Source organism: Watersipora subatra, chromosome 4 (assembly GCF_963576615.1).
Source record: "Watersipora subatra chromosome 4, tzWatSuba1.1, whole genome shotgun sequence".
Classification (NCBI taxonomy): Eukaryota; Metazoa; Bryozoa; class Gymnolaemata; order Cheilostomatida; family Watersiporidae; genus Watersipora; species Watersipora subatra.
Genome location: NC_088711.1, coordinates 15,804,362 through 15,919,543, shown reverse-complemented (window position 1 = coordinate 15,919,543; position 115,182 = coordinate 15,804,362). Strand labels below are relative to the sequence as shown.

Sequence of the window (115,182 nt, the reverse complement as noted above, 5' to 3'; positions counted from 1 at the left end):
CCTTTGATTCAGATTTGATTATTTTCTTTTAGTTAACCTTTGTGCAGCCACCTGGTTGTTGTCTTTATACTGTCTACATGTTTTCTTATCCACTACCACTCCCGGAAATTTTCACTGTTATATCCAGTATGAACCGGTTTGATGTCCTGCTATTACTACTCAGTACCCTCTGTTTTTGCCCCTTTTCTTGTTAGTCAGTTGAGGCTTAGCCAAGCTACAGATTATATAATAAATGCTTTATTGTATCACATGAAATATCTCAATTGGCATTACCGTGATATTGGGCACAGCCGCAGCATCATCAACAAAATCTTTAGAGAAATAATAACAGTAACATATTGCACACCATCGGTCACTATATACTTCGATCTTGTAAATTCGAATGATTATTCTTATAACTAAATCTTATAATAATCTTATAAAATCAAATAATTATTCTTAGAATTAAATATTGTAATAATCTTGTAAGAATCGCTAAAAAAATATCATCGTCATTTCCTTTACTTTCACTGCTTTGGACATCAGTTGGAATGCCAAAGTACTCATTATAAGTGTCCAAAATGTCAGAGTTCAGTAGAATCGGCAAAAAAGAAACGATTACTTTTTAGTACTTCTATGTTAATTACAGAAACCTTCGGCTATTGGACAATGCGATAGACTGGTGAAATATGCACGTTTTTCTCGTGAAATGCGCACAACTTAATGGTTCTACTCTCTGTCGCACGGCCTTATCGGCGTTTTGTTGGCCGGTCCTAATTTTGATTAAAAAAGGCTTGTCAAGTTTTTATTGCGATTTTAGGCCAAATTAATCTATCTATTTATGTATAATCCGATCAGATGGTTTAGTTTTAGGATATTGCATCAACTTTTCAAAGACTTTGTAACATATTTAAATATGTTTATATGTGTTTTGTATCATTATTATACTTAAACGACTCTACACAAAAATAGTTAAATTTTTAGATGAGATTTTGGTACAATTTCGGTACAATTTCGGTGCCGTTGACAGATAATTTTTCGGGAGTTGTATGCGCATATGCATTTATCATAAAGCTCCCAAACAATCGCTTTGCTCGTGTTTGGTCGTGGGGTGATAAGTTGATTGATGGTCAACTAAAGCCTAAAATTGATAACGTTATCATATATTCTCTGTTTTTGACCTTGTTTTTATACTAAATTACCCTCAAATAATGTGGTTAATCAGTTTTTTTTCTAAATATCTTTGATTTTTACAACTAGTTGATCATGGAAACGTATACTGATAGTGACTAGGAATTTTTGGAAACAGGAAAAGCAAGAAAGTGGGATTGCTACTTACGATATTTGAATGTGGTCAGATCAAAGCCAGCAACATTTAGAGCGATGCTAATGAATAGCAGAAGGACCAGTGGAACAATCACTTGAATGTTTGCCTGAGTTCTAGAACATTCTCTACAGCCATGGTTTTTCCATTCTTTATCTTTGCAGGCGTCGGAGGTTGAGTTGTGCTGGCTGATGTTTGTTTTGATGTCATATCTTTGCTACCTACCTCAATTATACATGTGGCAGCAATTTTTGTATCACCAGGGGCGGTGGATGGCTCGCAAGCGCCAAAAGTTCAAGTTGTCTGAGAATTCGATGCCACTTGAGTAGTGATAGCTGATGGTTGGCTAGTCATGTTATCGTGTCAAGGCTTAACACAGACTTCAATGAACTCTTCAACAACATATAAACCATAGTTTTTAAATGGATGAGGTAGCATAACTTGTGTTTAATTGTCGCTCGACCATCTCATATGTCAAGGAAGCTCAAATGACAGTAAAACAAAAAATATATGAGTTCAAAGAGAGTGTGAATGAGTTAGAAGCATTTACTCGCTGTAGTTTTAGTAACAAGTATGTGGGTAAGTTCAGTAAATCAGTTTAGTAAATAAGTGCAGTTTAGTAATTTGTTATTAAAGGTTGACTTGCAACAAAATTCACATTACAGTTATTTGGTATTAAGAGATTTACCATGTCTTACTCTGTTGTGTTGTAGGTGCAAGTTATGTGGCAATATTATTACAAGCTCTTAAAAACTCAAAAATGAACAGTTAATCGCAGCCATCACAAAAAACGGCCGTAGGTTGGAAACCCTCTCAAAACAGCTCAAATGTGATGCAGTTGAAAACGATGCGCTTTTGCTTACACTTTCATGTAACCTTATTCGTCGAAATATTTTCTTAAATATACTTCACGCATTCAATAAAACCATGTCTATTGTCCTTACTGATATTGTCCACTGATATCTGAAAACGTAGCTCAAAAATGAGTTTAATTTTTTAATCTTAGCTTGAGAGGGAGCATATCATCCTCTAATAAACATGAGGAGCCTGTTGTTCACCTGTGATGGTCGAAAAATGCTGCAGAAATTGTTCGCGCTATTTGGCAGGAAGTATGGGTTACATGATCAGATTACGATTAGACGATTAGACGAAGCTGAAACGAAACTGTAAAGTAGCGAGCATCTATATTTGATACGGATGTTTGTCATAGACTAGTGCTACGAGACATTTTATATTGAGCCTTTTATTGGCCTTTCATTTCACATGATAACATGACATGTAAAAACAATAATAATAATAATAAATTGAATACGTCATCAAAATAAGGGTCTCGAACCTACAGCCGACAGTTTACAATTAGAGGTGATTGAGCTACAAGCAAATGGCTCGCTGAGGGATAAATTTAAAGAAGGGCTTGTTCAATTTTACCAATTCTTACCTAAAGAGGACCATGCAAATTTGAGGCATTTTGCTGCAGGACTGCTATCTATGTTTGGCACCACTTACTTGTGTGAAAAAACTGTTTCTAGAATGAAGTATGTGAAAAACTGTTATAGAAGAAACGTGTCAGATGAAAATCTGAGGGCTCTTCTAATGCTTGAGGCCTCAAATCTAAAGCCAGACTTTTTCACAATTTTGTCACCAAAAAGCCGATTTCACCACTCACATTGAGGAAACTGAACAGACTAATTGTGATTTTGTTATGATATTACTCTTGGTTGAAATTTAACCTTTAAATTTTGAATAAATATTTTCTTAACTAATGAAGTTTGTGTTATGTACTTCATTTTATTAAAATATTTGCTCTTTGATCAGCGGTATACGGTTTGTTGGCCCTCAACATGCTGGCTGAAAGTTCATGTGGCCCTCTGGCTGTAAAGTTTGGAGACCCCTGCCATAGAGCATATTATAATATATACATCATACAACGTTTCATACAGTCTTTACTAAAATAAGATTTATGTTTGACCAAATACCCAAAGCCTGAGATTTAAACTCATGACATTCAACATGGTAGATGGACACTCTAACACCGAGTAATTCGATCACCTTCCAGAACTCTAGATTCTTTACCTGAGCAGCATATATGATAACCTGACATGAACCTTCTGCTTTACATATACAATCTCTCACAGTGCAGTAGACCACCAGGGTGCTAGTGTAATGTATTATAATAAAATTTTATGTGATATAGTCAAAGGTAATATGAATTAGTATGATATCTGACACAATGAATTAAATAATAAGCAGTCAGTGTCGGCATAAATAATAATATAAGCAATATAGCTTTTTTTACTGACCTGGGCAATACCGTCGTACATTGATAAGAAAAAGCATTCAGATCCCATCCACAGAGGTTCTCACATAGGTTTGTTATTCCTGAGCTGGGCACGTAGCAGTTAGTGTAAAAATATAGGTCAAGATCAGTTGCAGTTGTGCAGTCAGGTAACTTATAATTGCAATCAGTGGGTTTACTAGCAACACTAATCACCATGCCAAATATGAATGTAGTGCATGTATTTTTTGACTTCATGCTGGTTTTTTGTGACTGCAAAAGTAAAGGTGAGATACAGCTGATGTAAACAGAGAAATCAAAATAAGTAAAAAAGGGTGATCCCACTCCAGCTAGGAAAAACTGCTGAAATGTTATAGTTGAGTTCAGATGACATAATGTATCGTTCACCAGCTAGTAGTTTTACAGTATCTGTTATGAACAGATGGCATAGTAGGGCCCATTGAGCATGAGTAATAGATAATCAGTGATTGCGTCACACTCACTGTTGAGCTTGTAGCCCCTGCTAATGGACATTCCATTACTTCCACCGCCCAACTCTGTAATATTAGTTAGGTTTAGTGCGTAGTCCTTTCTCAAAATACTTATGCTTTGCTCAAATCTCATGACTAAGTATATTTAGGAAAAGTGTGCTAATTTTAACTTATTAGCAGGGATATAAGTCTGAAATGTTTGAAAGAAACAAAATAGAACGAAAGTGTTGAAAATTGTCTTGAACGTCGAAATTCATTTGGAATATCATTAGCTAATATGCCAACAAGCATTACTAACAGTAATTGACCTGTATAACTACTAATGCATCAATTGTGCTTATAGATAAACTTTGGGGTTCCTAAACATCATTCAGTGTAGCCAAGGCTTTACCCAGCTGCAGAAAGTTGAGTGAACTAAATAAACAATATATAACCATATGATTGCGCTGCAGGTGTAATAGGTGTACAGAGTAAGTAGCATCTACTTCTCACCATCATAAAACGACTGACATCAAATCACTGCAATGTGCATATTGGAAAAACTTGGAGAAAGAAAGTGAGAGAGAGAATGGGAGAGTGAGAGAGAGAAGGAGAGAGTGAGAGAGTGAGAGAGAGAGGGAGAGAGAGTGGTGATGGGATGATGGGTGGTGATGGGTGCTCAGATGGGAGAATTCTATTCTGTGCTATCGTCATTAACTTATGACCTGTCATTATTTACCTTTCTATAAGAGGGACTCCATATTTTCCCCATTAAGCCTAAACGCTCATAGTAGGGTTGTTGACAAAAATATCTATTAATAACTGTGAGTTATTTATGATCTAATGTCAGATTTATTGTTCCGTACCATATTTAGCTGTATTGCACATTTGCATTTAAGTATTTTACCAAAGCCAGAGCATACAGGGATACCTGATATTTGTTTGATTTTGCCTTCCCATCTTAGCATATTGACTCTTGGATAATAATATTATTATATATCATTATTTTAGACATTTGGCAGTTACATTATGCCTTCACATTAAAGCATCCACCCAGAAAATAAGACATTTCTATATTTGCTCTGTTTAGGCGTACTGTAATTAATAGTAGCAACAGAATCTAGTTGTATGACAAAACACAGACATCTCGCTGTTACACGCCACCACTATTATTATATCAGTATTCATACAAGTCTTGAATTCTCCCAGCAGTGAACAGGTTGTGAACGGTCAGAGCTTCTCTTTAATGAAATGCTGGCTGCCAATTCCTCCTAAGTTGCAAAAAGTCTATAAGTTTCTCAGTGAAAAGGTTAGGAGGGAGGGAAGACTGGTAATCTTCTTTATTGGCGGAAAGATTGAAAGCTCCGACAATGTGATTAGTTGGAAACTAACTGCACTTTGTCACAGTAACGCTGCCTTTTGGATGTGTCAAACTGCTGTGGTTCCTGTATTCTGTTGTTCGAGCTACAATTAAAGCAAATTGTTGCCTATTAGTCTTATCTAGTCTATTATGGGCTCCAGTTAAAGCTTTTAGCTAACGTTCATCTGACGCTAGGATCAGCTGTTTCTTCTGATAGTTGTAGAACGCATATTCAGTCAGTTTTATGTTTTACTGATGGAGACTAGATATCTTAAGAAATAAGTTTAATGGACAGAGATCTTACAGCAGCAGAGAGTCAAGGGAGATCGTGCATTACCATTACGATCACAAGTTTTATTAGTTGGGTTGATGCAGAATTTCTACTGTGCAAGAATTCAAGTTGCGAGCGCACAATTTTATCTTTAGGTGCCAACAAGTTCTCTAGATGCCTCTTCAAGTTTGGATGGGAATTGGACATGTCTGAATTTCTAATTGCAATTCAAACATGTCTGTTTACATATTAAAGACTAACTTACTCAAAGCTTTAGTAGATTTTATTAGAAAGTATCGGTATTTTCTATCTTTTGTGATTGTTTTTTCAAGTTTGAGGTGATCTGACTGTCAGGATGTTTCAAGATTAAAATCGACTAAAGTTGGTCACGGTTATTAGGCCAATCTAAGACTAGGCTATCTCATTTTGGATTCTTGAAAAACAAACAACTGCAGTTTGCGCTTACTATCATTATTATGTTATTATTGCAATAGAAAGTTGGTATTTACTATTAGTCACTATCTGCTATCAAAACATGAAAAGCTTACCAAAGAAGGTAGTTTCCAGAACCTTTTCTATTGTTTTCACTATCTTGGTTTTCTTCTATATCGCTATTTTCCTCTGAGTCATCATGGTCTAAATAATGTAGAAAACAAAAATGTAATTAGATGCTTTATGGACTTACATGTACTTACATATATGCATTTACACATGTGTACAGCAATTTGGAGCTGAAACTATCCTTTTTGCATGTCTGTCCTTCTTTCCATTACTAGGAAAGGTTACTGTGTGAAAAAAGACAAACGTATGGCGCCTGGCATTCATGTATCTAATTATAGCGATTAAAATTTAGGGATAGAAAATCTACTTCACATTAGATTTGCACTCAGAACCTCCAGGTCTGCCGACAGGCATGCTAAACCACGACGCTATATTGTCCTTTCCAACTGTGGAAGGAGTGTGCACATACTTATGTAGCTCTTGCGAAAATACTATTGGCCAGCTTAACATTACGGGTAACAACATTATGCAAAACATCAAACTGGCTTCACAATGATTGTTATAGTAAAGACGTTTACTAGCTTGAGTTACTAGCTTGAGTTACTCAAACTCAGTGGGTGATTATTTTTATTACCCGTGCAACAACAAGAGTTTACCTAGTGTATATCTAAATATTTTTATATCAGTCGATATACAAGTAGATATTATATATATACTTGTATATCGACTGATATAAAAATAAAATATTTATATGCTTGTATATTGATTGATATATGTTGCCAATTTATATCATGCGTGCAGATATGCATAATATGCGTTAATTACCACAGGCTAACTTGTTTTGCATGAGAAGAAGAACTGCACTCAATCAGCTTTGATTGATTATTGCAACCAAGTGATGCTTTGCAAATTCAAGCTACAATTAGCTTAATTTTTTTAATATTTTTGGTCGGCCGAGAATAATCAATTTTTGAACTTTATCGCCTCATGAAAAGTTTGACAAAACCTGTCCGACTATGGGTCAATGTACATTTAGCTGAACTCTTGAATGATTGTTGAATGCTTAGATATCAATCTTTAGAATTTTGAAAAAGATACATACCATTTTTATTATTAATTTAAAAAAATGATGCTTTTGTGTTCTGACCCGCACACTGTATCACGAAATAAACAAATATGTAAATGTTGTAAAAATATAATAGTTACCATGATCTTTACGTGGAGACCAGAAAGAGCGGTGGCATCTGCTCATTCCTACAAAAACATGAGTACAACATAGAGCTATTTTTAAACTATCTAATTCAAAATATAGTTTATCATATCTCCTTTTGCTAGTGCTCTTTTATCACTATGTAAATACTAAATACCAATATCATACAAGGTTAATTCGAGCTGCTAACTTAAGTATCTCTAAAATAAACAGTTTTTTTGACAATAAACCTTACAATTTCCCATAATCTAACACACGGGTCTACTGCGTGCATATACAAGATAAAGAAATACATGTAACAAAGCTTAGGGTTTAACTCACAAAGAGAAATCTCTAATGGAATCTATACCGAAATCTTGTAACAAAATTATTTCAGCCAAAATGATATATCTGTTATGCAGTGATCAAGTCATCTTAGGTTTCAATAAGATCATTAGGGAAGATAATTGATTTGATTGGACAGTTATAGCTTTTGTAGCCTTCCTATTGGATGAAGCTAGATCAATGCTAGTGGCCAATTGTTCAAAAAAAGTAATGATGTTCAGTGTAATGGTCTGCCAGTTAGCTATAAAATTTTACAGTCTCCTTTTCAATTAGGTAACTGGTTTATTGACTTTGCAGTCGCAGTGTTGTTGGTCCATTCCTACGTTTAACCATAGTATCCCATCAAATCTGTTTCCAGACAATCTGGTAGTTGTTTGACACCAAACTCTAAAAAGGGTGTTTTCACATAGCTTGGCTAAATGTTGATTCTTGGAGTCATTCTCACAAATATTCCCCTACTACAAGGTTGTGAAACTTAGCAATTTTATTACACTATTTTATCTTAACAGCCTTTTATTTATCAACTATTTAATGGAAAGGGTCAGAGAGTTATGTTATTTATCACTATAAATGTATTCTATATATAGCTTGCTCATGTTTCTCATTCTGTTTGGTCAATTATCAATCACTTTTTTATCAACTGTTAAAAACCTGTGTAGCCTTTTACCATCTTAATGTTGTAATAAGTGTTTTATTGTTTGTAGCTTTACGGTGAGAAATAAATAAATATATATAAAGAGATAGCCAAATGCACCCGTAAGTGACTTAGTTACTATCAATCCAGGAAGACTGTTACGCTCACGCTCGCTCAGAATATAACTTGCATTGTCATTGGCTGGGTGAGCGAGTTGGACAAATTCTGATATGGTGTGAACAAAACTAATGTTTTGTTCACCCAAACAAAACTAATGTTTCTCGTCGTTTTGTTAGAGATTCATCCTCGTGTAAACCAGCCATGTGGGATAAGAAACAGTGCTAGCAGTTCAATTTCATTACTTTTTATATGCTGTCTTTTAAGAACTGCAAGTCATATGACCAAATAAATATCTTCGACTAGCAAGCTCAAGTACTACTAGCGGTTTCCCAAGACTTCCGCATCGCGCTGGTTAAATGGTGCTCAGTCTAACATTTGCTTATTCGATAAGTTTCCATCAATAGCTCTCTATAAGTATTGTTAACATAACTTCAAATATTTCTTATCGGTTATTGTTAGTTTGAATATTCAAACATTTTTAAACAATGAACTCTTTACCAGAATAATAACCATATGCAATGATACTCTACGAGTATACTGAATGATAAGTTGATGGTCAACTAAAGCCTAAAATTAATAACTTTATAGCATAGATTTTTTTTATAATGAAACCATTTTTATACTCCGTTACCCTCAAATAATGTGGTCTATCAGCTTCTTTTTTCAAAGATTTTGATTTTTAAAACTACTTGCTCAAAGAAACGTACTGATAGTGACTAGGGAATGTTCGAAACAGACAAAGCAAGAAAGTGGGATAGCTACTTACGATATTTGAATGTCGTTGTATCAAAGCCAGCAAAATTTAGAGCGATGCTAACGAATAGCAGAAGAACTAGTGGAACAATCCCTTGAATGTTTGCCTGAGCTCTAGAATATTCTATACAGTCATGGTTTTTCCCATTCTTCATCTTTGCAGGCGTCGGAGGTTGAGTTGAGCTGGCTGATGTTTGACGGCTGCCTACCTCAGTTATAAGCTGTGTGACAGCCATTTTTGTACCGCCAGGTGCAGTGGATAGCTCGGAAGCGCCTACTTCAGAAGTAGTCTGAGAATTTGATGCCACTGGAGTAGTGACAGATGATGGTTGGCTAGTCATGTTATCGTGTCGAGGCTTTACACAGACTTCAATGAACTCTTCAACAACATATAAACCATAGTTGTTAAATGGATGAGGTAGAATAACTTGCGTTTAATTGTCACTTAACCATCTCAGATGACAAAAGAGCTCAAATGACAGCAAAACAAATGTATATGAATTCAAAGAGAGTGTGAATGAGTTAGAAGCATTTAATCGCTGTAGTTTTAGTAACAAGTATGTGGGTAAGTTCAGGGAATCAGTTTAGTAAATATGTTTAATTTAATAAATTGTTTTAGTAAAAGTTTTGCCATGAAACAAGCAAATGTCTAGCAAAATCACAAAAAAGAATTGAAATATTCACTACTAGATGTTTTATGCAATTTAGAGATTAAATGTATTTTGACTAAAGGACGTGATAATCCTTTTAGATTATTCATATTCTATTAGTATAGAAGTTTACATATTCAGATAATATGCAGTGTGAAATAATATAATACTATATAAAGTGAGATAATGTAGCATAATGCCATAGAGCATATTATAATATATATAATTCAGACAGCATTTCCTATAATCTTTACTATAATAATAAAAGTTATGTTTGTTCGAATGTCCAAAGCCTGAGATTGAAACTCATGACATTCAACATGGTAGATGGACACTCTAACACCTCAGGAACTCAATCACCTTCCAGAACTCCAGATTCTCTGTGCTCTACCTGATCAGCATATATGATAAGCTGATATGAACCTTCTGATTTACTTATATAATCTCCCACAGCGCACTAGACCACCAGGATACCAGTATAACATATTACAAAAAAATGTTATGTGATATAAACTAAGGTAATATGATGTAGAATGACATGTGACACAATGAATTAAATAATAAACAGTAAAAGTCGGCGTAAATAATATAAATAATATAGTTTTTCACTGACCTGGGCAATACCTCGTACATTCATATGACAATGCATTCAGATCCCATCCACAGAGGTTCTCACATAGGTCTGTTATTCCTGAGCTAGGCACGTAGCAGTTAGTGTAAAAATGTAGGTCAAGATCAGTTGCGGTAGTGCAGTCAGGTAACTTATAATTGCAATCAGTGGGTTTACTAGCAACACTAATCACCATGCCAAATACGAATGTAGTGCATGCATTTTTTGGCTTCATGCTTGTTCTTTGTGCCTGCAAAAGTAAAGATGAGACACAGCTGATGTAAACAGAGAAATCAAAATAAGTAAAAGAGGGTGGTCAGTACCCCAGCAGTTAAAAACTGCTGAAATGTTATAGTTGAGTTCAGATGACATAATGTATCATTCACCAGCTAGTAGTTTTAACATATCTGTTATGAACAGATGGCATAGTAGGGCCCATTGAGAGCGAGTGGTAGATACTTATAAGATACCTAGTTTTACCTTTAGTAAGTTACCTATTTCTGTGATAACCAGTGATTGCGTCACGCTCCTTTGCTGAGCTACCCATGCGCGCTACAAAAGCTGGAGTTTCCCAAATTTTTATTTACTGGCTAATGGAAATTCCATTATGACTTGGAATTTCCAATGTTCAACTTTCTAATACCGGCCAGTGTCGTATAGTTTCACAAGTTTATAGTTTTATAGTTTATAATGCAACCATCAATTTTAGAGCGACTGCCCATGGGAGTGATTTTTTGTGGTTAATGTTGCGGCCTCTCCATTATAACTTATATAAAAATAGTGGGCATGGCCGGTTTGTTTGGAATCCCGTATACGCTTCTGTTGGTCGCGGGACTCAGTGAAACCATACGGCTCTGATACCGGCTAGGTTTGGTGTGTAGTCCTTGCTCAAAATACTTATGCTTTGCTCAAATCTCATGGCTAAGTATATTTAGGAAGTGTGCTAATTTTAACTTATTAGCAGGGATATAAGGTCAGATCTAAAAAAGATAACGATTTGTGAGTTTCTAGCCGCAATTCCTAAATCGGTTGCGGAATGTACACGTAAATTAATTTCGGCGCCTACAATATAACTGCGCGTTAATAAGGTCGTTTCTATGCAACGACAAAACTGCTAATGCTAGTTGCACTGAGTAGTTGTAGTAGGCTGTTGTTGTAAATGGTTTTTAGTATACTTTTGAATAGAGCTTGTACATTGATAATATTATTACGAACTATTACGTATGTACTACATTGCAAAATGGTTATTTTGTATGACTACAGCAGGTTTTGGCTTGCCCACAAAACCGTTTTACTTTTTCTTCTAATTACAATACAAATTTGAACCTGACTTTTTAGCAATTATTAGCCTAGCTACAAAACAGTTATATTTCTATTAAATACATATTGGAACCTGTCTTTTCAGCAAATATTAGTCTAGCTACAAAACAGTTATATTTCTATTAAATAAATCCATTACGTCCATGGTACTACTGATTACATATAATCGCCAACACAGTTACACAGTTTTCAAACCGAGTTAGGAACTGCGGGCTAGAAACTCACAAATCGTTATCTTTTTTAGATCTGACCGGGATATAAGCCCGAAGTGTTTAAAAGAAACAAAATGGAACGAAAGTGTTGAAAATTGTCTTGAACGTCGAAATTCGTTTGGAATATCATCAGCCAATATGCCAACAAGCATTACTAACGAACAGTAATTGACCTGTATAACTACTAATGCATCGATTGTGCTTATAGATAAACTTTGGGGTTCCTAAACATCATTCAGTGTAGTCAAGGCTCTACCCTGCTGCAGAAAGTTGAGTGAACTAAATAATATATAACCATATATTTGCGCTGTCGGTGTAATATATGTACAGAGTAAGTTGCATCTACTTCTCACCATCATAAAACGACTGACATATCAAGCCACTGCAATATACATATTGGAAAAAACTGTAAATCACACTTTTTGAGCATGTCATGAGGCTCACTGATCATATCTTATTGAGAGAAAGAGTAGAGAGGGAGGAGGAGATATGAGTGGAGTGAGAGAGAGAGAAGGGGAGAGAAAGAGGAGAGAGAAAAAGGAGATAGAGAAGGAGAGAGAAAGAGGAGTGAGAGAGGATACAGAAAGGAGAGAGAGTGGGGGAGAGAAAGAGGAGAGAGAGCTAAGTTCTACTTACTTTAGTGAGACTATTTGCCAATCCTTCGTTTTTCCACGTGCTTCCTCAAGCGTTGATATGGTCATAATGGCGAAAAGCATAATGGTCGCTTGTTGCTTACGTTGTTTATGGATATTGGTAAATCCATTATTCAGTAGGTAAAATTCTATTCTTTTCGACCGTCATTAGCATAAGACATTCATTATTTACTTTTCTATACGAGGGACTTCCTATTTTCCCCATTAAGCCTAAATGCACATAACAGGGTTGTTGACAAGAATATCTATTAATAACTGTGAGTTATGATCTGTTGTCGGATTTATTGTTTAGTACATATTTAGCTGTATTGCATACAGGCCAGTATTCCCTGGGGCGGCTGGCCAGCCCCAACTTTTTGGGAAATTTTCACGGCTAAGTACAGTCAAACTCGGATAACTCGCCCTCGGATAAAATGTAACATTTCATCTCAAACACAAGGTTAACTCGAACGGATTTGTTTGGTCAGCTCCAACGCAATGATAAATTGCTTCAGATAACTCGACCTCAACATCATTTATTCGAAAAGTTATTTGCCCAACGGCCATGGACACGGTTTTTATCGCTGTAGAATATCACTTCATTCCAAGCCATAGAGACAAACATTAACTTTTAGTAGTTCTTAGGCGTCATTATTAATATCATCATCAGCGGCCAAATATTCTTGTTAACGACTTTTGTTAAGGTTTGCAAAAGATCAAGTTTTACCCAACACCCGCTTGGCCATGTCCCATCGAAAACGTAAAAACCTCCGAATGAACTTGAAATAAAATCCGCAAAATTGATCTTTGTTAAAACGCTCACAAGAAAAAGATGTCTTTTTTCTGAGTGTTTTAACAGCGGTCAAGTTTTGCCTAGTTTAATTTAAAAACGTCTCGTCAGTCACATCATCTAAAACAAAACAAATCTCAAAAAATAGAAAAATGTTGATACTTTCCGACAACTTTTTTTAAAATTTCACATGAGAGGCCCGGCTGAGGCGCTAAATGAGAGAAACCTGTTGGGGTCTTACACCGCTCCCCTCCACACCCCTAGGTGTTCATAACTAGTCGCCTAACATTAGCCGCCCCAACTTGCAACCAGTGAATACAGGCCTGATTGCACATTCCCATTGAAGTATTTTACCAACGCCAGTGCATACACTGATATCTGATATTTGCTTGTTTTGCCTTCCCATCTTAACATATTGACTTTTGGATAATACTATTATTATAATCATTATTTTAGACATTTGCAGCTACATAATGCCCTCACATTAAAATGTCCGAATGACTGATGTTGCCCATTTTATGCCTAATTTGTTATGACACCTAGTGAGATCATTCTTTATCATAGTTGTTAAACTTACCAATAGAGAAATACAAATTAGACTTGGCACTTGTTTATCGTTTGGTACAAGTCCTCGCAAAAGAGACAGCGACAAATCATAACATAACTTCTGATACTACAGTCCAGTCTATATCCTTGACAATAAATAATGTAATGAGTTGAGTATTACATAATATATTAAAATATAACACGAAATATACTTTTCTTGCTACATGACATAAAAAGAAATTAACTGCGAAAAAAAGGCATCATTCCTCACTGTCTGATAAATCTGAAGCATTGATGAAGAACTCTGCGACATCGGCATCATCATCATCAAGGTCAGAATCAGCTTCATCTGAAGTGGTATCTGAGGTGCCAATACTCTCAGCATCTGGAACAGAGATACTATAATGCAGGTGTGGACAGGTGTGAACAATAAGGGCTACTTAGAACTATACCGCTACAATTTAGCTCTTTATCCTCCTGAGTACATACAGAGGCGATATACAGCTTGACACAAGCTAAACATTGTTTAAATTTATCCAACTGTTGCAGCCTCATTTTATATACTTGCTGAGTCCCTTCTTCGGTCAAGGTCGCAACAAGGATCATCAGGTGCGAGAATTAAAACCTCAGGACCATTAAGAAGGAACCTAGAGTGATGCTCAGAGTAAATTAGGCTAATGTCAAATAATATCGGAAGAGGGTACCTGCCTGCAAAAACACTTTAGTAAAAGCTTAGAATTCTTACTTGATGAGCATCTGTCAAAAACCTGCAGTCTAATCTTTGTCAACGCCAAAAAAATGTGTTTGAAGAACTGAGGCTAATACTCAGAGCATTTAAGCATGTATTATTTGCTATAAGCTAAAAGGTTTAAAATGAAGTGTAATACTAAAATAAGAATATTCTACGTATGAACATTAAATAGTTTAAAGGTTGACTTGCAACAAAATTCCCATTACAGTTATTTGGTATCAAAAGAGTAACCATGTTTTACTCTGCTGTGTTGTAGGTGCAAAATATGTGGAAATGTGATTACAAGCTCTTAAAAGCTCAAAAACGAACAGTCAATCGCAACCATCACGAAAACGCCATAGATTGGAATCCCTTTCCAAAACACCTCAAATGTGATGTAGTTGAACATTATGACTTCTATTCACACTTTCATGCAACCTCAATCGTCGAAATATTTTCAAAAATATACTTCACGCATTGAATAACACCACGTCTATTGTCCTTACGTGTCTATTTTATCATCATTGTAATGCTGTCACTTTGAGCACTGATATCTCAAAACCTACCATAAAAAATCGTTTAATTTTTTAACCTTAGCTCGAAGTAGTGCATATCATCATCTGATGAACATGGCGAGCCTGTTAGTCACCTGTGATGATGGAAAAATGCTGCAGAAATTGTTCGCGCCATTTGGCAGGAAGTATGGGTCACATGATCAGATTACGACTACAGTAATACATCAACTTACGAGTGCCCCAACGTATGAGAAACTTGAGATATGAGCCAGCTTTTATGCAAGTTTTAGCACTAACATACGAACCATGTTTGAGATACGAGCACGCGAGTCAGTTGCTAAGTATGTCGGAGGCGTTTTATGAGAACAGCATCACTCTGTATTTTTCAACTGCTCAGGTTATACTTTTGTATCGTGTTTTTTTTGTGCGCGATTTTCAGTGCAGAATTATGTGAATTAAAAGTACTGTGCGTAGACCAAAAGTTTGCCAGTAAAATGAAAAGTAATGCAAAGAAAAAGCGAATGATGGAAATTGATACTGAACGGAAAATTATTGAAAAACATGCGAAATGTGTATGCGTGATTGAGCTAGCTCAGCAATATGACAGAAATACATCCGCAATTATGAAACAAGGATTATATTGAGGGCATTTAGTTTGCAAAAGGACTAACCATAGTTTCTAAACGGCGCAGCGATCTTCACAACCGCTGATGGAGAGACTGCTCAGGCTTGGGATAAAAGACAAACAATCAGCCGGTGACAGCGTAACTGAAACGATGCTACGTGAAAAGGCAGGTGCTATCTATCAAGACTATAAATAATAGAAATTTGGATAAGTTGGCTAGTGGTCGTGCATTAACCCTTCGTGACGACACCTGTGTTTGTCCTAATCGCAACATGTTGAAAGGGCGACAAAGGCAAACATCCTTAGGTTGCTCTTGAAACGGCCAGCTGGTCATGAGAGCGAAACAACAGAAAAATTAGCTAACCAGCGAGAAACTTAAAACAATGAACGCCGAAGAAATTTTAATTACGTTAAGTTAAAAATGAAAGTTTGCTTTTAGATTTGCTTTTAAGTTTGTCATTTAAGACTGATAAAATCCAAATTTATCAGTCAACTGTTGTAATGAAGGATAACTTATATCACCCTCTCTGGCAAATGGTAGCGCTAGCTGCTATTGTATGTATTTAATTTTACATTTTAATTAATCACATTTCCTACCATTATTTTTTATTTGTTGCTTTTTGAAAGCATGTGGTAAGTTAGGACAATAACCAACATGTTCTTTCTGTTACAATATCTTGTTTTGAGTGTTTTATTTGCATTTTTTAGAGTATGGAAACCAATCAATATATATTTAATTGTTCTATATATAAATAAATTGCACCAACATGCGAGTAAATTGACATACGAGCTCAGTCTCAGAACGCATTGAGCTCATAAATCGAAGTATGACTGTAGATGATTAAACCAGGCTGAAACGAAACTGTAAAGTAGCGAGCATCTATATCTGGTTCTGATTTTCCAATAGAACCCGAAGTGTTTGTCATAAACTAGTGCTACAAGACGTTTTATATTGAGCCTTTTATTGGCCTTTAATTTCACGCGATAACATCACGTGTCAAAACAAAAACCAGTGTTTGAGTACGTCATCGAAATAAAAAGATTCTAAACTATGGCGTTTTCATGATGGCTGCAATTAACTGTTCGTTTTTTAGCTTTTAAGAGCTTATAATCACATTTCCACATATTTCGCACCTCCAACGCAGCAGAGTGAGACATGGTGAACCTTTTGATACCAAATAACTGTAATGTGAATTTTTTGCAAACAAACCTTGAAAAAAAAAATATTCGTAACAAGTGTGTTATGTCATGTATTTATTATATATAATATACATAGCATATATTATATATATATATACATAATGCATCACAATGTTTCACAGACATGCTAAAGTATAGTAATCCAAAAGCTCAGGCGTAACAAGAACGTGAAGTGGATAGCAAAGGAGCAGTGGAATGTGAGTAAGAGAGGAGCAGGCAGCAAAAATACCTCTATGTGTGAGAAGAGCTATTTTCCTGCCAGGTGCTAGACAACTCCTGATCTTCATCCAATGGCTGACGTACGGATCTTCGACTACTTTCAAAAGGCTGTTGGCGAGCACCATTTTCCTGCTCTGACGTACGAAATGAAACAATAATATCTGCACGTGTATCTTCCATAGAAGACCTATGGTCGGTCTCATGTTCTACTGTTATATCTTCAATTGATTCAGAAATGGCTTCCAGGTCCAGCTCCTCATCAACAACTTGTTGGGTGCTAGAAGCCCTGTCAGATTCATCGGCAGAACTTTCAAGGTAGAGCGCAACGCTTCTAACTGATTCATCTGAGCTGTCCGCATCGGCAGCATTACTAATGTCAGCGTCAGCCAGAAGCTCGACAAGTTCAGCATTAAGATTATCGGCAGCTGAAGATGAAGAAGGATGGTAAGAGGAAGCAAGAAGAGAGGAGAGTTAGTGTAGATAAGTATTAGTATGGTTAGGTATTTAGCGGAAGAATAAAAAATCGTGCTGCGGAGATGCAATGGATAGAATAGGATGCCTGGCACGCATTCACCCTGCCCAACAACAATAATTACCTGAGCCATGTACAAAACTCATCCATTTTTGTGACAAGATTACTCGACTCATACCATATATTATAATTATATTATATTAGTGCACAATAAATGCACCATTCATCTTTATGCCTTTCCTGTTACTTTGTTCACTGCAACAGCGTGTTCTAACTTGCCATGAGTGTAAAATTTACTATTTTTTTGACGAGAAAACAAAAATAATCGAGAATGAAAGCGAGTTATACAATATCCTTCTTACCGGCTAGTTCTTCCTCTTCAGCATCCATATCATCAACAAGTTCTAAGATTTCGTCTGATCCTCCATCCTCGCCATCGTCATCATCGTCTTCGTCGTCATCATCCTCTTCACCTCCTTCATCTTCATCATCTTCCTCTGGTGGCTGTAATGTGAAAAAATAATGTATTTCTAAAAAGACTGTTTGATGTAAATGAACAATGAGAACCATTCGGACTCAGTCTATGAAAAGATGATCGTTAACCATGTTTGAATGCAGACTGTCAAGATATATGAGTGAATGAAAATGTGTGAAAAGCACAGCATACATAAAATAATACTATCTGGTAGCCAATTATGTAGAGACATTGCAGAAGGTACTATTGCAGCTGGTCTCAATAATCGTACACCAATAAGCTTCAGGCAAATTTTATGCCCGTGAGATGTGTTCAGGCTTAGCCATAGATATATATACCTATATACAGTCAAACATGGATAACTCGTCCACGGATAGCTCGAACACATGGTTAATTCGAACATTTCCTTTGGTCCGTTCCCACGTAATGATAAATTGCTATAGATAACTCGAACTCAACACTGTTAATTCGAACTGTTTTTTTGCCCAACAGCTACCGAAACGGTTGTTATCGCTTTAGAAAATCACTTTATTCAAAGCCATAGAGGTAAACTTCATCTTTTCGTAATTCATAAGCGTCGTTATTACCACCATCGGCAAAATATTTTTGTCAACGACTTTTCTAAAAGTTTGGTGAAATTTGATTTATACTGCGATACGATGAATAGCACCGGCTAGCTGGGTCAAGCGTGCAAGGATTTTCGCCACGCACATACAAAACAAAAATCGCATGTTGTTTTTGTTTTGTATGTGCGAGGCGAAAATCCTTGAGTGCGTGGCGTAACTCAGCTAGCCCGTGATGAATAGTTTTTTGACGTTGATTCCGTGTTGAATCAACGTCGGAATGTTGAATGTTTAAATCGTCTTAAAAATTCTTGTAATTAAACGTATACGTTGTCTGAGCTACAAAAAAACTATTCATCGTTTGACCTAAACACAGAATACGTGTGTACATTCAATAAGTATCTATTAAAAAAGCGTGAGTGATATAGAATGTACCGTAAAACCTCGTAAAACTTCTAATTGAACTGCCTCGGAGTGTTGCTCTTAACGAATCCCAGGTAAAGTAAGGTAATCTGCATAAACTTCAAAAAAAACGGCAAAATTGATCGTGGGTAAAACCCCAAAAGAAAAAAATGTCTTTTCTTTTGAGCATTTCAACAACGATCAAGTTTTGCCAATGCCAATCTGAAAAACGTCCTGGCAATAACATCACCTCAAACAACAAACCAATCTCAAGTGATAGAAAAATCTCTATACTTTTTCATGAAAACGTTTTAAACTTTACATTAGAAGCATTTAATTTGAAACAAGCCATTTGTGCTTTTGATTTATATTATAGTTTGTATATGTACATGTATCTACTAATAAATAAGTAAATATATGGACTTGTGATAGTGCTCTGATAACTTGAATGCTCTGATAATTCGAACACTTTTGCTCGGTCCCTTGAAGTTCGAGTTATCCATGTTTGACTATATTTCCTATGGTATATATATCTATGGGCTTAACAAATTTAGTGCTTCAGTTTTACTTGTGAACAAGATCCTAAAAATCCAGAATGTGTCCTTGCTCGGTTTATGCTATATATATATATACTAGGTAAATGCCCGAGTAATAAAAATCTTTGCACAGCTAATTCATTTTTATTTAACATATAACAACAGTTACCATTCTAACTTTCAAACTTCATATCATGAGTAAAGTGTTTTGTGTAGTTTAAATAAATTATGAGAAAAAATAAAAACGACTGTAAAGGTTTTCGAACTTTGTCAAACTACTGTAACTTTCAAACTTCATATCATGAAGAAAATGTTTTGTGCAGGTCAACTAAATTAAGAAACACAATAAAACAACTATAAAAGTGTTCAGATGTACCTATATGTGAAATAATTAGCAAGTAATAGCTAAATTAAGTCTGTTTTCCTATGATTACAAAAATGATACAATTAATACGAACTGAGAAAATAAAACAAAAATCCTGAATATGTTGAATTAATAATAACAATTCGTGCATAGAGGTTTATGTGCACAAAAAAGGTTACTGGTACAAATTTAAAAATGAGATATCGGACTGTCTTTGTCTGGTACTTTGTCTGACTGAACAGAGAAAGAATGTAGAGGCTTATCCTAGTCGAGACAATACAATTTTCCGTGTGAAAAGTATTAGCCTTTACCGATTTAGCAATTGAACCTTACGAAACACCCAAAATAGAAGTGTAACTGCACATTTGCAAATGAAAAGGCACATTTAAAAATTACAAAGTAAAAAATAGGTGATGGTATCAAAAAAAATAGTTTTTAAACAATTTCAAAATATAACAAATGGAAACGGTAATATTAGTTAATAATCAAAAGTGCACTTTTAGCGTGTGCATACGGTATATGGGTCATGATTACAGAAACCACAGTTAAGTCGGGATTGTAAGATTTGGAGTTATCTACATTAGCAAAAGGAGAAAATTCTGTTATTTTCCAAAAATAATTTTTCTATTCTAGCTTAATTACAGCAAATTTTATGGTCAATAAACTGAATGCGCGTTTACTATTAATGCGAAAACATAGTTCTGAGAAAACTGCTGTTAATGTTGGAAAAACGGAAACTAATGCACAATTCTGTTTACATTTCAAAACGTCATAGCAACCAATATCAAGAAGTTGTGATATTTATCAAGATTTCTGTATTTATATCTAAAAATTATGCTGAATTTAAAAATCTAAACAGATTTTAGCTGGTTGTCATAAAAATAGCTGTATATTTATAAGAAAATGTATTACTTAATTTTGTAGATATTAAAAACGGCTTGGCAGTACCGCCATATCGGGCACAGCCAAATCATCAACAAAATCTTTAGAAAAATAACAACAGTAACATATTGCACACCATCGGTCACTATATACTTCGATTTTGGAAATTCAAATAATTATTCTTATAATTAAATCTGATAATAATCTTATAAAATCAAATAATGAATCTTATAATTAAATATTGTAATAATCTTGTAAGAATCGTTAGGAAAATATCATCGTAATTCCCTTTACTTTCACTACCTTTGACATCAGTTGGAATACCAAAGTACTCATTATAAGTGTACAAAATGTCCGAGTCATTTTTAAAATCGGCAAAAAAGAAACGATTATATTTATCGGATGCCATTTTTCAGTACTTCCTGTTTAGCATAGCAACGGTTTGAAGGAGGTTTTTCCGAGGGTTAAAGACTTCTATTGGCTAAACTGACTTCAGATGCAGAAAGATCACTCTTTGATTGGTCCAGATGCAATGGTTACAAAAACCATTACCAATATTATAAATTCAGTTGGTGCAAATTCAAAGTCGGATAACTCAACTTCGTGATTTGCAACTTAACCATGGTTTCTGTGACAGCGACACATTATGATCTATGATAAGAACAATAGAATACTAATGACTGAATAGCTCAGTGGTTAAAGGCATGGTATGAAACTTGCGGTTGCAATCTCCATGAGTTCAAATCAGGTACGCGGCGAAGATTTTCATTCAAAGTTTTTAATATCTATAAGTGGACAAACCAAAGTACACACAAACTTGAGATTTATAGATTATATATCACCGTAGAGGAATAAATACGCATACCATCTCGTCGGTGTTTTTAACAGCTCCAACTTCATAGAGTCGACATTGACAATCTTCTTGTAGTGTATCGTTATCTTTGTGACTCTCGATGACAGCTAGGTACATGTCTGACTTGTCTACAAATATTCATACCCACCGATACTCACAGGACTTCTATGTTACAGCTAGGTACATGTCTGACTTGTCTACAAATATTCATACTCACCGATACTCACACGACTTCTATGTTGATACTGATGTGTTAGAAACAATATAGCTTTGCTGGGCAATGAGTTCAGGAGACCGACAGGAAAGAATATTTAGAACGCTAGTTATAACATCTGCACATCATTGTTGGAGGCTTCAAGCACATTAAAAAATAGATCTTCAGTATTAATACAAAATGAGCTCTTTAAGTTTTCAAACGAATGAATTACCAAATCATAGGTAAAAATTTCCAGGCATAAACACACTAGGCAATTTTATTGCGAGTGTCATGTGAGGCGCGGAGATATCGGGAGCGTGTGTCTAAACACACTTGGGCGATAAAGCGAGCACGCTCACAAACAGCCAATAAGATTCCGTCTCACCAGTTTCTTCGAAGCTGTTGCTGAATTTTAGTAAATATGGCGATTTTTAGACAAAGACGTAAGCAATTTATGCTTTTTTATAACGCCTATCTCACTTTTACGAATTGCACAAGATAAGAAGACATAAGAAAAAAACTATTCTTGAATTTTTGCCAATAATATTTTACGATTTGTATGTATAATTTACTTTATAGTAGATTTTAATTTTTAATATAATAAATATTCACCATTCTCAAGATAGTCAACCTGCGCAACGATTGATTCCCGAAATTAACGTAGGTTTCAACTAGATATCTTTGTAATTCTTGTGTGTTGTGTCGTACAGGACTGGGTGTGCTCTTATTAAATCTATCAACAATTCAGTGTTCATTTTGATGTTTCAATCGTAACAAAATAGCAAAATGTTGTTGCTGCACATCGGTGAACATTGACACGAAAAAATCAGTAGCCAGAGCATTGCGTTCTAGGAAAAACAACCAATCGAAATGCACCTCACACGCATTGAAGTTTTGATAGAGAATGGCTTGCTTTATTGCTCAGTATCGACTCTCCGGGTGAGTTTCTGGGGCGGATTGGCACCACACGGCGCGATATCGCGCTCGTATTGCCTAGTATGTTTGAGCCTTTACTAAAAACTGTGGAAACATGTTAAACAAAGGATAATCATTTTAGAATTCTACTGTGGCTGTAAAGTGTCACATAATTGCTCCAGCCATGCTGATTATCATATTTTATTAAAACATTACTTCTGATTGGACAGAGATAATTTATGAGAACAAGTACATATGAGCAAAAGGTTGGTCTGACCCCCATATAGCTGTCACACAAGGAGAACGATGTACCAGATCTAGAGATATTTTGTTTTGGCATACATTGTTTTTTTGTTACAGGTGACAGGCCTGCGAATACAAAGTAATCGAATCTGTAGCTAATAAGGCATATAGAGTTATTTTTTTTAGAAAAAATATTCTTTCGAGTTATTGTTTAATAAAGAACAATGAACTAGTAAGAACAATGCAAGGAAGCACAAATCATTGCCGAACAAAACTTGAGAACTATGTATATTCATAATAATGACTATTTACACGAGCATACAAGATTTACACGTATTCAGTCACATGATCACAACAAGTGTTATTGTGAATTCAACAAATTGCGGGCAATCGAACTTCATAATAAATTCGTCTACTTTGCTTCAGAATATCCATGTCTTAGTAATTAGTCAATATATATGCTTGAGAACAGTTGTAATTATTAAACACTAGCTAAATGACCTGCATTGCACGGGTAATAAAAACAGCTTATAAACATTACATTACCTTTACACTACATTACCTGCAACTGTTTACACACTGTTTTTAATACCAGTGCCAAGCCGGATATTCATCTAGTGAATAATCCAGCTGGTAATCATCACGAGTGACGCACTGTCGTTACGCGTATTTTAATCGATGTAATAAATACCTTCACTATTACTGATCCCTATGTGCAGTTGAATGTCGTGGCCTAGTGGAAGAGCCCAATGCCTCCAGAACTGGAGGTTCCAAGAACAAATTTTCTGCAAAGACTAGTAATCGCTATGCTTAACTTCGCAGCATGTAGTCTAATGGGTATACATGTATATACAGTGTAGATATCTAGTGTTAGTGTTATAAATTATTAAAGAAACTGGCTTCTAGCCAGTTTCTTCAAAAGCCAAAAATCTCAAGTTGCATATCACTGAAGCAAAGCTGTGTATCTGCCACACTATACTGTGATAGCAACATTATGAAAACTTGTAATTATCTGGTTTCTAAGCTATTTTTGAGGGAAGCTCGACTAGAACTTACAGAATGTGAAGAATTTCCAATTGCTGCTCACTTGAAAATAAGGTAGGAGTAAGGTTTTATAGTGCCCCACTAGATGGACTTGTTCAAACTATTGTAGGAGAGTTTTAACTATTTAGGAGTTCTAACTATTTAGGAGAGTCAGTCTCAGAGGCTGAACATCACATATTTTTTTTAATTTTTCATCTTGACGATTCATTTTTAGTCACTTATATTATACAACAGATGGCGGAAATTCCTGTTGATGACGTGTAAAATTTAGACCATCTCCTGTACTCTTAGAAGCACCATGATTGCTGTTTGCAGTGAATAATTTTGCTAATCGAAAAACTTCGTGTAATTTTTTTTAAAGGTTTTTAAATAGAAACAATCTGTATATCAGGGTGTTGATAGAGTGGTTTCAGCAGACAAGAAAGACCTAGAAAAATATTACCTGTGCAAATATCAGTGATGGACCGCTGCAAATCTGTTGTGGCTAGACAAGAATAGTTTCTGGAATCAAATGTTCTAAATGAAGAGCCATAAGGGTTTCTCTTAATACTTCCTTCTTCCTCCTCATCGTCGTGAGCGATAACAGCTATAACACAAAACAATAGATGTGCACCTCAAGTCTAATCTCTGAAAACTTCAGTAAGGTATTCATATGCACTTGTTATTCCCAGTCATAGACCTATTAACTATATAGTATAGTTAATAGGTCTATGTTCCAAGTGTTCAAAACTAATAAGTGATATTTAATGAATGGTTTGAACCTAAACTTTATTATAGAGACTCCTGCTTTTAAGTATAAAGATTTTTGAGACCCCTAATCTTTTGTATAGAGAATATAGAGACTCCTACTCTCATGTATAGAGATTATACAGACTCCTACTCTCATGTATAGAGATTATAGAGACTACTACTCTCCTGTATAGAGAATATAGAGACTCCTACTCTCATGTATAGAGATTATAGAGACTCCTACTCTCATGTATAGAGATTATACAGACTCCTACTCTCATGTATAGAGATTATAGAGACTCCTACTCTCATGTATAGAGATTATAGAGACTCCTACTCTCATGTATAGAGATTATAGAGACTCCTACTCACATGTATAGAGATTATAGAGACTACTACTCTCATGTATAGAGATTATAGAGACTCCTACTCACATGCATAGAGAATACTCGAGTCATTGCTGAACCGTACGAGACACTGATTTAAGGCTGGTACTGTGTGCAGCAATTTGAAGGTTCTCAGGTCCCAGATTTCAGAGTTGATCACCACCTCAAGACCAAGAGGGTGAAAAAGACCAGACACCTGGGGGTTGAACTTATCAAACTTGTGAATAGCCTAGAAGAGAGACAGGTGAAAGCAAGTAATATACCGTTTACATAACATTGCACGAGTATTCAAAATTACAATTTTTGTAGAGCGCAAAATAAACTGGACTTCTTTGTTGGAAAACTACAAATGTCAAATACAACGCTGTTACCCATTGTGAATTCAGTCAATAACCCAAAATTATATATCGAATCAATCCTCATGTTGTCCTGATTTCAAATATGTGAACAAAACAGCTGTAAAATTGTTATTGAACGATTATGTAACTTAGGAATATTTGATTTCTTTAATGGTTGAAGATAACAACCTGTACAGATATAATAACACCACAACATTCTTATTTGCTTATTTTAATACATGTACATGTATATGAAATAAAATTGGCATATAAGAATATATGTGATCCCGTTTGTATGGAGAAAACGTGAATGATCCAAAAAGTGATAGTTTGCCATTTTGAAACCCAAGACTTCCTCGACATCTGACGCAGCTACAACTGTCATCATGTTCAGGCATCTCAATAGACAAATCATTACAATGGATGTATCTCAACCATGCAAGCAAGACTTGCCTTGCCCGAGTCAACATCCCATAATACACCGTCGCTGAGGACAAGGTCATCTGTGCAGTTGAATGTTGCCTGATTGCGTACATAGTTATTGCTTTTATTCTCATCATAGAATGTTGATATCTTTACACCTGTCGCCACATCGTATACCTACAGCATCGCAGATGAAAGTACAACTCTGAACAGGCAAAAAATCTCTCAAACTGTAATGGTGTAACTTGAGCTCCAAGAGGGCTATCTACATGTTAGTAACATTAGCCAGCTCCATACATGATGGATAAATTGTAGCTATAAATTATAGACAGCCAAACTCAGTAGCCAAAAGGGAATCCCTAAAATTATAGACTAACTTATATTCACCAGCAACCAGAAACCAGGTTGATTAGATTACAGCAAAATTACAACTAGAAAAATTGTGTTTTTTTACTACACATCCACAAAAAATCAATGGTAGACCTAACCACGAAAGCGCAGCAAAACAGTCAATAGTCCCTAAACATAACTTTCCCTGGATACTAGTTTGGTATTTATGTACATCCGTTGCGTAGCACTCAATGTTCAGTTGGCTGCCATTAAACTAGATGTGCATGCAAGTAGCAGAGGTGTAACAAGGATTACTAATAGATATTTATAATTAGAAAATCATTCGGAGAATCTAAAGTTCTAAACTATAACAAAAGCATACAGTTAAAGTAACATAGTAGGAGTGTAATTACCAACAACAATACATAGTAGGAGTGTAATTACCAACAGAAATCATAAAAAGCTACAAAAATATTTAGTCTTGATACATCTAGAACTACCAGGTTAAAGAATAATTATATTAATCAGCCATTACTAGTGCTGTTCGAAAGTTACCAGACCCTAACACATTTATATTTTATAACAATACCCCGGTTGGCTCAGAATGACAAGATTACATTATAATTAATGAGAAAGAATAAAACTTGATGCTTGTTCTCATTTATTTACGAATATTGTCATAAACCAGAGATTCAGCTGAGATTTTCTACCAACAGTTAATATGATTGCTAAATTTAATTTCTATTTTTATGGCTTTTTGGAGGATATTGCAAAAATATTTTGTTCGACTTACTGGCTCTCTGCAACGTACAAATTAGGATTTTCTAAACTCTTCAACACTTTTTAGATCAGCCATCAGTTATGTTGAATCTATTCCAATTTAAAACACAGCAGATGCTCCTACACCGTGAATAATGTGTTTCGGGAAGGTTTACGTTATAGGGATTTTACGTTATACGAACAATAAAATACATGTAAATAGCCTAATCCATTCCAAAATCGTCCCAAACTCACTCCTTTGACTCTTCAAATAGGAAAAAACTAGACTTAACTTTGTAACTTGATGACTGTACAGTAACTGTGGTATTATTGGTTTATATCGATGACTTTTTCTCCTTTTTATTTTCACTTTAACTCGGTTTAGGGTCTATGATTACTGTAATTTTGCGTTAAGTTAAGGAGAACGCACAACTCCAACATCAATTTAAATAAAAAATTTTTACTTCCTTATTTACAAACAGTTTATACTACAAAGGAACAAACTATATTGTATATGGAGTGTCTACTGTTTATGTAAATAAGATTTAGTAGGGTTTTCATAATGCTTTCATTTAGATAAATAACATGTCTTTCAGCAATAAGTTTGCAAGAAATTACAAATTTTAATGAATATTCATCATGTATAGCTGAGACCTTTCCTTTTATTTTACCTGCACTCACTGCTAACAAACACACCGAGATGTGACATTAAGCTTCAAATCTTCTATTATTCACTTCAGGCAGCTCAAAGTGGACAAACAATTCTGATCTTTCCTGCTACAAGGTATGACCGCTAGTACAGAAATTAAGGGACCAAAAGCTTCATTGGCAGGCTCAAAGGAATTCATGAGTAGGAAGGAATTTTGCAGTTGAATGTAATTATAATTTATAATGTACACTTAAACTAACTATGAAACATTTTAACAATAATTTTATAACTAATTTAGGCAATTCCAACGCAACATCTCAACTTTTAAATACAAAATTGCAAATATTACCTAAATTAAAGTTAAATATTTTACATTGGAAAGCCAGAAAAGTGCGCATTATTTCATATTCCTCGAACCTGCACTTTTTCACCACATTTTCAGACGATGACTCAAACCATACGACTTACATGAGCTTTTGTCTCAGCTGTACCAATAATCCTATCCTGGACACATTTGCTGAACTCGACATACTGGTCCTCGTCAAAACCAACCTTTTGGTCAAAGAAGTTATCCATCGACCAGAGGGCTGATAAGGGACGACTCCACGAAGATGATGTGAGCAGAAGCATGCCATCCTGGTAAAAGATCAGATAACTCGCTATTGCCTATCACCTTTATGTTCATCAAAAGGAGAACTCTTCTTTAATGGAAAGTGTTAGCTGATAGTGCGATTCACAAAGCATAGCATCATTGATCTAGCCTTTAGAATGTCTCAAGCACTCTACCCACTGATAACATTGCAACAATCTTAATTGGAGGGCTAGATCAAAATGTCTAGCAATATTTCCTGTGGAAATAAATGCTTTTATTAAAATGGTAAAACCATTATAAAATTCATCATGATGCGTGTATAAATACAAACATGCTACAAAAACCAACAGCTATAACTACATGTAAATATAACAGCTTCATAAGTACATGCGAATAATTAACAACATGTGAATTAGTTAATTACAGTAGAGAAGATAACTCCAAGGTCACATCAGTATGTTCAAATATTTTTCAATGCTTCATCGCAATGCAGCAATTGCTTGTAAATGCCTATGGCAGCCGATATCAGCAGCAAAAGACAAAAAAAATCTATTGTAGAAGTACAATGAACATCTGTCACTAAGTGCTTTGACTGAACAGCAATGTTCTTTTATTGTGGCTTGTGGAATAATTCATGAATATTTAATTTTCCAAATGCAATTACACGTACGCGTGACGTGATTTTCTTAGTGCAAGAAGCTGCTAAGAAAATCTACAAAACAGTTCCTAAATTATAACTATGAAACTCTTTAGTTTCATGAACTCAAGCTAATTTAATCAACAGAAGTTATGTTTTCGGAATATTTAGCTAGATAAAAATTGTCGTTGTTCATATTGTTTTGAAAATGCTATATGCAAATTTTCTTTTTGTAATATTTTTTGCGCAGTAGTGCCCTTCTTTGCATTCATATTTCATATTACTAAGATTTCCCTTAGGTCTAAATTGATATTAAACTTGATCAGTTCCAACATTACTTTCAATGATATTGATAGTTTTGTACAACAAGTAATAATACAAGCGTGGCATTCCCCTCCTGTGTACTAAAATGTCATCTGTCTCAAACACACGCAAAACAAGATTATATAACTACCATATCAAAACCATATTATATAATGGTTATTCTAATCCTGTCTCTTTAGCTATAAGCAGGCAAATGTATATGAACCGAGAGAGAATTGCAAAAAATATCCAAAATGACAAGCGCTATACCCAGCAGGCACCATCTGCATTAGATGGACTTCAGACAGTCACCAGATAGTGAAAATATTCAGCTTTCAGATAGTGAAAATAAGTGGATGCAAACCCTTGATGGCTCTACTTGTGTTAAAGGTGAATTGTGGCAGTTGTAAGTCTCCGCCTCTTCTCCAGCTTGTATACTATATAGTTTAAGATCACCGCTATAATTGCCTAGCATTAACCACTGCTCACACGCCTACAACAGAATATATCTCATAGCATTAGCGACCACTCACACGCCTACAACAGAATATACATGTATGTCATATCATTAGCAACTGCTCACACGCCTACAAGGGAATATATATCATAGCATGAGCCACTGCACATACGCCTACAAGGGAATATATTTCATAGCATTAGAAACTGCTCACATGCTTACAAGGAAATAGATATCACAACATTAGCTACTGCTCACATGCCTACAAGGGAATATATTTCATAGCATTAGCCACTGCTCACATGCCTACAAGGGAATATATATGTCATAGCGCTAGCCGCAGCATTTAGAAAAATTTGTGATCACTGCAAAACATCGACCAGAAACGGCTGCGACACTTATATTAAAATTGTTCATTTTTGAAACTAGAGTATCGACAGATTGTTTGTTTAAAACCCTTATTCATAAAAGAAGAGCATGCCTTGACAGGTATTAAGCATATGACTTCCAAGAATAGCTCATTTTCACAGTTGATTTTTTCAATTTTCTAGGAGAATTTCTAGCTAGCGCGCTACACAAGATGCATGGGCAAGCCGATTGGTGCAATTCTATTACCTCCGATAGAAAGTTAATACGGAATGCACAAATACAACGCAGAATTTTTTGGTATTAGTGGAATCCGTTTCGATCTTGTATTATAATATCTGTTATGTTGGATTATCACAACATGCAACATAGCGACCAAATGGAGAAAATGTATTAGGATGACGGACAACAGAAACCTTTGTCTCGTCGTCTCGCATTAGTTAATCGTCGGCATTGACATCGTATATCGAAACTGATTAACTGATTTTTCTGACCAGTAGTAGCATTTTGATTCGAACTGATTCGATTGATTACTTGTATGATATCTCAAACCTTGACCTAGTAACGAGGTAAAAATTGCTACGTCAAAATACGTGCTCAGGCTAGCAACTAGTTGGCACGAGTTGACACACAGCATGGCTGATATGCACATCACATGTTTAAGTTTAAAATGAGTTTTCTCCCCATAGATGTATAAATTCCTCACATGATACAATAATAATAATAGCGCACAGACTTCTTTCTTTGCCAGAACTTAGTGAAATTAAATTAATGATTTTACAACATTCACTCCTCACCATCCCTTGGATTCATAACTTGAAACACTAAACGCCATAAAATCATAGTAACTATGAAGACTGCAAACTCACTGAGAAAGCACAGCACGAATATGTAACACCACTCTCCGAGTCTTTGTATGTTTTAATAGGCTTATATCGACTATATTTAAATTTCCTGTTAAACGTTGAGCCTTCACTTCCACCATAGTTTAAATGCACCTGCAAAATATTAAAAAAGATTAAAATAGCAATTAGCCCCCACTGGGGTTTGAACCCAGGACCACTAGTTTACAAGACTAGTGCTCTACCACTGAGCTATAGAGGCCCACACGCTAGGCAATTAATGAACAAATCATAATCTTGAAGATTAAGTGCATTCTAGAACATAAGATTGCAAATCCATGGGATAATTATGTTTCTGTAAATGAATAGGGCTACCACAGATGTATTGAAATAGGTTTTACAACGTAATAAAAACTGCTACGACAACTAGCTAACAAAATTAAAATTTTCTCTAAAGTGAGGATAAATCATTTTTGATCAAAATGCTAACTGACATGCGAATGTTGACTTCCTAGTCGTGCCTGAGTAAACAAACTAGCTCTGATATGAATTGTCAACAATTCTCCCTGAAGAGTCAAATTTGCAACAACAAGTGTGTACTGAACCAACATAAGGGCTAATTGAGCAAAAAAGAGTATTGAGGCCTTTTTAGATCAGAAACTGGGCAGTGCATAGACAACACAAAAAATTGCAAATCGGGTCTAGGAGGAAAATTTCTTAATGACAATTTCTTGTGAGTCAGAGCGACTTAAAATCGCTGAAAAGCTGAAACAGTTTTATATAAATTGCACACTTGCGAGACAGTTGAGTCTAACAAAAAAGCTGGTGTACATACTGAATGTTTAAGGACACGAGCTGTTAAATTAACTGGAGCTGCACTTTTCCTCGCAGGTTCTGGGCAAACATGTGGTCTGTAACAGACAGTATAGAAAATAGAAGCAAACATGGAGCAGACAATTTCCCGTTTCATTAGGGACTACAATACAAAAGCAACAGCCAACCCAGTGTGAATGGTTGAGATAGGAGCATAACAATAAGAACAAGCAAGAACTGTATAAACGTAAAAACGTGAATAAAGAGGAGACAACTTACTCATACACGGAGAATGGAGGGCATGTCACCACAGGATTTTTGCAGAGAGCATGCTGCTTCCGGAAATATGATGTAACGATCTTATCTAGGGTCATGTTGTCAGTAGCATCTGTCATTGTTGTTATTGTAGTCTTTTTACTAAGGACATTGCTTGTAAAGGATCTCATATCTTGCTTGGAGTGGGCCGACTTGGAGGAGCTCTGACAGTGAACAAAGGCTTCAAATTTAGGTAAAATATCAGGTCGAATTATACAAAACTCATACAGATAAAATACCTAACAGTCAGGCAGTGAAAAATGATACCACAATTTTACATACACGTGACTTACTGCTACATGCAGATTTAAAGTGTCACTGACTAGCTACTTTCAAGACCTGCCAGGAAGAAGGAAACCAGGCTATCTACTGAAATTTTACTTCTTTTAAAAGGAAACCAGGCTATCTGAGTACTCACATAGTTGCACAACTGCGACTATATGGGTAATCATAGTACTCACATAGTTGCACAACTGCAACTATGTGGGTACTCATAGTACCCACATAGTTGCACAACTGCGACTGTGTGGGTACTCATAGTACTCACATAGTTGCAGTTTTACAAAATTTAATGACTGAAAGAGAGGTTGCCATTTGACCTTATTGACAGAATATTAGGTGAACATACGGAATGTCTCGATTATAATGTGAAAATGTTATTAAATTTGTGTAGATTACAGACAATACCGATTATCAGGTTATCACGCCATAGGCCTACCGATTATCAGTGAAACTGTTTAAGGTTATGATACCTTGTGGTATTTTTTTTTGTTTAGCAACGCGTTTATTTGCTGACAACCGAGTTCACGATGATCGACATGGTCACCGCACTATTCCCTTCAGGTTGGCCTGTTGATGATGACGGTTAGAATAGTTAGTTGATAAAAGCTGAGAAAGTATGAATGCATACAAGAAGAATACATCTTGTTCAAATCTAGTATAAATTACTAGCTAGTATGAATACTAGCTAAATTACATTAACCTTGACCTTAACCATTAACCTTGGGTTGCATGAGCCTTTGTTGAATTTTAGCTTTGACTCATGCGCAATCCAAAAAGATACTTTGAGGTTATTAAATCATAATTCAAATACTATCGCGTTCGTGGCTTGCTTATGGAGTTTTGGTGCATATAAAATAAAATTTTTAAAGTTTTAATGCATATAAAATAAAAAGCAATGTTCACAATTAGATGTGATATCTTTAACACTTTACGTAGTCGTTTTAAATGAAAATGTTCTAGTCTAATGCAGAGTTTGAACTACGAGAATGAGACGCTCACAACCAGTTCATATACAGTATTACTTCAGTAATGAATTGTTATACAAGTCTGATAATCATATTTGCTAAATATCTTATTTCATTCAGAACGAAAAGTAACAAGTTATTATTGCACTTTGTGACAGTCTGTCTAACTATGGAAGTATCTATTCTTTGGCTGACAAAACTTTTGAAATGTGAAAAAGTAAGAACATTTTAAAAAACGAGCAAAAGACAAATTAAAGCCTACTAACTCACATCTCCCAATTGTTGCTCTATTTGTAATGATGCGTATTATTCTATGAGTAAAATTATCATAACTAGACTATTGTAGCATAGATCTTCAGCTTAAAGCCAACTCAATAAACAAATAAAGTATTGAAGTCTCTTGAAGAGGGGTGTTGACCTTTTGTTCAGGGTCAATTAAAGTTTCAGTGAAATTCTATGGTGATCTAATCAATAGAAATATATTTTAAATCACAAATGATCACTTTCTACTATGTAGAGTCAGCGGTAAGTAATGTTCGATAAAATTGAAAATATAATATTTATTTTAGCCAATGTCATCTTAAAGTGATGTCAATTTGAAAAGGGTTTAGGGTAGATTATAACAGACACAACGTTTTTCATCAGAACCGAGGAAGGATTATATCACATTTTGGTACGCAAATGTATGTTGCAGCAATTTGATGTCCACATATTAATAACTTTGAAATAAGTTCTTCTATCAAATCCAAGCTTCAGCGATTTTACTTGTACACATTATAATAATATATTTTGGTATCGCGACTTTGACACAAATATTTTAAAATCGCTAGTGTTTGAGTACTATTGTGAAATACACAGGCTACTTCAAACAGCCTAACTCATTAGCTCTTTATGAAGATATCGATTTGAGCCTTGAGACATTTTTATCCCGCAGATTTGCATGCCCTACTAGATTTGATTAATCTTAATATCCACATCTAATTATCTATGCTGTAAAGAAAATAATACAACTCAATTATAGCAGTCAGTGTAAAGATGCGCAGAAACTTTGAGCGTCTATAAATAACAAGTTTAAAATGGTAGTCATATTATGATAGGTAACATTTTGTCATATCCACAGAATTATACACTTTGAAATCTTGTATACAGGAAATCTTGTAAACTATTTGTGTTTTCGCTATAGCTATTATTATTATCAAGTGACTTTTACAAAATTAGTTTCATTTGGTCTCAACTATTGACAAATATTCTCCAGGGAGTATCAAAACCTGAACTGCTGGTTTGCGATACTGTTAATTAGATTTAGTTAAACGATTAAACACAAATTTATTAGGTACCATTATATAGATCACAAAATTCTGCACTCATTAATATATACATTGATTTGACAATAGTGTGAGTTGGAGGTTGGAAGCTCCTATTGAGCTCCTCAAACAACTAAAAATCGGAGGTGGTCTCATAATTTTGCACAGCACTGTATATATATATATAAATCTCAATGTTTGTCTGTTTGTCATTTGTGTGTCCGGTTATAGCGATAAAGATGTAAAAATGAAAAATCCACTTCGCCATGGAGTTGAACTCACAACCTCTAGTTCTGCAGACAGGCGAGCTAACTACTACACCACACGGCCTACTTGTAATACAATATATTAATTGTACACATACTTATTACACCTTCCAATCTCTAATGACAATTGATTAAAATACCCACACCTCAGCTAGCACACTTGAACTAGAAGAATTTACTAGAGAAAGAATATGGGCCCAGACTTCCCTAAAATGCTATAAACATGTGTATATATAGCATAAACTCAATTAAACTTATAGCACACACAGAAACAAACAAACACCTTCATTTGAAAGTTAGATGGTAAATAAATGTTGATTTTTCGCGCAAAAACTTTCTTATTACTCGAGCAACACCGGACATTCATATAGTTTAATGCTAAAACTGAAGACAGTCTGAATCATTTGCAGCAAATCCCAGAAATGGAGCAGTAAGAATTTACATGAGCCATTTTCTACCTGCTAAAATGTTGATTTATAAATTAGTTTCCACACTAGAGTAGTCATATCTGGTGTTTTTAATAATACGCAACAAACTAAAATCATGATATTTTATTCGGTGGTATGAAAATGACATAGTTAAATGGTTAACAAACCATTGAGGAAGTAGAAAGCCTACCATTGAGGAAGTAGAAAGCCTACCATTGAGGAAGTAGAAAGCCTACCATTGAGGAAGTAGAAAGCCTACCATTGAGGAAGTAGAAAGCCTACCATTGAGGAAGTAGAAAGCCTACCATTGAGGAAGTAGAAAGCCTACCATTGAGGAAGTAGAAAGCCTACCATTGAGGAAGTAGAAAGCCTACCATTGAGGAAGTAGAAAGCCTACCATTGAGGAAGTAGAAAGCCTACCACTGAGGAAGTAGAAAGCCTACCATTGAGGAAGTAGAAAGCCTTTGTCTAGAAGTATCATGTGTTTGCGAAGAGTGTGGACTGTTCTTGAGATGAAACCTAAGACCACCAGGAGTGCTTGGCGTGCTCATATGCATTCCCGAAGAGCATGGTCCTGGAGTACTTGGTGTGGATACACTCGAGCGCTAGAAAAAATCCCATAAAAAAACGCAATTGTGACAACTTCAATCAGAGAGAGAGAGAGAGACAAAGCTGGCTAAAACTGAGAATACGGCAAAACGTTCAAAAAGAAAATAACCGCTCCTTCACCTTTTCCTAGACAATCATGAAGTAATTGACATGTACAGAATACACGACGTTCAGGTTATGAACCAGTAAAAGGAGTCGTCTTTAAAGTTTTGCCTTCAGAAATAACTTGTTTTATCTTTACTTCCATGACAATTAAAGGCGGGATAAAAAGACATTTTGTGATTTTTAGTTAAGAACAACATTCTCATTTTCACATTTCCTCGAGTTGAAAATAAATTAAAATTCACCTTCCATGGCCTGGCACTGGTGTAACATGGCATTCTCAATTGAAGTTAACGGCTGTTTATACAGAAGCTCATAAAAGCTGAATACCTAATGATCATCTTCATATTTCTATGACAAGCTTTTTGCATACCATTTAAATATTCTATGAAAAAAAGGCATGAGCTTTGAAAACTTGAAATATAAAAAGGTAGAGGTAGCGGTATAACAAGTCTGCAACAATCACAGCGAACACAAGAGATATACATTATTTAACTATACATCGCTGAAGAGAGCACATGTTGGTAACAAAGTAGCAGCAACTTGTTGACCAATAGAAGCTCATGATGTGACTAATACTAAAAAATTAGACACGGCTCTTCCTGTGAAGACATTGGATACAAACAGTGTCAAAGCGTGTGGACACAGGCTAACTCATACATTTTAGGAGTGTGTTAAATTAAAATAAAACAGTTCACCTGAAAATGTTTCCACAAATGCATAGTATTTGCCTCTGCCATACCTCCCTTACTTATACGCATGCACGTATTTGCACGTACAATCTATACACAGGCAAACATTAATATACAAGATTTTTATTTAGCCATGATTCAAATCAAAGATTCGTTTGTCATATGAATCAAAATTTGGGGTGCGAGCCATTGTTTCAGGGAGGCTGACATTCGTATGACATACACGGCAAACTACCAGATGTATGTTATGAATTTATCTTGCATCAAGTGCTGTGCTTTTCTACAAGTAAAACTGACAGACGTGTTACTGAAAAAGCTAAATAAAGTGATTATTAAATGAAGAGTTTCTAGTTGAAAGTTAACGAATCGCTAGAGTTTTTTTCCTACAAATACATCGCCTCTTTTGGTCACTTATGTAATAACGAATTCATTGCTATCATTGTTGTTTTTATCAAATTGACATTCACAATTAAAATTAGAAAATGCTCTTCCTCAGCCTTCCCCGATTCTGTTCACCACATTCAGCTGTCTCTACGGCAAGAAAGCTGAACTATACCCTTTTCCCATCAAATATAACATTTTCTGGGCTTTTATGATGCGTTGGTCGAGTAAATACAAATAGCCATCATTTAAAGACACAATTATTTTTTATAATTGACATTGATAATGGGAAGATATTTAGGTTTGAAATGCATTAATTCGATTTCAGTTATTTTAAACAGGAATAATTCAACTGACACTCGAGTTGATTGATATCAGAGTTTGACCATGGCACCAATTAAACTCGCGTCTTGAGGTTTGACTATTTATACACATATACAAACATATCAACTAGAATAAGCCAGAGCTCCACACGTACAGGAATGGCTGGATGGTTGTGTTGTGTGGAATGACTAGTGGATGCCTCATAAAACTGCGTAGATTGAGGCGCGCATGATGCACTGGTACGTATAGTTAGGTTAGCCTCCTTCTGCAGGGCGCTTGCTGAGGCCTCAAGACCTTTCTGAAGCAGATGGTCATAGACGAGTTGCAGAAGTTCCTTCTCCTTATAGATGATACGAGTCTGCTGCACCACCTCCGCTTTACGTATATGCTCAAGAGACACCTGCACACACCGAGCACACAGTACATAACAACAGTCAGTGTTACTTACAATAAACGCGAGCTCTATGCTCAATATACATGTAACTTGGTTTTTATATCAAATAATGAGTAAGGATTTCGTTGATGATTTGCTAAGTTGGTTTTTATAAGCGATGTAGCAAATATGTGAGGCGCATGTTGTAGCTTGTATTTCTGCTGAAGCTCTATCTAGCGTGGCTTCATCTGTCATACTTGACATATATTTGTCATACTCTGCCATGATTTGATCCATTGTGACATGATCAGTCTGGACTTCATCAGACATGACTTGATTCAACATGACTTGATGTCATAATTTGACCTGACATGATTTGATCCGACATAACTGTCATCACCTGATCGCACATGATTTGATCTGTCACAACTAGATCTGACATGACTTGATCCATTGTGACATGATCAGTCTGGACTTCATCAGACATGACTTGATTCAACATGACATCATAATTTGACCTGACATGATTTTCATCATGTGATCACACATGACTTGTACTGTTATCACATAATCTGTTGTAGCCTGATCTGACAGGACATCCTCTATTAAGACTACATCTATCATGATGTGATTCAACACCACGATCATAAAACATAATCTCACCCAAAATTTAACTGAATATTAAACTAAAATGACAACTCATCCATCTAAGGGTTTGATAAAAGCTCACAAGGTTTAGGTGGTCCAGCGTAGGAAACAAAAGAGAAAAAACCTTACGATCTGCTAATTCTATTTGGAATAAGTTTTCACACAATGTAATCCTTGCAAGTCACATAATATTCAGAAAACTAACTGTAGAAAGCGGTTAGTTTTCTGAATATTGTAGACTCACACGGATCCTTTTTTGACTAGTCGACTTTTTCACTCAACTAACAAGCAAATATGATGAAGCGGTTAAATGAAACAAAAGGATTTGAAAACCACTGATTACATCAAATAAAAAAGCATGTTTATAAATTATAATAGTTTAAATAATTGTTTCATCAACAAATACAAATGCTTGATTGAGCCAGAAACAAAATAATTAGGCTTGCATAATGACTACTTACATCAACTACTCCAAATACAGACTGTAAATTCTAGTCATTTGAATGGCTCCCCTTATATTCTAGTTTCTATGGTCATTACTGTTTGCTAGTCAGCATATTGAACAAATTGTTATCAGCAAGGTGTAACCCAGTCATTAAAAACTATCTAATTATCTAGTCAACAACCGAGATGGCTCCAAACTTGAAACCTTTTTATATTATGCTGCAAAGATTACAAGAAGATGAAGCACAAATACGATTGAAAAAATTCGACAGCTTCATGAAATGTGGCAAGCCTATCTACAGGAGACTCTTGCTAGAGAACTTACATCTGTGATATTTTGTGGCCTGCCACAAACCCTCTCTATCAACTGAGATGCATATTTGCAGAATTTTATTTGTTCATATCGCTTGTCTTGCAGTACTGGCTCCTTCATCAGGGCTGCAAAAGAAGAGGTGATACTATTCTATCCATTCAAGGTGACAGTAAAGAAAAGAACTGCCGGATAGGAAAGCATCAGGTTTGATTTTCAACATCAATCTAACAATAAGCAATAGATTTAAGCTATGAAGAGAAGAGAGCACACTTATTTGGTGCTTCTATATTTCACTGGGCCATTACCTCATAGAAAGCCTCAATCAGAGCCAGTCATATAAGCCATTTAATTTACACTGTAAATAATAAGTTGGCTTACATTGCCGAGGTGGAGGAAGAGCCAATCATACTATGTCAAGGACACATTGTAAAAGTTGGGCTCATCTGTGAGAAGCAAACGAATAACATTGATAAAACCCGATTTTACTCGGTATGCCTCTCACCAGTATGCTCAAGATGGTGAAACAAACACAGCTACCAATCTGTCTCTTTTTATTTTCAGTCTAACAAAGGTCATCATAAAAAATATTGTCACGACAAGTACTAGTAACAAACAAACCGCCGCCATCAAAATATAAAAAAACGTTCCTGCTATCATGCATATATGAGAAATGAGACTAGACCGAGTTCAAATAGTTTTGTCTGGTGCTTATTTGAATCCAGGGAATACAAAACTCACTTTTGGGATACTACTCATAAAATGATAAAGAAATATTCCATTCATTTTGTTTGCAGCAAACTAAAACAGCTCCAAAAGATCTTTTTATTCAAGCTGTGTCTGTCCCTTACATGCATCAAAAAGGGCAGAAATTCTGGTTGAAAAGCTAAAATTTTTGCAGGATGGACCAGAGACTAAACAATTCATTCACATATCTGGCCTTGCCATATACCTGAGCTCACCCGTGTCTCATCGTATCTGCCCTCGCCACCTACATATTTGACCTCACAATATAGCTAATGTATTTTTAATATTTGAAGCACAAACCCAGCAGCTGTCCATCATTGAAGAGAGGAAGCTTGCTCATTATCTGACACATGGTGTCTGACCTGGAGAGACCAACCAATGCCTGGCATGCCAGAGCTCTTATTGCATCAGCACCTGTTAGCGGAGTCTGTAAAAATATAGCAGACCTTATTGATAACCGACAAAACTTGCTACAAAATAGAAATACAAACATTGCAAGAGAAGTTGATGAGCAGCATTCCTCTTCAAAAGGTCAACAGCATCCCATATCATGCAATAGAGTAAGGTGACTGCACCTAAATGACAGTATAAATCTTTGAGTTTTGCCTGTGAGCTTCTTAAGACCGGTTAACATTAGATCGCCATTTGTCAGCATTTCCCTTTCGGCGTTCATCATCGATTATGTGAGCCGTGAATTGATGGGATCGACAAAGCATCGCGAACACGTCGGGAATGTTTGAAGCCGTCAAACTTTTTCGATACTTCGCCGAGCATCGACGACCGCCTTTCAAATGTGAACCATTTCGTCAATGGTAATTCGCAGTCGCTGATAGAGTGATTTATTCATATCTGTTTATGATAGTCGCTGCGGGACTAGTTTTTGATTCTAGCACGCGAAAACAAAGAGGTTTCTCCGCGAAAAACTAAAAAGATAAATGAGAACACTATGTCACGGAGTACTTCCTGATGCAAACGGGGATGGGTATGTAATATTGTGAACATGGTAATCATCATGGTAAAACATGGTAAAGTATTGCGGCATTACCGCCGAACTACGACGATATAACGTGAACCGGCCTTTAGCAACTTCACTAAATGTCAGTGATAGTTTGTGGCAAACTTATTTAACACGACAGCATTTGAATACTTATTGCATGCATACTGTACAGCTGATCCTCACTATCGTAAATAACCGAAACAGTTGCTATTTGGCCACCAAGAGAAACAAAGGAGGTCTAGATGACTGAATATCAACTAATGACAAGCAGGAATGAAAATGATTGGTGAATTTTTTTTATCATAATAATGAATTAATCTAGTTATAATTATATATACCAGTACGTTTGACAGTCCCGTGCACCGTGATAGATTGTAATAGGTAATCAATATGCGCGTAATTAATTCATGAAGTGGCCATTTCTTCCTAACGCTCTTGGTGTGGCTTCGGACAAATGGACGGATACTGCCCTTATTATAGTACAGACTAGGTGAATGCCCAGCATTGCTCGGGTATTAAAAAACAGCTTATAAACAGTGGTAGGTAATGTAGTTGGCGTTGGCTTATTTGAGTAAGCTAGTATCCGTATTGCTAAACTTACTAATAAGAACTGTGAGAGCAAGCTTTAGTGACGCAGAGTCACTATGTGTATTCTAACCCAGATAATGACTCATATCGCTCAATGAATCTATTGCATCCCGTGTAGCTTAACGGGTTAGCTTGTTACTTCATGAATGGCAGATTCTGAGATCAAATCTTCTGCGATTCGGATTTTTCATTGCCAGATTTTAATGTCTATAGCTGAGCAGACACCCAACGATGACAGACAACGAACAAACTTCAGATTTATATATATAGAGTAATCAAGTATTTTTATTTTTTGAATGGATCTAATAATCCAAAATTTTCGAATTTTTATAATTAAGTATTTGCAATTTGTTCAATGCAATTATTACGTCACATAATAAAAACGTAATAAAATATTTGTTCAAATTAATCTAAGATCATATCCTACACTCAAGGCTATTAACATAAACATTAACATAACATCCTACCCACATGATTAACATGAACGTTAACATAACATCCTACTACTATAAACATGAACATTAACATAACATCCTACACACTATTAACATGAGCATTAACATAACATCCGACACACACTATTAACATGAGCATTAACATAACATCCTACACGCACTATTAACATGAAACTTCAAGAGATTGTAAGAACCAGAGTTACTGATATAGGTATATTTGTAAGCGCTATAGGTACGTTAGCTTTAAAAAGTATTGTACTTGTGATCAAACGGTTTCAGTCTACAGCCTGCAATAAAATAATTTACAATCACAATTCACAATCACAATCCATGGAGTAAAGGCAGCTATCCACACTATAATTTATGATGTTAAGATTACATGGTTCCATATTGATGGTGAAACAGTAGGTAAAGTCAGACATCTTTTATTGATATCATTGTTCTTTTGCGTAATTCAAACATTTAATGCACTTTTAATGTTTAGCAAGTGATAAGGCAGTGTAAAGAAATATATCATCTTTTAAAGTCATCTAAATCTTTTATTGATGACCTTCAAATAGTTCGCAACACATTAATTTGAATTATTCGTGCCAACCTCGAACATGAGTAACTCTAAAGTCATGCGTTATGAAATGAAACTGTAAGATCTAGTTGGTTGATACCGTTCACACGTAAAAGAAATAGGTATTGATGGCTATACATAGCGGGTACCTAATCTACATGTCTAGTGGCAAAAGAAATCCCACCAATATTGACTCTACTCTGTTGACATGAGTTTATGACATACTTTGTTTGTAGTCACAAAAATATATGCTGTCAGCGATAATGATAGAGGTATAATTGTGTACACCTAATCTTGATATAAAGTTGGGCTCTAACACTACCAGTCAATGCTCAACACTTTGGTGCCTAGTCTAGTATATAAAAGTGAAAAGTGGGTCCCGTGGTCTTAAACCATGTTAACAACCTTCCATCGACTGTGAAGGTACTTGGAAGGGCACAGCTCCTTTTGAACTGAATATCATTTTAAATAAATATCATTTTGATGCTGTAAGCTCGTAAGAAATAGTGAAAAAATAGAAACCAAATAGATTCATGATGTAGAGGTAACTGAAAAAACATCATTATTGCAGTACAGTAGATGCTTCTATAGCGTAACGAATTTATGTAAAGTTTTTGCTTCGTACAACGTAAAAAATTCCATATAACATTAAGCGTCAAGTCAGGTGAGTTCTCAAATTCTATTCGAATGGTAACGTATCTCGCTGCACTTGCAAAAGAAAAATCGATGCGCGTGTAGCGATATATATTTTATATATACAGCTTTCATGACATTCTAGTTCGACGTGATAGATCGTCAAATGCATCGACAAAACAGAGAATAAGGTAGCTGTGCAATTGTTCATAAATACTTAAATGCAATCGATTAGTGCGGGTGTTACAGCGTTGGTCTGCCAATCCGAATGTCACGAGTTGGAGTATCACCAAAAGTTATCTTTTATCCCAACCATGACCACTGGATGCAGATAGACTACGAATAGGTAGTACCGCTCTTTTTATAGTGAAAATATTTTTGTTTTGCTCTATTGTAGACATATAAAATATTTGTTAATAGTTTTACCAAGCAGAATAGACTTTGTTTAGAAAAAAAAGCAAATTATTGTAAAGGACAGTCGAAGATGTGCACGCCCCATCAACTTATTGTAAAATTAGCGCAATCATAGTCTGTAAAACCAGTGAAGTTGATCAGAAAAAAGAGAAAAGTTGTCTATGCAAACCAATTATACTGTAGTTCCGGTACAGCCCACAAATTGAAAGGTTATGTCTAGTTTTTCCTTTTTGCATGGCCAAAGGGGTGAGTTTGGAAAGATCTTGCAACAAATTAGGCCGTTTACAAGTATTTTACTATTTATATAACGCACAAACCCTATACCATAAACATTCCTGGAACGGATTATTTGCGTTGTACAAACGCCTATTGTACACCTAATCTGATAAATGGTGTCAGTTTTCCATGAATAAAAAAACAACTAGTTTTAGTATGGAGCTCTTGTTGCTTTGTCTATTTCTGTGCCTACGTTACCAAGAACTTCCATCAGTATGTTGTTAGGAACTAATATCCTGGCAGCAGCCATTTTTCCTTTCCCAGATTAGTTTAAAATACCATTAGTGTGTTGCCAATATCTCACGGATTAATAGTTCAATCAACTTCCAACTTTGGAATTATACTCAAAACATAGCATGCATAAAGTGGACAAATTTTCGTAATTCTAACTAAACCAGAAGCGAGAAAAATGGAACTATGCGACCGAGTTTTCTCGGCCTAAGATCTGATGAGAAAACAACACCTTAAACTATCTTGGGTCCAAACGTTTTACCGCTAAAAGACATTCAGCACAACAGACAAGCTAAATAAGCATAAAATAGACAATGAGGCAGCACGGAGAGTAGCTGTTGGCAGCACCTGTATAGTGAGAAGTTTGAGCAGCACCATGATGCCATTGTTCTGGCGGAATTCATCCCAGAGCGATTGTAAGAAGGGAGAGTGAACAGACACTGAAGAGGAACCGAGAGATTTGTTTCTCCTTGGAGCTGAACAACTCTGCAAGAAAGTATGTAGTGATTTAATAGTGTTGCAGACAGAGCATTACACGCAGTCAAACCAGTCAACAGGGATCTGCAACAAAAAAGGTTCCTTGAGAATGAAGGAAAAGCTTTACTGCACTCAATCTTACTGCAATTCATCACTTTAATACTGATGTGAGAATGAGAAAAACAGTCTTCATTAAAATGGATTCGAACTTCAATTTGTTTCTTGTTTCTGGCATCTTTTCCCAGTACTCGAATATTGCACGAGCAAGAAACAAATTCTGGAACAAATTCAATTTTTGTAAAATCGTGCATTTTCACATATACAGTAGATTATCGGTTTACGATGGTCGCAACTTATGACATTTCGTGGTTATGATACACCAATAATAAATATAAAATAACATTAAAACGTGTTTTCGTCTCACATTGTTTAGCGGCATAAGAAATGTAACCAATTGCAAACTAGTTCGTAGCACGCAGCGGATAAATATGCTGTGCGGTGGTGCCAAGTGTAAAAGATGGTGTCACTTAGTTTCAGAGTGACGCTATTTTGGTTGAGTTTAGCCATTTCTTCTCTAATGTGTTTTATCGTTTTTTTTAAACGTTTTGCCCTTTCGTACGGCTCTAAAGCGTAAGCCAGATTCTTCTGATGGTAGAGTATTGGCGAAAAGAAAGGTCATCACTATGGAAGTGGAATTTCAGTACAGTTTTTTTTTATTAATAGTTCAAGTCTTTGATGTATTTTATTATAGTACTGTACAATACTTTACAGTACAGGGCGTTTAAAGCACTTTATTTATTTTGCTCCGACTTACACCGCAGTGTAAGAATGGATCAGCAGCATAAGTCGATAACCCCCTGTATATGCATACATATACATGTATATACATGTATATACATACACAAATGTGTATATACCCAAACATAACAAATGCATATATATGTACATGTATGTATAAACATACACAGCACTACCAAAACATGCAAAAGCATTTAGGTCAAAAGCATTTAGGTCGAGGAGAATAGCACCGACAGACGGTTAAACTTACTATGTCTGAAGGAGCGCAGACGAGATTTATAATCACATTCAGTGCTGATGTCTGTACTTCAGCCTCACACAAGATGTCTGTATCAGCCATTCCCAACAAAATGCTGCCAACAATAGGAAATCCATTAATATAAAAACCTAAACCTAAAAATAACTGCACTGTCCTCACGTCTGCTAACTGAAAAAATAATTCAATTGAATATGAGAAGTGGTTTGTAAAGTAGTGGTTCTGAAAAGATTGCATGCGATAGAATACAATAGTAAATAGCCATTGAGTCAACACTCGCCTTTTCACTCAACTGACAAGCAAAGATATATTTTTATTTGTTGTGCTGGCATATTCTCAAAAGCAAAGCTATAACTGTACAGAGCGCAACATCTACACATAAATGAATCATGACTATACAGTCAAACCTCTGTATATGTATTTAATTCGTTGTGGAATCTGCTTAATGTTTAAAAACTCTCATAAGGAGCAAACATTTTCATATAATGCATTGTGATTCATTTGATTCATGCCACGGCCTCCAAGCCTGTCGTAACTCCTCAGTCTATACGGTAGATAATTACAGATAGCAATACAACAAACGCATTATGAACATATGCAAAGAGGCATACAAATTAAACTAATAAAGAAGTAACAAAGGTTTTTTTGGAAAAGCAGGCCTGGTGATAGATACGGTGTTAGAGACGGTGTTAGAGGCGGTGTTAGAGACGGTGTTAGAGACGGTGTTAAAGGCGGTGTTAGAGATGGAGTTAGAGACGGTGTTAGAGACGGTGTTAAAGGCGGTGTAAGAGGCGGTGTTAGAGATGGAGTTAGAAGCTGTGTTAAGCCGGGTTCCCATATACGTCGCAAAGCACCGGCGACACACCGCAGGCTATTAGCGATGAAATGGGAACGTATGCGCCGAGGACCGCCGAGGATCGCCGGTAGTTGCCGGCGGCATCGCAATAGTTTAGCGCTGTTCAAATTTCGCAAATGGCCGCAGGCAAAACCTTCCCGAAATGCACTGTACGGGTAAAGGTCACCATTATAAGAACGGCATGGCGAGCGAACATTTTATTTGATTACGCAATTATGTTTACGATATTATTAACGATGTGGCTTTTATGTGAACATTAAACTGCGCCGAGCACCGCAAGTGTTTTGCTGCGCGATATTACCGCCGGTGCTTTGCGACGTATATGGGAACCAGGCTTTAGAGACGGTGTTAGAGGCGGTGTTAGAGATGGAGTTAGAAGCTGTGTTAGAGACGGTGTTAGAGGCGGTGTAAGAGGCGGTGTTAAGAGATGGAGTTAGAAGCTGTGTTAGAGACGGTGTTAGAGGCGGTGTTAGAGGCGGTGTAAGAGGCGGTGTTAAGAGATGGAGTTAGAAGCTGTGTTAGAGACGGTGTTAGAGGCGGTGTAAGAGGCTGTGTTAGAGGCGGTGTTAGAGGCGGTGTTAGAGACGGTGTTAGAGACGGTGTTAGAGGCGGTGATGGAGATACACAGCAAATGTAACTTCAACCTTCGGTATACTAAGTAAAGACTAAACTACCGTAGTTTATTTATTGTTGTATTAGTTTATAGATTTCATGTTTGCTTCTCAACTTTAATCTTCAGCTTTTTATTACAACCAGTATCACCAGTACAACTAGTATCACTAGTACAACAAGTATCACTAGTTGGCGCAAGTTTTTAAATTCGATTTGAATGAAAGTTACATAGTTGGCCTTGAAAGCAATGTTTTCTCTCTTGCCTTACTTGGGAGAGAAAGTAACATATAAGGGTATCTTTATTTTATATACTAGTAACCTGTCAGTCTAATGTGCCGTGAGAGTCAGGTATGCCGTGAGAGTCAGGTATGCCGTGAGAGTCAGGTATGCCGTGAGAGTCAGGTATGCCGTGAGAGTCAGTCTAATGTGCCGAGAGAGTCAGGTGTGCCGTGAGAGTCAAGTATGCCGTGAGAGTCAGATATGCCGTGAGAGTCAGGTATGCCGTGAGCGTCAGATATGCCGTGAGAGTCAGGTATGCCGTGAGAGTCAGGTATGCTGTGAGAGTCAGGTATGCCGTGAGCGTCAGATATGCCGTGAGAGTCAGATATGCCGTGAGAGTCAGGTATGCCGTGAGAGTCAGGTATGCCGTGAGAGTCAGGTATGCCGTGAGAGTCAGGTATGCCGGAAAAGCACAAAGAATAAACTATCTGCACAATTAATGAGAAACCCCACAGGGTGATCGATTGGAGCAGTGTCACGAATGTCAGACTATGAAGCCGAATGTCATGAGTTTGAATCCTTAACAAAGCAACCTTCTATCTCGACCTCTAACCGTGACTTCGGACTAACAGAGGGACAACCCTTATTATAGCACGGATCATAAGATCTTACTAAACTGTGAGACTATGACACTCTGAGAAACTTTAAATGTAGCATGTTAAAAATTACAATAGGTGTGATATGAAACATTTGCTCAAATTTTACAGTGGTAAAAAAGTCTGATGGCAAGGCAATTGCGATTAAAAGTAGAGGTTGACTGTATAATCACGTGTTGGTAAAGGACTCAGTAATTCACATACATGTACATGTATGTAACAGAAATGAATACAAATATTCCTCATGTATCTGACATGGTTATAACAATTCAGCTGAGATGAGTAAAAAATAGAGTTAATGTATTGTCACAGCACTCTATGTTCAGAATTGAATCTATCTAACTTATCAGTTAACTCTCACTAATTGGAGAGACAAAAGTTGCATTACTCTAGAATAATAAAACAATTCACACCATCAATACGTCTCCTCTCAGAAATAAATAATTAAACTAAGCTCATCTAGTCAAGACACTAACCTCATTATGCCATTGGTTATTGGTTGTGTTTCAACTAAAGTCAACAGAGTTTGTGTACAAAAAAATGAACGAAAACTTAGCGATTAAACAAAGTGGTGCGACAAAGGAGATGTAAGGAGAATGAAGACTTCACCTGAGACCTGGTGATGAAAAACTGTCATTATACCGATCTGGCAGGTTGACGACCTTACAAAGGTCAAGTTGCACTGGGGGATAAACTGAGCAAACGTTGAGGGTATCTAGTAGCCACCTTATCGACTCAGCTCTGCAATACAATCACAGGCTACACATCTAGACAACAGTGACTACATAACAGGGGTGGCACTATAATCACCTTTCACAGTTTAATATGGCAGATAAGCTAAGAATATTATAAACACTAAAAATTATACATGAGAACATCAGGAAGAATTTTCTATAACCAACTTTGGTGACCATTGACCATGACCATTGGAAGTTGTACACTCGATAAAGAAAATGTAATAAGTGTGAACACAAATAAGCCTGTAGGTCCAACTTACTTGCCATTGTAGGCTGGCCAGTCAGCAACCAAAGTTATAGTCTTTAGAAATAGTTCAACTCCGTTCATCTTTTTAAACATGGCTGCAGGTTTCCAGTATTTCTTTGACATGCACTGCAAGAGCAGCTGAATGTCTTCTGTTAAGAGTTCAGGGGCCATCTTCATCGTCTGTCAATGACAAGTTGACGCTTATTAACCTTTGAGTGGGCAATTGTTCTTTCAGAGTTTTCCCTCCGTGAGTGAAACTCAAAAAGATTTTTTCACTATGTTCTACTCTACTTCGGTCATAACTCATTAACGGTTTGTTTGATTTTTATGAACCCAAAATAAAAACTGATCAGTAGAATATTCTCTACAAAATTATGCTAATAATCGATAGACTACATCAATATACATGAGATTTTTGTTGCTTCTGTAATTGATGGGGTTTTAGCGCGCCTGAGAGGGTTGATTGCCACAATTGTCAGAACTACGCTCTGATTCGAGGTCACTCGGGTCTAAATCTGACCCACTGCGTTCAGATTCGGCCATTAAGTGGTCTACAGCCTGATCTAATGGATTAATACATTTAGGCGAAATATTAAAATGCTCTTCAGGAGCAGTGGGCAATGGACTAGCATCTGGAGAAGCCATTATTAGGGCATATCGTTGGCCATGTTCACACTCCAAAGTATTTCAGTTTTTTTCTCATAACTTCCAGAATAATACGATCGAAATAGGTAATAATTCTGTCAATCTACTATGTTTTACTTCAAGCAGTATAGCTTGTTCAACTCGATCTGATAGTTCAACCTATATAAAAAACCTTGAAAAAAGCTGACGCCGGTTACATTTATGTCACGTTGCCCACGGGATCGTGCGAAATGTAAGCGATATGTGGCTTCGCTGGCTCAGGTGTGAAACCATCATAATTTTATTTTTTCTGGTTCAAGGCAAAGCCAAGCACTAAGTCGGACATACACGTATGTCTATTCTAGAGCTTGAGAATGCTACGCGAGTTACACTGAGCTATAAGAGTTTCACACTGTCGGAAGCTTGAGTGGCCACGATACATATGGCATATTGTGACTAAATAATGATAGCTTACCTTATGAGGTAGTATTTCTGGAGAGCTCACGGGTGAAACACGCGAGTTAGAATGAGAAAGTGACTGTCGTATTTTGTCCGCCAGTATGCTTGCATGGCTTTCATAGTACTTTTTGAGGGTGCATGTCACGTGACGGATCGCTTGGCGAGACACATAGATCTGATCATCGGTGAAATTTGCATCCGTATCAGCATTTAATATCTCTGAAGTACTCAGCTAAAACATATGATGGTGGCAAAATAACATCAGCCTAGCTGATACCGTTTCCTTGCAGATATTTAGAGCCTGGTTCAGAGCTGTTGACCTGAAACATCTTTAAAACCATATACCATTAAATACTAGTGCAAAATTTGTGTCAATATTTACACTATACCTAAAATAAAATTCCAACATACAAGCTTTGAAATCTTTCAAAACATTAAAGTTTTTAAATCAGATTTAGGTACACAGTTCTCCTTTGCATAATATTATACAGTGCTACACTTACTATTTTATTTTTTGTTTTAAAACCATAGATTCTAAAGACTAGTGCATGAGAGCGGTAGGAGTGGTATAAAATATAAATGGCAATGCTTTCCTTATAATTAATAATTAAAGCAGCAAATAATACAAAAGCATGAGCAAATATCTTCAAATAAATTCTTAGAAAAATTTCCAAATACATCTAGTAGTTATGGTGAGGGAAAAAGTAAACATGATGCAAAAAACAAAAGCCTAAAACAAGTGAAAGTAGAAAAGTAACCCAAAATAAAATAGAAGAATATGATATACTAAAACTAAAATATATAACTAGCTACGTCGCTTCAGAGATAACGCGATCTAAAGTTAGACCAGCTCTGTATATCTATCACAACCTTTAACTACACCCGAAAAGCCTCCCGTATCAACAAGGCTACATCTCAGTTCACTTGTTTTATTAAGGCAAAGTGACAATAGAAACCTTTTTTTATAACTTCATTTAGTTTTTTAAATAGTTTTATATAATGCATTTGTTTTATGAATAAATTTGATAACCTGAAGTATCTATCACTCACTTTTTGACTTGCGGAACGAATTGAACAAAATACAGTGTACTCTTATAAGAATATTTGCTCCGACATACAATGACTTTGACATACAATGAAAATCTTGAATGGATGAACTTTGCATGTCAAAGTGATCAGACGTAACAAGACAACATGAAGATAAAGAAGCAAGTCTTTGATGATAAATATGACAGACATTACTCTGTAGTGATCGGGAATATATATGCTCATGAACTACAAAACGCTGATGGCCAAATGTACGTGTTAATCAGAATACTTAACAATAATGCAAAAATTCTAAACAAAAAATCGAAACTACAGTCAAGCCTCGACATACGAGCTTAATGCATTCTGGGACTGAGCTCGTATGTCAATTTACTCGGATCTCAAAAAACTATTTCTTGCACAAAATATCCAAGTACAAATTAATCCGTTAACATAGCATGAAAAAAAACACACCTAAACAGAATATTACAGTGGAAAAACATGTTAATTGCTGTAATTCAGTACCTACGCTAACAAAGTAATAAGTACCTTATTTAATTATTATGATCTGCGATTAAAATGTAACATCACAATTTACACTACTGAATGGAGTTTTTACCATCGAGACGAACGTTGTTGACAACGTCTGTGAGAAACTTAAAAGCAACGGTTTGGTACACTACATTTATATGAACCTGCATAACAGAAACTTTTAATTTAACATAAATTAATTTACCTTACTAAACACTCAGTTAAAGGGTTGAAGCTACTAAACACTCAGTTAAAGGGTTGAAGCTACTAAACACTCAGTTAAAGGGTTGAAGCTACTAAACACTCAGTTAAAGGGTTGAAGCTACTAAACACTCAGTTAAAGGGTTGAAGCTACTAAACACTCAGTTAAAGGTTGAAGCTACTAAACACTCAGTTAAAGGTTGAAGCTACTAAACACTCAGTTAAAGGGTTGAAGCTACTAAACACTCAGTTAAGGGTTGAAGCTACTAAACACTCAGTTAAAGGGTTGAAGCTACTAAACACTCAGTTAAAGGGTTGAAGCTACTAAACACTCAGTTAAAGGGTTGAAGCTACTAAACACTCAGTTAAAGGTTGAAGCTACTAAACACTCAGTTAAAGGTTGAAGCTACTAAACACTCAGTTAAAGGGTTGAAGCTACTAAACACTCAGTTAAAGGGTTGAAGCTACTAAACACTCAGTTAAAGGTTGAAGCTACTAAACACTCAGTTAAAGGGTTGAAGCTACTAAACACTCAGTTAAAGGGATGAAGCTACTAAACACTCAGTTAAAGGTTGAAGCTACTAAACACTCAGTTAAAGGGTTGAAGCTACTAAACACTCAGTTAAAGGTTGAAGCTACTAAACACTCAGTTAAAGGGTTGAAGCTACTAAACACTCAGTTAAAGGGTTGAAGCTACTAAACACTCAGTTAAAGGGTTGAAGCTACTAAACACTCAGTTAAAGGGTTGAAGCTACTAAACACTCAGTTAAAGGGTTGACGCTACTAAACACTCAGTTAAAGGGTTGAAGCTACTAAACACTCAGTTAAAGGGTTGAAGCTACTAAACACTCAGTTAAAGGGTTGAAGCTACTAAACACTCAGTTAAAGGGTTGAAGCTACTAAACACTCAGTTAAAGGGTTGAAGCTACTAAACACTCAGTTAAAGGGTTGAAGCTACTAAACACTCAGTTAAAGGGTTGAAGCTACTAAACACTCAGTTAAAGGTTGAAGCTACTAAACACTCAGTTAAAGGGTTGAAGCTACTAAACACTCAGTTAAAGGGTTGAAGCTAAGTTTTAATCTATTACTCAACTTACTTTAATTTTGTCGTCATATTTTTTATCATGTTTCCGGTTAGGCGGTTCTTGCCTCACGTTCACTCTAATTTTTAGCCAACCTTTCAACAGCTTTTTCAAACTGATTCAAAGAAAAAGACCGAACGATGCTGTTCTCGGAATCGGCCGCATACTTGGCCGTATAGTGTAATGACCATCGAGAACCGGCTCGAATGTTTGTATCTCAATGATTACTCATATCTCAAAGAAAGAAACTTGCTCGAAAGTCAGCTCGTATCGCGAGTTTCTCGCGTATTGGGGTACTCGCATGTATAGGTATGACTGTACTCGGAGTTGAACTGGCATAGAAAGAATAGGTATGTCATACCACATTGTAAAGCTTTCGAAGGCCATCCATGCTATCAAAGATGTCAAGAAATGCCTTGAAGGTGAGAGCGTTAGACAGAAACATGACAGCATGCATCCTGCCTGACTGGTGGGATGACTCCAACAACCATAGGACGAGTTTGTTCAGCTCCATTAGTAAAGAATCTGGCTGAATACACACCTGCAGGGCAGACAACAACGTATATAAACACGTATATATATATATGGTACACAACAAGCTTGAAAGATGACTACACAGCTAAAAGCCTATAACTAGCCATAATATTTGGTCCAATATAACATATGGTTACACAACTGTCTGCAGAATACATACACGTATTTTTAGCCATAGATGTTTAACCTAATAAGCATATGTAACCTTTTATAGCAAGAAAGGCAGTAAACAAAAAAGCACACAAAACGAAAAGAGAATCAGACGTCTCCAAAGAGCTGAACGCGTTACACACCCTCTCCATAGTGTCTTCAAAGAAGGCCAGGTAGTAGAGACACAGAGACAAGCCAGTCGAGGCGAGTGAAGGCCTTGGCACAGTCAGAAACTTCTCCAGACCACCACTGTTGATGAATTCTATTCCAAATTTTTTATGGCAAAGAAGAGAGGCCAGATACTATAAATGGTTTAACAATACATAGTGAGCAACTTATTAACAAGCCAAAAGGTAAACTTGTTTTACCAAATCTACCAACTATTGTAATGGAAATAACAAAACAGCGGCCAACCAGAAAAGCAATACATTTGTAAAAGAATAGAAACCAAGTACAGTGAAACTCGGCTAACTTGACCTTCACGGGACCGAGAAAGAGTGTTCGAGTTATCAGAGCGTTCAAGTTATGAGAGCACTGTCACAAGTGCATGTATTATTGTATTTATCAGTACATATACAAACTATATATAAATGAAAAGCATTGATTGCTTGTTGCAAGTTAAGGGACCTCTCATGTAATGTTTTAACAATTTTTATCAGAAAGTATATTTTCTTTTTATTACTTGAGATTCGTTTGTTTGTTTTAGGTGATGTGACTGCCAGGACGTTTTTAGATTAAAATAGGCAAAACCTGATCGCGGTTGAAACTCTCAGAAAAAAGACTTTTTTTTTAGCGTTTTAACATAAACCAGTTTTGCCAATTTTTTTAAAGTTTATCTGAAGGTTACCTCGCTTCTCCTTGCTTGCGGAGGGCTATCCCCAAGCGCATGTTTGTTAAAATTTGATTTTTTGCAAACTTTTAGAAAAGTCGTTATCGAAAATATTGTGCCGATGGTGGTAATAATGACGCCTAAGAACTACTAAAAGTTGTTGTTTATCTCTATGGCTTGGAATAAAGTGATATTCTAAAGCGATAACAACCGTCTCGGTAGCCGTTGGGCAAAAAAACTGTTCGAGTTAACGAAGTTAAGGTCAAGTTATCTAAAGCAATTTATCATTGCGTGGGAACGGACCAAACAAATCCGTTCGAGTTAACCATGTGTTCGAGCTATCAGAGGGCGAGTTATCCGAGTTTCACTGTAGTAGTAATAAAAGAATGAGAGAAGAGAGCTGTATATTAATATTGGTAACCGATTTAACAATAGCAATACAGTGAAGGTCTCCTTTGCATATTACAGTAGATGCTCTTATAACGTGAATTCCAGAAAATGTAAAAGATTTATGTTATGTTTTTGTTTCCAACTACGTAAAAATTCTATATAACGTAAAGTTTCAAGTCGGGCGAGTTCTCCAATTCGATTTAAACGTTAAAGAATAGAGAAAGCATAATATTATTATGCTTTATTAGTTATCTTGAGGTGTTGAATGTTGTTCTAAAAAAAGAATCAAGGAGATTGACCCACTAGAAGCTGAGATATAGACAGCCAAACACAGGTCTACCTAATAAAGAATCAGAGGAAAACCCTTCGAAAATCCCGAAAACTGTGACGTATAAAATCGACTTAATGGTCATGTGCCGGAGTTGCGCACCCTTACCGCCGTTATGTATAATGATTGTTTTGGCTACGAGATGTGAAACGCTTCTCGCGATAATAAATAATTTACATACTAGCTCTGGTTTCTCAGGAAAATCATCCAAACATTGTGTGGTAAAGGCATTTGCCCACAATTCCTCGCCATGATTTTTTAAAGCAGAAGAGCAGATTTTGACTATTGTGCTTCAAATTTTAACTCGATCTCCACGGATATGCTCCGAAGATCACCTGTTCAACGAACGGCGCGTGTATAGTCTATATGCGATATCCGCGAGTTGCAGTTTGTTTAGAATAAGAAATAGGAATAGGACTTTTTGTTCCTTCATCATTTTTCTACTGTGTATCTACTGCAGCATTCTTCTACTGTGTATCTACTGCAGCATTCTTCTACTGTGTATCTACTGCAGCATTCAGTTGATTTTCATGATTATCGTCACTATTAACAGACTGGAAGTTCACTACAGCCATAATCTTAAAAAGACTAACTTGACCGTGCTGCTCTTGCTATAAGAAAAGAAAACGATAACTTTTGCTTTGATTTTTCTATTGATCTATTATTTTATGTATGATTATTTTTTATGATTTATATAATATTCATAATGCATATTATACAAAATAATAATATAACTGCGTATAGAATAAATGATGTAACTAATATAATTTGTAGAAAATTCCAAATAATAACCGAGATTGATGATTGATTTAATTGATTCTATTTATTAGCTATAGTTAAAAAATCTGAACAACGCTAAAGATGAGTCTGAATAGGGAAGCTAAGTAGGAGAACAACAAAACTGAGCTGAACTAGCAAGATAGCGAAATGTTGCGAAATAATAGATGCGTGTAATTATTTTATGCTAAAACTAATCTACACGTCAGAGGGACTGGTTCGGAATTCTAGGAACGATGATTGTTAGGCCCAATTTGATTGTTCTATACTTCCAGGGATTAAACCAATTAAAACGCCGTGATTGTTACAGGAGAGCGCATTAGTTGGCTTAATTGACCAATGGCACACAAGTCGATTTCATACGTCATATATTGACGATTACCAAAACACTTTTGTTTTTTGGTAGACCTGTGTTTGGCTGGCTATATCTCAGCTTCTGGTTGGTCAATCTCCTTGATTCTTTTTTTAGAACATCAGTCAACACCTCAAGATGAATAATAAAGCATAATAATATTATGCTTTCTCTATTCTTTAATTTATCTCGACGAACTTGCAAAAAAAACGAAGTGCATATAGCGTTCTACCTACATATTATATACGTATACAACTTTTGCAATCATCTAGTTCGCCGTGATAGATCGTCAGATGTGTCGACAAAACATGGAATAGGGTAGCTGCTCATTGCTCATAAATACAATCGCAATCGATTGGTGCAGGTGTTACAGCGTCGCTCCACCAATCTGAATGTCACAAGTTGGAGTATGTCGAAAGTTTTCTTTTATTCTAACCTTGACCCCTAGATACAAATAGACGACGAACAAGTAAAACCGCTCTTTTCAAAGTGAAAATATTTTTTGTTTTGCTTTTTGTAATAAATAAAATATTTTTTATTAGTTAACTTTGCAGAAGAAACTTTGCTGTCTAGAACAAATAAGCAAATAGTTGTAAATGAATGTCGAAGATGAGCACTCCTCATCGACTTATTGTAAAGTTACTGCAATTATGGTCTATAAAACCAGTAAATAGGCGACGAACAGGTGGTACCGCTTTTTGTAAAATTTTTTTTTTTGCTTTCTTGTAGACGTATAAAATATTTATTATTAGTTTTACTTTGAAGAGTACACATTGCTTCAAATTCAAATGTGCGGCCTATACATGATGGCGGCTTTACAAAGATTTACGGTATATGAAAGTAATATTCATTGCTAATTTCGACCTCTATGCAATAGCGAGCGTCGTATATCCAGAATAAGAAAAAAAAATTGTGTTAAAAGAAGTCTAGCTCAATGATTTTGTAACTTTCAAGCAGTAACCACTTTTTCTATTTTTTGAGTTAAGACTAAGGTCAAATTCATATTTGCAAAAGCACTAAATTTTAGAGACCAAAGTACTCTGATCAGACAGTCCTTATATTATAAAACAAATGCTTCTAACTTTTCACGCTGCCATACCTCTAATTAGCCAAACATTTAAGCCATTAGAGACATGGCAGCGATGATCAGTAAACGGCTAGTAGCGGTTCGGAGCTCATAAGACAAAATTAAGGACAATGGTGAACAGCAGCAAATGACAAGTACCATATTTATAAAATCATCTGAACCAATAATTTTCGACAGCAACGCTCAAAACAGAAGTAACAACTAGCACTCCTAAAATATCTATTAAATGTTACTATTGACACCTAATAGAGTGAGCCTAAATCACAGTGTTAGGTTATGATATTTCATTAGACAATGTGAACCATGCAAAAGAAAACAATTATTTGTTTAAATTTAAGGATGAACAAAGCCTTGACACAGTAAAAAATACTTTGGGCGATCTCTGTTTATATACATCAACATTAACCTAGAATACCTGAGAAATAAAAGAATCATAGAAGAGTCTTGGAAAAGGAAAGTCTAATAACATAGCAAGTATTCAACAGCATTCCAACAGCGTCCTTGGACTTAACAAGTTTGTTGAGTAAATGTGCAGCCTAGCGATAAAATGTAGTACATACCCTGACAGCAGCAAAACCGAGTCTGATGTCACAGTTCTTTTGATAATTGAGATAATGAAACACGATGTCCATAGCCTTGTTTGTGAAAACCTCTGGTAGAAGCTAAAATCATAGAAGTAAACAGTTGTGGCAGGGGTATAGAAGTGTTATCAAGTAGACATATAACATCGCAACATATAGTTCTATACTTTGAGCATAAATCAGAGACAAACAACAAAACCCTAAATACTAGTAATAAAAGATGCTTATGATCATTCAAACCTCTCTTTAATGCATTCAAACTCTTATTAATCATTATTTGACCAAAATGGATGACATAACTCTTGCAAAACAGGATGCAAGCAAGGTTACATAGGAGGGAAGAATAATTAAAAATGCTGGACATTGGCTGCTACCATAGATTCATTTTAAGCCTTGAATATGGATACCAAATTAAAACGCATCAGCATTGCTAAAAACCTATCAAACTTGTTACTTAGCATTGCTGGCAAGGTAAAAACACATCTAATGTACATATAAGGTAACGCCTTCAGACTAGACCATAACTGGACTAACTACAGGCATGAATGAAATACGGAGTTGTGCACCTCTTGATATTCTCCCATCGGTGTAAGGTAAGAGAGCATAAGCCTCTGTTGAACTTCTTCTGTTACTGGAAAGATTTGATATGACTGAATGTAGAGAGGTTCCATCTCTTGCCAGCTACTGTTGCTCAGCTCTCCACCCCCTATAATAAGCAAATAGCACTAGTTACCATCATTAAAACACATAAAACTGAAATATGTCAGATAGTATACTTCCACGTTGATGATATCAAGTTTTGCCACAGATATGCTAAGGTTGTGCAGCATGACATAATACAAAATGGGTTCAGTACTAGAGAAATACACAAAAGGTTACCAATAGAATAAATATGTCAGGACGCTATCAGGCATCAGCTCTCTGATGTAAGTAGCAGCCAGTGCGCAAGTTAATCACAAGCAAGCTGTTAATTGACTTCACTCACGATTTATCGCATCGGCAATGCTGTCTCCGGCTGTTTCAGTAGCAACGGTACTAGACTTCATTGGACTTCGTTCTTTCCCAGCACTTGTCTCCCCTTTGTCTGTGGGATACGTATTGCTGGTGCTAGCAAATGCCACATTACCATCTTGTTTAGCAAACTGCGAGAAGGGTCTCTGCACAGCAGGTTTTGCTCTCTCCTGTATAATGCTCTGCAATCTCTTCATAAGAACAGGCACCTGTGGTAAATAAACGGTCTACCAATCTTTGTCATTTACAAAACTACAATAATCTCATGGCGTGTTGATAGTTTAATGAGAAGCTTTCGAGTTTCTGAGTACACGATCTTCTAGCAAAAATGGATTGAAAGGGTCACCCAAGAGTTCAGAGCAAATTTCTGTGCGCCAAAAAACCATGGAAAGCATTTCATGTGACCCGCCACTTAACAAAGGAAAAACAGATCAACCAGAACCTGTGCTTAATCAGCTCTGACATTACAATCGATTGTAAAGTCTAATTGTAATGAGTTCATACGTGCGGCACGTCAGGTTAAAACAGTTTTATCTCAAAAGCTGGTGCATAAAAATAAAATTTATGGCATCTCCATTTGTATTGGGAAAAGTCACTGTAAAAGGTGTAACTAGCAGAGATCAAAGGTTACCAGTTTGTGATTGCTCTCCTTGAACGTAGAGGCGTGTTCTTGACTCTCCATAACATAGGCTAAAATGCCGATAGAATATGACCTCAGGGGTTCTTCTGTGCCTCCCGCCCACTTAAAGAGCTTATTAACGCTGCTCTCCTACAGTGTACATCCACCTGATTAGTATCTACACTAACAAGTAGGTCTTCCAGTTGGTGTGTAACAAAAATTCAAAAAAATGGAGGAAAATATAATATCATTGACAGCTCTACTTGCTATACACAATCAGCAGAAAATTTGCTACAAAATGCCAATCTAACCAGAAAACCGTTTGGTTAATTGATTTGTGATGAGACAACAATTTCCACGCCACTGTTTGTGATATCCACGAGATGTGACGGCAACCCCTGTATTATTAAGACAATTTTCTGTGCAACTGCTATCTGAGGCAAGAACATGTCACAAGTATAATCAAAACTGAATTTCAAATGTTGAGGTTCCTTTCTGCCCGAACATACAACCCCCACCAATCCTAGACATCTGATGCAAAAGCTTGTTGCATAGGCATGGGAATGAATTAATTGAACTTACGTGTTCCTTAAAGACAGCGAATGCCTCAAGACCAGGCATTACATTAAGCAGAGCCCTGCAAGTGACAGCATTCAGGTCGCTCTGATCTCTTGTAAGATAAGTGTGTGCGAGCTGCAAGTTTCAAGTGAAATGCATTAGGGTTGGGGAATGTGTTGGTGTGAAAAGTAACCACAAGAGCTTTTTTTAAACTTATAAAAGCCTCTCCAAAGTTTAATCATTTGCGTTGCATTCATGAGCCAATTCATGGTTTGAGCATGAGGTAGATCTAGTAAAGTGCATTGAGGCCGGGAGTCACATAGTGCGGGATATGCTGACTGCCTGCTATATTTACTGTCTCGAGTCGATAAAAACTAAATTGTCATTAGATGACTCAATGAAACTTACAGTCTGTATGAAATCATCATGCTTGAGCATGATTTTGAGCACATGGCCCAACGTGCAGTTAGGGTCAGCCCGGCCGGGATGTCTGTCATCAAAGGGATCTGGGTCTGTCTTGAAATATACTTCCGTCTGCTGCTCAACTATCTATACACATAAGTATTGTTACCATCTAGTAACGATACAAACTTTATATCCTAAATAAGTATACTTCTGTCTTCTGTATTTTCTACTTAAGTACATCACATTTATTCTAGTCATCGCCATTTGGATTTTTCAATCATCAGATCATCGAGTGACAGCGTCCACATAAGAGACGTGGAGTTTCACAGTTTCATTACGTTAGTCATCATAGTGTGATTCAGAAAAACATGGCCAAGATTTGATAGGAAACCTGGTTGGTGCAGTGCATTAATACTTTGTAGTTAGTAGCCCCAACAGCAGACCATGATAATTTATAGCTGGCTTAAATGAAAGTTTTTACGAAATTCCTTATTTTTTGGGCAGTTTTTTAAGGGTCGACTTATATTTGAGATAGTCTAATATGTATTTACTGCTGAGAAACTAACGCAGATGAAATAGATTCTGTCACAGAATGATACATCTGAGTGGAATAAAAAAAATAAGCAGCTAAATTGATTTCAAGATATCATTGGATGTTTACATAAATGAGGGCAGATTTTAATATTGGGATTGCTGGGGTTTTACGCAAGGCCTTATTTGCTATTATCCATGCAATGCAATTTGAGAAGAAATATCTACATGTATGTTGCCTACATACTAGCATCAAAAGACCAACAAGGTCTAGTTTCGCAACTGCGTAACTTCCTACAAATTGTTAATATGCAAAAAATTACAAACCTCGCATAATGATCGAAGTATCTCAATGGGTGATGCGGAGCCTTGGAAGCATTCCTTATTCCAGCGTTCCATTAGACTTGAAACAGATGCTAATGCATCTACTTGTCCAGGAACTCCAGACATTTTTCTGTTCCAGAGTTCCAACAGGTCTTTAGGTAAATCAGGTAAATTAGCAGTAGCAGTTCAAGCTTTAGAGATAATACCTAAAAATCAAAATACGATTTGTTTTTCTACCTTTACAGCATTACATTAGACTTTTTTTCAAATATTACGAATAACTTTTATTATCGTCTGGTAAATGCTAAAATTCTAAGTCACACTTTCTTGGTTTGACAACACTCAACATTTCTTCGGTTTGTGGAACGAAATGTTCAGCCTCTTCCAAACTACCCATTTTGCAATCAGCTTCAGAATAATTCATTTTAACTGAAAAGCTTAAACCAGGCAATTGACAAACTGTTAGATCAACTAAAGTTGGGAAATAAATTTTGTTGTTGACATATACCAACATTTTTCATAAAAAGTAATTGGCAGCCAGGTAGTCAGTCAGACCGTGATTTGCAATTGCAGAATAAAACGGGTTGCAACCATGGAGAACAAAGGGCACAATACACCGAATTAAGCAATAAAAACCTAATGAAATTCAGATTGGTAACAAGCCTGTGACTTTGATCAGCTTTCATTCAGTACCCAAAACTATGAGCCTCTAATAGCATGAGTGAAAAATGGGATACAACTGTTAATTCACATGTATGCCAACAAAGGGCTCAAGCATTTTGTAATAAATTACATCAAACTAAAACAAAAATATCAATAATAATAAATTAGCTAAGCGCAAAGCACTTGTTATACATCTATTAATCTCAGCCCAAAATGGCAGTTAATTTATACCAGCACAAATGAACTTGAAGACTATCTTGAATAACATCAGTCTAGATCGATTTGTTTCCATGTTGTAATAAATTAAATGTTTAGCTTAGTTACAACTAAAATATGCTACATAAATAAATACAAGGAAAACGTTTCCTCGATCGATGGCTCAGTACGATATACCGATCACCTTTAAAGGTTGACTTGCAATAAAATTCACATTACAGTTTTTGGCAACAAAAGATTCACCATGCCTTTGTTGCGTTGTAGGTGCCAAATATGTGGAAATGTGATTACAAGCTCTTAAAAGCTCCAAAACGAAAAGCCGTCGTAGATTGGTATCTCTTTATTTCGATGACGTAGCCATGAAACTTGGTTATTGTCTTGTCAAGTGATGTTCTCACGTGAATTGAAAGGCCAATAAAAAGCTCAATATAAAACTTATTGTAGCACTAGTTTATGACAAACACTTCGGGTTTTACCGAAGACCCTGTATCAAATATAGATGCTCGCTACTTTACAGTTTCAGTTTCTACTTTCAGCTTTTCTACTTCATTTCGAAATCTTCATTTCCGCTACCAGTTTTTGCTTGTCATACCTAGTGATAAAAACATTTAACATAAAAACAAGCCTTATAAAAAGTGTGGCGCTTGTGGTTTGAACATACCTAAAAATCAATACACGAGAGGTTTATTCAAAGTTTTAAGCAAACATTTTGCTTTAGATCATTTTAGCAATCGCGTCCATACTTTTTTCAATTCTGGGTTTGATACTCTGGCGTTAGCATGATTTACAACTCTTAGTTATATATTCAGTGTTGACTGTTCGGTATCTAATCTTTAAACTTCCTTTCGTTTGATATTTCTGACGCTGGTCATCACACAGAAACAATTCTATATGTGATTGATGTCATACCCTCAAGCAATACTCAAAATTAAGTGCCCTTTATCGTTCTGCTAATAGGATGATGTTTAGATGTTCAAATGCACATAAAATAGCTACTTAACTCAATTTGAACAGTTGGTAAATAATTTTTTCTTATCTTAGTGGCAAAACCTAAGCTGTTAGAATCAGTGGCAGAACCTAAGCAGTAATCAAGAGTGAACGCTAGTAATAAATAGCAATGCTACCTAGTACGAGCTTCTAAAGACACTAATTATTATTGTAGTGAATAAGCTGGCTGCTCACTGTGCCACATGGTGTCATTGTAGTGTACCTAAATTGCATTTCAACATGACCTGAATTATTTCATGAATTAAAAGAAAACATTGTTAAGGCGCTAATACACTAATACACTAAGTTGCTGATTGATATTTTTACACAATTGTATTATTGTCAGTCGGAAAACACAGTAATTTATTAAAAATAGCTTCATCAAAGTAGCAGTTTGTTCTGTTTACATTCTATACTTTGTTTCCTGTCGTGTTACCTGTGTGTAATGCTTTTCCTGTTAGTAATAAAATGTGAAGCCTAGAACATTATAACTCATCCAGTGAATACTGGTGGATCTAGTGAATAACAACTAACATCTATAATAGTGCAGTACATAAAATTGGCAACGAGGAGGTCGTTACCTGCGTTTCTTATGTGGCAGTAATGGCTGCTGGACTTGTAATACCAAATTTTGAAAAGGAAACAGAAGTTGAATCTTATTTGGAAAGGCTTGATTGTTACTTTGCTGTTGCGGGTACTGAAGACGGTAAGAAGGTGCCTGTACTGCTTATGGGCATTAGGGCTGCGCAATATCAAACTCTAAGAGATTTGGTTCCACCTAAAGTGCCCAGGGAAGTTGCATTTGATGACCTAGAGGCACGCTTGACCAGTCACTACGGCAAACCGAGAAACCAAGTGGATGGAGAACGCAGTTCCGTATGATTACCAGAAAGGATAAAGAGTCTACAGCTGATTTTGTATGTTCGTATTAAGAAAGCAGCCAGATACTGTAATTTTGCTAGAACTAGAAGACAATTTATTAGAACGGTTTATTTCTGGAGTTAATTACCCAGCTCTAACACGCAAGTTAGTGCAAGTGTAACGCAAGTGATGGAGAAGCTTCGTACAATATGCCTGGTGCTACTGCAACTACTGGTGTTATTGCTAGAGCGAGTCATTCTAAACCCATCTATTCCTCACCGAATGCCGACCGTGGTAACAGTAGAGATAGTAGGATGATCTGCTTTAGATGTTCTAGGCCTGGGCACAAGGCCATTATGAAAGCTGCCCTGCATGTGGGAAAACATGCCGGACATATCAGTAGGAAGGACATTTTGCTGGAGCCAAGTACTGTCGGAAAAAGCCAGCGACAACAACTAATGCTATAAATGAGGAAGCTGTTGATACTGATGCTATTACTCAAGATTCTACTTATGCTGTTAAAAATTATTTGGGACATCAGTTCGCAGTAGCGAACTACTAGTACTACAGTAGCGAAGTACCACCCAGTAACGAACTGGGTGGTACTAAGACTCCTAAGTGTAATGGTATTGTCAGAGGTAAGATCATATCATTTCTAATTGATTCAAGAGCAGTGGATAATGTCATTGATATACGTACTTGCCATGAGCTCGGCAAGGACACTCAATTGAAACCTGCTACTAAGAGATTATATGCATTTGGTCAATCTATTCCATTCGCTTCATTAGGTGAATTTGATACCTCAATTACTGTTAATAGTAACACTACTACTGCTACGTTCTGTTTTTGATGGTAATGCTTGCAACTTATTAAGTGCTGATACGGCTAGAAAACTTCATGTTTTGAATGTAGGTCTTGATGTTTGGAGTTTGAAGACTAACAATTTTGATTTAGAAACTTTTGTAAAGGCTAAGTACCCAGAATGCTTTATTGGTATTGGTGAGCTGAAAAATGTTGAGGTAAAGCTTCATATAGACCCTAATTGTGAGTCTGCAGCCCAACCAGTCCGTCGTTTGCCCTTTAGTTACAGAGATAAAGTAGAGAATGCTTTGTCCAAGTGGATTGATGAGGATATCATAGAGCCAGTTCAAAGTGTAGCGTCGACTTGGGTTAGTCTGTTCGTAGTTTTTCCCAGAGGATGGTGAAGTTCTTCTTTGCATTGATAGGCAAACGGCTAATACAGCTATAGTTACGGAGCGTTATCTGGTCCCAACAACATAGGAGATGTTGGCTGAACTGAATGGTGCTCAGGTGTTTTCCAAACTTGATTTGAGGCAAGGTTTCTTTCAATGTGAGCTTGAGCCAAGATCACGGGACATTACAACACTTGTAAGTCATACAGGTTTGTTCGGCGTGAAAAGACTTGGAATGGGTGTCTCAGTTGCCCCAGAGGTCTTTCAATACACAATTCAAAAGATTCTCAATGAGCTTAGTGACGTTTTGAACATGGCAGACAATAAAGTTGTTTTTGGTAAGGACTATGATCAGCATAGAGAGCATTTGTTGCAAGTCATGGCACGTTTATCGGAATGTGGTCTAACATTGAATGGTCCTAAATGTGGCTTTGGTTTGAGTTCTATAAATTTTGTAGGTCACGTCTTGTCTAAGGCTGGTGTTTCCCCGAACCCATCTAAGATAAAGTCGATTCAGGCTACTAGAAGGCCAGAAATGGTGACCGAGTCGAGGTTTTTTAGGTTTGGTTCAATTTGTAGGCCGATACGTTTGTGACCTTGCTACAGTTGCGGCTCCTTTCTGGGAGCTGACTAAGAAGTCTGCAACATTTAGGTGGTTGAAAGTACATCAGGAGGCACTTGATAATGTCAGAAAGCTTATGGGTGCTTCTCCCACTCTTGCATATTATAATAAAGATGCAACGGTAGTTGTAGTAAATGCTAGTCCTGTCGGGCTATGTTGTGTGCTATATCAGATTCAAAATGGAGTGTCTAGAGTTGTTGCCTATGGACACAGACGCCTGTCAGGTGTAAAGCCTAGATACTCTCAAATAGAGCGTGAGGCTTTGAGCGTCATGTGGGCTTGTGAACACTTTAAGATGTACTTGCTTGGTATTACGTTTCACTTAGTCACAGATCACAAACCTCTAGTTAGTAATTTTGGTAATCCTAACTCAAAACCAACTCCTAGATTAGAGCGTTGGAGTTTGAGATTGCAAGCTTTTGACTTTGTACTTGAATACAGACCAGGCTGCAATAATATTGCCAATTCCTTTTCACGTCTAAATGTATTTAAGGATGAGGTAGTTGAGTGTCTGTATGATTCATATACAGTCAAACAAGGATAACTCAAACTTCACGGGACCGAGCGAAATTGTTTGAGTTATCAGAGCGTTCAAGTTATCAGAGCACTGTCACAAGTGCATGCATTTAACAGAAGATACATGTACATATACAAACTATGTATAAAGCAAAATCATAGATTGCTTGTTACAAGTTATAGGGCTCCTCATGTAAAGTTTCAAAAGTATTTATCAGGAAGTAAAGATGTTTTTCTATTACTTGAGATTTTTTTGTTGTTTTAGGTGATGTACTGCCATGAGGTTTTCAGATTAAAATTGGCAAAATTTGATCGTCGTCGAAACACTCAGAAAAAATCCTTTTTCTTTTAAGCGTTTTAACAGGAATCAATTTTGCCAATTTTAATCTTAAAACATCTTGGCAGTCACATCACCTAAAACTACAAACAAATCTTAGCTGACAGAAAAATATCTAAATTTTCGGATAATTTTTAAAACTTCACACGAGTAAACATTTACGACCAATCCAAAAACGCATGCTTCACATCTGAGTAGTTGTTTCATTTAAAAAACCTATCTAGTGTAGTCTGTGAAAAGGTGTGTTATCCTTATATATCCACATATAATCACTCTTACAATATGCATTTTGCATGTTGTGTCGATCTTTATTAAATTTTTATCACTAATACTTTTTAACGTTTTTAGTTTGGCCGTAACTTAGCTGACGTGTTAGCGACCCCATTAATCAGGTTTTATACGGTCTCCTAATCGGTTCCATTATACGGTATGGGGGAAATATATGTACACTATATACCTATAGGGAGCACTTTACTCGCTAGGAAGGCAGAGTAGTCGTAGCTCCGCGATTAATGTAAATTCCTTCGGATTAAAACAAACCAAAGTTTGTTTTAAGTTTGTTCCTTCGGCAAAAAAACTGTTTGAGTTAACCGTGTTAAGTTCGAGTTATCTATAGCAATTTATCATTTCGTAGGAATGGACCAAAGAATCCGTTCAAGTTAACAATGTGTTCGAAATATCCGTGGCCGAGTTATCCATGTTTGACTGTATCTGGTCTGTGACTGAGGCTGCTACTCCGTATGCTATGAATTGGTCTGACATTCAGGAAGCGGCAAACTTTTCTCAGGAGAGCAGATGATACATCTGGCTCTGAAGTCGGGAGATTGGAGCTTGTGCTCTGCTGTAGTTAAGTCTCTGTGGAATGAGCTTAGTAGCTGTGATGGTGTCGTAATACGAGGAGATCGTATTTTTGTTCCTGATAACCTTAGAGAGAGGGTTTTGGGTTTAGCCCATGAGGGACATCAGGGCAGAGTCAAAACCAAGAAGAGACTACGTCTGAAGGTTTGATGGCCTAAAATTGACAAGGAAGCTGAAGTTTTGTGTCGCAAATGTTTTTCATGTCAGATAGTTAGTAATAGTGATCCTCCTACTCCTATTACCCCAACCAAATTGCCTAAGGGTCCTTAGAAGCTCTGCAGCATAGATCTTTTGGGTCCTTTGTCTGGTGGTAGATCTGTACTGTTGATAATTGATTATTATAGTAAGCTATTTGAAGTTTGTTTTCTGAAAAGCACCAAGTCTGTAAGTTATATCCTTTCTTGATAGAATGTTTGTAATATATGGCTACCAATAGATGTTAAGGACTGATAATGGACCACAATTTATCTCTCAGGAATTTGACTCTTTCCTTGCTCAGTGCCGTATTAAGTGGATTTCTACCACACCCATCTGGCCTCAAGCAAATGGTGAGGTGGAGAGAGTGAACCGCACTATTCTGAAGGTTCTTAGGGTAGTAAAGTCAGAAGGAAAAGACTTGGAAAGGGCTATGATAGTTTTCTATGGCTTATAAGGCTACACCACATATGGGGACAGGTAGAACTCCCTATTATATGATGTTTAGTCAGGAGATGAAGACCAAACCTCCTATGGCGTCCGACTGCGTAAAGAGCACGGATGAAGAGGTATCTGACTCCGATGCTCTGTATAAGTACAATATGAAAGAGTCTGCAGATAGAGGTGCGAGAGATCACTCCATATCCCAGGGTGATACGGTACTTGTGAGGCAGAAGAATAGAGGCAAGCTGGACACTGCTTGTAGTCCAGAGCCATTCCATGTATTGGATGTTCAAGGATCAGACGTGGTATGTGCTAGTCCTTCTGGTAAGGTGTTGAGACGTCATGTGTCAGTTGTACTATACCTGGTAGTGCGTAGCAGTATAGCTGGAATGTAGCCAGAGCGTCGGTCAAGGCACGTCCTTCTCGGTCGCTAGCAGATCAGAGAGAGCGAGCTGGAGCGTCTTGAATCGTCTCCCGCGCTGCGTCACACTTCCGGGACTACCACACCTCCTTCTTAAGCTCTCCTCCAATCCAGTGTTAGTGAAGGTGCAACCACACCTAAAACCGACAATCCAAACACGGGTGCAGTATCACGAGTTGAGTAGTGCATGGAGTTACATTATTAGTATACATGTATTTTTTTTTCATCATTTATGAACTGTCCCTCTCAAGAAATTGAAGGAAAAACGAAAGGTCTTTCCTGGTACACTTAACTGGTTAGCTGTCCTATCAGCGATATAATTAAAATCTAATGGAGACCACTCCATTTAGCATTATTCAGCATCACGACTTCCCTAAGCTCCCTCACCCACTGCCTCACGATTTCTCGGGTTGGGTGAAGGCCATCCTTCAAAAACCTAAGCCGAAAGCGATAATAACCTCTATTTCTCTTAAAAATGGTATGGTGCAAGAATGGTGTGCACAATCCATTGGAATCATTAAAAGCTGTGATATGTTTATTTTCTTCCACCACCATGCCCCTTATTACGCGAGAATTTTCAGCATAATCCACTGTTAAAATCTGACGACCATGACCTCCAGGAACACTGGCCGCCAGATGATCATTGTACACCCTAAAGTCCATTGGGTAAATTGTACACAATATAGGGAAGATTTTAAGACTACCTAGCCTATGATCCCATCTTTCAAAAATGCTCCACACCGTACCCAGGTAGGTTGTCATAAGTTGAGCCTCCCGTCTATTCTGAGTCCTATGAAACCTAGAGAATCGGACTGGTCCTACATGAATGTATATGAAAGACCTCTGGAAATGTTCCCTTCTATCAAGAACATAGTCAATGACTTCCTGCCAACCTACCCCCGGCAAGCAAATGGTCTCCCATTGTGAGCTGACAACGTCTCTGACGATTGAGTTGCCAATTAGGAAATTTCTCATGCTAAAAAAATACCACACAAAAGTTATATATTTAGCCTCTCAGGTGCCCTACTTACCCGGCCACTTCTGGTTGTCACCCTCCTGGTCACTGTTGGTGAGGCACGAGGGTCACAGGGTTGAACCTCCAATCTTCGTTGACTCTCTTCTGACCATCTCTCCGTTGTACCACTGTCATGACCCGTCAATGGCTCCGGTTCAGCAATGTCGGCACCTGTCTAGAGTCGGGTACCGCTGGTACCTCTACATCCACCCCTGTGCCGAACTCAGCTTGAACCGCTGGTGCAACCACACCTGACTCTGACTGTGGACTTGAGGTTTCACCACGAGGTGCTACCACACCTGGAACCGATGCTTCTGAATCCCTACAAGGTCTGGTTAAGTGCCGATTTCGCCTCCACAGCCTTTGTGATTGTCCTATGGCTACAACCTCATGCCCCTGTGCCGCCACAACTCTTGCCCTCACTGGCTCTTTACCTGGGTCTTGTATGGCTACATCTTGTCCAATCGGGACTGATTCTTGTGCCTTAGTCCTGTACCTTCGATTATACTGATATATTTGGTAGTTCCGTTGCAACTTCTCTGTCTCCAGTAGCCTCACATAGTCGATCTTGCGGCCATTCAAAAATCTCATCGAATTTAGCCCTCTTCCGAACAACAGTTGTGCAGGGGAGTAGCCATTGGCTAATGGTGTGTCTCGATATGAACAGAGTGCCGCATCAAGACTGACATTCTTGTTCATCAGAGCTTTTACAGTTTGTACCGCCCGCTCAGCCTCACTGTTACTTTGAGGGTACCTAGGTGAACTTGTGACATGCTGTATGTCCCACTTTCTCATGAACTTTTTGAAACTTTCAGAACTAAACTGTGGACCATTGTCACTCATAACCGAATTTGGTACTCCGATCAGACAGAACAACTTTTGGAGAATTTTAACGATGACTTCTGACGAGGTTGAGTCAACCAACTCATGCACTGTAATAAATCTGCTGAAGTAGTCCACTACTACCAAGTATGACCAAGACTCTTTCTCCATTATGTCCACAGCCAACCTCCACCATGGTCTCTCAGGCAGTTCTGCGCGCATCAGCGGTTCTCTGGGCCGTCTACGGAACTCGGCACACTCAGGACACGTTTTGACCAGTTCCCGGATCTCAGTGGTCATTCCTGGCCACCAGACTAGTTCCACAGCCCGACGTATACACTTCGTTTCCCCCTGATGGCCCTTGTGCACTGATGCTAGTACTGACTGTCTTTCCAGCTCCGGGATGAACACCCTGCTGTTGTAAAACACATTCCCCTGTACTACTGAAAGGAAATCCTTGAAAGTGTAAAAGCTGCGCACAGTCGGGTCTACATCCTTGTATTGCGGCCAGCCTTCTGCAATGTATTTCAACAACCTCATTCCCGCAGCATCCTCCAGAAGAGATGCCTTGATCCTTTCAAGTCGATTAGGAGATATAGCCAGTGAGTCAACCAACTCACACACAACAAGAGATTCGACCAAATCTGCGTCCCCCTCAACTTCCGTTACACTCAATGGAGACCTAGACAAGGCATCTGCCAAAACTAGCTTTGCCCCTGGTGTATACATAATTTTGTAGCTGTAAGCCATCATTCGGAGTCTAAACCTCTGAACACGTAATGGCAGCTTGGATAGTTCCTTGTCTCCGAGGATTGATATGAGTGGCTTGTGATCTGTTTCTACCTCAAACTCACGACCCGCCAAATAGTAATGAAACTTCTCACATCCCCAACAGATTGCGAGTGCTTCCTTCTCTATTTGAGCATATTTTTGCTCTGCTGCAGTGAGACTGCGCGATGCATATGCCACCGGTCGCCACTTCCCATTGACCAGCTGTAGGACAGCGGCTCCAAGCCCATATGAAGAAGCATCTGTACTCAGTCTTGTTGGTGCCTCCAAACAGAAAGGTGTTAACGTGGGTGCCTTGGAGATCGTCTGTCTCAACTGATCAAACTCATTAGCTTGCGCACTTTCCCAGACCCATTCCTTGTCTTTTTGTAGCAATTGCCGTAGATTGTGCGTTCCTCGAGACAATGTAGGAAAAAATTTTCCGAGGTAATTTAGGACTCCGAAAAACCGCCTTAACTCTCTTTTGTTGGTAGGTGCCTTAAAACTTCGCACTGCTTCAGTTTTCTCCGGGTCTGCTTTAATGCCCTCTTTAGAAATAACATGGCCCAGAAAGACCACCTCTGGTGTGTTAAATTGGCATTTGTCACTGTTTAAGGTAATTCCAGCTAATTTCAGCTTCTGCAGGACGGCTTCTACTCTTTTGTCATGCTCTTGTTGGCTAGCACCATAAACCAGAATATCATCCATTTGACAGATTACGCCTTCGCTGTCCACTAATGCTTTCTGTATTTCCCGCTGGAAGATCTCTGGTGCAGAACTAATCCCAAACGGTAAGCGTTTGCATTTGTATCTGCCGAATGGCGTTATAAAGGTGGTAAGCTTTTGACTCTCTGGGCTGAGCTTCATTTGCCAGTATCCACAGTTTGCATCCAACTTTGAAAATTTTACTGCTGACCCAAGCTCACTCAGCGTCTCCTCTGTTTTGGGTAATGGGTGAAGCTCCCATTTTACTGCCTCATTCAATCGGGTGAAATCGATGCATACCCTGATCTTTCCGTTCTTTTTTGGTACAACAATACAAGGTGCACACCAATCTGTCGTGGTGTACTGATGTGGTCTACCACATCAGTAGCTAAGAAGTTGAACCTTGGTTTTGAGAAGTCTGGAGAGTTTCACTCTGATTGCAGTGCTAGCCCTAATTGTAATCCCAGTTGTAGTCCTGGTTCCTGTGAACGTCAATTACCAGTTTGATTTAAAGACTTTGTGATGAATTGAAGAATTTAATGCATTCATTCTGGGTATTTTGCTATTGGTATTTGTACAGTAGTCTAGTTGATTTATTGTGCTAATTTGTTTTTAATCAGCTCCTCTTATTGCATAATATAGAAGGCTCAATAGGTACTCAAGTTTTGCATACTCTGTGTTTGTATTGCTTACTATTATTTTATTTGGCTTCACACTTTATTTTTTATACTGTGGTGTTTGTTAATATCTTTTAGAACTAGTCCTGGTGGGATGTTGTGTTTGCATTCTTTCCTGTCATTGTTTCCTGTCTAGTGATGCATGCATGCGCTCATGTTACCTGTGTGTAATGCTCTTCCTGTTAGCAATAAAATGCGAAATCTAGAACAATATAATTCATCCAGTGAATCTAGAAAATAACAATTAACATATATAGTGCTGTACATAAAACAGTTAAAATTAAAATGAATGACCCAATTGAGCGCATTTTTGGTCAGGTATCAGATAAGTTCAGAATTTCAACTGTGATACAAACAGCTGTTGCGATTAAGGTGTAAGAAAATATTTTGTAATAAAATATGAAGAGTCGCCACCCTTCGCAAAATAACAACAACAAAAATTTGGTAATGATTCATAAATTTACAATATTAGGCTTTTTGTTGGTAAGCCAGTTATGCCATGAGACACTCACTAAGAAACCTTTTAGAGATGATACGATGGTAGTATAGTAGAACAGATTTCGGATTCTTACACTACGTCGTTTAGCTATAAAATATTTAAGCTAGTTCTTAGCTTTTACACAATTTATTTTGCAGCTTTAAAAATAATACCCAAAGTGCAAACACAAATAAGTTTCTTAAAAAGTATAACCTTTCTCGCTTTGAATGTTTCTAATGAAGAGACATGAACAGTTTGTAATTGTATTCGTCAACCTACACTTCTACTAATCAACGTAATCTACTTAAAAATGTTATGTGACGTGACGAGTCTTTCAGCTTTTGATGGAAAATGTAATGGCCGTCGAGTGAATCGAAAACGCAACTACAATGCAGTTTTCCACTAAATATCGCCCAGAAGACATGTGCAAAGAAACGTAACGAAACCTAATGGATCGCTTATGCTAACTGGCTTTGTATGCGTATAACCGACGAGATACTGGCGTCAATGATAATTATGTAAAATAATCGTGGTCTTGAATTTGCTTCATAGACGTATTTGTCATTATCGGTCGTTTGAGTATCATGTTAAAATCCCAAGCTAAGTTGTATGGTTTGGAAAACAACTAAAAAAATGTTAGCGTGACCGAGACTCGTATACGTTACGTCTCTCAAAACATAATTCATGTGTTAACTCGCCTTCAATTTGGTTCGGCCATATCAATTTAATTTGGCTCATTTCAAGTTTTTGACCAACGAAAAAAATAATGCGTGTTCATAATGTATATTTATGTATTATTTTGTTTGCTTGCTTGCAAAAATAATTTCAAACAGTAAAGTTCAAAATAAATATGCAATAATTAAATTTTATTTACCCAATGTCTTTTCAGATGCGTCGATTTAGGCGTTCTTTCTTGAAAACCTATCGCTAATTTTAGGCGAGCCTGGTATGCTTTGTCCTGTTTCCTGTTTTTGCCCGTTACTCAGTTTCCCGGCTGTATCAGTAGGTACTGCCAAACATTATTGTGACTCCTCTGAGTTAGGTTTACAATCAGTTAATGCGGACGTTATGAATAAACCAATTCCCGATTGTATTTCCAAAATTATCGCCCACGGAGTAAACCAAACAGGCGTTGATTATTTTTTCCAATAATTGCAAACAGTAGGCCTACTTGAATAACTGACAAAGTTGAGACATTTTTAAGAGGACTTCTACGTATACTTTTTTTATCATAAAACAGTTTGCTCATGAGAAAAATATTGGAAGATTATATACAGTGCAATATGTACATTATATCTCAAATTTTGTGTTTTTCGCAGTTTAGAAACTTCTAGTTTTTTTATCAGTTTGTTTCAAAAAATTGGAAAAGCTGTCATGTGTGTTCAGGAAGAAATTATGTTATACACAATTAATCTGAATTCACACCAATATCACTGTTAAATTTGCTTATCATTTTATTTTAACTATGTTCTAATAAAGTCAGTAGTTGATTGACTTCAAGATGTTTATTTAATTGGTAAACTAATTACAGTCGAAACACTAATGTCAGCACGTGCTAGAAAAAACGTCCGTGCTCAATAGCCAAGTGACCACATCACTTCCGGTCAAGTTAAAAACTAAAAACAAAAACACACAACTCCAATATTGGTAACACAACTAAGTATAACTATTTTGTTCAGTCCATTACATCTCCCTTTTCTCTTTGTGATCTATTCTTCTCTCCAGCTCGTCACCATCTAAAATCATAATCCTTATGCCAGATTGGTTTCTTATGAACTCGCATTGGTTTAGCCTCATGTGACTCGCCTGCAGGCATGGCAGGTACAGTTGGAGCCGCTTGCTCAATATTACAGTTCATGGCTGAAGTATCTTCTGGTTCAATATTTGTGAGTAAGTCATTGGGATTGTCACTAGAGTTTGAAGGTGTATCAGTGATACTGTCTCTCACTCCTAACCCTATGATAGATCTAGTAGGTTTGTCTTTCACCTGTGACTCACGCAGATCTTTGCGATTACGTCTTAACTTAAATGCCCCAGCATCAATCTCATAAGACCTTTCACCCAGGATTTTGGCAATCACCCCTGGTCTCCACCTCCCTTGGGCAGCCTTGTAATAGACCTGTTGGCCTGGTTTGAGCACTGTCTTCAGTGGGCCGGCATGCGAGTCATGGTAATGTTTGTTGGAACTTTTTATAGCACCTAACTTTTCTCTTATGTGTTCCAAAGAATAACCAGTAACTTGATATCGGTCTCTACATACCGGGAGACTGTCTCTTATATATCTGCCCTGCAAAAGCTCAGCCGGGGAGGGTAGACTACTGGCTATAGGGGTATTTCGTAGAGTGGTCAAGCCGGTTAGCCAGCTTGATCCATCTTCTATACATTTCTTCATCATACCTTTCACTGTCCCAATGGCCCGCTCCACCTGACCATTCCCCGAAGGGTGGAGTGGTGAACTTGTATTATGTACTATACCAAGCAAAGAACAGAACCGCTTGAACTCTTGCGAAGAAAACTGAGGACCATTGTCCGACACTATTGACTCAGGCTGGCCAAAATCAGAGAACACTTCACGTAAACACTCAATCACCACAGCACTACCAGTACCAGAGCCTAGCTGTTTCACCACAGGCCATTTTGTAAGATAATCGACCATCATGAGATACGATTTCCCTCCTATTGCAAACAAGTCAACTCCTAATGTCTGAAATGGATAAGCAGGAATAGCAAACGGAATCAATGGTTCCTTTCTTTCATTTCTCTCAACAGACATGCATGGTTCACAAGAACGACATTTCTCTTCCAGCCGATGACGAAGGCCAGGCCAAAAAACTGAATTTGAGGCACGTTGGAGAGTCTTAGTCACCCCTTGGTGGGCACAATGTAATGTATCAACAACTTCACTTTGTAAGGACACTGGTACAACTAGTCGTCTACCATAAAATACTACATCATTCACAATACTTAGGCTATGTCGTAAATTGAAATATCGGAGAGCTCTCGATGCACATGATTTCTTATGACTAGGCCATCCCTCCTGAATATATCTCATGACTACCTGAAGCTCTTCATCAGCTAATGTAGCTTTCTGATATTTGGTCATGACATCAGCGCTACGGATGACTACTGAACAAACTGACAACAGAGGATCTGACCCCAGGTCATCCTCTTGGCTCATTTTTGCTGGACAGGATCGTGAGAGGGTATCTGCTAACACCATCTCTGAACCTGGACAGTATTTGAGTGCAATTGGATACGGCAGCAACTCAAGTCTCATAGCTGCAAGTCGAGGAGACAGTTCATTAATCGGTTTGTTCATCAAGCCTAGAAGTGGAAGATGGTCTGTCTCCACCTCAATAGTTTTTTGCCCAAGACAATAATATTTGAAGCGCTTGCAAGCAAAGAGAGATGCTAACAACTCCTTCTCTATTTGACTATAGCGGCTCTGACAATCTGTCAGCGCTTTGGCTGCGAATTCTATAGGGCGGCCGTCTTGAAGAATGACAGCTCCGAGACTACTCTTAGAGCTGTCCGCTGAAAGATAGACAGGTTTTTCAGGATCATATAGCTTAAGAGTTGGGGCTTCTACTATCAGGTTACGAATGGTTTCAAAAGCCTCAGATTGAGCAGGTCCCCAATAGAATTGAACATTTTTCTTCATTACTTCTCGCAGAGGTAGTGTGTGGTCGGCGAGGTTGGGAATAAATTTAGCTAGATATGTCACAAATCCCAGGAACCGCTGAACTGCCTTCTTGTCCTGAGGTTGAACCATATGCTGTATGGCTTCTACTTTTGAGTGGCACGGGGCAATGCCTTTACCCGAAAGCTCATGTCCTAGGTAACCAACTGATTGTTTCGCAAACACCACTTTGGCTGGATTTAGAGTAAGACCAACCTGTTTGAAACGATCCAACACTTTCCTAAGACGAATATCATGTTCTTCACGAGTGGCAGCATGAATTAAAACATCATCAATGTACACCTCAACACCTTGAAGATCTTCAACTGCATCAGCCATCCTCTGATGAAAAATCTCAGGGGCATTACATATGCCCATTGGTAATCGTTTATAACGAAACTTACCATACGGTGTGAGGAAGCTAGTAAGCATGCTTGACGTCTCTGTCAAGGGAATTTGGTGGAAAGATTGATTTGCATCGAGGGTGGTGAAATACTTAGAGCCAGACACTTTGGAAAATATCTCAGTAGTGGTAGGTATTGCACACTGAGCACGAATAAGATTTTGGTTCAAATTGTGGGGGTCTAGGCACAAGCGGACATCACCGTTGGGTTTGTTAACTATTACTAGAGGAGACATCCACTGTGAGGGGTTTGTGTCTCTTACTATCACACCAAGCTTAACCAACTTATCCAGCTCCCGCTTCAGGGGTTTCCTCAATTTATGCGGTACTAACCTGGATGGTACAGTTTTTGGCTCAGCAGTAGATTTGAGCTCTAACTCTACTGGCTTTCCAAACCTACCAAGTCCTGAAAAAACTATATCATACTCAGCTATAAGTTGCGACAGCTCTGCTGGCATCTCAAGACTATTTGATGTAACCTGATTTACTTTGCTGCCTTTTACTCTGATCAATTGTAACTCATCAATTGCAGGGGCCCCAATCAGAGTTTCATTATCATCATCTGTTACATAAAATTTTACCACGCTTTCTTTCCCACTTGGATCTACCACGGGTAGCTTTACCCTTCCTATGACAGATATATGGCTCCCACCATACCCTGTCAGTTTAGCCTTAGTACGAGTCACACGAGTACATCCAATGCTAAGGAAAGTAGGCTTAGACATAGTACTAACAGCTGCAGCTGTATCTATTCTTGCATTAATAGTTTTACCTTGTATAGTAATTGGAATGACATACCTATCATTTAGACAAGTGGTGTTGCTGACTGCCTGAACATGGAAATAATCATCATCTCCAGAATTAGAGGCCTGGTCATGTTCAAGAGAAATGCTACACTGGTTATAGCCTCTATCCGATTTAGCATGACCTGATTCACATACTCTTTCAAAATGACCCATCCTGCGGCAGTTTTTGCAACGCTTACCATAGGCAGGGCAACGACCACGCACATGACTGCTCCCACAATATCGACAACTATCAATCATTTGACCAGACTTTCGACCACTTGTCCTAGTTTCTACTGATTTTGATTGATGCTGATACTTAGCTGGTGGTGATGTCTTTGGCCTAGTGCTGCGTACTGCCATCACCATGTGGTCGTCCTGCTCCGCTTTCTGATTGGCTAATATTATCTCCTTTGTTCTTAGTTGCTGCTGTATCTGTTGGAGTGTGATATTTGCATTCAGTTGCAATTCACGACTCAGGTCTTTGTCTCTCATGCCTGCTAAAATGCGAGTCCGTATCATATCATCTCTGTGATTTTGGTCCCAGCCAGTGCATTTTGCTGCCATTTCATGTAGGCTACGAATAAACTGATCATTTGACTCCTCTGGAGCTTGCATACGAGAGCCAAAAAGCACTGCATAATGCAGATGATTATCTCTAGGATTGAAATATGTATCAAAAGCTTCCACAGTTCGATCAAATAGGGTTTCATCGGCATCCTCCGCAGGTATATTGTTGTCTTCATCTGCTTCCTGTGGAGGTCGAACTTGTAGGTGTGGAATGATAGACTCAGCCTCCTCACCCATACAATATATTAGCATGTCAACTTGTTGCTGTGCAGGCTTTTCTGATAAACCTGAAGCACTACGATATCGTAAGAACCTGCGCTTGTACTCAGGCCAGGCCTTTTGTGTATTTGAAAAATCTAGTCCCTTCGGTATTTCAAGTCCACCTGGCATCTTGTAGTCTGGAAGTAATTTGTCTGGAGATTGTTTGAATGCAAATCTCAACACTTCAATCGATCACTGTGCACCGGCAGCTTCCAATAGTAGCGATAGGAACCAAATTAACTACAGGATTGTCCAATAGTATATTATACAATCTAATGTCATTGACATTAGATCCTGCCTACGACGCCATAATAAAGTCAGTAGTTGATTGACTTCAAGATGTTTATTTAATTGGTAAACTAATTACAGTCGAAACACTAATGTCAGCACGTGCTAGAAAAAACGTCCGTGCTCAATAGCCAAGTGACCACATCACTTCCGGTCAAGTTAAAAACTAAAAACAAAAACACACAACTCCAATATTGGTAACACAACTAAGTATAACTATTTTGTTCAGTCCATTACATGTTCTATTTGTGCACGCTTGCTTAGCTTGTGGGAACTAAACTGATTATTAGATTCAGGTACTGGTTCAGGTATTAGTATTTGTTCACCTACTGGTTCAGGTGCCAATGAAGACTTTGAGCTATTATTACCTTAGCTAGTTATTTACCAGTAAAAGATCCTTCTTATTTAATTAGTCAAACAATTAAAATACGCTACTAACACAATTCTAAAACAATAAGGCTCAGAGCGAAAGTAACATTAAAAATGGTAATCAGCATGTAATTAGTAAGATTGTAGCTCTGTCATGAAACTAATGGGTGTTAAATTTTTTTAGGTGCAATCTTTAAACTCTCCTGCTTTTTTCGCTAAAAAATTTGATTATCTTTTACCAAAGATATAAAACCAATGAAAAAAAGAAAATGATATAAAAGTAGGGGTTTTATATCATTGCTTTTACTCAACAAGACAACCTAATTTTAGTAAAATATCAACTGACACATTGTGTACCTTTTGCAAAATTTAATAAATTTTTGTTTTCTAAGTCCTCTGCACAGTCATCAATTATAGAAAAAAACAGTATTTAATAACCAGAGTAAGCTTTATAAAGTGAACATTTTATTTAGTTCCTTCAAAACACAAACCTCTAATGTATTTATGTTATCATGGCTGTTTAGGACAATAGAAGGTTTGAGCAATCATTCGGTTAGTTTTAGATCGGTTTTATAATCAGAAATTTAGTAACAATTCACTGATTACAGGTAGTTCTCACTTCACGACAAATTTTGCGGACATGAGAACATCCGTCATTAAACGAACCACGCTCCTTCAAACCTAAGTTGCAAAATAAAGAGCAATCTACGCTGTATTGTACTTATTTACCTTTTCTCTTTGTCTACTGGCTTCTTTACTTATAAGTGTAAAATTTTAACAAGTACAATAAGTTTTAACTTTTTTCATCTAGCTTTCGTTTGTGCATGAGCATGTGAACAAACATTAGGCTACCATAGAGTACATTGTGGTAGATGTTATATATTTTACCTTTTCTTTGTGTACTTTGGCATCTCAGTTTTGTATGTACTATGGGTGTTTTTTATAATGTTTCAGTTGTGGCAGATATTAGCCGAACACTTAGTACCGTATGTGCCCAAATGGCAGATATTAGCCTAATACCTAATACTGTACGTGCCTAAAAATAATGGCTAGCATACATAATGTGTATACAATCATGGTTAATTTAATGGTTTTCAAGAAATATATTGCTGTATTAATTTCATTTAGCTTAAGTGTATTTTTGACAATTTTTACAGATTTTTAACGCGCCATCATGACTCTGAGTCATTGTTAAATAAGCCTGTTGATAAGTTAAAACTAGCTGTATTATTCTTTAGGTCAACTTCCTTGTCTTTAGTTCAATAACTGTTTTTGTATTATATATTCTAGATTTATGCCGCATTTGTGACATAATATTTTCACACATGCTTTGAAGATCAGGAGCATTGTTGTTGTGTAGTTTTCTTTTGGAGTCAGCTCACTCAAGGAACTGTTACAAAAGGCTACCTGATTCTTTAAAAAGGAAAAACGAAAATCCAAAATTTCAATTCCATGTGATGTTTCTAGTATTTAATTTTTAATGCATGCTTATTACAGGGTTGACACAATATGTTTATGATATTTGCGAGTATTTATTAACCTAGAGGAGTTTAGTAAAACCGAGTAAGGCAAAGCGAAAAAAGTATGAATACTCACTGTTGCAATAAAAAAGATTGCGCTAAATTTAATACCATGACCAAACTCAAGCGAAGCGATTGTTTGGGAGATTTATGATAAATGCATATGTGCACACAACTCATGAAAATTATTCATCAATGGTCGTCGCAAACCCTTGTATCGAAATCTCGTCAACAAGTTTAACCATTTTTCAATGGAGTCGTTTAAGTATAATAACGATACAAAACACATATAAACCTATTTAAATATGTTACCAAGTCTTTATTATTTGTAGAAAATTTCCTAAACCTCACCCATCTGATCGGATTATACATAAATAGACAGATTAATTCGGCCTAAAATCGTTATTAAAACTTGACAAGCCTTATTTTTATCAAAATTAAGACTGGCAAATGAAACGCCGAGCAACAGAGAATACAACCATTAAGTCGTGCGCATTTCACGAAAAAAAATGTGCACATTTCACCAGTCTATGGCATTGTCCAATTACCGAAGGTTTATGTAATTAACATAGAAGTACTGAAAAGTAATTGTTTCTTTTTTGCTGATATCAAAGTAACTGACATTTCGGACACTTATGAGTACTTTGGTATTCCAACTGATGTTCAAAGCAGTGAAAGTAAAGGAAATGACGAAGATATTTTTCTGACGATTCTTATGAGATTATTACAATATTTAATTATAAGAATAATTATTCGATTTTATAAGATTTAATTATAAGAATAAGCATTCGAATTCACAAGATCGAAGTATACAGTGACCAGTGTTGGGCAATATGTTACTGTTATTATATTTTCTAAATAGTTTTGTTAAATAGATTTTCTAAAAATCTATATAAATATCGCAACTTCTTGATATTGTTAGCTATGACATTTTGAAATGGAAACAAAATTGTGCATTGGTTTTTTGTTATTACTGTATTACTATATTAATAATATTGGTTATTCTAATAATATCAGTGCATTTTACTTCTAATATTGCATTTCTCCCATTGCGGGGGAGAGATAAAAACATATAATCTTTTCCTTTCATTATTGCTGTTTGTTGTGCATAATAACACCCAGTACATTACAGCTACCACTGCAGTTCTCCTATTGCACTGCAGTGCCATTTGACTGCTAATATTGCATTTCTCAACCATCAGTACCCTTTCTTTTTTCCAATATCACTGGTCGTGGGCTGTATGACAGGGGAATTTCTAGTATATTAAAAATTTGTTGATTCATAAAACAATTTTATAACTTGACTTCTAGTAATAATGCACAATTGTTATAAGACGTATAGCATAAAATGGATAAACACTGTGAAGCATTAGTTCTTAAATTACAGGTAAATATTTAAACAACGTGCAATATTAAACTAACTCAATGAAAAGTGTTCTGCCAGAAAGACAAAAACAATTGTATTTGCATTTATGTTGATTATGCATATACAAACAGTATTCTATAGTCTCTCATAAATGTATGTTGATTATGCATATACAAACAGTATTCTATAGTTTCTCATAAATGTATGTTGGACTTATCACTCAGGCGATACCAAAATTGCTAAAAACCCAATTTAGTTGGCATGCGATTTAAAACGCTGTAAAGCTCAAGTATCATAACTTGAAAATATTATGAAATTGTTTAGCGTCACCAAAATATTTATACCAGCTGTTAGAATTCTTTGAGCCGCGCAAGAGGTGGAATTTATATTTTTCATCTGTAATGGCCTGATTTCCTTAAGTATTCAGGATACAGCTGATTAGCAAGCAAGGTGCCCAGTCATGTATCTTTAACAATCACTCATTTTTTGCACCAATAAGTTGTGTCTGATTCAAAATGTTGGCAAACATCAAAAATAGGTAATGTAAATTCTGGTGTCTGAGCCGGCCTGGCATATTAGTCGAGGTCTAAAGTTTGGTTTGAAAATGCTGGGTTTGACGTGTACTTGTCGTATAAGTCGACCTCGTCTGGTTCAAATTGATTATCACTACTAGTTCAGTCGGTATGATAGGTGGGCGATGTGTAGCTAAAGTAATGGCATTCAAAAAAGCCATCAGCAAAATCGCCCATGTTTTTGTGCCATAGGCAACATGTACAACAATTAACAAAAGCATGAAAGACCACAGTTCTAGTGAAGATCATAAGGCACGAAAAATAATACTTCATCGTACTGGCCCGCCTCGCTAATAGAATGAAGCTGCCGCCTTTGATAATGTGAATTTTTATCAAAAAATCATTGTCGCAGGACAAATTTCTGTCAGGAATCGTGGTTCATGTATAATAAAAAGGGCGGATGGGCAATGGTGGATGAGTCAAATGGATTACTAAAGCGAGTGTTTGTAGGCAGATATTACAAAAAAGCTCAATTTAGAAAAAAACATATTATTTCAAAAGAGTTCTAGCGATGACAATTTGAATGGTGAAGAATGGGACTTTGCGTTTGGTATATCTCATGTTGAGTAGGATTACTACTACTTCATAAAGAAATCCTTATATATCATATCATGTAATTTTGATTTGCTATGGTTTTGTGAAGTTGAATTTCACTAGAATTTGTATTATGAAAAACATGACCACCGTGTATGTCGAGTATGGCTTAAGCTTGAAATGTGGTGTCAAATTTTCGGCTTATACGCCGAAATTTACGATACATGTTCATTTATACAAATCAACAAAAATTATTTCATGGTCTTTTTACCGCTTTCGTTTAGTTTTTCCTATATTTTTTCCAATATTGTTCTCAGATTTTTCTGCAGTTTTAGAAAAAAGTGCTTTGCCTTACGAAATGCCAACCCTGATTTTTTAGTAATTGTACCGCATCTTTCATTGATCAACATGCCTGTCGTGACAAGAGGTAGAGCTTACAATGAACTTGTTTTAGTTTATTCTTAGCACAAACACTTAGTTAAGGATTTAATTGTCAGGGTATGTTTGAACTTACGCATTTATTTGAAGATTGATGGTGTCACTGTGTAGAGATGTTGGATAGATTGAGAAGGCTGTCACCTCTCGCCAAGGTTAACATTGGGTGGTAGGTACAAAGTTACAGTAGTACTATCTACTGAATAAATGCAGTGGGATGAAAAATTGATACGGATAAAAAATTGGCATTTGATTTATTGAAACTTATCTCTGACGCTGCCAGAATCAGTTTCCATGCTTTGAATTGGTTCAAAGTTGCCTGCTGCCGACAAATTAGCGCTCTACCGTTTCAATGTTTTGGAGTTACACTTTCCAAGGTTCTCGATGGATAACTCAAAACAAAACTTCTGAAATTAGACTGGCTTTTTGGTCACGGCCACTTTTCAATTCATGTGTAGTCAACTAGTTACACTAAAAAGTAATTATTTCATCATCCTCGTACTAGCATCCCATCATTGGCATCTAAATGTTAATTTAAAGGCAAAAAGTCAAGCAGAAACAGTAATGGGTCAGCGTAATAGAGATCCGCTTGGTTGTGCGCTGAAATTATTTACCCCTATTGGGGAGAGAGTAGCCGAATATTATCGATTTGGATTCATCAGCGGTGTGCATTTCTATTTTTTGACGTACTCTCACAGCGAATGCCTTGACACAAATAATAGCGCAGCCAAATGGCATCGAACGCATTCAAATTTTACCATTTTTAGGATTGGAAGTGGAGGATTAGAAGTGGAAGCAACTTTAAACCCGTTTGAAGCATGGAAACGGAGCGATTATTTGCCAATAAATAGAATAGGATTTTAACAACAAGTTTTGATGATTCTATTTGACACACAATAAACGTTACACTTGCCTGCTGCAAAGTTTAAATACGATTGTTGGTACAGGCAGTAACAACCATGAGTCTATGCCAGCATAATATAACTTTTTATTTCTACATTGTTTCATCAAATGAACCAACTGTTACATGTACATGTATAGTGTAAACTGTTCCCACAGGTTTTTTGCAATAACTACTGGAATTGCAACATTTGGATTAGCACGATCACAGGTCAACGGTGTTCGTAGAAAGGAATTGAATGTTAGACTGGAAGAGAAAAGACGGCAGCGAGCTGAACAAGCATCCAAGTCCAACTCGACATAAAATGTTTGAGGAATACACTAGTGTAATGTATGTTGGAAACGTTTCTTTCATAACATGTGTAATTTTGCAGATTTTTTTCCTGTGTCTGCTGCTAAAGTCGCTTTCTGCTCTTCTTCAAAACAAGAAACTTTTCAACAGTGTTTCAACTCTCAATGCCTTCAACTGAACACTAATTAATAATAGCACAAGGTTGTCGCCATTGGAAATCCTGTGGGGTCGAGTTATGCTAAGCTTTAGATTAATCTCCTCTTGACTAAGAGAAGACAACTAATTATAATTATTAATTTTTGACAATCATCTCTCAATTCCTTCAACTGATAGTGCAGCATGATCACCATTAGAGATCTTGTGGAGGTCGAGTTATGCTAAACTTTAGATTAATCTTCTCTTGATGAGGAGAAGACAACTTATCTTTTGATTATTAATCTTTTACTACATGTACTGTTGAAAAGATAAAAACTAATTTTTTTTGTAATTATTTATTAAGCATGTTTTATTATAGAGGTGAGCATCAGGGCAGGTCTCGCCAGCTATGGCGCAAGGTGCTTTATGAAGATCAAGGCGTACCAGACAACTATGTCGACAGCTCATTTCTAAGAGAGATGCAGAAGAACCTATTTGTTAGGAGTTATAACTACTGGTCTGTGGTGCTCAGCACTGGCTGTATCACCCAGCAAATAAACACTGTCATAATATTTGTCATGTGTTTTATATATCTACAAGAGAAGCTTCTTACTAGCTACCTTCTCAACTCCATCTCAGCAGTTCTCCTGCTCTTAGGTTATGCATTTACAGTCTTGACTAATTGTTCAGCCTGCGATATTAAAGCTTTGATCATATTCTGCACGGCAGCCTTTGTCTTATCACCGGTACTAATGTCACTCACCGAAACAATTTCTACGGATACTATATATGCAATGACAGCCATCATGTTGCTTGCCCATCTCATCTCCTACGACTATGAACTGCACGCTTCTACCGATGGTGTCATCTCATTCAATGCTGGCATCTTCGCTACTGTGTGTTTAGCTTCGCGTCTTCCTAATTTACTACTAGGGTATTCATTAATCATTCTGTCAGCATTTGTGTTTGGCATGCTGCCGAATATGCGCCGAGAGTTACGCTCTCATTTTTTTCCATACTTGGACATAATTATGACTGTGGTCCATTTTGTATGTGCGTTAGCTTTAGTTTGTTCTAAAAGTTTTACAGTGGCCATCTTGTTGTTCTGTGGATTTTTCTTTATTATGTTTATATGCCCGCATCTGCTTGTGCGTCTTCAACCACTCAAGAATAACCTGCATGGCCCATGGGATGAGGCAGTTGTGGTAGAGTCATAAAGTTCTGATTTGAAAATGTTTGTATTTATAAAGAATACATTGTCTTATCAAAAATATTCACAATAACAAGAAGTAATGAATAAATCTCTTAGCTTGCACCTCCAAACGTGATATAAATTTACAATATAAGATTAATGTTCTTGTCCACGAATTTCTAAGCCAGAAGTATGAGTTAGTGTTGGCTTTCTTCTGTTGTCTCTGAATATAGTCTTTTAGTTGGTGAGAACTTCATTGCTTTGTTTACCGGGCGTTCATCTCTGTAACAACGCAAAAATTTGTTTAATCATGTATCTTTCGAATTTAGAAAATCAACATCTTATAATGAATTGAAAGGAGAGGTGTCTGTTTCAAAATCAGAAATTCAGTAGCATATTATGAGTTGCACCAGGAGTTCAGTGTCAGAAATTCAGCGGTTTATTATAATGAATTAAACAAAGATGTTTCTTTCAGAATCAAAATTCGGCGGCATATTATATTGAATCGAATTCAGAGTACTAGCTTACTTGCATCTATTGGTTGATTCGCCTTCAGATCTTAATTCAATGGGTTTTGCATTGCTTTTGGGTTTGTCAGGAGAATCTGCAAAAGAGTTCTCTACCTTGTTAGTCTGTGGTATTAAGATCCTGATAGACAGACAATTTGTTCAGTTTTATTAACCAGCTCACCATTTGTATCTTCAGTCGACTGCGTTAGTCCAGTTATACCTCTTATGGGCGGCAGCTTGACATTGGCTGAGGAGATGCTTGTACTGCTGCTACTCACTGTTTGACTAGTACCAGTGATGTCACAGCTTCCTTCTTCTCTGCTCTGCACCTTCTACTTAACCGAGTTAACAAAGAATTAGTGACTTCACTAAATCATTCACTCATTCTTTTCAGAAATTATGGTAAATTTGCAGCCAAATTATTTCCTTTGGCCTCTTCTCTAAAGGTGAAAAACTGTTGCAACACGCAATCATCCCCTGTGACATTCTATCACTTCTTTGCAGCGATTAGGCAGATAATGCAATAGTTGTAAGGAGCTATGGTTTAGACACAGTTGCTTTTCAGAGCTTTATTAATGCTTAACTGATCGGTGAAACCTGTTGATCAATCAGGGATAAGATATTATTATGGTTCCTTAATCTTATAACATTGCCCTAATACGCTATTGTTATACATACAATTTGTCTGTGAGTCTGAGCCGTCTCTTCAACAGCCTTGAGTTCTTCTCTTTTTGCAATACGTAATTGTTTCATGGTTGATGTGAGAATACTAACGCATTCTAAAAATAGCATATATCATGATTGTACGAGTAGTTTTGAGCTAATCATCTTAACTTGAGACCGAAGTTGGGCCCTTCTTAGACAAGCATAAATTACTTGTTACTTGACAACAATCAAAACAGATGTATGGCAAAGAAGTGAAAGCGGATAAGTGCAACTGTGCAACTTCAAAAAGATTTTTTGAATGTACCGCTGACATTAATGAGCAGGTGGAGAACTGGAATAGCCACTGAAGAGCAGTGTTTATCAAAGGCAGTTCTACCATACAAAGATGAATATTGCAGCAGCAGCACACATAAAGGCATTCCAAATACTTGAGGTGGCATATTTTAAAACAACTTGATAATTGTGACACTAATGAGCAAGTGTGCCAGCATGACAGCTCAGTCATATTTAGCAGCTGTGTGGACGTTTGATTTGTGTGTACATGAGCTTGTCATTAGGAAACAACAAAACGTTTTTAATTACTTACAAAACACTTTAGTAAAAGGCAAGTAGTTTGTTATGTTAAGTTTTGAAACACATTGAAAGTAGTATTATGTATATACATGTAGCTCCTTTGTATATCCTTCCAGGTTTATGTAATACTGATTTATAAATAGGACAGAGTAATTTTAAGTTTTAATGGTAACTATTCCGTGACTGCTTGAGAATGTCATCAGTTATTATTAAACACAACAGGTTATGCTGTTATTGGAACATGGAAAGCTAGAACAGTGCCTGGCTTTAAAAAGAAACTTTCCCTGTGATTATTGTCTTATCATTTTAACCATAAACTGGGACTATAGATACATTACGATAGTAATTAAGCTGTGCAAATACCTGATATTTTTTTTAATTTTACATATTACTGGTGTTCGAATGTTAGTTAAAACAAGACTGGTTGACATTTCTTCTTGGAGTGCTCATTAGGTTTTTAGCCAAAATAGTTTTTTCTTGTATCTAAACATAAATAATTAAAAATTAAAGATGAAGTTTAAAATGATCCAATGGATCGATTTATTTATTAGTCGATTATTTTTAGTCGATTATTTATTCATCGACTTTAAAAAAACGTTTTAAGGCTCAACTGGATAGAGTAGACAACTCTAAATAGATTATTTGCACCGTGTAGCTCTCAAAGCCTAGCTGTCTACTTGCCTGCGTAACCACTTCGTTTGGCGTAGTAAAGTGCATTCTTTGTGTCAACATCATGAATGTTGGGGTCAGCACCGAGCTTCAATAAAAGTTCTACACACGCGTCTCTCCCCATGGCGGCAGCCCAGTGTAAAGGTTGTCTACAGCAGATCAAATGTCTGATATCATACAACATTCTTGAATTTGTTACTCGCAATGTCTTGCAGCCTCCTCAATCATATCGCTTAATCTCTATTCAGCTGGTCACTAGGTGTTTAGTTTAGGCCTTGTGGAATGTATTTAGAGTTAATTGTTTTGCTTGATTGGCTTGCGAACCTAGAGGCTCTAAGGCTTTAGCTTTATTCATGCACATCAAGCTACAGGTGACTTGTGCACAAACTTTGATAGTGATAAATCTCCATTTGCACTCAGCTTTCCACAGCATGATAATTAGTGTGTGATGCAACAAATTGATTGGTAGTGTAGTTTGCAATGCAACTGCGCCGGTCTATAGAGACATGTAGGAGGTCCTTTGAGATTAAACTACGATCAATATAATGATGACATAAAATGAAAAGCATTATTAGTACAAACAACGCTGCTGTATTTCACACGACATTTTGTGGCGACACACTGGCTAGTGGGAGGCTTTCAAAGTCTGTATACTACGTATTTACATAATACAGAGTCAGAGACATGCTAGAGTGGGGGAGTGGGGTTGGGAGGATTGAGGTGGGGTCGGGCGGGGAGAGTTAGGGGGTTGGGCTGGTTAGAGTGGGATGGGCTGGCTAAAGTGACGGTTGGGCGGGGAGGGTGAGTGTAGAGTTGGCTAGGGTTGGGCAAGGTTAGGCTGGTTAGAGTGAGGGTTGGGCTGGGTAAAGTGGGTCGGGCGAGTTGGATGGCGTTGAGCGAGTAGGGTGGGGTTGGGCGAGTTAGGTGGGGTTGGGCTAGGTAAGGTTAGGCTGATTAAAGAGAGGGTTGGGCTGGGTAGGGTAAAGGCTGGGCTGGGTGGGGTTGGGCTGGCTAGAGTTGGGCTGGCTAGGGTAAAGCAAGCTTACTCAGTTGTTACAAGAACCACAAGTAATAAATAGTTCTACTGTCTGTCTTGCACTGCTGTAGGAAAGTAGCTCTTATTGTCTATACAAGGCCTGATTTCAATTGGCAGCAACTTACAGATAAACGAAAGATTTTCTACATTCCCAAATTTCAATAAAGTATCCATAGCTCGATATGTTAAGTTGGAGACCGTAACTGAAGAAGGTGTCAGCAGGTATCAGCAAGTTTTTTAAAAAAATTGCGCGAACCTTTAATGTTTTGCAAAAAGCTCATACTGTATGTAAAGTTGACTTATATGATAGGATTTTCATGTATAGCCAAGATGTGTCATAGAGCTATTTTGAGTGTAACCTACTTAACTCTATGTACATTATAAAGGTGCCATAGAACTATTTTGAGTATAGCCTACTTATCTCTATGCACTCTGTAAAGGTGTCATAAAAGTATTTTTTGCTTTACCCCACCTATTTTCATATAGATCTTAGACGTATCATAAAGGTATTCCCTGAGGCAGCATACCTATCTTGGAGGTCAAGCAGATGGATATTGCAACTCCTAATCTTGCTTAAACACTCCATGACCTTGTAGTGACCTGCTGCCGCTGCGTAGTGAATGGCGCCCTTTCCGCTTCTATCTTTCATGTTGACTAGATTTGTACCTCTTGCTTCTCGCAGTAGGATTTCCACACAGCTGTAGTGACCTTTCTAAATATTTTAAACAAAAGCAAGTCCTTTTATGAAAATTGGTTGATATCATGACACACACACATTTCCTAAAGTACACCCAACCCCATGCACTTGAGAGAGAGACAGAGTTGTCTCACAAATGACAGTTGGAGTCAAGAGGCAAGAACAGCGCTGAGGGCTCACCTGGCTCGCCCAATGTAAGGCAGTTTTACCATCGCAATCAGTTGCTAACATGTTGGCTTTCTTGGATACTAAGAGCTGGACATGCTCTGGTCTGTCATGGTATGCAGCCCAGTGTAGTGCCAACATACACTATAAAAGAAAGCATCATGTGTCTAGCTGAGAATTCAATGCAGTTAAAAAGAACGCCTCACAAAATCCTGACACCCTGACTCATTTCGGAGAGTAGACATGTTTATTCATGGTCAGAGTAGTTTATGATTTAAAGTTTCATTTTTATTTTGTTTAAATGATTGTTTTTAATTGCACGATAAACAAAAATGATGCTGCAAGTTTGTGTTTTATGCAATGAGTTTACGATTACCTTTGTACGCAAATTCCATACTGGCTTGCTATGCATTTAGCGAAGGTGTTGACAAACACCAATAGAAGTCAAAACCTGAAAAGCAACATATTCTTCTGCTCGAGTCAAGACTAATTTTAAAGATTTTCCATTATCGTGTAGAAGTGATGTACCAGTGTAATTAAAAACAAAACTAATTGTATCTATAAGTAACTACGGTCAGTAAATGACAGCAAAAGACACGCTGTGTTTGCGAGAAATATGAAAACTAGCTCAGAACTAAAAAATTAGTTCCATATTTTCACTCTGTAAATTAACACGAACCTTTCAAAATGGAAATCAAACTATAACTAAGAATGAATTTTCATGTTTCTGTATTCATAAAATAAATTTAAATTCTATTTCAGTTTTTCTGTCTGTGTCAATTGTGAACGAGCATTTTTATAATGCTATTTTTGATTATTCATATCTCGAAGTTTTGCTGTCACCATCTCATCAATCTACTCAATGAATATTACACAAAACCCGACGACAGCTGCCGTAAATGGTGGCAACATTCTCTTTTCCTCCTGCACTTCAGTAGGAAAGTGAAAGTAGCTTTTATTGTCAATAATGTTTCTCTTAGCATGTTTATATCACGCGGACATTAGTAGTCTGCATGTAGAGATCGGCGCATTTGGCAAATACCCAGACATTTATAATTGATATGTACTGCTAGGAAGGCAGCCCAGCCGATTTGAGATGATGACTACCCAATAAAGACAAGAGATCAATTAGTTCTCTCTATGCCTGTTTAGCGCTTTGCACTCGCCCCACACAAACTTGTGCAATGGCCTTATCAGCAATCAATGCAAATCTTTGGCGACATGCGTTGAGGACATGAACATTTAAATGTCTTCCAGGTTACTGTCGAAGGTAAGACAAGGAGTGTGGAAACTTTGCGTAACATTTTCTAATTATTCGCGTGTAATTGAAATAGTGATTATCTTCTTTTCATCGACTGTTGAAATTCTCTCAAGCAACCATTTCCTTAACAAGTTACAGCTGATTTCCTTTGGAAACCCTCCAAACGCTAATCATGAAATAGTGCTGCTTCCAGATCTGTCACTCAACAGAAAGCTATCACGCTGCTCGTATTCAGTACAGCTCTTCAACAACTACGAAATAACATTCAGTTTTTTGTTCAGAGTGAAATCAATCATTGACATGGCAAACAAGTAAGGTTGGAGAACTATCAACTAGCCAGCAAAAAGTGTTTTTACAACAGTTCTTCAAACCTTCATTGCTAATAAGCCCCCAAGTCACTCAAGTTTATAAAAATTTGCAATGCAAGTGAGTCATCACCTGCAGTACTTTTCTACAATAAGCAAGTGGAGATAATGTTCAAAAGGTCGAAATATCGTTGATGGATATAATTTGTTGAATGATCATGATGACAATTGAAGTTTAAAATAGATACAATATGTAGGATAGCCATGAGAAAGTCAGAATTTAGAAATATGATATAAATGCTCAGATGGCAACAAAAACATGATATTATTTGGGAATGGCACAAGCCAATCAGGATGAATTTCAAAGAATAAAACACTTCTGATATTAATTTTATGTAGCATCTGAAAAACCCTCCATTGGGCTGACTTAAGACTGTTTTTACATAAAAGAAGATCACAACGGAGATAAACTTTTTCTCTATGAAGATAGTTATGAGAAAACACAAACACTCAACATTGCTGATAGGGTAACCACGGTGAGTTTGTAATAAAGATTGGAAGAGATCGATCAGAACTGCAGCCTTTGGAAAAAATGATTGACCAGCTTCCTCGGTGTGAAATTAGAAGTTTGTGGAATGTTAGCCGATTTCCTTGACAACCAGCCTTGACTATAAGGGTGGCCTTAGTAATAGTTTAAAGATAAATCCTTTTAGGAAATTGTATACATCAATAAAAAATTTGAACCATCGATAGTGTTTGAATGTCTTTATGTTTATCATTTACTAAAGTGTCACTTCAAACCAATGGGTAATCATAAATTTAAATATTTCTAAAAAGGTTTTTGGTTGTAAGAACTATAACTATAGAGCCTACAACTTTCAATAGCCTCAGGTTCCATACTGTTTTGAGGTTACAGCGTAATGTGACCCCAAGTTAGATTAGAATAATATCTATAGAGCTATAGCTAAAACTAGTCATATTTCATCCTCAATTAAACAAGACTATCGGTCAAAGCTTCAAAACTTTTGGTATTAACATCTATGATAGCGTAGGTTTCCTTAATTCGTAGTATTGGTTCCTGTGTTATACGCTTTTACTCTCTTACTTTTGTCTGTTTTAGTGGTCTGATTAAAACATTACTTTGTTTATTGTAGTTTTTAAGCCAACAAACACGAACCAACTAACTTCGCAATCAGGAAAGTTGAGCTCACTAGGAGTCATGTTCTGTACAAGCAGCGCGAGGCATCGTATCTTCGAATCATATGTGGCTGCGTGTAGGGGTAGACGATTCTTGTTATCCGCGATCATCTGGTCAGCTCCATTGGAGATGAGGTAAAGCGTTCCCTCATACCAGCCCTACAATAGCAGATTCATGTAAAATATCTCAGTGGCACGCCAACACCAATTAAAACCTGCACTGGTTAATCACAGGTCATCTCACTTTCCTTTTCCACCAAATGACCTTTCAACTCATTCTCAATAATAATAATAATTAACCAAAAATCTATATGGTAATTGAATACCGGCATAACTTAGGGTCTTATGGCGTTGCGAGTGTCGCCATGGTGTACTTACCGTCGTGGCGTGGCCACAGGCAGTCCCCATAAATCGTACTGTTCAAGTAAAAACATTTTGTCACACCTGCGGTGCCAGCCTTGTGCTAAACATAATATATTAATTTGCACTTATCCAGGCTAGTAAATGTTTTGTTTACTATAATCTTACCATTTAATGATTCATATGACTCTGTTATTGTTTCAGCTTACAAACCGGATGACTTACTCTGTTAATTAGTAAAAGAATATAAATTATTCATCTTAAGTGGATAGTAATGTTTTATTAATGCAAAGACAAGATGACAAAATAACTGCATAATTAAAAGATTACATCAATTAAATCTATCTGTGTCTCGCTTACAGACAGAATGGTTCACGCAACGGTCTTACCTAACAGTATGGATAAACACTCAGTGCGAATCTCTTAATTATTTATATACCATAAAAAGTAAAATAATCCTTGATATTATTTCATGTGTCGCAATCTGTTAGGTGGCCATTAATGGAATGTTTGCACCAAGACACCCCTTTCATAATTTATCAGAGTATCAAGATGAAATGTTTCTACTCTCTTGTTATCTCCTGGCAGATTGGAAATATGCCCGCTTTAGATAGTCATGCCAATTTTATTTTAGAACAAAAAAAATGGATACAGATGATTAATGGTTCTTTGCAATACTTATACTAAAATATTTGCATAAAACTTTCTGCTATGACGGCACATGGTAGGAGAAAAAGTGTAGGTCACAATATAGATCCTACGGTGTTGTTTGACTGGCGGCTCCGAGAAAGGGTGAGCTAAAGATAGCCTTGATAGCAAGGATTGTCATCACTCATTACTGTAATATATGTCTCCGAACACTATTGCCACGCATTAGTTATAGTAACAAATGATTTTTCTCGGAAGTACATGAGTTGAGTAAGTGTGCACTTGTGCTATGTAAAAAATACTGTATTTGTAAGAAGGTTATTAGTGGATGGAGGACAGTTCGGCATTACGATAAGCAAGAGTGGTGTAACTCTGCTAAACCTGCTGAAACTGTGCCGGATCAGTGGAGACAGATCAGTGGAGACAGATCAATGTTCCAACAGCCTGCAAAGGTCCTTTGAATTGAAACTGTTCAATAAATTTTTGATGTCTTTCTGATTTTATCTATTACCAAATTGAACAAAAAAAACTAATTTTGAAGAACTCGAAAACGGCAAACTTGTTTTTTATCTACAGTGCACATCAGAAAAATATTTTGTATCTGCCTTAGGCTAGTTCACGCTGTATCGCGGTATGTAGGTGTTGTCCTTCTGGCCATTGTTCGTCGACTAAGCGTGCCTTAAGCCATTGACATTGCTGAGGCAAGACGGATATGTCGAGAACATTCCAACTGCCCAAGTTTTTAGATATTTCGACGAGCATTTATGACAGTCAATGCAATGTACACCATTTCAGCAATGGTGATTAGCTGTTAGGATTGTTTGATCTATAGTTTCCTTCATGATAGTTGCTGCGGGACTAGCATTTCATCGTTTCAGCTACCTACTGCATCGTGTAGTGAGAACAGTATGTCACGGATTGCTCACCGATACATCGCGGAAGGGTTTGTGATAGTGTGCACAATGTTGTTACAGACGATTACCGATATATCTGGGGATTACATACCGCGATATAGTGTGAACCAGCCTTCAAAGCTCACAATGTGGCTGACCCAATGCCACACAAGCATGACCCACACAATAACCTGAGACACCGACTCATCTGGAAATTAGTCACTATGTTTCCATGACTTGCATCATGCGCGTCATGTAGATTTGGAGTTGTGTGATAGTTGCTTTACCTTGCAAATTAAGTGTTTCTATGGATATTCGCATGACGCGGATTGACTCTGGCGCCTTGTTGAAATAAGATAAGGAATTGTACGCCATAAGTTAATAATTAGCGGCGCAGTTAGTGTCGCATCATCCAGTAAAACTGGATCAAGAAAGAACGACAGAAGTATTGAAATTTTCAAAAATTGAATAACTGGTGCGGTATTTTAATGCGCATCATTCGCAAGTACTGTGCTTGATGGATTTGATAAAGTTTGGTGCAGCACAAAACTTTCTTAGCTTGCGGATTTATGCCGTTTCCATGACGTGGTTACGTTGCAGATTAGCTCAAAGTTGTGACTCATGTACGTCATGAAAACATAGTGATTGACAGATGCTGCCAGTTGTTTCTGACAGCCACAAGCATGTCAAAATGGCTCACCTGATAGCAGGCGATTGCTAGAGGGGTTCGTCCCTCTGAATCTTGTTGGTTTATCGAATGTCCAGATTCGCACAACTCTTTTACAGTTGACAGTTTGCCGTGAACCACCGCGTGCATGAGAGTTCCGGAATCAAAGTCTGCAGCAACAAAGAGGAAATTGGAAGTACATCAGAAACTTTTCTAAGTTGGATCTTTGGCAAATAGCCAGATTAGCTAATAAGGAAAGCCGTAATAAATACTGATAAAAGTAACTAAATGGAATACCTTTCATCATTTCCTTCCTAAAGTCGGAGTGAAGAAATTATCTGTATCAGAATCGGGATACATTTACTAGTGCCTCGGTGCAAGCAATGACTTTTCTGACACAGTGACTGCTGATGTCTTGGGAAAAGAATTCTAAGCGACTAAACTCATCGGATGAATTGGTACTTTTAAGCTCAATGTCCTATATTTATTACGTAAGATATTGGTTTTCATCAAAAAATCTATAATGTTATAGATAGTCATTGGCAGTAATTATAACCTACTAGAGTGTCCGAGTTCATAAAGGTCAATGCGACACTCTCAGAGCTATTGATTCCAGATTGTATCAAAGCTATTAGCCAAGAGGCATTGACATCCCCTGAGAGCCTCTTGGCAATGGACAATATCGCATTTGCACATCTTATCTGCCCTTTCCATTTGCATAGATGTAAAATCAGTTTCAACAACATGATAATATCTTTAGCAATTCATACCAGAATATTTCGTAGCTAGAGATTGTTGAAGTACACTTTCATTTTGAGATTATACTAAAACTAAAAGACATGTTCTGATGTGAAACGGTGGCGCTATGTTCTCCTCCATCTATATATTCTATAATTCTCTGGCTAAACCAATAAAAATCCCTTTTTCTTTACAAACTGTAGCTGGTCAGAAGAATGCTAAGCTGGATTCTGATGAATCTGTTCCCGAACTGCATTAATACTCAATCAGAAACGTATTCTCAGAAGAGTGGGTGTTAAGTAGAGGGGATACTGAGAATACGCATGTTGTCTCTACTTACTGTAGCTAGATGTAGGCATTACAGCTGTACCATTGCTCATATTTGTGTTCATCTCAGCTCCTTTCATTGCGCCAGTTTGAGCATCTGGTGTAGGTTGTTCTAAAAAGACATATATAAGTGTACCCATTTCGATCAGATGGTTTCAAAGTTTGAACTAGTCAGTTCCTCTTAGTGCTGTTGTGGCAAGTGTCGACTGGGATCGCTGACCATAAGGCATAGTTAATCTAAATAGCTAATCCATTGTGCAAAAGCCTTGACTCATAAATGTGAGGTTTTCATTTTTTTAAAGATTATCGATGAATTCAGAAGTGTGTGAACCCTTATATCTGGTATAATATCACATAAGACCTGATCTAGTGCTGCTGAATAAAACTAAGGTATAGATGATATATATATATATATATATGAGCGTGAGTCAGAGTATATACTACGAATAAACTCTAAGATATAGATGACATTTATGAGTGTGAGTCAGAGTATATACTACGAATAAACTCTAAGATATAGATGATATATATGAGTGTGAGTCAGAGTATATACTACGAATAAACTAAGATATAGATGATATATATGAGTGTGAGTCAAAGTATATACTACGAATAAACTCTAAGATATAGATGATATATATGAGTGTGAGTCAGAGTATATACTACAAATAAACTCTAAGATATATATGATATATATGAGTGTGAGTCAGAGTGTATACTACAAATAAACTCTAAGATATATATGATACATATGAGTGTGAGTCAGAGTATATACTACGAATAAACTCTAAGATATAGATGATATATATGAGTGTGAGTCAGAGTATATACTACGAATAAACTCTAAGATATAGATGATATATATGAGTGTGAGTCAGAGTATATACTACAAATAAACTCTGCGAGTTGATGTTAGTAGACAGACACCTTACCTTCCAGGGAAGGAGGCGCCTGGGATGGCATACTTTAGCCATGCAACAATCGTAAACCCTCAGACTAGAACATATTTTGATTTTTGCTACTACATTCAAATCACGTTGTAAAAGCCTAGTTATGATCAGCACTGCTGCCTCTCCATGCCGCGTATCTCGGGCGTATAACACAAAAGACACAAAACTATTGTGTGACATTTAAAGGCGCAGAGGCGCTGCAAGCGCGATGTATTCAAGCTTGTGTTGTTTAGCAACATGACTAAACATAATTGATTGTTCAGTGGAGGCCTAATTGAACATTCTCACTGCATTAACTACAACAGCTTGATTTTCCTAAAACACTCTCATTAAGAAACAAAGATGCTGTTCATCGATAGCCAATAGATATCATTGCACTTAGTAGTCTTTAAGGTGCGTGAATATAGAATTCTTACAGGCCATTGCTTACGTAGCAAGGATCGACTAGCGAGTGGAAAACCTTTTTTATTTACTATTTAGGTTATAATAATTATGAGGATTATTTAAAAGTTAGAAAGGTAGCTGGATACACCAGCTATTTTAATATCGACATTCCTTTTGCCTGGGCTATAGTTATTGATTTGAGGTTGCTATATCAGGCGGTGATAGCAGCCATCTTTTTATTTTCAAACGTGTCTCCTGCATTTATCAGCAGTCTGCCGAGATCAGATCATTTAACCTGAAGGGTTGTGATGTGATGTATAGATTTATAAAAACTACAAAGATTACAAAGTCAATGTTCAGCAATGATTACATAAGTGATTTTATTGACCGAGTGGGATTCCCTTTGATATACTGTGACATGTGAAAAGGCAAACAAAACGTGTGACTAATCACATAAACTTTGCAAGGATTTATTTACTTTTGGCTTTAGCATGGCTCAAAACATTTGCTAGCATGATCTTGTAAAAGGATATGTATGCTCAAGGTATATCTTCTGTAGCCTTCAAGGCTTGTTTTCACTGATTTCAGGGCTTCTGTTAGCAAATATTGATTAAAATTTGTTGAGTCGACACGCGCAAGACAACACCGTTTTGTTGTTAGATTCCAGATATCAGAACTTGCAATTTTTTCCCACATACCTACCTCTTAATGTCTGTGATGTGTCCTCGACTGAACTCATTAAAGGAGTTGTTTATTCATAATATTTGTGAAAAGACAACTCCAAGAAAACTCATTAGTGTATTTTTATCATTGCCTGAATTTCAAATTAAACACAATTAAAGCTAAAAATTGTAACAGACTTTTCTCTTGAATTTGTCCAAAGAAATTTAACAATTATATATTTTTTATTTGTAGTTTATTTCATCATTTTTACTTCCATTTAAAACAAGCTGATTACTTAAACATAATTATACAGTATGTCGACCTAATGGTGAATATTTAGTGAGGGCTATAGATTGGAACGTTCTGAGATACAACTTTCTAATAAATATTGTATTTCACATGAATACATACCACTGAAGGTAGAAGTACAACACAAAATAAACAGTGGAAATGTTATACCATCACACAACTCTCGACTCTACTGTAAGAGGTAGTGTTAACGCCATGGCTTACCCGAGGCTATTTCTGCACGTTAGCCTTGGCACTAAATAACTTATTACAAAAATATCTCTCTACTCTTCACAATATAAGATAAACGGCAACAACTCAACATGCCAAGATTAAACAAAATATTATTTACAGAAATAAAACGATATATTTCTGCAACACTTTTAAAATTGCAGCTATACAGAAATTGCTAGTAATTATTTTATGCTATATAGTGACTAGTTAAAACTTGATTGCTAAAGAGTAAGCATGCATTGCTGAGTATTCGGAGTGTGTCACCTCCCCCTCCTCCATAGCTCTGATGACTAGTTAGCGGGCTACAGAATGCTTTTTGGGTTATACATTTCTAGGTACAAGCTTTACATAGACTCCATCTTTAGGACTAAGAGAGGCGGTTTCTACGAGTTCACAGGGAATCTGTGTTTCCTGGCTAGTCTCGATATTGAATCTTTTGAAAAGCGTTGCGAGCGTCACTTTGCATTCGGTCATAGCAAATCGCATTCCGATACAGTTTTTCGGTCCAGCTCCAAATGGTAAATAAACCATAGGATGCCTTTTCGCAACATTTTCTGGTGTGAACCTATAAATACAAAAGAAAGTATTAATTATAAAAAACATGACTCGAAGATAGATTAGACAACTAAGCTGGGTGCACTTAGACTCGCTGAGCCAGCCCTTGTTTATCAGGTCATTGGAAGGTAGGGCTAATGGCTCAGCCATATAAAAACAAGCCTATTAATTGGGTGCACTTAACAACTGCCAACAGCCACCGAATGATGTGGCTGGAAGCAACAGTGGTAGGCCCGGCTGATGAACATCAAAAAGCGTAAAGTAAAAATGTCAGTGCACTCTATTAGGCAAACAGAGATGGCGAGAAATGATAGGTAAGTTTGGATAAGCTGATCAACGGAAACAATCCTGTTCTATTATGACATGATCGAGTGCTGCTTAAAGATCAAATGCCTCACCAAAGGATTCGGAGATTTGAAACATTTGAGAGTAGCGACAATAAATCAGCAACTCACAATGGACTGCTGTCGAGGTATTTCTATCAATCATTCTAAACATTAATGGCTAGAAGCATTCACTTGGCAAATTAATTTATGTGCCAGTGCAACCGCAACTGAGCTGGCTAACCGGAGACAATAAGAAGTGAGAGCCAACTAATTTGTACACTAATCTCTAGCTGCACCGGGCTGAAATGCTAGGACATAAACTCTTGTCATTGTGACATCCATCAAAAGAATGAAAGAGGAAAGAGGTATAGATATTTCGAATTCCAGAATATTGTACTTAGACTTGATAAGGATATTGTAAGGAAGCGGTGGGCATTCATAAAGTTACCCAGGGCATTCATAAAGTTATTCAATGCTTGTTATCATGATTTGAGCATCATGCACTAGCGATGACTCCTTCTAGATCCTCCTTCTAGATCCGCATAAATTTTTAGTTCCAACTTGTTTTCTACACTCTCAATGGATTGTAAAAATTGTTCGTTGTTTTGAGATTATTGGGTAATTTCTGGTCTGTCTGAGGAATTACCATAAACCTACTTGGCTCGGTAAGACGACAATTATGCAATATAAATTATGAAGAGATTATATGACACGATGAAACCATAAATAGGCTTGTCTATGTCCAAACTCTTACCTTTCTGGTTCAAATTGGCGTGGGTCTGTCGGGCCCCAATGTTCAGGGTCATAATGTAAACTCCAAATATCTGGTTGTACTGTAGTTCCCTGCGGTATAGATATACCTTTTACGGTTGTGCTGTTCATGCAGAGACGGCCTGCCAGTCTGCAAGAAAGATGGAAACCTTATTAATGCCATTGCTCAGACCAGTCTGGTCAGATCAACACCAACCTGTGAGATCATTTATAGTGTTTAACAAGCTGGATGTGGTGATACAAGGGTAGACACAACATAACTGAATCTATAAACTCGCATTTGAAAAATGAAAAATTCATCGCAATTGTGTTTGATTATAGCAGTCATTCCTGGTGTAAAGGAATAAGGCAAGGGTGAGCAACTTACATGGACGCTATTGGGTATTTCCTTAATGTTTCGCTTATAATCATGTCTAGATATTTGAGACAGGAAAGCTTATCATAAGTCAGCTCTGCCTGCAAAACATAACATTGGAGTTAAAGATAGCAGAAGGCAGGTAGATTATATGGCTCAAAACTTGTGAAGTCACTTGAACCAACTGAGCGAATAAAAAGGGAAAAAGGAAGGAGTTGTTATATCTATGAATAAAACACGACCAGCCAACTTGACTACGCAGACTTGAAGAAAAAGCAACGAGGAGACAATAGATTTCTAGGAAATGTTAATTAGAATCTCTCGAAGCTTTGTAAAACTGGCCACATTTAATATTTATCTAGCTCGCTACATTGTCAACTATTGTTTTAGCCGCGTATCACCTCTGAGCCCTCAAGCTCAAAAACCCCAGTGACACGACCAAACATAACAATCTTTTTTAGAAGCCATCTATGGTGGTTAGTAGTAAAATAGAGAGAATTACAACTCGATGAGATGTCATCTAGACCCAGGCCTGCCAAGGCTGTTTACTAAACTCATATATGTCAAATATTATTTATTACCTCTTCATCAAATACGCTGTCAAGCTCTTCTTGTAAAGTCTGCTGGCATTGAGGATTGACTGCCAGTTCATAGGCGACATAGGCTAGCAGGTTGCTGAGAGTTTCGTAACCACCAATTAAGAATACGACGCTGGACGCTTTCACTTCCTAAAAGACAGCGGTACATTATAGGTGTGTGCATGAATAATGTATAGATTTCTAGAGTGCTCCAAACAGCCTTTTCACACCCTAGAATCTTCAAACATGCATATATATTCAAATGAACTCACACTATAGGAAGAATATTTGAAAAATGATGGCCTTTTCTCTCTGAACAAGTGCTGCAGAATCTCTGAGTGCAAAAGAAATATTCTAATTCAAAAGAATTTCAAAGCGCTTAAGCTGAGAAAAAGGTTGCCGCAATGGTACTTACATCAAGAGAAAGACGTGTCTTTGGTTTTTCGCATGAAGCCTTTGCTGGGCACGACCACTTGTCCTGATTTTGGTGACCGATAGACTCTACTTTACTCTGCTGACTTTCCAGTTTAGATGTGAGGTAGTTACGAGCAGAAATGCTGCTGAGTTCTGGCGAAAAATTACCACTTGTATCAACTTCGTAATTACTATTGAAGTCTTCCTCTGAACGATGCATTGTCAAATGTGATACAGAGTTTCCCCGCGATGAACCGCTACCAACTTCGGCGTCAAGGAGTATCTGCAGCAGATCGACTGGTTTGTTGCGTTTATCCAGCGTACCTGCATTGCTCGCTTCAACATTCATCGATTTTCTTTTGTCTATCACAGATCCAAGGTTGGTGAACAACCAGTCCATGTCATCATAGGTGTAAGCAGAAACGAACTTGCAGAGCCGCCACCAGAATCTCGAAAGCTCGGGAAATATAGCTGCAAACAAGACAAAGATTAAGTATTTACAGAAGATACGCAATTTTTTCATGCCACGGCACAACTATTTGTGTTAGTTACTGTTTAACTTGTCTTCTGGTTGTCAGAAGAATATGACAAGGTTGCTCTAGTATGGCTCACCAAAAGGCCAACAGCTGGTTGTCAGTTAAAATGGTATGAATAACGTTCTTTACCTCCGAGTACTACGATGAATGGTCGCTTGGCAAAATCTGTAAAAAGTCTTTGGCACCGTTTGATGAAAGGATCCTCATCTCTGTTCTTTTGAAACTGTGGCTGGAGTCCGAAGGCGCATGTGCCAATCACATCTATAGTAAGGCCTTGCAGAACTCTGTCAACAACATATAAGAAATGACACAATGAATAAGCAAACCTCGATACCGTTTCCAGAGGCCTTAGTAAATTACTTCAGCTACTTACAAAAGATTCTGAGAGTAGTTTTAGTGCTGAGTCAAGTAAACAAACTTGACCTACAGCCCAAAATTTCTCACTGTTTTCCCACAGATATTTAAAGTAATCAGAACCAGTTGAGCCATTTACGCACGCACGCTGTCAAATTATATAACTAGAGATTGACAGCTTATTTTGGCTATCAAATCTGAATCACTCTCACGTTGAGTCGTTTGAGTCACATGTGACAGGTGAAAAGATTTGTGGAAAACTAGAGTGAGTGAAGATGTTTGAACAGTATCAGCTACCTGTGAATGTCGAAAGCTTGTCCTTCCATAGACTTTTTCTCAAGGATTGTCATCGTCTCACCTATACATCCTTTGATCAGAGGAAGCATCTAAAATTACCCATAAGGAAATAAAGTTTATAAATGTTAGTGTTACTATAAATAGAGCCAAATGTAAAGTTTTTTGCATAATGCCAGGGCATTTAATAGACTATAATGTTGAGCAGGCGACAGCGGCCGGAAGGGCAATCAGTATAAGGAGTAAAAGAGTCTAACAAACCTTTTTCATTTTAGTAGCGCTAAAACTAGGGCTAATCGTTGTGCGAAGTCGTTTCCATCTGTGGCCTCTTGAGAAAAGTATGTGGACATCCTTGTCAGCACCTGTGTCAGGCTCCGGCTGCACTGGAAGGAGCTGAAAGTGAAACAAAATTTTACAGACTGACCAAAACAACAACAAGGCTTATTGGGTAATAGAACTGGCATGTTGATTACATAACAATATTGTAAATATTTATTGCAGGGAGCATAAGCAATCACCGATGCCGGTCAACACTAGATATGATCAGAACGCTGTTCTAATGAACCTGTTAATAATATTCAGCGCTAGTTTGAAATCAGTCTGTGGGTAAAAGCGTTGAACTTCGCCCTAGACAGCTCAGATTTATGAGATAGATGCTCTTGTCTGCAAACAAACACCGACCACTATTACAAGGTTATCTACCCGATCGCACCGAATGCCTTGTGCCCTCTGACCAACTGTCTATCTAGAGTGCTAAAGAGCCAATAGAGGCACACTTGAATAAATTGGTAAAATAGACTAGCTGTTAAGCTAGTTTGAAAAGGCAAATATTTGTTCTAACTTAAAATCCAATGTTTTGTTTCACGAGCCACGTGTGTTTGCTAAGTGAGTGAGTGACACATGATAACAAAAGTCTTGCACTAGACATGCGCTCCGCTCAGAGCATCTATGTAAAGCCATCAATTGTTGCTTGATCCGTGTTATGGTTGCAGAGTGCAGTAGCAGCTAGTAAATGAATTCATCTGCGTCTTCCCAGGCCATCCGTTGACTTGTATAGAACAACTTTCACTAAGCATGCCGAGTAGACTTGCTTTGACCGTTTACAGCCACCGGGCCACCACGAATAGGTGGATAACTATCCATAGATACGTGTTTAAGATTATATTTGGTCAAAAAGCCATTAAATTTACATAAGTGTTTAACCAGACTGCCTAGTCTCAGCAACTACAAAGGCTACCATAGTAGTCAAATCCCATGACTACAGCGCAACGCCTTGGAGTCAATTTCTCTCAAACCAAAAAAGGATAGTTCGAACATTTTAATAATTTATAAGGAACTTACTCTGCGTCCGTAGAAGTTATGGAACTGTTTGATAAAGACCTCCTTGATGATTTCCGGATCTGATGTGACGACAACAGGCAGAGAACCTTCGTAGTACCTGAGTACAAAATATTATAAGCATTTACATAAATTAATCAGAAGAAATAGACATTTATAATCCTATGTTGCCGCCCGTCGACAAATTATTGGTGCATTTGACACTGGCATAATTTATGCTAGTGCGGCGCCGAACTCTAATCACGCTGAACGACTGTATTTTTGCAACTCAGGAATCAATCTTCATAATAACCAAACTGAGACATCTGAAGATGTTATTCTTTAAATTTTTTCCATTAATTTGCCTTCAATTGACAAATTGATCTGATTGATTACAGTTGCTTGTTATTAAAAAAAATATTGTCAATGGAACTGTGGGAATGGCTAATAGTTGACACTCATTCAAAAAGAAGTTGCATGGCATGAAGGGAGAGGCTAGCAGAGATGCCTTGCCTAGACCTTCCTATTCGTCACGAGTAAAGAATGACCGAGGAATGTAGATGATGACAAGCAAAAGTGAATTGAACTGAGATTGTACTTGAACAAAAGCGAAACGCGTAAAGAGACTCCCTTAGTACATCCTCACACGAACTAAGGCTAAAGAATAATTGACAGTAAGTTGACATTATCACGAGGAAAAGAATGTTTGAACATTGTCATAAAATAGTGTATTAGATTGGAGGAAGACTGCTCTTATGAATATCTTAATATTTATCAGTGACACATCTAATAATTTATTGAATATGGCAGGCAGCTATCACAACTTATTCGGTCGTAAATTTAATTTAATTTGATTGATCGATAAATGGAGGAGTTTTTATATAAAATACTGAGAGTCCCGTTAAAATGATGGATGGGATTTCTCTAGTGCATTACGGATAACTTAGTCAACTGGAATATTTTAATAATTATTATTATACCCAACAATATCACCAACAGCGAATGGAATGACATGACATATTCCGAGGGTACAGGATATGAATACTAAACATGGGCAAGGCTAGTCAAAAAAACTTTGAGCAGCTGATAATACTCGTCAGAAAAGGAGGTGAACTCGCGATCTTAGTTGTTTTATTAATAAATCCCTAATTTTCGTCAAAATTGCTCCCAAATGTTTGAGGATATAGTTTCGTACAAGGGAGATACTCCCATCTTCAAATGCACCAAAATCTGATACGGGCAGAGGAGCGCCAGGTGCACTCGCTTGTCAGTGTTTGGTTAAGCCAACTGCTCCGTATCCCTTATCCGTTATTCAATAACCTTTCCGAGATTAGATAACTCATCCTAGTATCATTTGTTTTACTCACTCTATGAAAATATCGCATTGTTTCTTAATATATATATATTATTGTTGCAACTCTAACCTTTACACTCAGAGCAGGTCAAAATATGGAGCGTTTAGAGCCGAGTGCAAAGGAAGGGAGCTACGGCGGACAACAGTGGTAAACAGTGAATACTCAAAGATTTAGTGCGATAACTACATACATTCAACTTACCCATACAGCTTGCCGTATTCCTTGGTCCAATCACTCAGTGTATCAACATATTTCTAAAATAGTAGACATTCATTTGTGATGTGCGCTTTTTAGATACGTTGAGCAAATAAATTAGAAAAGGTCGTAGATCAAGTTGTACTTACTTTTCCGGCCATTGCGTGAAGGTTCCCGAATAAGAGATTTGGTGCAGGTCCTGGAATATCAAGTTGTTTGAAAAAGAGGAGCTTTCTTTGGCGTGATCTGCAAAATGATAAGATCATTCCAAACAATCGATTAAACTCATGGGACCCTTTGAAGATGGGCAACAAATTACTGGCGCCGAGAATGAAACGATGCGTGCGCCCATTTTCCGCTCATCCGAACGATGGTATTGAGTATAAGGCATAGCATTATTCTTCAATCACGACGGCAGTCTTTGCACATCAATGTATTCTCAGTAATACAATTTCCTCTGCTCACATGTGAACTCAACCCAGAGTTCAGCCCTTAAAGCAATTGAAAGAACAAAGTTGTGATTTGGCTCCAGACTGTCCCTTTATGAATCCCGGTATAAATGTGATGTAGATATAATGCAGCATTTGGAGCAACAAGTGCATTTCTTCCAATGCCTTCTTATTGGCTTGTGTGCTGTTGCTAGATATTAAACACCAAATCATTGTTGGCTCAAATCAACTAAAAGAAACCCGTACATGAGTTGTTCTCAATGAAGATGATTAAGCCGGTGTGTGCCTGTAGTAATTGGACTGCGTGTACCCACTGCTGTACAGTCCTCCATTTGACCCCGGCTCTGATTCAGCATTGCAAACGAAAAACTGCTTACATAAGATTGAACCCAGTTTGCCCACAACCAGCAGTGAATGCAGCCACAAAAAATGAAACACTTTCTGATTAAAGGGATGATGATTGCATTAACAGACATGGCGGTGTACATACCTGGCAAGGAAGTAAATAAGAACAACCGCAATCAGCAGCAGAACAACTGTAACCAACATCTTGGTTGCTTCTGTGTAGTATAGGCAGACGTGAAATTTCTCTTCGCTTAGGTTACTTTCAATAGACGTTTTCTCAGTTGTAGGTTCTGGTTGTATGTAGGTTCTCTTTTCTGTAGGTTCTCTTCTCCGTAGGTTTCTTTTGTAGGTTATGCTCAGTCAGCTCCTGAGACGAAAATGAACTGGTTACATACATAAGCTTAAACTGGCCTTTAAAATACTGTTCAATGATTGGAGAGATCAAGTCGAAAGTCTTGTCTCTACAAGCATTGTTCCCTCATATTGTTGTCATAACCGTTAGCCTCTCATGTAGAGGCACTTCAGGTCTGGCATGATGAGTACCTATTCATCAGCTATACTTCATCAAAACAAGGAAATTTCACCTCTCTGCGTTGTAACAACTATTGGCACGCTCATCTTGGGTTCATTAAGTACAGTGAAAGTTTTGAAAGACCTCAATGAATTTGCACTCATCTCATACCAAAATTATGTGCGTAGTAAATGCCTACGACAAATGGCAGCAGCAAATAAATTTGCAATAACAACAGACTAATTTAATGTCAATTACTGTCTAACAATGAATGTCAGAGGCTAGTTAGACCAAGTTAGAGATGAATTAGAGCAAATCGTAGCGAAGGCAGCAATGGCAGCGAACAACCCACTCCGTTGACCGTAACATGCCAATTATAAAATTATACAAACCAAACTTAATACGAAAGAATGACACCTTCTGCCATCAGCAGCTGCTTCTCCTATCCACAGCAGCAATCAAATGTTTAAAATAAACACCGCTGCCGAAATGCAAGGGAATCTTTACTAGTCCACTCCGTGATCATGTTGGAGAAAATGAGCAAAGGAGAGAAGGCATGCAAAGGTTGGCCGGATGAAGTGAACGTTGGCATTTGTTATGAAATGCTTATTAGCTGGGGAGAAAGGGAGGGTCTAAGAAAGTGACTGGGAAGAGACGAAGGTTAACCACAGGGAGCCTCAGCTGCCGATAATAACCAATCTATTTATAGATAAATAATCGTTATTGCAATAAAAGAAATTCCGTTAAATTAAAAATGTTTTCTTGTGTTTTGCCTACAGAAAGGCAAGTTTTACCAGATCAAATGATAAAATATTTGTAAGATTTTTAGTCCAGAATAGTAAGTAGATCATCTTGCACGAAGAATGGTAGGTGACCTGGTCTGGCAATTAGGTGTGCAAGCATTTAATTTAATTATCTTGCCAATATAAAATGTTGGTGCCCGGCTCTAAGCATAAACTGCACTTGCGCACTGCACGCGAGTGCAAGAGTGAGAGAGAATGCACCCAAAGAATTAATTTATCTCATTGTCTAATGAGTAAGTAAACAAAAAGGCATAGATAGAGCACTGGCCTGGTCTATAACAATATTGTGAGCGAGCAAGTACAACCGGGATAGAATTCTATTGCACTAGGCAGTACTTAACAGCTTCACTGCTTCACCCACTCCATGACCCGCATCAGCTACCAGCTTCTTTTCAAATGCTTTCAAATTCTATTTGCACAAGTCAATGCGACCATAGTAAAGGGCACACAGTTAGCACAAAGCAGCGAAAATAATAATAAAGCAATGCAGTAAACCTGGATAGAAATTTGGATTACAGCCAACATGAAAAACGCACTGCGTGGTTCGAGCGAAAGGAATGAGTTACCAAGACCGACGAATAACTGAAGTATATAAACCAGTGAGTCTGACCACATCTCTTTGATTTGCCATTCATGAGGTGAGCTAATGGCATGTTTGATGTCGTAAACTCCAGCCAATGGATGCACGAGAGAACATTTGCGAGTAGACAAGAGCCTTCATACCTCCATCGAAAGGCCTAAAAGCCAGCTAAATCATCAGCCCCCAACTCGCCGCTGAGAACAATTAATGATGCGTTCTATATTTAGTCATCTATTGTGTCAAAAAGCGTTGACAAGCTGTTGTTTTAGCTTGTTTGCTGTCAAATAGATTGTTTGTGGAGTGTGTTTGTATTATTGGTTATAAGCTTTTGCTGTTCCATGCCAGGTCAGGTCGAGTTTAAGCTACCCACATGCTTCCACTTATAAACTACTCCAAGAACAACGTAATTTCATGTATCAGCTGGTGAGAGGTTAGAAGCTCTTACATATCGCTGTTTATAGGTACGTTTTTAATACTTGAACTATTTGCGCCTGTTATAAAGTACAATACGCGATGGGAAGTAACAGATGCAGCCAAAGGTCAGTGCTGCCTCTCCACGCCAGCAAGTATATAGCTACAAACGGTCATCACGCTCACCTCCTTAATATTCAGAATCACGAGAGACAGAATTAAATGCAAAGCTAGAACTAAGCAGTATATGTAAAGGTGAATAGCATACCTTGGTCTACAGATACCTTATCCTGTAGAGTGCGAGTATATATATGAGAGAATGGAGAGAGGAGCCAGATGTACACTCAGGTATAACTAGTGACTGTTTGAAGTTGAGATAGCTAGAAGTTGCCCTTATCTGTCATCCCTGATCACTTCAAGTAGCTCACAGCCAATCACTTTGTTAAAATAAAGATAACAAACGGCAGGCTGAAGTTTATGAACCTTTCAATGGCCCGTTCCTATTGGTCAATCTTTGCGCGCCTATAAGCTTTGCTTCAGGTACGAATTAATTGATTATATATAATATTATTCTACTGAGTGTCAATTGAAACCAGAGAAAACAAAATTAGCTAAATGTCCATTAATCTTTAGACGAGCTCAAGACTTGATTCCTTGCGTGTAATAAAATCACATGTCAGAGTGAGGAGGGGGTGGGGCTGAGCAACTGCTTTTATGTGATTGACAGTGACCACCATCGAGAAAAACTGCGGCTCATCGTCACCAAAAGATTATTTGTAGTGGTTTAATTCATGATAACCGTACCTCGTAGTAATACCTTAAGCTAACAAGTATTTTAAAATATTGTAGATTGGTAGCCGCAATATTTTAAGCCTTTTTGCTCCATAACTTACATATCCTCCAGATAGTTTCGTGCAATAAACAAGTTGGATACAAAAACTCAATAATCTCCTCTTATGAATGTCATAAAAAGTCATAAAATTTAAGATATTTTGGGTCACAAATGACGCTTAAAGTTTTGTCAGCGTTTCTGTCGATGGCATAAATTTATAACCATTTTTTATAAAAGTTCCAAAATGGTGCCAAAACAATGAGACAGCCAGCTGTGGTTCTTGGATGGCTGCACCAGAATGTTACTATTCTGCCAAGTTGCATCCTTTGTTGTCTATCTTGTTGCGCAGACAATGTGGAATATACATGTGCGCTTTTTCATTTGCTTAAAACAAAATCATGTAAAATTACAAACTTTTAAGGTAAGTTACTTTTTTGAAGTATGTAAGTTGAGGTCTTATGTGACAGTTTACTTTGATATTGTTTTTTCCTTGACTTCCTGAAAAACTACAGGATTGCTAACACTTTGTTACCTTGTGCTTTTTTGTAATTTTTTTCCGTTATTATTTTAATATCATGAGAGGAAACAGTTTATGCTAATTTAAAAAAGAAAATAAGACCAGATTCAAATTAAATATTGCGAAAGCATAATGGAATCTTCAGCTATCAGAGGCAAAATAATCTCTTCAAATTTTAGTTTCTGCGCAAACGATGAATCACAAGGGCCGAGATAGCATTTCTTATTAAACCGTATAACGCACTTGAGGAGCTTCGTAATACACAACACGTGTACACAATAAATTATTTTTGTTTGCCTGGATAGCCCGCGATATTGATTGATAGAGTTGATAATTGGCTCTTTTACAAGCCGGCCATTGAAGTCATTGTTAGAAAAAGAGATGCGAGGGTGGATTGGAGCCAGCGAGAACATTGCGAGAGACTTGCATATATACAAATCAATATGACAGCAACCAGTGTTTTATCATTTCTAAGGTCACATGTCTGTAGCGGTGCAAAACCCAGAAACATAAAAGAGTTGAATAATTATAACTAATACACAACAAATCGCAGCAAAAAATCAAAGAAGAATAATTCGATACCAAATCATACGATAATTAATCAACAAAAAAACAAATTAAAAACACAAATGAAGTGATATAATCGCTAGCTGGAGCATGTAATACAGAGTACGATTTATCTGTTAATCATAGCAGCACCGAGCACTTGGTCTACCCATCACGACAGCAAATCTAGCAAACAATAAACCAATCAATGCCATAGGTGACAGTTGAGCCAATCACTTTATATACGCACGTGAATATAATATCAAAAGCTTCTCACAAACTTTATTTACATCCTATCTATTTACTCAAACTATAGAACGTGAGTGTGCCTGGCAACCCGCCGAGTCATTAGGTTCTAGAAGGATCCTAGTTAGCTTAGGTCGAGAGCCACCCTTCGTTTTTGAGTGAATCAAGCAATCAAATGTACGCACTAATTTTTAACTTACCAATTTAAAAGACATTGAAATCTGAGCCATGTCATTCATGCGGGTGATATAACGGCACAAAGTATCACGGTATTGCCGCCAACGTGAATAGGATTGTCTTTGCTTAATGCATAAAGCATGACTTGAAGCCGGTCCTATTCAGGTGTCAATACTGTTTAAGAACAAATATGATTGTTATATTTAAGGCTTGAAACATTTCTACGCATGAATATTTGAGTTGATAATTTCCTGAAAAATAAGTCAGTGACATCCCAATCCCAAGGCGAAAAAATGACAAAGAAAGAAGAGAGAGTTTCGATAGATAAAGCAAAAAACTGCTTGATCTAGAGACTGGGCAGCTCATCGGATAAAAACCATGAATATGTTAGCCCATTGTTTCATGGCGACTAAATAAGATTTTAAAATTGATAAGCATGGGTTCAGCTAATAAAACAATGATAGCTAAACAATGCCTCGAGCGGAGAGCCGCCAAGTCTCTTCTGCTACTCCCTAACTTCTACAGCTTTGAACCTATTCCCTCTAGAGTTTGCTCGTTCTAGCAATTAGGAGACCCGTGCTAGAGCTAGTAAGAGCATACCTAAGAGCACTCGTTACGTCTCGACATTTGCCTCCAGCGAGCTATGCAGCACTCAACATTCCTTCTTTGAGGGAGCCACAAGTTTATTTCAACTACAGTTGTGGTCTCACCTGAAAGTAAATCAGTCCTACTAACTAATCTCATGGTTGTATTCGGGTGAGGAGAGGAATTACCTCACCATTGCAGATATCTTTTGCCAATAAAAAAGGACAAAGATTGTTTCGTACTATAGTATGATTGCCATGATAGTCTGTTGAAGTCGTCTTCCGCAAGGTCAAAACTTTTACCTAATTTGTAGGCCTACGCTAGCTTTTCTTTAATAAAGATTAAGAGCAATGCATAGGAAAGGAAATAGCCAAAATTTTCTAAAATTTTTCTAAAAAATATCAAGATTTAAGACTATAACTTATTATTTGTAAAAAATTCAATCAGCATAGGATATACTAGTTGCAATTGGTCTTAAAAACTGAACCAACGAGTCCACAACTTTTGCTATAAGGTATTTTCTTAAAGCCTTTTTCTTTTAACTCTTTAGTATGTTTCAAGTTTTCATAAAATATATTTTAGATAAAATAATTAATCGTACAACAACTCAAAGTAATGTAATCCTATCAACGCAAATTAACTTTCTATTATTTATTTTCAAGGACTAATCCCTTCAATTCCTCCATACTGTCTTGCTGTCAATTTGTAACAAAGTTGACTTCTTTTTGTAAGACCTTCAGTAAAGGAGTGAGAATAAACGCAGTAAACAGCATTGTTTACAAGTTAGCACCTGGCCGGCTAAAATCTATGAACTCTGCACGTCAAATATATTAGACACAGCATTGCATTGGCATGCATTCAAAGTGCTTCACTCACCCGTTTGAATAAGAGGGCATATCAATCAGAAATCATGCAGGCCGTATAATGGATGATTTGCCGAGGACTAATGCACTCAGCCTTCCCATGCGGTGCAATCTGTGTCATTGCAAAGTCATCTTGATAGCATTCGGATAAATGTTGATAGGATCGGTACATGTTTGTGTGTTTTGCAAAGAATGTGGACTGAATGTACGTGGAAAAAAATCTGAGACCATAGGTACTGCAAGATTCCCTAGGCTTAGCCTAGATGGACATGCATGATGAAATGTCAAAAAAAAACATGTACCCTAGAACGAAGTACTTTATAAGCATTGCTTTACTCCTACACATGTCCATTAATTTGAAGTTATCTTCCGCGTGCCGCTTTCAGCAATATTCGATTGACATGGTAACTTCTCTAATTGAAGACACAAATATACATTACATTATTGGCAATCCATTCAATCCAAACAGAATTTTTTACAAATTATGCCATACAAGAATAAAAAAAAGAGAAAAAAGGGCAACAATGAGCCAATAAAATAAAATAAGTGGTTTGACATAAAGCCAATGAATGCAGTGAAGTATTTTTAACATGCTACAAGACAGGCATTTGGCTGTCATAGCCTAATAACATTAAAATATTTGTAAAGATCTGAGGCTTGTGCTGATGCATCACCACACATGCACTCCTCCAATGTCAATGACCTCTACTCAATTCGGTTATCTTATACCCCAATTAAAACCAAAACTACTGTATTTCTCATAAATTATGAGGAATACATGTATAGAATTCGAATGCCCTACACACATATAAGAATTATAAAGTACCAGTTCCAAATGGCTGGTAGATGTTCAGTAGGATAACACTTATTGTCGCTGATCACCATTCAAATATAACCTAAACATATACACTAAATTAGCAGCTAAAACTTACACTAATATAACGCACATAACAAGCCAATGGTTGATCTCTTTTATCAAGCTCAAAGCAATCTGACGCAATCGCTCAAACTTGTAAACAATTTTGACAGATCCTTGAAAAGGAAATTTGTGTTTTAATTTTGTTACTATTACAAACGAAATAAAGCTATTTTCAGCTGTATACAATACTGCTCATATACAAATATCTGTATTTAGTTATTTAATTTATAAGCAGGTTTCCAAATTTGTTTGTGTTTATACGATAAAGATATAAAAAATCTTGTAAGATAGTGGTGTTTATTGCATGCAGTGAGCGTTGCACTGACTTGTGAAATATAAAGGGCTGTCATGAACTGGCATTACGATTGTGATGTATGCAGATGAGCAGTTTGACATGACAAGTGTGGTCTGGGTTGATGCATGATACACCTTCTTAGTGCCTATTATGTAACTTTACACTCGTGGTTATTTATTTATAGCGGCGGTCCCCGCCGAGTGACAAGAGAAACGAGGCAGAGAATTCAAATTTATTCATTTATAGAAGATGACAAATGACTCTAGCCTGCTGGGCCTTCTACCGGAGCCCCTACTTGAAGC

At 37.1% G+C, this 115,182-nt stretch overlaps 5 protein-coding genes and 1 non-coding gene across 8 annotated transcripts; 1 reads left to right on the top strand and 5 right to left on the bottom strand.

Moving 5' to 3' along the window:
* Window positions 1-5,106: 5,106 nt before the first annotated feature.
* On the bottom strand, window positions 5,107-12,772 carry LOC137394695 (uncharacterized). Its single transcript, XM_068081458.1, has 6 exons — window positions 12,650-12,772; window positions 10,485-10,731; window positions 9,235-9,600; window positions 7,387-7,434; window positions 6,228-6,315; window positions 5,107-5,512 (listed from the first exon to the last, which is right to left on the bottom strand). The coding sequence occupies exons 2-6, from the start codon at window positions 10,714-10,716 to the stop codon at window positions 5,425-5,427; spliced, it is 822 nt and encodes a 273-aa protein (XP_067937559.1). The 5' UTR covers window positions 10,717-10,731; window positions 12,650-12,772; the 3' UTR covers window positions 5,107-5,424.
* Window positions 12,773-14,122: 1,350 nt separating this feature from the next.
* LOC137392905 (DDB1- and CUL4-associated factor 1-like) lies at window positions 14,123-61,577 on the bottom strand. 2 transcript variants are annotated; one of them, XM_068079266.1, is made up of 29 exons: window positions 61,446-61,577; window positions 60,591-60,731; window positions 60,207-60,317; window positions 59,637-59,774; window positions 58,980-59,214; window positions 58,561-58,700; window positions 57,974-58,075; window positions 53,794-53,952; window positions 53,328-53,507; window positions 50,143-50,358; window positions 49,057-49,223; window positions 48,669-48,800; window positions 45,711-45,813; window positions 44,534-44,671; window positions 40,330-40,456; window positions 39,298-39,410; window positions 37,662-37,907; window positions 35,843-36,004; window positions 32,119-32,318; window positions 31,862-31,937; window positions 31,054-31,182; window positions 29,726-29,854; window positions 28,298-28,465; window positions 26,122-26,268; window positions 25,379-25,559; window positions 24,658-24,801; window positions 21,830-21,945; window positions 18,105-18,246; window positions 14,123-14,366 (listed from the first exon to the last, which is right to left on the bottom strand). In XM_068079266.1, the coding sequence occupies exons 1-29, from the start codon at window positions 61,566-61,568 to the stop codon at window positions 14,242-14,244; spliced, it is 4,290 nt and encodes a 1,429-aa protein (XP_067935367.1). In that variant the 5' UTR covers window positions 61,569-61,577; the 3' UTR covers window positions 14,123-14,241. The 2 variants fall into 2 exon arrangements, with proteins under 2 accessions (XP_067935367.1, XP_067935368.1); XM_068079267.1 differs by lacking the exons at window positions 35,843-36,004; window positions 37,662-37,907.
* Trnat-ugu (transfer RNA threonine (anticodon UGU)) lies at window positions 31,217-31,288 on the bottom strand. The gene has a single exon. It is a non-coding gene; the product is annotated as a tRNA-Thr (tRNA).
* Window positions 61,578-74,201: 12,624 nt separating the features above from the next.
* On the top strand, window positions 74,202-86,646 carry LOC137393394 (phosphatidylinositol N-acetylglucosaminyltransferase subunit C-like). Of its 2 annotated transcripts, none has more exons than XM_068079930.1 (4): window positions 74,202-74,226; window positions 84,096-84,171; window positions 85,062-85,233; window positions 85,709-86,646. In XM_068079930.1, exons 3-4 carry the CDS (start codon window positions 85,142-85,144, stop codon window positions 86,544-86,546), a joined length of 930 nt encoding a protein of 309 aa, XP_067936031.1. In that variant the 5' UTR covers window positions 74,202-74,226; window positions 84,096-84,171; window positions 85,062-85,141; the 3' UTR covers window positions 86,547-86,646. The 2 variants fall into 2 exon arrangements, with proteins under 2 accessions (XP_067936031.1, XP_067936032.1); XM_068079931.1 differs by having other exon boundaries at window positions 74,204-74,222.
* LOC137393393 (ankyrin repeat domain-containing protein 55-like) lies at window positions 86,573-98,310 on the bottom strand. The gene is made up of 11 exons (XM_068079929.1): window positions 98,165-98,310; window positions 97,246-97,344; window positions 96,201-96,337; window positions 93,588-93,758; window positions 90,852-90,980; window positions 90,502-90,686; window positions 88,951-89,087; window positions 87,709-87,809; window positions 87,212-87,362; window positions 87,050-87,125; window positions 86,573-86,803 (listed from the first exon to the last, which is right to left on the bottom strand). Exons 1-11 carry the CDS (start codon window positions 98,193-98,195, stop codon window positions 86,719-86,721), a joined length of 1,302 nt encoding a protein of 433 aa, XP_067936030.1. The 5' UTR covers window positions 98,196-98,310; the 3' UTR covers window positions 86,573-86,718.
* Window positions 98,311-99,598: 1,288 nt separating this feature from the next.
* LOC137393242 (putative cytochrome P450 CYP13A3) lies at window positions 99,599-110,322 on the bottom strand. The gene is made up of 13 exons (XM_068079699.1): window positions 110,169-110,322; window positions 107,741-107,962; window positions 106,951-107,047; window positions 106,808-106,860; window positions 105,276-105,372; window positions 104,196-104,327; window positions 103,938-104,026; window positions 103,416-103,570; window positions 102,752-103,221; window positions 102,340-102,486; window positions 101,771-101,859; window positions 101,387-101,533; window positions 99,599-100,316 (listed from the first exon to the last, which is right to left on the bottom strand). The coding sequence occupies exons 2-13, from the start codon at window positions 107,797-107,799 to the stop codon at window positions 100,073-100,075; spliced, it is 1,779 nt and encodes a 592-aa protein (XP_067935800.1). The 5' UTR covers window positions 107,800-107,962; window positions 110,169-110,322; the 3' UTR covers window positions 99,599-100,072.
* Window positions 110,323-115,182: the final 4,860 nt, after the last annotated feature.

What these genes read in the sequence shown, in the direction of transcription:
- LOC137394695 (XM_068081458.1), bottom strand. Translation starts at nt 10,716, where the DNA reads ATGAAGCCAAAAAATGCATGCACTACATTCGTATTTGGCATGGTGATT. An exon ending in GTCTCCACGTAAAGATCATG is followed by an intron (nt 6,316 to 7,386) that starts GTAACTATTATA and finishes TACATTATTTAG; the next exon opens with ACCATGATGACTCAGAGGAA. An exon ending in TCTGGAAACTACCTTCTTTG is followed by an intron (nt 5,513 to 6,227) that starts GTAAGCTTTTCA and finishes CTTTAATTGTAG; the next exon opens with CTCGAACAACAGAATACAGG.
- LOC137392905 (XM_068079266.1), bottom strand. Translation starts at nt 61,568, where the DNA reads ATGTCTGGAGTTCCTGGACAAGTAGATGCATTAGCATCTGTTTCAAGT. An exon ending in AGGAGAGCAATCACAAACTG is followed by an intron (nt 59,215 to 59,636) that starts GTAACCTTTGAT and finishes TATTTACCACAG; the next exon opens with GTGCCTGTTCTTATGAAGAG. An exon ending in TTAAAAACACCGACGAGATG is followed by an intron (nt 18,247 to 21,829) that starts GTATGCGTATTT and finishes TTCACATTACAG; the next exon opens with CCACCAGAGGAAGATGATGA.
- LOC137393394 (XM_068079930.1), top strand. Translation starts at nt 85,142, where the DNA reads ATGTTAGACTGGAAGAGAAAAGACGGCAGCGAGCTGAACAAGCATCCA. An exon ending in GAGGAATACACTAGTGTAAT is followed by an intron (nt 85,234 to 85,708) that starts GTATGTTGGAAA and finishes GTTTTATTATAG; the next exon opens with AGGTGAGCATCAGGGCAGGT.
- LOC137393393 (XM_068079929.1), bottom strand. Translation starts at nt 98,195, where the DNA reads ATGCCATCCCAGGCGCCTCCTTCCCTGGAAG. An exon ending in TCAACTTTCCTGATTGCGAA is followed by an intron (nt 90,981 to 93,587) that starts GTTAGTTGGTTC and finishes TTTCTTTTATAG; the next exon opens with TGTATGTTGGCACTACACTG. An exon ending in CTGCTTGACCTCCAAGATAG is followed by an intron (nt 89,088 to 90,501) that starts GTATGCTGCCTC and finishes GATCTGCTGTAG; the next exon opens with ACAACCTTTACACTGGGCTG.
- LOC137393242 (XM_068079699.1), bottom strand. Translation starts at nt 107,799, where the DNA reads ATGTTGGTTACAGTTGTTCTGCTGCTGATTGCGGTTGTTCTTATTTAC. An exon ending in AGACACGTCTTTCTCTTGAT is followed by an intron (nt 102,487 to 102,751) that starts GTAAGTACCATT and finishes GCTGTCTTTTAG; the next exon opens with GAAGTGAAAGCGTCCAGCGT. An exon ending in CGCCAATTTGAACCAGAAAG is followed by an intron (nt 100,317 to 101,386) that starts GTAAGAGTTTGG and finishes TTGTATTTATAG; the next exon opens with GTTCACACCAGAAAATGTTG.